We start from the raw sequence: 144,179 nt of genomic DNA, 5'->3' as shown, positions 1-144,179 counted from the left end.
GGTGAGAGTGGGATTCAAGCTTTAAGCATAGCTATTATTGCAAGAAGTAGAAATCTTGGTGGCAATAACATGGTGGAGATTTTGGCAGAATTTCAGCGAGCTAGGATGCTAACTGAAGGAAGAAAGAAAAAGAATTGAAGAAAAGGACATAGGGTGACAATTATAAGGAGAAGACAAGTATGTTAGAAGTCGGCCTTGCAAGGTGTGTGTTGGGTGCTGGGTGTGGGGTGTTGGGCATGAAGTTAAAAATTACAGATTGTTCCAAAGAGACAAAAATGCCTCTATGTGTTAAACTGGCTCAATAGCAACTGAAGTGGGCAGCTTGGGCTCATATCATGATTTTGAAATGTTATAAGTTAAACAATAAGACAAAAACAGCAGCAAAGAAATAGTTGGAATGCTTTATTATCAATCTGCTGAATATTCAGATAATGCACAAAGATTTTGAACTTTAAGCTCACACCAGGTGAACTTGCAATGAGATTTATTTTAACTTCCAGTGGTAGCGTAAGACAGGCAGTAAAAGGTTAGCTGTCCATTATCCAGAATGAGTAAATCCATTTTCTATTTACTTCAATGGCAAGTAAAATCAGACAAACCACACAGCTGGAACCAGACTCCGTTATGTTCGTTTTGCCATCGCCGAAATGTCCAATTACCCCCAATTGACCTAAGTCAATTTTCAATTATCTAGAATTAATTAAAAAATCACAGTCGGTATAAGCAAAGATAATTATTATATCTGGACACGTTTATGGGCAGCTATATTACTCAAATGCCATGGAGTGTAGAAAAGGAAAACTACGTTGGGTCAGCTATGAAGTAACGACTAAAGAATGGTGGGTATGATCACAGTAATGAGAACAACTGGATAACAGTGACAAAGATTTGGTGGAGTTTAAAATTAGATTTGTGTTTGAGAATGACAGGAGTGCATTAAAAGGCTTTTAGCTTCAGAAAGTCAGACTTTCCGGGTGTGAAGTAGATGTAATATATTACACCCATAAAATAGAGTTGGTTGACAATGAGAACTCGGTGAAATTAATGTACTTAGCTTTTAGAAAAGCCTTTGCCACAGGAGATGAAATTATTGAAGAGCAAGGATGGGGATGAATTTAAAAGTACATGATTGAATAGCTAACTAGATCAGCTGAGGAGGCGGTTAATTTCTAAAAAAAAAAGCTGCTTCTCTCTTAGAAAGAGGTAATTGGCGGGTTACAATAGGGAATTATGCACGGGTAATTGTTCCTTTTGATGCATATTAGAAATCTAAATGAAGGAATGGTAACAAAGCAGGGGCAACTCTCTGAGTTGTTTGAGAGATTGGGCCAGTTAGTAGAAAGTGCTGATTAATGTAGAAAAATTAAAAAATATCAAGGAGGGGAACCAAGTGGAAATACAAAATCAATGGGAAAAGTGTTCAAGAAACTATCGTGTTTTGATTCTCTCAGCAGAAAACATCCTTAAATTGACAGTTCAATGAACAGTGATAATAAAATAGGTAGATAAGTTTTTAGACCTCAGGAAATAATTGCCCAGGTGCTTCTTTTTCCCTTGGATGTAGCTGAATTTTATTTCTGCCTTCTCCCAGAAGTAAGCATTATTTGCATCTGGATGAATAGTGCTCAAACATGCACTAATTGACAAGCAATGGTTGGACCTGTTGTCCAATCTTCTTTTGGTATGCTAGTACGTTTATGTGTTGAGGAAAATAATATAATTGAGAGACTCTAAGAACAAAGAATTATCCATTGCCTGTAGTAACTATGCCTTAATGGCGCCTTAGAAGAGAAAGCGAAAGAACTTCAATTGTGTCTTGTTATATTACTACTACTGTATTACTGTACTATTATATTCTTATTAAATTTGGTGAATTCTTAAGTATATAATCTATCTTGATGAATAGAGGTTTCCTGCAGTTTTCTGCATACCCTGAGGAGTCATTAAGCACGTTACAAATTTCCATGCCAGAAAAACAGGTTTATGTCGTTTCTTTCTTCCCTTGGGAGATTTTTTGAATAGTATTTTTTGTTAAATATATAATTATTGTAGACATATAGGAAACAGTGGGCACCATTAATATTGTATGATGTGAAAATATTTTAAACAGAAAGTCACACAGTATTGATAATATGGAAAAACCCAGGTAAATCTAGCCCTCCCAAGGTGTGAACAGGGAGCTGTGCTTGAATGAAGTGCTGGTCAGATAAGTATTAGTGTCATTACCATTTCCCTCATCTAAACCCAGTTTGAACATGGTTCCCTAGTTTGCAGTGTGCTGACATTGTTAATACATATGGAGAAGTGGGATTATTTTCAAAAGAAGCAGACTAAATTACTTAAGAAGGGATTTCAGGGAACAAGAACAATTAAATTACATGCTAATACTGAAAATCTTATTCCAATAAGCAATTAGAGCTTCTTCAATAGGCATAGTGAAGAGCCTTTGTTTTGAAAGGACAAAAGAAAATGGAAAGTGTTGTGACAAGAACTCCTTTATGGGAATGGAAATGTACACTATGAAAACAGTTTATATTAGATATTGAGCCTCACAAGAAACACTGTTATGTATGCAATAAGACAATTGGAGAAATGAAAGTCACTAATTAATTTACAAGCAAGGGACAGCAAATATTGTTTTATTACAGACCAACTGTATCAGTAGACTGATGACAAGCTCCCTTATCCCTTAGATTGAAAAGTTTTCCAATCATCTTCTGTGATTGTGAAAGATATTTCCTCAGTGGCTTTTGACTTTTTATAATATTGTTATTGTTGTGCTCTATTATGTTGTAGTTTCACTTCAGCAACACTTTTCAGATTATATATTCTCGAGTGATGTTCCTTCACAGTCAGTGCCCGCTTGAATATTGAAGGTATTTGTTGGTCAAGGTAGTCCATGCTCCTACTGGCCCTTTCTGTCACCAGTCAGTTCTTTCTCTGCAAAAGAAACAATGCTTTTGTTTCTTGTACTGTCTGAACAATAAATAACACCTTTTCTGTGCCTTACCTTGGTTGCCGTTTTGCACTTTTTATCTTCACAAATATGGTCAAATGACTCATTTCCAACTGTGGAAGATAAAATCACTGCTGTTAAAATTTGACACAATCAGGTCACAATAACTTTGAAAGGTTACTGCTGGAAACTTTCCAAAAGTGCGCAACAACCTGAGAAAAGACTACTGAAATTTTAATTTTGTAATTTTTACTGGAATCGCTCCTAATAAAAAGTAGTAACCATTTTAAAATGATTGTGAAGAGAAATTAGATAACATCAGTAAGCAGGCACAGGAATCTCAAAGAATGATTAAATCATGTCCATGAGCCGTGATGCAGGCTGTGATGGCTATTTTAAGAAAGAGTGGTGTGAAGGGCAGTGCTACACAACGGATACAAGTACATGCGAGGCTAACGCCGCTTGAAGCTAACTGCACTAAAAACCAGATTGTACCATTTACAGGTGAGTGCATTTTGGCTGCAAATTGCTGTGGACGTTGCTGTGAAGAGTTAATAAGCAGAAGGAGGAGTGGATACAGTGTAACAGGCCAGAGAACATTCTCTGTGCAGTTCTGGAGTCTTGATACATGAGGTGTATAGGTAGAGAGAGGTCCCCATAACTTGGAAGGAAGGTTGCCCTCAAGACATACATTGCAAAGACAATGGGAACAGGTTATTGATGCATCCTACACTGGTAGTCTAGCTCCAAGGATCTGGGTGCAGTGCTGCAAAAACCTGAATAGTCAAGGTCAGTGAATGCATCTATCTATGCCATATTCTTACAAATGAACGACTAGCCTCTCACAACACTTATTTCATCACTCCCCAATTCCACTCATCTTGCAACAGGCTCCATTAATCTTGGCTCCTACCTAAAATGAATAGCCTTGCCTTCACACAATTAGCACTCCTGTAAACCTCAAACTCGTATCTCATAGTTTGTGACAGGCGCATCACCCAAACATATTGCATCACACACACTAACATACATCCCCCTCTCATGCAGGATCAGAGACAGCAGCTCCCATTGGCAGGGAACAGGCATGTTCCCATCCCCATAGAGGACAGGATGCTGACAGGCATTTGTGCAATATGACTGAGGCAGTGACCAGCAGCACGCTGCAGCCAATGAGGAAGATGGTACATTCCTACTAAATCAACCTTGTGGCATCTCACTTCCCACTCATACCACAACCTTTCTGAATGTACAAACTGCGGAAAGTAAAAGGATGCACCTCTTGTTTTTCCCATAATCCTAAATTTATGCATTCAACCCTTTCAGCTGGTGGGTGTCAGTTCCTGGGTAAGAGCTACTCTGGGAACCTGAAGGCTAATAGGAATAAGCGGCTGATGAAGATGAGACACCATTAGCCTGATGGCCGATGTCTCAGTTTTCTTTACAGCACAAGCAGAACTAAATATGCATGATATCCCAGATAAGAATCTCAGCCCAGTATGTCTTGACCATGCTGTCCACTTCACTGGATAATACCCCTTGTTAGAGGGAGAACTCGAAGAAGTAGAAATATATATGTATACTTCAAATCGGGTGGAAACAATAATATGCATTCTCTAATGTGTGTTGGTATAAAATTGATGATTCTCTTCAAAAAAATAGTTGGGCTAACAACTGAAACCATCTGTCACATCTGTTGTTGTAAAAACCTGCGCAACTTAGACCACTCAAAACCCAAAGATGTGCCAATTACAGGACAACATCTGTTTTTCTTCACAATTTGGTTGCTGTCTCAATTGGGAGTCAGCAATATTTTGGTTTGTGTCCCAGCTGATTTTCTTTCCTTTCTTATTGATGTGTATTCACTGATCCGTGAAAAATGAACCTTATGCACCAATGCCTAATTACCGTCATCAGTTATACAAAATCAAATCTGATTTGTCAATTTGTACTCTTTATTACGTTGTAGCAATCTCTAGTGCGCCTCATCAGGACCTATCTTTTGCTTTTATCATTGTCCCATTGTCAGCTTCTTTTGCCTTGTACAATTGCCCATTTTGTCAGTTAATCCTCCACCCTGACGCACCTTCAGCTTTATGTGTTGTTCTATCCCTGTTCCTCTTTCCCTGGTCCTATATTTGCTTTAACGATGTTTCTCTCAAACATAGAACATAGAACATTACAGTGCAGTACGGGCCCTTCGGCCCTCGATGTTGCGCCGGCCTGTGTAACCATCTGAAGCCTATCTGACCTACACTATTCCATTTCCATCCATATGTCTATCCAGTGACCACTTAAATGCCCTTAAAGTTGGTGAGTTTACTACTGTCATCAAATGTTTAGCCTGCCTGAAAAATGAACTCTCTTTTGTTCTTCATGGATGCCTGACCTGCTGATCCTTTTCAGCATTTCTAGTTTTATTTTAGAATTCCAGTAGCGACAGTATGTTGCACATTTGATTTACTGTTACCCCAGGATCTTCTCCATTTTCTTTTTATTTAATTATTTCATAGGATGTAGGATTGCTGAAAAGGCCAACATTTGTGGCCCATAGCTGACTGCCCATAAGAAGTTGGTCATGAGCTATCTTCTTAAACCACTGCAGTCCATGTGATGTAGGTATACCCACAGCACTGGTCGGAAGACAGTTCTAGGAGTTTGATCTGATGGCAGTGAGGAACGGCAAGTGTTTGGAGGGAAATCTCTGGGTGGTTGTGTTCCCATAGATCTTTTGTCCTTTTTCTACTAAGCTGCTGTCTGCCTCATTTCTATCTGCACATTGAGGATATCTTCCATCATGTTGTATATGGCACGACCACCATGCTAAATGGGATAGATTTCAAAAAAATATAGCAACATAAAACTGGGCATCCATGAAGTGTTGTGGGCCATCAGCAGCAGAATTATATACAACCCCAATCTGCAACTTCATGGCCTAACAGATTGCCCACTCGACCATTATCATCAAGCCGAGCGGCCAACCCTAGTTCAGAGAAGAGTGCAGGAGGACATGCCAGGAACTACACCAGACATACCTAAAAATGAAATGTCAACCTGACGAAGCTACAACACAGAACTACTTGCATGTCAAATGGAGGAAGAAGCATGTAATAGATGGCACTTAGCGATGCCACTACCAATGGAACAGGTATAAGAGCTGCAGCCCTGCAACATTGCATCATGAATTTTGGTAGATAATTAATACAACCAACTGGAAGAGGAGATTCCACAAACATCCCCGTCAATGACAGGGAAGCCCAGTCCATCAGTACAAACGCAAGGCTGAAGCATTTGTAACCATCTTCAGCCAGAAGTGACAAGTAGATGTTACATTTTTTGCCACCTCCTGAGGTACTCAGCAGCACAGATGCCAGTTTTCAATTTGATTCAGTCCGTGTGATATGAGGAAACGACTGAAGGCACTGCATTTTGAAGAGGATGGGCTCTAACAAATTTCTGGCAGTGGTCCTGAAGACATGTGCTTCAGAACTTGCCACAGCCCTAGATAAGCTGCTCCAGTACAACTACAAGACTGGAATTTATCTGTGAAATTGCCCAAGTTGATCCCGTACACAAAATGTTAGATGAATCCAACCTGGCCAATTACCGCCCATCAATCTCAACAATCATAAAATTGTGGATAGTATCATAGATAGTGCTATCAAGTGGTCATTACTCAGCAATAGCCTGTGCATTGGCATTCATTTTGGTGCCACCTGGGCCACTGAGTTCCTGACCTCATCGCAGCCTCAGTACAAACATGGCGAAAAGAGGTGAACTCAAGGTGAGCTGACTGCTCTTGATACCAAGGCAGTGTTTGACAGAGTATGGCAAAAAAAGCACGAGCTTACCTAAGGTCACTGGGAATCAGGGACAAAGCGCTCTGCTGGTTGGAATCATACCCAGCGAAAAAGTAAGATGGTTGTCGTCATTGGAAATCAATCATTTCAATCCTAGGACATTGCTGAAGGAGTTCCTCAGAGTGGTGTCCTCGGCTCAACTATCTTCAACTGCTTCCTCAGTGATCTTCCCTCCAATACAAGGTCAGAAATGGGAATGTTCACTAATGATTTCACAATGCATGATACCATTTAAAATTCTAGATGGTGAAGCACTCTATTAGCATATGCGTGAAGACGTGGCCGATATTCAGGCTTGGGCTGATAACTGCCAAGTAACTTTCACGCCATATAAGCGCTAAGCAATGACCTTCTCCAACAAGAGAGAATACAACAATCTCCCCTTTACAGTTAATAGCATTATCCTTGCTGCATCTCCCATTATCAAAATCCTGTGAGTAACCATTGGCCATAAACTGAACCATACCAGAACTATAACTACAATGGCTACAGGAGCAGGTCCAATGCTGGAAATCCTGTGGTGAGTAACTTGCCTTGTGACTTCCCAAAGCCTATGTGCCACCTACAAGTTTCAAGTTAGGAGAATGATGGAATACTCTGCATTTTCCTGGTTGAGTGCAGCTCCAACAACACTTATGAAGCTCAACACCATTCAGGAAAAAGCAGTCAGCTTGTTTTGTACCCCATCTATCACCTTAAACATGTATTCCCTCCAGCACCGATGCACGTTAGCAGCAGTGTGTACTATCTACAAGATACATTGCAGTTACTCACCGAGGCACCTTCAACAGCACGTTCCAAACCCATGATTTCTACTACTTAGAAGGACAAGAGGACCATATGCACAGTTTCCCTGCAAGTGACACACCACCCTGACTTGGAAATATATTGCAGTTCCTACACTGCACTCGTTCAAAATCCTGGAACTCTCTTCCTAACCGCATGGAATGCAACAGTTCACAAAGGATGCTCACCATCTTCTCAAGGACAATTCATTCTCAAGGGTGTCACGGTGGTACAATGGTTATCTCTGCTGGCTCACAGCCCAAGGGTGCTGAGTTCAATACCGGCCTCGGGTGAATGTCTGTGTGGAGTTTGCACACTCTCCCCGTGTCTGCATGGGTTTCAGTCCAAAAGTGTGCAGGTTAGGTGGATAGGCTATGCTAAATTACCCCTCAGTGTCCAAAAGGTTAGGTGGGATTACTTGGTTACGGGGATAGGGTGGAGGTGTGGGTTTAAATGGGGTGCTCTTTCCAAGGGCCGGTGCAGACTTGATGGACCGAATCGCCTCCTTCTGCACTGTAAATTCTATGGTAATTAGGAATGGGCAATAAATGCTGCACCTCCCAGTGACACCCACATCCTTTGATTTTTTATTCTTTATAATTAGTGTATTTGGAATTCTAAAAGGTATTTGGCAAGTCCAAAGATGTGCAGGTTAGGTGGGATTCCAGGGTTGTGGGGATATGGCAGGGGAGTGGGCTGAGGTAGGATGCTCTTTCAGAGGGTTGGTGGAGACTCAAAGGGCCAAATGGCCTTCTTCTGCACTGTAGGGATTCTATGATTCTATGATTCTAAGATACAACATAAAAGGTGACTGCACAAGGTTGGGTTTGAAATCTAAACATGGTTTGGTTAATTAACACGAAACAAAGTCAAGATAAATGGGTCTTTTTCAGGTTGGCAAACTGTAACTGGTAGAGTTAATAACTTGCAGAGGCTGGAATGTAATCAAAGATAATCAAGTTGTGAGGAGAATATAAAGTCTACAAAGTGATATAGATAGATTACTTGAGTGGGCAAAAAGTTGGCAGATGGGATATAATGCGTGAAAATTGACAGGAAGAATAGAAAAATAGAATATTATTTAAATGGAGAGAGATTGCAGAATGCTGCAGCTCAGAGGGATCTGGTTGGTCTCATACATGAATCATAAAAGTCAGCATCAAGATAGAGCAAGTAATAATCATGCGGATTTTAAACTGCATACAGATTGGGAAAATCAGATGGGCAAAGGTAATATTAATTGCTTCTTGCCACAAGTAGGCTTCAATGAAGTTCCTGTGAAAAGCCCCGAGTCGCCACATTCCGGCGCCTGTTCGGGGAGGCCGGTACAGGAATTGAACATGCGCTGCAGGCCTTGTTCTGCATTACAGGCCAGCTGTTCAGCCCACTGTGCCAACAACCAGTAGTATAGATGAGGAGTTCGTAGAATGTTTTCAGGATAGCTTCTTAGAGCAGTACATTCTGCCGCCAACGGGAGGGCAGACTATACTCGATCTGGCATCGTGCAATGAGATAGGATTAATTGATAACCCAAGTCATCCCTAGGTAACAATGATCATAGTATGATGGAACTTTACATGCATTTTGAGGGAGTGAAGAGTGTGTCCAAGATTGGTATTTTAAACTTCAATGAGGACAATTGTGAGGGCATGAAAGCGGAGCTACCTGAAGTGAACTGGCAAATGTGCTTAAGGATAGATCAATAGAGGTTCAGTGGCAGACATTGAAAGGGATGTTTCAGAATACACAGAATAGACATTCCAATGAGAAAGAAAAATTCCAAGGGGAGTGCCCACTATCTGTGGTTAAATAATAAGGTTAAGGACAGTGACCTGATTGAACGACCCTGTCATGTCTGACTCGGAGGCTGTTAAATCTCGTAAGAAGCCTCTCGCGAGATTTATGACATTCGGAATGCCTCGTATAATCTAATGAGATCTCGCGATCTGGATCTCGCATTCATTTGGCGGGATCCTGATTTGCATATTTAAGTGAGCAGTTAGATTCACTTAAATATGGAATATCCCGAGGCCAGGGATTAAATGCCCATGCCTGGGAGACCACGCCATGTTCCGTTTAGCACTGGTTTCCACAAACGTTGACTAGGCGTATTGGTACTTGATGGGTCTCTCAGGTGATTGGATGTACCTGGATGGTTGGACTCTGGGCAGGGTGATACCTTGCCACCCCTGATGCCATCATGGCACCAGGGCACTACCAGCCTGTCACCTTGGCACTGCCAACTGGGCACCCTGACAGAGCGACCCTGACAAGCTGAGCTCTTCAGTACACGAAATGAAGCTAGTGTGGCCTCAGCAGGGCATTCCACACAGAGGCTCCCAAAAAAACAAAGTCCCGATTCAGAGCAGGGTTATTCTCAGTGTTGCAGGCTCCGAGGAACGCCCCGCAATTTGCGCCCAAAATGGGACTCTTCTTTTTTCATTATACAAACCAAGTATCAAACCTAAAAATAAATAATATACCTGCGCAAAGACAAGTGACAGGTCAGAAAATTGGAAAGAATATAAAGAGCATCAGATATTCACAAAAAGGTTGATGAAGAAGGGAAAACTAGACTGAGAGAGAAAGTTTGCCATAAATATAAAGGTGGATAGTGAGTTCCTATAGATATTTAGATTTTTTTTTTAATCAATAAATTGCGTATTGCTCCCATAGAAAGTTAGTCTGGGGAATTGGTGATGAAAAGTAGGGCTACTTTGGATGAATCGAACAAGCATTTGTATCAGTCTTCACTATCGAGAACACATGTAACATCACAGAAATAGCTGTAAATTGGGGAATTGAAGGGAGGGAGGAACCCAGGAAAATTTCAAGCATCAGGGAAATGGTATTGAGGAAATTTCTGGGCCTGCAGACTGACTGGCCTGGATGGACCTCACCCTGAGCTCTTGAAAGAAGTGGTGAATTAGACAGTTGAAGCCTTAGTATTAACTTTTCAAAATTCCCTAAATTTGGGGAAGATTCCATTAGATTGGAAGATAAAATGCAACTCCTTTATTCATAAAAGGGAGGGGGGCAGTTAGCCTATGGGAAAATGTCAGAAGCTATTATTAAACATGCAAAAGCAGAGCGCACAAAAAATTTCAAGACAATCAGGCAGAGTCAACATGGCTTTGTGAAAAGGAAATCATGTTGAAGGAGTTACGAGTGCTGTGGTTAAAGAGGAACCAGTGGATAGACCATACTTAAATTACTTAAATTTTCAAAAGATGTTTGATAAGGTACCATATTAAAAGCCATTGCATAAAATAAAAGCTGAGTGATGTGCCACAGGAACCAGTGCTGGGCCCTCAGCTTTTTACAATTTATACAGGTGACTTGGGTGAAGGGACTGAACGTGTTTGCTAAAAATGCTCATGACACAAAAAGTAGATAGGACAGAAAATTGTGAAGAGGACAGAAGGAGGTTACAAATGGACATAGATATGTTAATTGAGTGGGCAAAAATCTGGAAAAATGAAGTATAATGTGGACAAACGTTAAATTGTCCATTTTGGCAGGAAGAATATAAAAGAAGCTTATTATCTAAATGTTGAGAGGTTGCAGAGCTCTGAGGTGCAGAGGGATCTGGGTGTCCTATTGCATGAATCACAAAAGTGTAATATATAGGCACAGTAAATAAGTAGGGAAGCTAATTGAATGTTATTATTTATTGTGAGGGAAACTGATTGCAAATATAGGGAGGGTATGTTTCAGCGCACTTGTGAGAACACAGGTGGGATTTCCAGTCCCTCAGTCACATGCTTCTCAGCAGCACACTGTTCGCTGGAGGCGGGATTCTCTATTCCAGCTGCTTGTCAATGGGATTGAATCCACACCATCATGTTTCCGGCAAACCCACAGGTGGGAGTGCACTGCTGAACAGCGAATCCCAACGGCTGGAGAATTCAGGCCTTCATCTGGGGGAGAATGAATGAACTAGTTCCCCTTCTAGTCAGCCCCCTCGATTGGCCACAACAAAAGTTTTTAGGTTTCTTTTCCTAGTAATTGCCTTTTCAATCCAAATGTTTTTATTTTTTAATCAGGAGCTAATCAAACAAGGTTTTCTGGAGGAAGATTATTTGTTACTAAATTCAAGAAGAAATTATAAAGATGCAATGAAACACATAAACGGTAGCAGACGTAAGAAAGTTACTGTCCAATAAAGAGTTAAAAGAATATATGCTTAAATCCTTTGTTTCTTTCTCATAGAATCATAGAATTCACTGTGCAGAAGGAGGCCATTTGACCCATCGAGTCTGGACTAGCCCTTGGAAAGAGCACCCTACTTTTTTTTTTAATTTTAGTATACCCAATTAATTTTTTCCAATTAAAGGGCGAAACCCATGCAAACACGGGGAGAATGTGCAAACTCCACACAGACAGTGACCCAGAGCCGGGATCGAACCCGGGACCTCGGCGCCGTGAGGCTGCAGGGCTAACCCACTGCGCCACCGTGCTGCCCTAGAGCACCCTACTTAAGCCCATGCCTTCACCCCATCCCCCGTAACCCAGTAACCCCACCTAACCTTTCTGGACACGAAGGACAATTTATCATGGCCAATGCACCTAATCTGCACATCTATGGACTCTGGGAGGAAACCAGTGCACTCGGAGGAAACCCACGCAGACACAGGGAGAATGGGCAGACTCCACCAGAGACAGTGACCCGAGCCGAGAATCGAACCTGGGACCCTGGAGCTGTGAAGCAACTGTGCTAACCATTGTGCTACCATGCTGCCCAACTTGTGGACAAGTGTGGATTGTTGAATGTTGCGATCATTTGAAATTGGTTAGTTTCTGTAATACAATGCATCATTGCAACCGTGATCAATTAGGAAACGCAGTAACTGATCACGGTTGAAATGATGCATTGTATTGCAGGTTGAGCATCCATATCCGAAATTCCAAAAACCAAAAAATTCTAAAATCCGCACTTTTTTTCAAGCGGTGATGTGATATCATGAATGGGAAATCCCACAAGGCTCTGAGAAGGCTCTTGGGTGATGACCGGCACCCAACACGGCGCATGTGCGAAGGTTCCAAAGCATCGCACATGCGCAGGTCCTAACACGCCGCACATGCGCAGGTCCTAACACGCCGCACATGCGCAGGTCCCAAAGCCCAACACATGTGCAGGTCCCGGGAACAGATTGCTTCGCCCCTTCGAAAATTACATTCCAAAATCCCAAAATTTCCGAAATCCAATCTGCACTCAGACCCAAGCATTTCTGATGAGGGATGCTCAACCTGTAAATATTTACAACAGACAGCCAAATGTGTATGTCGAGTTGTTTTACCATTTTGTTTCTAGTTTGATGCTTTTCTGGCCTGTTCCCTTTTCATTGCTTAATGTTGCACCATTCCTAGGCAGTGTTTGCAAATTACAGATCATTTCAATCACGGCTCATCAGTATCTCAAAATAAAAGAGTAAAAATGATTATTTTTCATTTCCTGAACATATTGCGCTAAGGTTTTTCATGGAATATAAAGTTAGTTAATTAGTTTGGCACCATCCATTTATAGAGACTGCTCCAGGGTGTTCGCCATTTCTGTATTGAACATCATTTGTGGTTGTAGAGGCTGATTGGTGTGAGTTAGTGGCTTCTGCAGCTTCGATACATGAATAGCGTTGGCCCGAGATAAATTGGCGTTTCTTCCTGTCAACTGGTCGCATCTTTTGCCCCCTTCTTTTTCCACTGTCCTTCCTTACTGTTTGTCCTTCCTTACTGCACTCCAGTCAGCATCAAAGATTTCCCAAGCATCAACTCCGATCCCAGTCAACAATAATTTGTCGACTCTACCTTGAAAATCTTCAACAACCCTATTTCCACTGTCTTCTAAAACAAAAGTTCTAAAGTTGCACAACTTCCTGAGAGAAAATAAGCCTCCTCAACTCTGTCCTCAAAGGGGGTTGTTTGTTTGCTGCTGGGCCTCTTGCTTTCTTCACTCCTTCATGCATCCCTCTAGCATTCCTGGATTTACCATTGGATAGCTGGCACCTACTTTAAACTCAGTACCTCCCAATCAGTTAGGTGCTGTCCCACCATGATCTGCTTGCTTCAATGGTTGCTTGGAGCCTACAGGATCATCCCCCGAGAGGAGTATTTACAATCTATGCACCAGGCAAGACAAACTGAAAAAAGAAGACACCAGTCCTTCCAATCTGGAACATGTGTATCCGAACCATGACCAACAGCCTCCAGCAGGTTGATGAAGCATATCCGACAGTTGTGATCAACAAATAACTTACAAGGCTCAATCTGGACACTGCTGTGCTACAAGAAACTAGGCCTGTTCAAAGTGGGACCCTTAAAGAGAAACATTATATGTTCTTCTGGCAGGGGGAAACTGAAAGAACAACACATTCACATGGCATGGTATCCACAGTGAAAAACACTCACTTCACAATGTTTGAATCTCCCAAAAATGACTTGAGGGACTTGCTTGCTTGTGAACAAGGCAGGTCCAGTTAACCTCTTGTGCACCTATTCCCCGATACACAACGTCAATGATCAATTCTATGAGTCTTTGATGATGCCATCAACAGAATTCCAAGCACCAATGGACTGTTCTATCCAGCTGAGTTCAACACCAGGGTGGATACCAACGGCACAGCTTGACCAATGTGCATAGGGCACCAGGGAATCCGCAAGATGAATGAAAATGAACAGAGATTATGATAGCTTTGCTGTTACTGTTGACTCTCTTTGATGGCCAACTGCTTCCAAACCAAGCTGCACTACAATGAAACCTCCATGACCATGTCACAGGCACAAGCTAGATTGCACCATCTTCAACAGTGTCCTCGTCACGGTATCTATCACAGAGCTGACTGTGATACTGAATACTCCCTGGTGTGCAATAAGGTCCGTCATCAGCAAAAGAAACAACACCACAACAAGAAGAAAATTTGCCCTCAGATCAACGCTTGCCATGCCACTGACCTAAGGAAGAAGCCAAGAAGTCACAACATCCTCGATCAGGCCCTTTGGGAGAACAATGCCCAAGGCCAGAGTGTGTCACACTGGCATCATCTGTGCAACATATCTGTAACTGCACTCCCCACATACAGGAAAATAGATCAGAAGATTGCTGACTGCTTTGTGACTTATTGGACCAGAATGGAGCCAATTGTTGCAACCTAGAAGAAAGCCCTCATGAACAATAAACAAGTCCCAGCAAACAATATCTAGATGCTGAACTACCAGTATCAAATCTGAGCAGATTGCTTGGCACTGCGCCAATCAGTATTGGTTGAAACTCTGCAACAGCACGCAGTCTGCTACTGAATTGGGGCGGAAGAGAGGGTCCCTGTAAATCTGTAAATATTCATGAAGTTAACAGAACAAATGCAACCCATTGAATTGCCAATCATAGATAGTATTCAACTGAAACTACAGATATATTCTGCTGAAAGTTTAACAAATTAACAAATAGCTTTGTTTTTAGATTTAAGTCCTACGAAATGCCCCTGAACAGCTTAGCCCTGATTTTCAAGTTATTCAGCCATAAAAAATGCAATTGCTGAAAAGCATACACCTTGACAATAATTCAGACGTTTTGTTTGTACCATGGGATGGGCAGCGCAATCACTCTGCCCCTGCCCACTCAACATGCAACCCAAGGGAAAATTAGTTCTCCCCAACCTCTTAAGATTGATTAACATTTACTTTACAGTTTACTTGCTGAACCTCGGAAGGATGCATGGGTCCTTGGGAGGCTGCTGCAGAGACTTACCAGAATTGTTCCAGACAGGGAGGATATTAGGTAAAAGGTTAGGCTGGAGCTGTTGGGGTTCTTCACCTTGGAGCAAAGGAGATTAGATACTGATGTGCAGAATGGTGATGGTTTAGGGAAGCTAGACAAAATGCTGTTTCCATTGGCTGATGGCGCAAAGGCTAGGAGACAGAGATTTATCATTCTGGGCAAGGCATTTGGGAACTGTAAGGAATATTTTTTTTTTATGCAATACTTGCTGATAATCTCTGGAATTTGTTGCCTCCAAAGGTGGTGGAATTGGAGATGATGAATAATTTCTCAAAGAAATGGGGTGGGCATCTGAGGGAGACTAAGAGCTATAGGGATAGAGTGGAGAATGGGATTCACAGGATTGCTCTACTGAGAGTAGGCATAGACCCGACGGACTGGATGGGCTCCCTCATTGCCAAGATGAATCTGACTGGGTGGCCTTAAAATTTCCGTAAGAAGGTGGGGGATCTGGTAAAACTTTGGGGAGCTGTGTTGGATCAGCTTCTCAACACAACCTCGCTTTTGGGGCACTTTACAGGCAGTGGGATGAGGAGCGGGCAGGTTGCCTGCTCCAAAACAACAGGCAGCCAATTTCCATAATTAAAGGCCCAATTGGGTACCATTTGGTGGTGCCACTGGCATTATGCCAACAATGTATCGCCACCCAACAGCATGAGGGCACCAGCTAAATGGAGGAAGCCTCCTGTGTCAGCACAGAGAGTAAGGGATAGCCTCAGGAAGGGAAGGCAGCTCTTGCCCCCCCCCCCCCCCCCCCAATAATTTCTCCAAATGGGTTAATGCCTCAGTGCTTGGGACTTTTGTTACCCCATCCTGGGCAAGTGAGCAGTCAATCCCAGCCCCACATGCCCCAAAATCACACACAAGTGAAATAACGAAAATTCTTACAAACATTCCCGAAATCTTTGGCCCTTGGCTGCCCAATAATTACAGTCACCCAGGTTTGCAAATGAAACACAATTAGTATTTATTTATAACAAGATTAATGCTGAAATTCACAGCAGATACAGTTGGTTAAATATTTATAAGGACCTAACTCCTACTGTAACTTGCCTCCTCCCAACCTCTATATACATACACACACACACACGGCAGACAAACAGAGAGGGGGGAGGAAATGTAAATGAAAGAGAAAAGAGCCTTTACTTCAGATGATGAGCCCTTTGCAGGCTTTCTCCACAGTAGCTTGACTATCACAACCCTTGCTTTGCACACACTCTCATTCCAGCTAAGAAGATGGCTCCGAGGAGAGGGGCCCGAAGGTTCACTGAGCCGGAGCTTGATCGAATGTTGCATGTGGTGAAGAGGTGAGACACCCTCTTTGCTAGGGTGGGCAGGAGGCTCCAGCCCACAATCGTCAACCAAGCCTGGGTAACGTTGGCCAAGGCGATCGGTGCAGTGAGCCTCACCAGTCGGACTGGCACAAAGTGTCCGAAGAAAATGAAAGACCTCCCTCACCCCTCACATCACATCCCCACTGCCATAGAGGCCAATAAAAACCCACCTGCCTGCATCTCTCTCACATCCCACCCAACACCAAACCCCAACAACAGTATTGTCCTCTTTGGCCAGGTGACTTTCACACACATTCCACCAGCTACTGACTACCCTGTATAACTTGCCTCCATTCTTCTCACCATGTTCCCCTAGGAAAAGGTGGCCTCAAACAGAACAGAAAGGAAGAAGACTGAAGGGGGCTCAACCCACCGAGCAGATGACAAGGGAATTAGCTGGGGAAATGCATAAGAGGGCCATCACAGAGGTGAGGTGAAGGTCAGCATTGATGTGTTAGGCGGGTTGGTTTGACGTTGACTGCAACTGGATGCAAAGAAGCTAGAAACAAACGTCTAACACCGGAGATGATCCAACACGGTTTTATTTAAACTATGAACGGCTGTACATGTTCAGCTGTGGGTTGACACTCTACTAATCCTACTGACGACCTCTTACTGGCTCGACCAGACCTACTAGCTACCACATGGCAATAATGTCCACTGACCTATGCACTCTGACTGTCTCAATGTCTGGGTCCCGAAAAGAGCGGGAGTCTTAATGCCCTGTGAGCTTTATCATGGTGGTGTCTTGTCTGGTGATTGGTTGTTCTGTGGTGTGTGTTCATTGGTCATCCTATGTGTCAATCACTGCCTGTCTGCATCTCATTATATACATGAGTGGGTATTATGACATCTCCCCCTTTTAAAAAAAAAAAGTTATGGAATGTGATGGTAGATACACGCCTGACGATATACAAGTGATAAGTTAACGAACATATGTACATGGGAAGATGTCTATCGTCCAGATACAGAGAAAACTGAACGAAAGTTACAAAAGTAAAGTCTATAGATTCAGTCTTTGAGGCGGGAGCTGAATTCTAGTCGATCACCGCAGAGGTGGAGCAGGAGATGCCGGCACTTGGACAGGCGGGATAGCTGGCATTGCGGCGATGTCGTCGACATGGTGTGGACTCGCCGGACCAGATTCAGGAGCTTGTAGGTGCGAGCACCGAGCAGGGACGCCCTGTCAGGCCTAACGATCTGGAACTGTAAAGTTGCCTTGAATTCCTTGTGAGATACCCCTAGCCGACACAATCCACTGGCAGCTATGGCATTGCCATTATAGTCGAGGAGTTGGCATGCTGGTGGAAGAATGCGATGTCGGTCACAGATGCTGTCGAGATCTGACTGTGGTATGAGGTTCACAGACGTGCCGGTGTCCAGTTTAATTCGGATGCAAGCCTGGTTGACTGTGCGGATAGCACACCACTCCTCGTTGGGATCCACATTGAGGATCGAAAGGCGGGTTGCCAGTGCAGTGGGGACCAACTCGCATGTGGTTATGATGCCCACCCGATATGGAGACTCGAGGCAATCAGCATCGGGATCCGTTGGGCTGTCGGGGTCAGCATCCTGCATGTCTTGTTGTACCGAGCGGATACTACTGCGCCGTATCTGGGACAGCTGGCTGATAATCGGTGGAGTGGACCTGCAGCAGGCCGCGTAATGGCCAGGCTTCCCATACTGTAGGCATCGCCGTTCCTTTGGCTGGACATTGCTGCTTTAAATGGGCAGAGCCACAATTCAGACACGTCATAACGCTGACGTCAGTGCGTTCTGTGCGCCAACGTACATGCGCAGTTGGTCGGCCGATGTATGACCTGCGCATTAGGGTTCTCGGCCTCGTTGTACCCTGGCTGTGGCAAGCATGCGTTGGGACCACAGAAAAGCATGCAAAATGGCCACTTTCCTCGATACTCAGGCCTTGCATTTTTTCAATGGCCTGCACCCGTTCTGCCTCGTGGGAGGCCAGTTTTGCAGTTTCCGCCGCCCTGATGTGGGAGTAACGATTCTTGGCATGATCATGGACCACGCATGTCTCAATAGCGATGGAGAGAGTTAGCTGTTTTATTTTGAGGAGCTGCTGCTGCAGGGAATCGGAGTGGACCCCGAAAACAATCTGATCCCGGATCATGGAATCAGCCGCTGAGCCGTAATTACATGACTGCGCCAGGATGCGGAGCTGGGTCAGGAAGGACTGAAAAAGGTTCATCCTTACCCTGAAGGGTCTGTTGGAAGATGTACCGTTCAAAGCTCTCATGCACTTCAATGTCGCAGTGGCTGTCGAATTTTAGCAGGTCCGTTTTAAACTTCGTCTTGTCTTTGCCATTGGCAAACGTAAGCGAGTTATAGGTATGGATGGCGTGATCCCTGCGGTCGAGAGAAATAGCGCGATCTTCCTTGCATCCGATGCTGCCTCGAGGTCAGAGGCCTCCATATACAGGAGGAACTTTTCCTTGAAGATCTTCCAATTGGCGGCGAGGTTGCCGGAGTTGCGGAGCTGAGGAGGAGGCTGGATGTTTTCCATGTCTCTGGGTGGCCGCTTGCTGGTCATTGCAGATTTACTCGAGGTAGGTTCGGCAGGATTAATCGCACTCTGGTACCATGATGTGTTAGGCAGGTTGGTTTGACATTGACTGCAACTGGATGCAGAGAAGCTAGAAACAAACGTCTAACACCGGAGATGATCCAACACGGTTTTATTTAAACTATGAACGGCTGTACATGTTCAGTTTTGGGTTGACACTCTACTAATCCTACTGACGACCTCTTACTGGCTCGACCAGACCTACTAGCTACCACATGGCAATAATGTCCACTGACTTGTGCACTCTGACTGTCTCAGTGTCTGGGTCCTGAAAAGAACGGGAGTCTTAATGCCCTGTGAGCTTTATCATGGTGGTGTCTTGTCTGGTGATTGGTTGTTCTGTGTTGTGTGTTCATTGGTCATGCTATGTGTCAATCACTGCCTGCCTGCATCTTACTATATACATGAGTGGATATTATGACAAGCATGTGGCAAACAAGTGAACTCCCAATGTAGTGCGATGTCCCAATAGCGAGTGAGTCACTCCCCTCTCCCAGATCACTTCTTCACAAGATCTCACCAAGTGTTTTGTACTTTTTCTTGTGGAATCACCATCAGACCATGCTGTCTCGTCTGGGTTACCTCGCCTCCAACCACAATCTCAGCATACCCAGAGCACCAGTCCGGGGAAGAAGACACCGACTTCTCAGCATTGTTTTCACCGTCCACCCTGACAGGGTATCACCTTGCTGGGATATTATCGTGAAGAGGCTCTGGGTCACCTTCTGGTGCACATGTCATCCACGTTGCAGTACATCAGGTGGAGGGACTGGGCAGTCGAAGGGCATGCCAAATCCCAGGAAAAAGGTGTGGTGCAGATAGGTATTGCACTTTTGCATAGTCTGATCCCATCACGGGTGGAGATGCAGACTCAGAGCCAAGATCTACAGGAGGGGGTGTTAGCAAATTTCCAACACCTGCAAGGAGGAGTCCAACTGCCTTCAGGCACAGGGGATGTTGATAACCATGAGTGGGCCGCAGGCCAACGCTGAACGGATTGCAGTGGCAGTGGAAGCCTAGAATCAAAAAGTCACAGTCCTGGGTCATGACTTCTAAGGCTTGGGGCACACTGTGTGGTTGATCGCCTGAGGGTCAGGACAAGGGAGCCCAGTCACAGGCTGCCATGTACCGGGGACATTGCTGCGGGTCTCCAGAGCTTAGCCCATTCACAAAGAGTCATGACTGGGCGCTGACTGATGTGGGCCAGTCACAGAGGGTTGTGACATAGTGCCAGAGGGACATGACTGAGGCAGTGAGGGATATGATTCACTGGCTGAGGGAAGTGGCGCAGTCTCTGAGAGATTCGAGACTTTGGTTCAGAAGAAGGTGGGCCTTCAGGACTGGCCGCGCCAGGGTGATTGTGGAGCCTCCAGAGCTCACTCCGGCCTCACCCCCATCGCGTGGAGTAACCTAGGGGCAATCAAGTACCCTGAGGGAGGAGGAAGTGATGGGGCCCATGACAGTGCCTCCCGTACAAGAGGTGCTGGAACACCTCCGTGCTTCTAAATCGCCTCCACCTGACACTGGCACATCTGATGGGGAGCGAGCAGAATAAGGTGGCACCTCGTCATCTGTGAGACTCAAAAGTTGGTCTGCCCATCCAGGCCCAGGCCTTCTAGAGGACGGCCGCCAAAAGCATGTCCGTCATAGGACGAGATTCACAGCAGGCCACCTCCATGTCTTATGTGTTGTCTGAGGTCACACCCAGAAGGAGCAGAAGGCCATGCAAGTTAAAGAATTTGGACACCAGTTAAGATGGCACGAGTACAGCACATGGGTTAGAGGTACAGGTCAGGGCACAATCATGTATATAGTCACAATTGACACCTATTTACCAGCATTCTAATCTTCCTCAATTCTCTGTCTGAAAGGTGTGAGGGATGGGCTGGGCTGGGTGTATAGATATACTGGGTGTGGGGTGTGGGAGATTGGTGGTGTCGGGTGTGGGTTTTGGTGGATGGCATGGGGCAGGGCTCCCAGGACAATTGAACATTCCACCTGGGTTCACCCTCAGAGATGGCAGGGAATTGGTCCCGAATTGTGAGACCACTTGTAGCACAGATTACGTGGTTAGTGACCCATCAGCGCTCACCATCTCCATAACCACCCCCACTCGCCACAAAGGATATTTGTATCCATGAGATGGAATGGCCAGCACACATGCAAGGAACATCTGGGCAAGCAGTGGAATGTGATCCCGAAGGCAGGAGTCAGACTTTGTCAAATGATGAGGAGCACCAGAGCCCATCTCACAGCACGTCGTCATCGTCCTCCGTCCTGTGGACAAGACCCGGTGATATTGCTTGTTCAGGGCCAACACCCTGTAGTGATGCTGGTCAGACTCTTGGAGGGGGGGGGAGGGAGAGCTGGGCTGTTGAGATGGAGTGATGGGAGGAGGGACAGGGGTGCATATGTATGGCTATGGGGAAGGGGGCACTTGGAAGGGGATGGGGGGGTCTGGAGAGAGTATGGAGAGGTGGGATATGGTGGTGGAGTTGCCTGCGGACAGGCCTCCGAATATGGAAATCTGGAGGTGCTGAGGTTGTCCCGAGTGCCGTGGCCCTGGAACAGACGTTAGGCGGCCTGTCATGCCAGCCTGGCCTCCATGCCCTGTCCTTGCTGGCACCCCACCTCATTGTCAGATGAGGCCTAGCATTCTTCCTCCTTCTCCAGCATGTCCCCCTCTGATGCGCGATATTTTGCAGGACTCAGCAGGCCAGCACGATGTTAGCGACTCTCATGGGGCTATAGTGGAGGGCCCCAACGGAGTGGTCCCGCACTGGAAACGCATCTTGGGGATGCCAATACATCGTTCAGTGATGCTCCTCGTTGCTGCATTGGCATGATTGTAACGGTTCCCCACATCGGAAGGATCCTCCAGACAGACGTCATTTGCCAAGACCTCAACTTCGCCCAAGAGCCAACCATCCACCCAAGGGAGTGCCTCGAAGGTGCTAGGATCTGCTGATTGTGCCAGGATGTATGCATTGTGCATGCTACCTGGATATCGGGCACAGACATGCATGATGTGCAGTTGGTAGTCACACACCAACTGCACAATCAGGGAGTGGAAGCCCTTCTGATTGATTAAAGGCACCCCCTGATGAGCCGGTGCTCGTGGGGGACATGTGTGTCACCGATCACCCCGTAGACCAGGGGCATGCCAGCAATGGTGGTAAATGCTGCTGCCTGGGCATCCTGGTGTGCCTGGTCCGGACTGAAGTTTATATAGCTCACTGCCCTGGCGTACAGGGAATCCATAACAGCATAGATGTACCTATGTACTGATGTCTGAGAGGCAGGTCCCTGCTTGACCCCCAGAAAGATCCAGAGTTGTAAACATTCAAGGCGATCGTCACATTGTTGGCCACCGGGAGCACGTATCCTCCGCCATTCCTCTGCAGTACCAGGTGCACCAACATCTGGCACAGGTGGCGCATGGTCTCCCTGGTTAGTGTCTTGGGTGAGCACAGTAAGAAGTCTTACAACACCAGGTTAAAGTCCAACAGGTTTGTTTCAAACACGAGCTTTCGGAGCACGGCTCCTTGTCTTGGGTGTCACAGGTCGTCTGGCAAAGTATACATGTGGCCTGATGCGGCACCTCATTTGCACCTCCCCCTAGGCCTGTTGAATGGCCAGCACTTGAGTCTCAACGGCTGGCCCCTGCTCTGCTGGGGCAGGCTTCTCTTGTGCAGGGTCCTCCCCAAACAGACCCTGTGCCTCCAGCCTCTCTGCCTATGCAATGGCAGCTGCGGCCAGGTAGATGGTGAGCATTCCTGGCCGTACTCCGAAATTCATTCTCTGCAGGGGGGGCAAAAGAGAAGACATGTTAGCAAGATGAGTATTCCCTTGTCCATCCAGATCCAACAGACTACATGGTGACCCTAAGTTGCAATTCAGCTCCACCCTCCAAATATCCCCCCCCAAAGGCACCTCACCCCTCAGCCATTCCTCACAATGTTACTTTGCACACTGCACCCATGTCCCTATCAATGATTGGCACCAAGGAGCCTCTATCCTCATCATTCGTCCCTGTAAACAGGGGTACCGGTGGCTGCCGCAATCCGTGTCAGTGATGGGCTCTGCGGCCCCTATCCTGTTTCCCCAGTGGGGTCAACTGTGGGTGTCCTCATTCAGTGGGTCGTGTGGTATCCTGCCAGCAGGATGTCACATGGTTGTGTGGTGGAGAGGGTCCCCCTGTGCCACCAATTGCCTCCATGCTTAGAGGCATGTGTGTGGGCATGTCCTACAGATGGGGTTGAGCGAGGGAAGTGGGTCTGCTGGGAGCTTACCTGCAGTGTGATGTGGATCCTGGGTGTGACACACAGGTTGTGACAATCTGTCTGGTGATAGGATGGATGGGCGCAGTGGGCAGGCAGGGCTTGGAGGCAGCTGGTGTTTCTGAGGAATGGGCTTTCTGACAGTGTCACTGGTAAGGCCTCTGCCCTGACAGGGGCAGTGTGTCAGGGAAGGTGCCAAAGGTCACGGTTCATATATCCTTTGTTTGGGGTGAGCTCTGTTATTCCCCTGCTTCCCCTGCAGTGGGACTGTGCTTCTGATGAGTGTCCTGAGGAGTGCCAACACCTGGTGCGCTACTGATTGAGCTTGGCCACGCCCATCCCATTGATAGGTCAGCTGGGGTCGGAGGGTTTCCAGAGGGGTGGTCTGAGTGAGCTCCCAAATAGCCAGAGGGTCTGTGAACATTGACAGGACAAGTGAGCAGTCAGCAGAGAGAGCAGCCAGGAGCCTGGCACCTGTAATAAATGGGAGCGTTTAAAACAAATACTGCAGCAATGGTGGCCTGACCCAGGCCACCCCCAATCCCGTGGGGAACACTCCGAACCCATGGAGCTGTCACCAGGTTTATGCCTACTACTCCCCCCCCGGGGCCCTGGCAGCCACCAACCAGCAAGCAGAACAATTGTCAACAGTTTTTAAAACTTTGCTTACCTTCTCTCTGCCCCTCCGCAGCCATGGTGCCCAGTTTCCGTTTGTAAATACTTGTAGTAAATCCCGTCTGCATGACTTCTGCCTAAGAGGGAGGAGCATCGCAGAGGCCTGGAACATAGTGGGTCAAATATGCTAAATACATTTAAATGCCGGCAAATGCCAGTTTTGTATGCATCCACTGGCACGGGGCACAGACCTCATCATTGTCACCAGGGAGATTAAAGTCTAGTGCTCTTTCCAAGGGCCAGTGTGGACCTGATGGGACGAATGGTCTCCTTCTGCACTGTAAATTCTATGATTCTATGGTCGGACGTCCGATTCTCTGCGCGATTGCGGTTTGCGCTTGCAGCATCGTGAGACGCAGAATTTGTGCCCTCTGGGACTGCATTTATGGCCGGATTAAACTGTTACACAATATGGTTCTTACTATTGAACTAACTGCATATTTGGCACTATTTATATCAAGTAGATTGATTCTGACTTTAACACTAGTATCTGAAGGATAACACTTTCAATGTTTCTCTTAGCACTTAAGTAAATGAACAAACAACTAAGCTGAAGCCAAAACATTGTTCAAAATACACTTTCAATGTGACTGATACATAAATACCCAAATACCAGAAAAATACCAAAAATTATTACAAACAAATGCGAAGACCAAAGAACTGATTGAGATTCCCTCGCAGAAATAAATTACAAAATGAATCACTGAAGGCGAGGTGATTTGAATAAGTAATGATTGCACCATAAAGGACAGTTCAAAAGGACATTGAAAATTTTAGGTTGTAAATGGTTGTCATCAAATAACTAGAAGCCAAATTCAATTATATTTTTCAAATTGTTGAATAAATATTTTTTTAAGATTGATTTGAACCATGCAAACACTGCAGGCTGGATTTGTATCCTTGAGGCCGGTAGCAGGAGTCAGAAGGTTTCTCGGCTGGGTGTTCCAGCCTTGCGAGAAAGTGCCCTCAAAGAGGAGATTTTTGTTCCTGGAATAGCACAAGATAGCACTGAGGAGACTTCTTGTATAACAAATATACAGGCACTGAGGTATCCCATATGTCTTTTTTTCTTGACTCCCGGGCCCATACTGCCTAACCCGTGCCTCCAGGGCCCTGCTCTTTTTCCCCATTGGTTAAGGTTCACATGCTCCTGCATAATAGGCCCCGATGGGTCACATGGCCTGTGAAAGAACACCTCATAAAGGGGCTATGCTCCCACAGTCCTGCTAATAAGAGTTGGCCCGCAGCCCCCAGAAAGTTTGGAAGCGGCTACATGGGCTTCTGGGTGCCAAGGTAGGCTGTTTAAAAGGTCCACATAGATGCTTTTGAACGTTTAGCCAGTTATAATATAAAGAGGAAAATCCATCAGCCCTCACGCTCACACACCCTCACCCAGACATATTCGGCTTGGCCCATGCATGCCACCTTATTTCTTTCACCCAACCCCTGGACTCTCATACCTTCCATGCCAAGATATGTTCCTCCATCAACCCCAAATGGTCCCTCATACCCTTCAGGACAAAATATGTTCCTCCACGCACCCCCAATACCTCTCATACCCTCCTTGGCAAGTTGTGGCACTTGTTTTCCCATTAACCCACTATGCACTATATAGAACTAATGAACCCGATAGTGACAATACAATGTGTTGAAACACTTTTAAAAAGCTTTTAGTGAAATTTGTTTTGTTATAACCCATAAAGGTGCCAATCATTCAGTCATTTTGAAATATAAATAGCTGAAAACACAGGCACTTAAATGTCTTTATCTTGTGGAAATAGACATTTTGCAATTTACAGCAGAGATCAGAGAACCAGAGCTGTCAATCAAGCAATGTCTTTGCTGAGGTGCAGCTGTTTCAGCACTCTAATGGATGTCTATCCTCTCAGCCAAGCCTCAATGCATAATTGTGAATGTAGCATTATTTTTTACTATTAATACTGTACCTTGGTTTATAATCCATATAAACTTATACTTATTTTACTGCTAATTAATGTAGTAATTTAGCGATATACAGAACTGGAAAAGACCATTCTGAGCCAGCTGGTTTATACTGAACTTTAATATAAACTAGTTCTCTCAAGTGTAATTTTGTCGAAATAATTTCCTCCTGAATTAGTAGACTTAGCTCAACTTCACAATTTGGACGTTTCTCATCCTCATTCTTCTCCCTTTTGCCCATAACTCCTGATACCCTTATTAATCAAAAACCTATCTATCTCTGTCTTAAAGACACTCAGTGATTTGGCCTCCACAGCCTTCTGCGACAATTCACAGATTCATCACCCTCTGGCTTAAGAAATTCCTCCTCATCTCTGATTCAAAGTATCGCCCCTTCAGTCTGAGGCTGTGCCCTTGGGTTCTAGTTTCTCATACTAGTGGAAACATCCTCTCTACATTCACTCTATCTAAATGATGCTTTATCGTTGAGAAGATAAATTAGCAAATATATTTATATTTTTAGATGCCTGTCAAATTACTTTTAGCCCTCTCCTTATACATGCCAGCATTCAGAAAGATTTAAATGTGTCTGAGAGGGGTTTTTGAATCAGTGGGTGTGAGTATGTAGGTTTGGTGCTTAATAAAAAGGTGCCTGAAGATTAAATCAGTTTTCCTTTCTTCACTCTGTAGTGGTGCCGGGTATTCTCCTGCACAAGTTGTAAGCACAGCAAATTTCCCCCCATTCTTCCCAAACAATATGCTTCAACACAACCTTAGAGCTGCACCTCAAACAACATCAGCCAGAGTGCTCCAATTCCCACACCATCTGTCCTTATGGCCTTGCTGAGTGAGATTGTCTAATTAGAGCCAATTAGTAATGAATTTTGTGCAGTTTTGTTCTGTAGCCTAATGTCCACTGAGATCCGAGTTGAGACGGAAAATTAATTTCAGTGAAGACCCATAATTGCTATCAGAGGGAAAAGACTTCCAACCCATCTGTCTTGCCGGTATTGAACCCAAGTTCTGGAATTTTTAAAAAAAATGTCCTAAAGTATTGGGTCTATCAGGATTTTTAAAATTTTTACCAGTCATGATTTATTTCAACAGAATGAGATCCTTCTGTCTGCGGTATACTGGTAGACATTGTAAAATGAAGTCACACTTATGCTATTGAAAAGAAACCAGGAAATGAAACAACGAAAACATCAACAGAGGACTAGAAATAAGGAACAAAGTCGAAATTAAGGTTGCAACAAACCAAATAAAATTTCAACTAAACCAAATATCAAGAATGAGACAAGTGAAGAAGCTGGTGGACATAATAGAGGAGATTTTATCTTGCAGCTTCCCTGGCAGATGTAGGGGGACACATATCAGGAAATACTGCACCTCGTATCGCGTCAGTCAGCTGCTAGCCCCTCCGGGAACGGAGAATAGCGGCCTTAAAGAAGGCCCCTACGCCGGAGTCATTAACACCGATTTTTCTCGCCGGAAACCCGCGTTACGACGGGCAACGGAGAATCCCGCCCGTGATCAGAGATTCACACAGGCTTGGAGAATCCACTGCCAAGCCCGTGAATAGGACTCAAATGAGTCAAATTGACCCTTTTGCATCCTCCCACTGGCGCAGGGCACGAACCTCAATGGCGCCACCAGCGGGGGACCAGATGATCGGAACGGGATCGACGTCCTGTTTTTTGGCCGACGTTGGATTCTCCGCCGCATCGGGAACTCCACTACTGACAGCGAGCGGCGGCAAATTCAGCCCAATGTGTTGTGGAACAATTTGGAGAGCATAAGCTCTGAAATTAATCAAGTTAAGATTGTTTGGGACTGTTTAAAGTAGTGATACTGTATAAAGCCATTGTATTAGTTAAGTGTACTTGCAATTAGCTTTATTATTGTTTTTCTATTTCTTAATGAACATTTACTTTATTAAAATCGTCACAGAGCCAGGTAAATAATTTTATGGATTTCAAACCCCTCAGCAGCCGATAGAAATTTCAAAATACAGTTGAGGGCAGTCTTTCAAGCTTTCTTTCTGGGATTTGAGCAACTTGACTTTTACTATCAAACATGTTCTTAACAGACCCACATTCCAACTTTTGCGAAGCTGGTGTGCCAGCATCCTGCTCGCCTTTTCCCCATACTCATAGACCGCGCCCTGTGCCCTTCTCCACTGCGTCTCTGCCTTCCTGGTGGTCAGCAGGTCGAACTTGACCTGCAGGCTGCGCCGTTCTCCCAGCAGCCCCTCCTCTGGTGCCTCCGCATATCTCCTATCCACTTCCAATAGCTCCCCCACCAGCCTCTCCCTCTCCTGCCTCTCCTTTCTTTCTCTGTGCGCCCTTATGGAGATCAGCTCTCCCCTGATCACTGCCTTCAGGGCCTCCCAGACCATCCCCACCTGCACCTCACCCGTGTCATTCAAGTCCAGATAGCTCTCAATGCTCTTCCGGACCCTTTTACACACCTCGTCGTCCGCTAACAGCCCCACATCCAGCCGCCACAGCGGGCGCTGGTCCCGCGCCTCCCCCATTTCCACATCCACCCAATGCGGTGCATGATCAGAGATCGCAATGGCCGAGTACTCAGCTTCCCGCACCCTCGGGATCAGCCCCCTGCTCAACACGAAGAAATCGATTCTGGAGTACACTCTATGGACGTGGGAGAAAAAGGAATACTCCCTCGCCCTCGGCCTACCAAACCTCCATGGGTCTACTCCTCCCATCTGCTCCATGTACCCCCTCAGCACTTCTGCCGCTGCCGGCCTCCTATTGGTCCTTGAGCTCGATCTGTCTAGCCCGGGGTCCAGCACTGTGTTAAAGTCCCCCCCCATGATCAAGCCCCCTGCCTCCAGTCCCGGAATGAGGCCCAATAGGCGCCTCATAAAACCCGCGTCATCCCAGTTCGGGGCATATACGTTGACCATCACCACTTTCTCCCCCTGCAGCTTACCCTTCACCATCACATACCTACCCTCCTTATCCGCCACCACCTCCTCCGCCACGAACGACACCCTCTTTCCCACCAGAATCGCCACCCCCCGGTTCTTTGCGTCCAATCCAGAGTGGAACACCTGTCCCACCCACCCCCTTCTCAGGCGAACCTGGTCCACTACCTTCAAATGGGTCTCCTGTAACATTGCTACATCAGCCTTCAGTCCCTTCAGGTGTGAGAATACCCTTGATCTCTTGACCGGCCCATTCAACCCCCTCACGTTCCAAGTGATCAGCCGGGTCGCGGGACGACCCGCCCCCCTCCCCTGCCGATTAGCCATGTCCTGTTCCCTGCTCGCCCCGGGTCGACCCTCCCCTTCTGACCCGCTCCCCATGACGATGTCCCCCTCCCCCCACCTCTCCAGTCCTCCACTTCCCGTTTCTGGTCTTTTCAGCAGCAACCCGGTGTCCCTCCCTAACCCCCCTCCCCCCCCCCCAGGCTAGGACCCCTCCTAGCCGCGATGTACCCTCCATCGTACTCCCGTAAGTCAGCTGGTTCACGCTGACCCGGCTGCTCCTGCCACACTCCGACTCCCCCCGGCTCGGGGGGGGGGGCCTCCCCCCCCTTGCCACTCCTCCCTGGCCCCGCTCCAGCGCGGGAAAGGTCGCCATTGCTAGCCACGCCCCGCACTCCTCCCCTCCCCCCCTCCTCTGCCCCGCGCGCGGGAAAACAGAGGAAAGCCCGCGCTTTCGCCCTGCCACACCCCACCCCACCATCTTCAGTTCCACCCCCGTCCCCGTCCATGCCTGTAAAAGAACCCCCCCTAGGAGCCCATATCCCCGATCTGCTCTCCCCCCCGTCCCACCTCCCCAACTTAACATTATAAATAACAGATAAATAACAAATAACAATGTACTTAACAGTCGCCCTCTACCAAACAGCATAAATAACCATAAATAACCATGAATAACCACAATAACAATAACTAAGGGAAGTTGGCAAAGGGGGAAAAAAAACATCAGAAGAAAAACCACAGCAAGAGTTCAAAATCCAAACAAAGAATTCAGCTGAAAGTACCCGAGCGGCTACGGCCGCCAAGTATCCCCTGGGTCTAATTCGAGTCCAGTTTCTCTTCCTGTACAAAGGCCCACGCCTCCTCTGGGGACTCAAAATAGTGGTGTTGGTTCCTGTAGGTGACCCACAAGCGCGCTGGCTGCAGCATTCCGAACCTGATCCGTTTTGCATGTAGCACCGCCTTCGTCCGGTTGTACCGGGCCCGCCGCTTTGCCACCTCCGCACTCCAGTCCTGGTAGACCCTCACCGTCGAATTCTCCCACTTGCTGCTCCTTTCCCTCTTGGCCCACTCCAGCACTCTCTCACGATCGCTGAGTCGCTGGAACCGCACCAGCACCGCCCTCGGGGGCTCATTTGCTCTTGGCCTCCTAGCCATGACCCTGTAGGCCTCTTCCAGCTCCAGGGGCGAAGGGACGGCCCCTGCCCCCATCAGGGAGCTCAGCATTTCTGCTACATATCCCGGGAGGTCTGACCCCTCCAGGCCTTCTGCCAGGCCCAAGATCCTCAGGTTCTTCCGCCTCATTCGGGTATCCAGCTCCTCAAAACGGCTCTGCCATTTCAGGTGGAGTGCCTCGTGCACCTCTACCTTTCCCACGAGGACCGTGGCCTCCTCCTCCCTCACAGTCATCTCCTGTTGCAGCTCCCGAATCGACGCCTCTTGGGTCGCCTGGGCTCCCATCAGCCTGGTGGTCGTCGCATTCATTGACTCCAAGAGCTCCATTTTCAGCTCCGTAAAGAAGCGCAGGAGAGCGGCCTGCTGCTCCTCCGCCCATTTCCTCCATTCCTCGGGTGCGCCACCGGCCGCCATTTTGGTCTTCTTCCCCCGCTTTTTTTTGGGAGCTGCTGTTGCTTTCTTTACCACCCCACTCCGGGTACCGACCATAAGTTGGTCTGGTTCTCTTCAGGGAGCCTTCCCCCACCGGGATTTGTCCTTACAGCGCCGTTGGGGCCCTCCAATCGGCCCGAAAACACCTTTGTAGCAGGAGCAGCCAAACGTGCGACTTAGCTGGTCATAGCCGCAACCGGAAGTCTCAATACAAATTTCTTAACACAAGATTCACAGAACATTGTGAATCTTTGCAACTCTCTATCCCAGAGGGTTATGCATGCTCAGTCGATGTGTACTTTTAAGACAGTGATCAATCGTGTCACAGGTCTGTAGTTGTGATATCATAGATTGTGTGAAAGAAACTTTTGTTTTTTTAAATGGATGGTTTGGAGCCTTAAAAATGCTAAAAGAAGTCACTCGATCTTTTACAACTGCAATATCTGTCAAGCTTCACGAAGGTATGTCAAGAGATGTGAAGGCATTTGAAATTTAATATCCCTCAAACGGACAGAGGGGATTTTCTAAAGGTGTGGAAACTCACCACCCTTCTGATACCAATGGGAAGAACTTCTTCAAAAGACACCAATTTAATTAACTTCTCTGCTTTGTGGAACAATGTCTCATCTAAGTTAACACAACAACCATTTTGTGTTTTTAGACTGGCGAAAGCAGCTGTCGCAATCCATTTGTCTGGTGGTGTGAGAGACAGTACCAGCAAGCACAGCTCTCAGCTGGAAAAGCCACGAGCCACATGTGAACATCGGGGTTCTCTGCCATTGGGAGTTAGTAACGCATTCAGCAAATCATCATTGGTCTGCTGAGAGGAAACCAGGCAATCATCAAGTCTTGGTACCTGGCAGTTTCCAGTCAGGAATTGAGCCTTTACACTCTCCTAGCATCTGCTCTATAACAACAACAAAGGAAAACTCTGACTATACAACTTCAAAAGTCATCACAGCTGCTGCATCATAAAATCATAGAAAATCTACCACAGAGAAAGAGGCCACTTTTATGTGCATGCCAAAAATGAGAAAACCAGCCAAATCCTACTTTCCAGCATTTAGTCCATACCCCTGCAGCTTATGGTTCTTTTAATTGAACTGAGAGTTTTGTCCTCTTCTACTCATTAAGTCAGTGAGTTCCAGACCTCTGCACCCTCTGAGTGAAAATATTTCCTCATCCTCTCTCACTTTGAATCTATGCCCCTTGTCACTAAACTCTGTTAAGATAAGTAGGCCCTTCCAATCCACTCTATCCCAGGCCCCTCACAATTCTGTACATCTCAATCAAATCTCCCATCAGCCCGCTCTGTTCCAAGGAGAACAATCCCAGCCTTTCCAGTCTTTCCTCATAGCTTCATTTTTCCAATCCTGGCAATATCCTCGCAAATCTCATCTGTTTCATCTCTAATGCAATTGCATCCTTTCTGTGATGAGGTGACCAGGACTGTACACAATACTCAAGTTGCAGCCTAACCAATGTTTTATACAGTTCCAGCAGAACCTCCCTGCTCTATTCTCTACCTAGGCTAATAAAGGAAAACATTTCATATAACTTCTTAACCACCTCATCAACATATCCTGCTACCTTTAGGGATCTGTGGACATTCACTTCAAGATCAGTATGCTTCCTCAGGCAAGTCACTTTTTAGACACTTTTGCTACTCCTTCAAGTGACAATCCTCACACTTCTGCATTACCCATAATTCAATTATATGTCAACTTTAATGAGCTTCTTCCCTTGTCACGAATCAAAAAATTTTGTTTTAACAAGTTATATTTGCTATGGACTGGTAAACTCATTGTTATCTGATTGAGAGATTGGCTGTTGATCTAGTCTACAAAGTGAATGCGAAAGGGCTTCCCAACATAGTTCGTCGGGAATCTCAACATACTTTTAGTCCGCCTTTAAGGTCCCGAGAACATAATTGCTGAAGTTCATCCTGGTGTCAGGAAACTGATTTTTTTGCCTCAGGTCAGATTAAGTTCCTCTGCCCACCAAGCTTCCCACTGCTACGGGATCAGGAGTTTCTTATTGTAAATCGCTACAATTCCATATCAATCCACTGCTTTTTATAAGGATGAGTTGTCACAAATGTTTTCCTTCGATTGGACTTTTTTATCAACTCATTATGTGATTAAGTATGTCCTGGAATGTAATTAGATTAATTGGCTAAACTGCCCATTACTTTAAGATCAGCTTTAATTCAACATCAATGCATCTGTAATGGTCAATGCACCTAAATAGGCATGTATTTCCTCAATTAACAGGCAAAAGCTAAAGATTACAATTACTGGAATAGAAAAAGAAATCAATAATCGGAATATTAGCAGATGTCCAGACATTCAGTCCTGTCAGCCGATAGCTCAGTTGGTGGTATGTTTGCTGTTGAAGTAGGAGGTTCTGGGTTCAGGTACCACTCCAGGACCTGTGCACGACAAGCTAGGTTGCATTGGGAGGAGATGCTGCCTTTTCGATGGGATGTTCGACCACAGCCCTGTCTACCCGTTGGATGTCAAAGATCGCAGGGCACTACTTTGAAAAAGGACAGTGAATTTATCCTTGCTGTTCTGGCTGATATCCCTGAATCAACATTACATAAACAGGCTTAAGGGTCATTATTTTATTGATGACTGTGGGATCTTTCTATATTACAACAGATGACTACACTTAAAACGTGCTTAATTTGCTATGATGTGCTGTGGGACAGTGGTCATAAAAGGCACAATGTAAATGCAAGTCTTTCTTAACACTGCCTAAAAGGGAACGCAATGAGCCAAGCACTTCCCTATTGACCTGCTGCTCACTCAGCCTGCGGACATAATGTTCTGGCAGATGCTATAAAAGTTGCACTCCAATTTCCAAGGAATCCTGATACATTACTTGCATTTCACATGGGATTTGTGCCAGAGATTCTATGTAAACTAGATGACCCATGACATTTTTACAAATTTAGCTAAGTGTGTGCAACTTTACTCTTCAGCACAAATCCAGCGCAGCACACTGAACAGAATCTCACCGAATCATAGAATTCCAAAGTGCAGACGAAGGCCATTCGGCCCATCGAGTCTTCACTTACCCTCTGAAAGTGCACCCTACCTAGGTGCACGCCCCCACCTAACCTGCACAGGTTTAGGACACTGTGGGGTAATTAGCATAACCAATCCACCTAACCTGCACATGTTTGGAATCTGGGAGGAAACCGGAGCACCACGAGGAAACCCACGCAGACACGAGGAATTGAACCTGTTATCCTGGTGCTGTGAGGCAGCAGTACTAGCCACTGTATGGCCGTGCCACCCCACTGTGCCACCGTGCCAAGCTTCCTGGTCCTGCCAGCAGCAGATAACTTGGCAGGCAGGGGAACATGATCTGGCATGAGGCAAAACATCAGTTGGGATAAACTCCAGCAATTAATTTCTCGAGACTTTAGAGATGGATTAAAGACATGTTGAGCTTCCCGCTGAATTATGTTAGGAAATCCTTTAGCATGCATTAGCATGTCATGCATGCTTATTAAAAGGTATGAATTAAGTTTCTCCACCAAATTAAGTTACCTGCCTGTGAGAATTTAGGACACTTATGGGGCTGTTTAGCACAGGGCTAAATCGCTGGCTTTGAAAGCAGACCAACGCAGCCCAGCAGCACGGTTCGATACCCGTAACAGCCTCCCCGAACAGGCGCCAGTAACTTCATTTGAAGCCTACTTGTGACAATAAGCGATTTTCATTTCATTTTCATTTTCATTTCACTTTTACCACTACACATAAATGGCATGCAACTGGTGGTATTGACTCACTCCATGTTCAATAGTGAGTTGCTGCTGCTCTGTCCTCTTTGGAGAGTGTTTGCACATGCCAACCTATGCTTGATACCAGCTGGTGACATTGCAAGTTGCATTGGATGACTAAGGAAGAGTGGAAGGACTTGTGGGGAAGAGTGAAGCAGTGGCTAGGCAAAGGCGGAAGATAGGTTGTCGAGGTGCTGCTTAAATATGGCAGCCAAGGCTTGGACTCCATGAGGTAACAACAGGGACAGTGACTTCCTGCTTGCCTCACCGCGAGAATTGGTGAGCTGCTCACGGATGTATATTTAATGAATTTAACAGCACAAGGTAGTGCATGGCTAGCTGTCCTGAAACTTCCAACCCCCTGCAGAAATTTGCTGACTTATGCACCCGCCCCCAAACCTGGACTCCAGCGAATGGACGTTTATGGCCACAGTGTGAAACCTCAAAGCACAGTATGTATTAACCGTTATTATGAGACTTGAGACAGATTTTGTTTCAACAGAACTGGTGAAAGAAAATTGAAGGAAAAATACATGGAATATATGTGCTAAATACAATTACTTTGAAATGCCACAGAGACTGGTAGAACCCTCATGAGAGCCGCATTAATTTTTAAAAACATAAATTTGGTGTGCCCAATTCATTTTTTCCAACTAAGGGGCAATTTAGCGTGTTCAATCCACCTACCCTGCACATCTTTGGGCTGTGGGGGCAAAACCCACGCAAACACGGGGAGAATGTGCAAACTCCACAAGGACAGTGACCCAGAGCCGGGATCGAACCTGGGACCTCGGCGCCGTGAGGCAGCAGGGCTAACCCACTGTGCCACCGTGCTGCCCTTGGGAGCTGCATTAATGCAAAATGCTTGTAGTGAGCTGTTTAAACGATTTCCCCAGGACTTCTGCTGGTTTCCAAATGAAGTTACATTGGGAAACTGGTAGAACCCGATGGAATTTCTAGGTCAATACGTCAATACTGAGTCTTTTAGGCTGAAAATGAATTGATGACATCTACCATCTATTGCTTATGAATATAGTGAATAGGGAAAGGGCATTATCAATCCAGAATAAATATCAGTTAATCATATTTTCATTAATTCCATAGGACTGACTGATAGCTCTTCAGAACGTGGGAGAGCACTGTATTTTCATGTCAGGGCAATTTATAAAGGTAGTAGTTGTGAGAACATCTTTGTGCTGACGATAAGAAGCACAGTAACAGAATACTAATGCAGAAGTAAATTACACATTAAATAACCTTGAGAAAGATTGATCATTTCACAGTCCTTTCCACGGACTATTACCCTTTTGTACCAGATCGCTGCTGTCTTGATAGGTTCGTTCACAGGTTTGGCTTGTGACTATCAATGGAATTTCCAGAGGCAAAATGACAAACTGTGAGGTTTACTTTATTGAATTAATTTGTCATTAATTACTTCAGGCAAACCACTTGCATCAGCAACTATCAAGAGCTTAATGAGCTGCACATTATACAAAGGCTTATCCAAATAGATGTGGAAATAATGTGTACTGATTTGTTATTTACTATAATTTAAAGTGATGGTTAATCTTGAGGCACTTATTCTGCAAGTAATTTGATTCTATAGTTGATTCCAAAGTAACATATGCAGCCACACTATAGTTAATTTGCAGATCCAAATAGAAATGGCTCTGCTATTCAATGGCTTGATGTTACATCATATTTAGGTACAGGTGGGGCGGCACGGTGGCGCAGTGGTTAGCACTGCTGCCTCATGGCACCGAGGACCCAGATTCGACCCAGGCCCTGGCTCACTGTCCGTGTGGAGTTTCCGCATTCTCCCTGTGCCTGCGTGGATCTCACCCTCACAACCCAAAGATGTGCAGTAGGTGGATTGGCCACACTAAATTGCCCCTTAATTGGAAAAAAATAGTTGGGTACACAAAATTTAAAAAAATATATGTTTAGATAAAAGTTACACTTCTATGATTATAAAGTTTCTTCTTTAACTTGGGTATAAGTATTAAACAAGTTTAATTAGTGCTGAGCTTTAGCAGGAAGCTTTTTAGCCAAGTGGAGTTGGGTTTTGGAGTGTGGGGAGCCAATCAGCCTTCTATACATTCAGCTGTTTTTTTTTAGCTCTTTTCCACTGGTATCTGTACATTGCAATCACTGCTGCAATTGTAAGTCCTGCCAAGCCCCTTTTAAGTAGAGATCCTTCAGTGCTTCATTCAATGTGTCATCTCACCACCTTTCCTGATCGGTCAGCGAACCCAGAGGTGAGATGACAATCATGTTGCTCTGGGAAAGAGCTATTCCAAAGCACACAGATAGAACATAGAACATATACAGTGCAGAAGGAGGCCATTCGGCCCATCGAGTCTGCACCGACCCACTTAAACCCTCACTTTCACCCTATCCCCGTAACCCAATAACCCCTCCTAACCTTTTTGGCCGCTAAGGGTAATTTATCATGGCCAATCCACTGAACCTGCACATCTTTGAACTGTGGGAGGAAACCAGAGCACCCGGAGGAAACCCACGCAGACACGGGGAGAACGTGCAAACTCTGCACAGACAGTGACCCCAGCGGGGAATCGAACCTGGGACACTGCCACTGTGAAGCCACAGTGCTATCCACTTGTGCTACCTTGATGAGTTCATTGGGTTCTCCACCAGAATATCGTCCCATTGTTCTGGCACCCACTAAATTCACAAGATTACACCCTTACTTTTTTGGCCCACGTGATATATATTTTTTTCAAAATTTAGAGTACCTAATTATTTTTTCTTTCCAATTACGGGGCAATTTAACATGGTCAATCCACCTAACTTGCACATCTTTGGGTTGTGGGGGTGAAACCCACGCAGACATGGGGAGAATGTGCAAACTCCACACAGACAGTGAACCAGGGCCGAGATTCAAACCCGGGTCCTCAGCGTCGTAGGCCCAGTGCTAAAGGCGCCACATGCCGCCTTTGCCCTCATGATATTTTGAATCAAACTTTGCCCCATTTTGTGGATTTTTTCTGGCGTAGTAACCCAAATGTATTGGAAACTTTTAGATTTTCTTCTGAAAAATCAGTGTTGTCTTGACATTTTCCTGTCAACTTATAAAGGTACATGATATTCAACACAAGTAAAAATCGAGAGAGATACATAATGAGCGTGGATATTGTTCGATTTATATTTGTGCCCAAATAACAGTCACCTCCACCGTGTTTCCAGTCACATTCAGAACCGATGATACTCACAATTCAGTGTTTTCTACTGCACTTCATGAGATTTAATTTCCTTGCTGTTCAGTCACAAAGTCTGGTATTTGTTCTGTTGGTGGAAAGCTTCAGCCTGTCTGAGGAAGATTGGAATCACTGTTACTTTGAAACCACTTCAGTGGCCTTAGGCCGAGCTAAGGATATGGTGTACAACAAAGATTCAGGATGGTAAAAGCACTTTCTTTGAAGTGATTAAATAACAATGGAATATCATAATGGAGGGATGGGCAAAAGTTCAAGGATTCATATTCATATTTTGCAAATAAAAAGCAGCCAGACTAAATTATAGAGTTATACGTCCTGTGACTGTAACAACATTGTGAATAGGCAATTTAAATGTTAATGGGAAAAGTGCAAAGAGCACCTGAGAGCAGATTTTTCTTCCAATATATACCAAACATAACACATTTCTTGGTTATCAACTACCAAGATTATTTTTGGTAAATCTGCAGTCAGAATGTGCACACATTGATGAAAGAAATACTAGCATTTTGAAAAGATATACTTTGCGACCGCAGATTGGAGTAGGACTAATTACTTTCTTGGGCCATTTTTGATCCAAAACACACCAAAGGTATGGATTGTTGAAGGGTTACGCCTGGGATGATTTTATACTCCAGAGATTCTGATTGACCCGCTAACTGCTTGAATTTTTGACTCCTCTTCCTTCCACAATGGGTGGCATTGTCAGAGGCAGTCGCTTTCTGATAAACCTGTTGTAGGAGCATTTTCAGAGACTGGCTTTTACGTGGGGAATTTTCCCCATCCAACACAAAGACTCATGGGGACAACAACTCTGGTTAAGACGGCTTTACTTTTCAAGCTTGGTTCAACGTACGAGGGAGAGTGATTTAGATAAACGTCAAAACCACTCTCTTTTAAATTGCTTCATGTTCAGCAGTTATAGTAGCCCACCCCAATTGGACTGATCCAATCCTTGTAGCTGTAGATTTTACCTTGACTAATTAATTTTACTTTAGGCAGCATGGTGACTAAATGTTCAGCTTGTGATTTAGCCCCATTCTGTTCCTTAGCCATCTGTTGTTTTTGAAGACCCTCGTATCCACTGTCTCTTCCTCTCCCCTCCTCTCATTTCTCTTATCTTAGTGTGGTCCCTGCTCATACCATTGTCAGTCTGAGCGCAAGATGCTGGAACTGCAGATAAGAACTGTTTATTGAGCTGGCTGTGTTATTACTGACCACCTTATTTCTGTCTGATTCTGTTTGTGTTAGGAATGTGTGCAAGTTAGCTAGCTATGTCCCATCATACATTGCAAGCACTATTATTAGCAAGATTTTAAGTGCTTGTTCCTACTATGTTCTAAGAATACATGTTTAATGGTTAATAATGATTACTGGATATACTTTCTATGATTAGTTTCAATCCTCAATAAACTAACTGATGTAGGGCTATTCTAGTGTTATCCTAGTTATCTAGTTTTAAAGGATCTCATCTCAGGACCCTCCCCTTCATCTGTCTGCCTATTCAGATGAATGCAATGACCCTGAGGGATTATTTGAAGAGCAACAAACTCTCCCAGTCTCCAGGGCAACATTTCTCATTCGAGCAACACCATTAGAAACAGAAAATGCTGGAACAACTCAGCAGATCTGGTAGCATCTGTGAAAATAGAAACAGAGTTATCGTGTTGAGTCTATATGGCTCTTCTCCTGAGCTAAAGAGGTGGAATGTGATGGTTTTAAAACAGTTGAAGAAAGTGGGGCTAGGTAGGGGTTGCAAATCAGGTGGGCAGGTGGAGAGAAATAGAAGGTCAGGCATAAGTTGAGATGAGGCGAGATTAAATGACAAAGATGTCATGGACACAAGAGAAAGGGAGAGATATTAAAGACTAAAACAGGTGTTAATAGCCGCATAGAAGTCAACCCGGTCTGAAAGCAAGGTAGCAGAATGTGCTAATAGCAGAACACGTGTCAGTGCTTCCGGAAGGAAAATCATGAGAACAAAATGCAGGCTGACCCTTGTGGGGTAGACGAGAGGGAACATAACTCGATTAAAAATGGAGGCCGGAGTTCATGGTCTGAAGTTGTTGAATGCAATGTTAAATCCAAAAGACTGTTAAGCACCAAATCATGGGACGCAAAGTGGAGTTCCTTCAGGTTGCGTCCCATTCACCACGGCATTGTAGCAGGCCAAAGACAGAAATGTGGGCATGAGAGCAAGATAGCGAATTGAAATGATAAGCGACAGGCAATATTGGGGTCATGCTTGTGGATGGAGCAAAGGTGTTCTGCAAAGCGGTCACCCCAGTCTGTGTTTAGGCTCCTCATTGGAGACTCCAAGGTGAGCAGCAAATTTAGCTGGCGGAGTTAAAAGAAGTGCATGTAAATCCCTGCTTCACCTGTAAAGATTATTTGGGACCTTGAACAGTAAGGAAGGAGGAGGTAAAGGGGCAGGGTTAGACCTCATATAATTGCATGGGAAGGTATCATGGGAGGGGAATGAGGTGTTAGAGTTGTTGGAGGAGTGGACTATGATGTCACAGAAGGAACAGTCTCTACAGAAAGCTTCCCGGGGAGGTCATCACCAAAACATCATCAATACAACTTCCCTTCATCTTCCCGTTTGAAAATTTGCTGTCACATTTTCCAAAATAACAACACTACTTTAAATGTAGTTCATTGGCTGTAAAGCACTTTGGGACAACCTTTGGATATTAAAGACACAATTTAAATGCAAGGTGGATAGGAACATGGTTGAAAAGTAAAGCTTCAAGCCTATGGTTGACACCTGCTTATTTCCTTCACCCTGCTCATGTACAGGCTTTTCATTCTCTGAACTTTTCATGTGATATTTGCAACTTGCGAGACAAATTTCACAAGCAATGGTGCTGAACTGCAAGGGACCAAACCATTGTTGGGTATTAAATGGTTACACAGCCGATCCCTAGCTGCAGATCACCCATGTGCAAATCCCAACGGCCTGTCTCGTGTGATCGATTAGCTATTATAGTCCTATGAGGTGGTTACAGAAGGCTGCTGAACTCAGAGCACCTGAATGTCTGCGGTGGGCAATTCACCAGGGTCGGGCTTTGAATCCACAACCTTCTGACTCAAAAGGAAGATTGCTACAACTGAGCCAAGCTGACAGTTCGCTATTTGATAAATTCCTACTGCCGCTACATTGGCCAGGTGCGGCTCAGCTGTTTTACGGGAAGTGCAAACACATCTAGTTAGTTTTGTGATTGTCATATGTGCTTGGACAGCATTGTATTTTCAGCCACTCGGTGCATTAACCTGAAATAAGGGATTGGAAAATCACAGCACAAAACAACCAGAAAAAAATAGCTTCCAGATATGAAACAAGAAAGACTGAGGGCTGTAAATCTAAATTAAACAGAAAAGCCTGGGAAGAGAAAACAGGTCAGATCGAGAAAGGGAAAATAACGTTTTAGATGTGAATCTTAATCCAACCGAATAACATTTATTATTTTATTTTTTATTTTATTTTTTTCTTTATCCAACTGGAAATCCATTGTCTGTTTAAAATGTGAAAATAATTCTACATCGAAAATTATTTTAATATTAATAGTCAACCAGTAAAGATTATAGTATTAAGCATGTGCAATTTATAAGTAACATGTCCTGTAATACACAACTGAAGCTCTAGTTGGAATGTTAAACAATTGGACTTTTTGTGTCATTTGGGAGCCCATTATAGGAAGGATACTGAAGTTACGGAAAATACTCCAAAGGCATCAAAAGAAAGTTAATGCAGATGAGATGATATGGTTATTGGCTACTTAACACAACCAAGAGTTATAGTGACCAGATCAAAGGAGCTTAAGTGAAGCACCAAAGGAAGCAAACAAAGTGCAAATGGAAAAAAGTAATTCACTGGTGAGTGGGGTTATGAATTCAAAGCAAGGAATGTTAAAACAGAATTAGAGTTGGAAGAATAAAGGAGGAAGCATACAAAATGGAATACTATTAATTAGACCCAGAATGTCCGATTTCAGGAAGTCGTACCAGGAAGGTACCTTAGAAGGTAAGCTGGGGGACCCCCCCCCACCCCTCCCCCCTCCCCCCTCCCCCTCCCCCTCCCTCCCCATTGAAAATCAACACAGACACAAGTGGAATAATTGAAATGTTGAAAAAAAAGGTAAGATGGGGTAGCCAAAATAAGTATTTTTAAATCATGTCCGCAACTCTTCTCCAGCTTGCCCATTTTCAACTTTAATGGAACTTCAGATGTCTGAGTAACCTTGTAGATAGTGGACAGGAGTCAGGAAGTGAGTTACTGTGGAATTCCCATCCTCTAACCTTCTTCCAACCAGAGTATTTATTTGGCTGGTCCCGTTCAGTTTCTGGTCAGTGGTAATCCCCGGGATATTGATTGGGGAAATTCAGCAATGAATGCCAAGGGGAAATAGTTAGATTTTCTCTTGTTGGAGATAGTCATTGCCTGGCACCTGTGTGGCATAAATGCTGCTTGCCAATTATCAGTCCACACTTGGTTAAGTTTTGCCTTGGTGCCAAGCGCAGCCACTTTCACCTCATTTCTCTTGCCCACATTTGGACCGAGTTGTAATGATATCAGGAGCTGATAGGTCCTGGTGGAGTCCAAACTGAGTGTAAATGACGGCAACATCTTTGAATTTTACATCCAGTTTGAAGATTGGGTCTAAAACTATTATTTTAAAGTCAAGTAAGGGGAATTCTGTGGGCATGAAAGATGATCTAGCTGAAGTGAACTCATGGATAGATCAATGGAGAAACAGTGGTAAATGTTTAAGGAGGTATTTCAGAATACTCAGAATAAATACATTCGTACCATCAAGAAACATTCTAAAGGGAGGACAATCCATCCATGGTAAACTAAAGAAGTTAGGGAAAATATCAAAATAAAGGTAAAACGCACAAAGATACGTCACAGATCAGATGATTGGTCAATAGGTAAAGAATGGCAGAGAATGACTGAAAGATTAATCATGAGTAAGAAATTAGAGCATGAGTGGAAGCTAGCTACAAATGTAAAAATAGATAGCAAAAGTTTCTACAGATATTTTAAGAAAGAAAAGAGTACCTAAAAATGAGTGTTGGTCCTCAGGAGAGCAAGATTGGGAGTTCATAGTAGATAATAAGGAGATGGTGGATAAAATGAACAAATGTTTTGCTACTGTTTTCACTATCAAGGATACAAAAATATTTCAGTAATAGCTGTAAATCAGGAGGTGGAGGAGGGAGAGGAACTTGGTGAAATCACAATCACTGAGGGAAGCAGTAGTGAAAAATTATTGAACTGTGGACTGACAAGTCTCCAGGTTCTGATGACTCTCATCATAAGGTCTTAAAAATGGTAATTAATGAAGTGGTAGATGCAGTGATGTTGATTTTCCAAAATTCCTAGATTCTGGAACGTTTCCATCAGTCTGAAAAGTAGCAAATATAACCTCTCTATTCAAGAAGGGAGGGAGGCAGAAAACAGGAAGCTATAGTCAGTTAGCTTGACGTCTGTCATGGGTAGGTATTAGAATTGATCATTAAACAGGATATATCTGGGCACTTAAAAAAAACCATTATAATAGGAAAGAGTCAGCATGATTTTATGAAAAGAAAATCATTTTTAGCCTATTTATTAGAGTTCTTTGAAGGAGTAGCTGTGCAAAAAGGGGAGCCCGTAGATACACTATGCTTAGATTTCCATAAGGTGTCACATCAAAGGTAATTGTGGAACATAAAAGTTCATGGTGTAAGGGGTAAGATGTTAGCATGGATAGACGATTGGCTGGCTGACAAAAAACACAGTATGCATAAATGGGTCTTTGTTTGATTGGCAGGATGTGACCAATGGAATCCTGCTGGGGTCTGTGCTGGGACCTCAACCTTTTACAATTTAAAATGACTTAGATGAGGGGAACAAAGACATGGGGCGTGATTCTCCGCTCCCCAGGCCGGGTGAGAGAATCGCGGGAGGGCCGCTCTGATTCTCCCACCCCCCAAAATGGCGTGTCATGTTTTGCGACACGCCGCTCGGAGAATCGTGGGTTGCCATTTTTCCCGGCAACCCCGCGACTCTACGGCCCAGATGGGCCGAGCGGCCTGCCGTTCCCGACCTGTTCACGCCAGCAGCAACTGGTCGCTGCCGGCGTGAACATAGCACGAAAGGTAAGTTTGGAGCCTGTGGGGGGCGTAGAGGGGATCGAGCACCACGGCCGTGCACGGGAGGGTACTGGCCCGCGATCGGTGCCCACCGATCGTCGGGCCGACGTCTCCAAGAGACGCACTCTTTCCCCTCCACCGCCCCGCAAGATCAAGCTGCCATGTCTTGCGGGGCAGCGGAGGGGAAGACGGCAACCGTGCATGCGCGGATGATGTCACTAAGGCGCCGCCGGCAGCGTCATTATCGGCGCACCACCTTGACGCCAGCGTCAAGGCCCGGTGGCCGAGTTTCACGAAACGCCGCTCCTAGCCCCCCCCCCCCCCCCCCCCCCCTTCCCGGGGGGGGGGGGGAGAATAGGGGGCAAGGAGCAGCCTCCGATGCCGTTGCGGAGAATTCCGCCCATAGCAGCTAAATTTGCAGATGAAATAATGATAGGTAGGAAAGTACAATGTAGAGGAGACATAAAGTGGTTGCAGACAGATATAGATATGAAAGCGGACAAAAACCTGACAGATGGAGTAGAATTTGAGAAAATGTGAAATTGTTCACTTTGGCAGCAGGAACAAAACGTAGAGCATTACTTAAATGGAAAATGACTGCAGAATTCCAAGGTGTGGAGGGATCTAGGTGTTTTAGTGCATGAGTCACGAAAAAAAAATAAAGAAGAGGAACAAAATGCTTTCCTTTCTTAATGAGAGGAATTGAATATAAAAGTAAGGATGTTATACTTTAATTATACATGGCATTGTGAGACCACATACTATGTGATGGCCTCCTTATTTAAGGAAGGATGTAAATGGCTTAGAGGCAGTTCAGAGGAGGTTTACTAGATTGATACCTGGAATGAGAAGGTTATCTTATGAAGATGGACCGGAAAGTCAAACTGGAAAAGTACTGATTCATCATCTGGGGGATTGGATTGGATTGGATTTGTTTATTGTCACATGTACCAAGGTACAGTGAAAAGTATTTTTCTGTGAGCCAAAGGCAGGTTTATGGAGTTAGGTCACAGATCAGCCACAATCTCATTGAACTGAAGGACAGGCTTGAGGGGCTGAATGGCCTATTCTTGTTCCTATGAGTTTTCAAGCCCATGCTTGACTTGATGCCATGAGACTTTGTGGGGTCTGGAGTCAATATTGAGGACTCCCAGAATAACTCCATTCCGACTGTATATGGCTGTTTCCTCACCTCTTGTGCGTCTGTCAGTGGAACAGGACATACTCAGGGATGGTGATGTTTTCTCTAACATGGGCATACTCATTGAATCATATCCTAGTCTCTGGGACAGCTCACCCAATTTTGGCAGGTGTAAGTAGGGAGGACTATGCAGGGTTGACAGGGCTGGGTGTGCTGTTGTCATTTCCGGTGCTCATGTTTGACCTGAATCCTTGAAACTTTATGGGTCTGAAATCAATATTGAGGACTCCCAGGGTACCTCCCTTCTGACTGGATATAGCTGCTCCCCCACCTCTTGTAGGTCTATCCTGTCAGTGGGACAGGTGGTCTGTCCGGTTTCATTCCATTTTGGCTTTGTAGCAGTTTGATACAGCAGAGTAGCTTGCATTTTTGAAGGAATTTAAGAGTCAACCTGGTATCTGGAGTCACATGAGGGCCAAGCCAGGGAAGGATGGCTTATTAATGAACCAGGTGAGCTTTTACAACAATCAACCATCGTTGATTGCCTGGTATGGGAACTGCTCGGCCCAGGACCGCAAGAAACTTCAGAGAGAGGTGAACACCGCCCAGTCCATCACACAAACCTGCCTCCTATCCACTGACTCCATCTACACCTCCTGCTGCCTGGGGAAAGCGGGCAGCATAATCAAAGATCCCTCCCACCTGGCTTACTCACTCTTCCAACTTCTTCCATCAGGCATGAGATGCAGAAGTCTGAGAACACGCACGAACAGACTCAAAAACAGCTTCTTCCCCGCTGTCACCAGACTCCTAAATTACTCTCTTATGGGCTGACCTCATTAACACTACAACTTGTATGCTTCATCCAATGCCAGTGCTTATGTCGTTACATTGTATATGTTGTGTTGTCCTATTATGTATTTTCTTTTATTCCATTTTCTTCCCATGTACTTAATGATCTGTGATGATAAGTTAATTCTGATTCTCTCTCCACCAATACTGCCAGACCTCCTGAATATTACTGCCATTTTCTGTTTTTATGATCTAAAAGATGTCTTCAGCTTTTGATCCTTTAAGCATTTATCTAAAGGACTAAAAGGTGCAAGGGTCAATGCAACCAAGGCTGAGTGGGGAAGGGGGTCCTATTCCGAACAATAGGAATTAATTGCTATTGTTTACATTGTTTACAGTGTCTCGGCCTCCAGAGGTGGCGGAGCTGCCTGACTTGCCTCTTAGACTTGGGACACTTTCAGCATCAGTATTGTAATGCACATGTTGAAGCTGGCATCAATCCTTACCAAGCCATCAGCACCTCCAGTCACTTGTCAGTTGCAAAGCAATAGGTTTTCTAATGTTAAAGTGGTTGGAGATGTTCAAGAGATGGGAATGATGCTAATCAGGGCAAAACTGCTTTAAATCCTATTAAATCTGAATGAGCTACATCAATTTAACACAGTACAGTGATTAGAATTAAGGCTCTAATGCACTGGGATGAACAGTGATTTCGAAGTCTTCATTCATTAATCGACTGCTGTCACTTGATTGCTTTCATTTCAGGAATAGTCTGTAGTATAGCACTGACAAAATGTGGCAGTGAGCTCAAGTAGCAGGAAAACAGCAGAGCAACTGATTTATTGACCGAATTGGTTAAATTCTGTTTTATTACATGTTCTTCCACAGTTTTCTGGGTGTGCAAAAGCTCTATTCATCTGAAATTAGAGCCATTGGCTTATCATGTGTCAGCCAGTGAAATTGGGCGAAATTCTCAGTTTTGGGAACTGCTCCCCCACAACCTGCCATCCATGACCTTCACCCCTGCATCACAATTCAGCCACTCACCCCCGAACTTCCTGGGTCCCCCACATTCCCCAATGATTGGAGTGACCAACCCTCAACTCCAGAGGCAGCCTAAATAAAGAGAACCCCTAAATAAACAGACCTTCCAGAGACCCCCTAAATAAGGAGACCTCCACAGACCCCTGTAAATAATAATAATCGCTTATTGTCAAAAGTAGGTTTCACTGAAGTTACTGTGAAGAGCCCCTAGTCGCCACATTCCAGGGCCTGTTCGGGGAGGCTGGAACAGGAATTGAACCTGTGCTGCTGGTCTTGTTCTGCATTACAAGCCAGCTGTCTTAGCCCACTGTGCTAAACCAGAAAAGAGATCCGTGTCAAATTCCCCAGAAAATAGACCCCTGTCTGGAAGCTAGAGAGCAGTCCAGTCAGTGGCAGTGAAAACTGTTACTGTTGTAACACTCACCTGGGCAATCCACCTGCTGGCTTGACACATAAAGCATCAGGGGCGGAATTCTCCGACCCACCGCAGGGTTGGGGAATCGCCTGGGGCCTTCGTAAATCCCGCCCCCGCCGTGGCCGGAATTCTCTGCCACCCGGGAATCGGCGGGGGTGGGAATCAAGCCGCGCCGGTCGGTGGACGCCCGCGGCGATTCTCCTGTCCTCGATGGGCCGAAGTCCCGCCGCTGTCAGGCCTCTCCTGAGCGGTCCCCAGGGTCCTGGGGAGGGGGGCGCGGGGCGATCAGACCCTGGGGGGGTGCCCCCACGGTGGCCTGGCCCGCGATTGGGGCCCACCGATTGCCGGGCGTGCCAGTGCCGTGGGGGCACACTTTTTCTTCCGCCGCCGCCACAGCCTCCACCATGGCGGAGGCGGAAGAGACCCCCCCTACCGCGCTCTGCCGGGATGACGTGAGCGACCGCTGACGCTCCGGCGCATGCGTGGCCTCACGCTGGCCGGCGAAGACCTTACACCCAGCCGTTCGCGGAGAATTCCGCACCTTTGGGGAGGCCTGACGCCGGAATGGTTGGCACCACTCTGGTACGCCGGGACCCCCCGCCCCGCTGGGTAGGGGAGAATACCGCCCCTGGTGTCAATTCCTGGAAAGAGAAAAACAGTCAGCTGGGTTTAAACCCCCTGTGATCCTTGAGCTGCAATCATTCACACATTGGCAGTCGGCCAATGGGGTTAACCATTGTAACTATTAAGTAACCATTGGGAAATCCGCGGGCATGAGTGTGCTGCCGGCAAAGCGGAGAATCCCGTCCACTATCTCTAGAAACTACAGTTTGCATCAGCATCAACTTCACTGGAACTTTCAAAACTACGATGGAATATTATGTCTCAACCATAGATACCAGTAACAGACCCGTAAACAATGAACTCTCTCTTTTTTTTGCCTCTTATCAGTGAATTTTAATTTGGCCAAAGAGCAACCTCCACCTGTAGAACTTATAATTTTGCGTGATTGTGTGTGTATGTGTTGCGAAGGTCTGGGCATTGGTTTACCTGTTTAAATATCTTTATATCTTTGCCTGGAAGGGGTTTCAGCTCAGTGAAAAACAAACCCTTTTGTTAAACACTTATCAGATTGGTTTATTTGTAATCAGCGCGTAAATGGTTAAGCATAGTACTGAATTAATACTGTACCTTCATCCTTTCAGTTTACACAAAAACTCTGCTATAATCAATTGAGAAGTGGGAAACAAAGGGAAAGTGCTGACATCTTTCCTCTCCATTCGTAACACTCTATTTCTAACCAGCCCCCCCCCCCCCCCCCCCCCCCCCCCCCCCCCCACCCCCGGTGCCAGTTTAAACTGTTGTCCCAGTCTGGAGAGAGGAGGGAAACATAAAACTTACCTATCATCTCCCTGCTGACCAAATTAATGCCTCCCAGCTTCAGCTCTCAAGCCTTGCTGCCTTTGACTCCCTCCTTTGGGAACTCCTTTCTTCCTGAAGACCAGGTCGCCCCTCTTCCCTCACTGCATTGAATTCCCTCACTTAACAAATTCCCTGAGTTAAGCACTTGGCCTCGCTACACAGCCAAAGCTGCATCTTTGTGCTTTCACAGAGAAGATCAGCTGCTGGCATAGATTTCCAGGAAGGATAGCTGAGCCCAGGGCAAAGACTCATTTCAAAAACAGTGAGATGCTATAACAAGAAGAAAACACATTTTGGAAGGATAAGATTGAATGAGTGAAAAAACCTCACTTCATCCAAACGATGATGCATTTTATGTTGGTTGCTTAGCATCACATCAAGACCCTAACTAGTTGTTAAAGCTTTCAAAACTGACATCTACCTATCAGATTTATTTAATGTCTACTTTTTGTATACAGCATGAACATTAACAAATATACAATATTTGAAGATATATATAGAAACAGAAAATAGGAGCAGGAATAGGTCATTTAGCCCCTAGAGCTTGCTCAGCCATTCAATATGATCATGGTTGATCTTTTTCTCAATGCCATACTCTTGCACACTCCCCATACACCTTGACACCTTTAGTTTCTAGATATCCATCTATTTCCGTCTTAAATAAGTTCAGTGACTTGGCTTCCACAACCTTCGGTGGTAGAGAATTTCTCCTCATCTCAGTCCTAAATCGCCCACCCCATAATCTGAGTCTGTGACCCTTTGTTCTATTCCCCACCAGCCAGAGGAAATATCATCCCTGCATCCAATCTGCCCAACCCTGTCAAATCTTTATGGGCTGGATTCTCCGCCCCGCCATGCCACTTTTCTGCCTCGACCTGCCGGCGGGATTCTCCGTTACGCCGGCCGGTCAATGGGGTTTCCCATTGTGGGGCAGCCCCACGCTGTCGGGAAACCCCTGGGCGCCGGCAAAACGGAGAATCCCGCTGGCAGAGAATCCCACTCTATGGGCACGATTCTCCTGAGTCACGAAGACTCGGGAAGCTGGCATCAAAAACGGGCGGGTTTGACGCCAGCCTCCGCCCCCCCCCCCGACCGGGAACCGATTCAGCTCCCCGGTCGGGGCTAGTACCGCACGGCCGTGAACTCCGGCATCGCGGGCTTAACGAATTTTGTTAAGCCCGCTAGCCAGAGTTAGCGACGGCTGACGCGTCAGATGATGTCAGCCGCGCATGCGCGGATTGGACGACTCCAACCCGCGTATGCGCGGATGACGTCATCACGCATATGCGTGAAACCCACGCATGCGCGGGCCGGTATGCTCCTCAGCCGCCCCGCGAATGGATACAGCGGGGCGGCGGAGGGAGAAAGAGTGCGTGGGGTAAGTACCTGCTGCCCGCGATCGGTGCCCACCGATCGCGGGCCCATGGCACCCTTGGCACGGCCGTGGTACGGCCGTGCCAATTGGTGCCATGGTTCCCCAGATCAGGACTTTACTGCCATTTTTACGAACGGTCAGACCAGGTGTGTTTTACGTTCATAAAAACGGTCGTAAAGGCCTTGGAAATCAGCCCATCGGCCAGGGGTGAATCACTGCTCGCCGTAAAAAAACGGCGGGCAGCGATTCGTGTCGGGAGGCGGGCGTTGTGTGGGGAGAATAGCGGGAGGGCGTCGGACCAGCGTGGCCGTAAAAATTTACGCCGCCCGCTATTCTCCGCCCCGTCGTGAGTGCGGAGAATCGCGCCCTATATGTTTGAATGAGATTCCCTCTATTATTCTAAACTCTTGTACGACTAGGCCTCGAGGACCCAATGTCACCTTATAGAGTCTTAAAGTTTTCCATTTAAACCACTTAATTACATTCTGAAAATTCATTACTCCACATTCTGCATTTTCAATGATAAAGTACGAGCTAATTTTTATGTAATTTCATATTGTGCATAACCTTCAAATTAAGTAATAATATCAATTTTGCATTGTATACAATGAATTATATTGGTCGCCTTGCTCAGAATGTGTTTAAGAATAGTATTTGACAAGGATCTCTGAGATAATTCTTACAACTAAACCAGTCAGGAAATGCATTGAAATTCACTTTAAAGATTTAGTTTATTCTTTTATCTGCATCAAAAATTGAGATTTAATTTGATTGACTTTCATTATAAATATGTTAGCATGGTTTGCACATTTCCCAAGAAGCAACCTATTCTAGTCTATTATCTGGGTACTTCAAAGGCAATCATTACAACTTTTTTGTGATTTGTGTTCAGGTCATCTTGAATGGTAGTGTATTATTACAGACACTTTCAAGCATTAATTCCGAGGTTCAGTTTCGTTTTAGACTGGCACCACTTAACACTGTCAACTCCAGGTGCCATTAGCTGAATAAAGGTCAAACAATCAGACATGTGGAAAGACAGCTCATTTATCATCCTTTGATAAATGTGTCACCAGCTAATCTTCAGCAGTGGAAGATAGTGCCACACATTGAAAGGTTAATGGATTCAAAGCAATGGATTTATCTCAACAAGCATGTAATGATGCTCCACAGCAGCAAGTTCAATTTTTATTCAATTGTGTAGAATGATATTTGTGGTTTCAAGTTCTAATTACTAGACTTTACATGCCAGCACGGTAAGAAGTGTGCATACGGAGGTCGAGATTAGTTCTGGCAAGAAATTACGATCAACGGTACAATATGTTACATTTTAACATAACACTGAGGCTGCTATAATAGAGTGTAGCTTGTTTCTAATGTTTTTCTGCATCATTCATATTTGTAAAATGCAAATTATTCTTTTTTGTTCAAAAACCTGCTCGCAGCAGGCCTATCTCCTCATTCAAATCGCTGTTCAATGAATAAATCAAACTGTGTTTTTTGGTCCTAGGTTATAAACTCCTGGAAATTGACTCCCCTGATATGTAGGCAAAACAACCCTCTAAGGCATTGGTTTCCAACAAGTGTGATGGTGATGTGAAGACCCCCCCCCAAGTGTGCCGTGAAAAAAGATTCAAAACGATTCAAAAATTCATGTAACTAATCTAAAACTAACCTTCGGTTCAACTCTTGTGGTTGGCATCTCTAAGACCTGATGAATCTTGGGCCTGCACAAAAAGCGAAAACCCAAGAAGGCCGTAAAAACCCTGGGAGTAGCCCGAGAGACAGGGTGAGGTTAAAAACTATGTTCCCAATAAGGGAAGAAAGCAGAGAACATAGGCGGTGTGCCTCAAAATCTTTTTATAGTATGGGGTGTGCCATGACATATAAAAGGTTGGAAACCACATCTCTCGAGTAAGGATTGAGGCCTTGTGGCCTCTAAGCCAGAAGCTCTGGGTTCAAGGAACACTTCAGGACTTGATGACCATGGAAGGTGCAATAATAATGTGGCTAAACGTGGCGATTGTCAACCTATATGTCCTTCAGACATATATCAGAGATAGCAGTCGGAGATCTGCTGGATTTCAGGACCCAGCTGGATTCCAGTCAGATGCTGAGTCTCTGGACAAGATTATCCCAGAGCTGATACAAACGCGAAGGTGCAGACGTGAGATACGGGGGGAGATGTCTGTGACATTTCAGCGGGTCCATGAACGATTGTAGGAATTCAAAAGGCTACGGGTGAAGGACTTGGCACCAGCAATGCATGGCACTGAGCCCAACACTGCTAGGATGGCGACCGCAGTTGGAAGCCTGCAACACAATGTCAGCACCATGAGTGATGGTGTCCAAGGCATTGCTCAGTCGGCGACGGCAATGGCAGAGCGTCTCGACATCCTGTCCCAGTCGATGGGGGAAGAGTCCCAAACACATGTGGACCTTGCAAAGACAATCCAGAGCATGACCCAGTTGCTAATGAATGTGTCCCAGATGCAGGTGGACATTGCCACGGCGCCAATGAGCGTGGCCCAGCCCCAGAGGAGCATCGCTGAGGGCGTCAACACCATGGTGCAGACAATGGCGAGGCGTGTGCCACCAGGAAGTTGGCCGAGGACCTCTGGCCCCATGCACTCCAGAAGACGCACGCTAGGGGCAGCAAAGGCCACAGGGCATGGAAAGCAGCAGGCTGCCTCCACCTCTGATATGTATCTTGGGGACACACCTAGACGTAATGGCAGAGCATGGAGTGCAAAGACGATAGACAATCACTGAGAGGGTACTGATGGGGAGGGGTTGGACCATCGTAGCAATAAACAATTCGAGATTTGATTGTACAGAATCAAAACACGTTACACGCGAGACATGTGGAGCCTCTGTGATATTATTCCATTCTGTGCCATCTCAGCTCACAGATGCCCTCACGCTCCCCAGGCTCCAGCACCCCGGGCACAGTGGTCCTGGATATGTGGCCCCCCAGAGGCATAGCATATGCAGGTAATGGGTTGCGCATGCTGTCAGCAGAAAGGCACGAGTCAGACTATGGCATCGATTGAGGATTACCAGACCTTTCCTCACAGCGGCTTCTCATCACCCTCCTGCCTTGTTTATTGACGTACTGACAGCGCCGACATAGGCCAATTACCCTAGAGTGACCTTACACAGACCATGGGAGGGTGGAACAGCGTGGTCAATGGTAGTTGAGGGCAAGTAAGGTGGCCCGGTGTGGGGGGGGGGGGGGGGGGGGGGGGGGGGATGGAGAAGGTGGGATGGGGACAGGGCATGTGATGATGGATAAAGCCTCATCTTGTGAGAAGTGGGTGAAGGTGAGGGCCTTTCTGGTACTCCGGACATGCCGGACTCATACCGTCGCCGCCAGTCCTCTATCCACCAGCTGCTCCCACAGGTCCTCCCAGCCCCTACTGGTCTGGCCAATCCTCAGATAAGGACACATGCCCCTCCTCCTCCACCTACAGTACATTGTTCCACTGCTGTGCCAGGTTGTGGAGGGCACAGCAGACCACCAGAAAACGGGAGACCCTCTGGGTGCACTGTAGTACACCCCCCGAACAGTCGAAGCATTAAAACCAAATCTTGTGCAGTCTGATGCACTGCTCAGTGGTTGCACAGGTGGTCACATGGGCCTCATTACATCGGGTCTTCGCACCGGATCCCAGACCCCGGACCCCAGACCTCTGCCCGAAACATAGGTTGGACTGGCTTCAGGTTCCCTCCTCGATCCACACACACAGACCCTCTGGTCGCGGGGATAACCCCATTGCTGAAGCCCAGCTCTAAGGTGTTTGATTGTTGGCTGCTGCCTGTATTGTGCTGACGCCTCCAGTGTTCAGGCAAGTGTCTAGGTCTCATAGTTTGAATGGGATGCTAGACAATAATACACACCTGTGACACGGCATTTCTACCCACAGAAATCCACTTGAGAGCTGCGACGTGCTCGTGTATCTGACATTGCCAATTCCTGAATAGTAATAGCTTTCAGCTGTGTGACCAGAGGATGCCACTGGCACAGGGAGTTAAAATGACCTTCCCCATATTAACACAAAGGGCGCTCTGTCCTGCGGGTATTCGGTGGGATGGATGGGCAGCAGCTGCAGTTGCTCCTGTCATGGATATACACAATCCGGGGATGGCCTGTTGGACTGCAGGCGCTGTGCGTCTTAGCCCCCTCTCACCCCCAGCCTCCCATCTCAGGGATGACCAATGGAGCTCAACCCCCCCCCCCAAACCTGGCCCGCCCCTACCCGGGTACTCTCCCACCGAGCACTGGACCAGCAGCTCCAGTGCCCCTGGGCAGCATGCCCAATTTCAATGGTGGTTACTTACCTGCTCCAATCCCTTCAGCAGCCATTGCGCCAGCTTCACGTTTTTAATTTGATATGACTGCTCTGGGGTGCTGGCATGATCATGGGAGGGGTTAGGTGGGGGTTTATCCCGTTAGCGATATGTAAATTGGCCTCAATTGGTGTTAATTGGAACCGCGCCAGGTCTAGTTGGGATCCAGAACCCACCAACGAGAGCGGACCAGTTTGATCGGAAATCGATCACGGCCGCCGCGTGCATTCCGATTTCAGTCTCTCCCGCAATCTAACCCGCTCACACAGATCTGCGCCAGGCACGAGGCGGCTGTTAGATTGTGCCCAATAACTTGCATTTCTGTTTTGCCTTAAACACAGTGATACATCTCAAACCACCTCATAGGAACATTATGAAACAAAATATCGTGTTGAGTCACGTAAGGATACATCAGGATAACTTTGTCAAAGAGGTGGGTTAAAGAACATCTTAAATTTGAGGAGGTAAAGAGGTGGAATTGTTTAGGGAGGACATGCGAGGGGTAAAAGTCGAAGCAGTTGAAAATTTTGCCACAATTAGTGGAGCAATGAAAATATACAAAAGGCAAGAATTGGAAGTGTGAGGAACTTTTCAAAGGTTGCAACTGGAAGTTATAGAGAGTGGGATAGTGATGGGGCGAGGAGCAGCAAGTGACGCCATGGAGGAATTTAAAAACAAGCGTGAGAATTTTAAAATTGAGACACCAGTGATCAGTAGAAGCATTGAAATAATAACAAATGTGTGAAGGATATCGAAACTCATTCTCATCTTCAAATAGAACGGTAAGATTGTGAATGTTCTGATTCAGTCTCAGACAATGGGTGTGGATATGGATAGAGGCAGTATTTGCAATTCTGAGTGTTGGACTCTTACGCTCCTACACGTGTCTTTTGTTTCTTCGTAGTGATCATGGACCCTCAGCACAGAAGTATCACCAGATTATCGGCATTCCTCCCCGGGTCTCACTGCCCATCTCCACCCCCCCCCCCCCCCTTTCCACTCTGCAAATTCCTCGCTCAATGCCTTGATGCTCTCCCACCTCATCACACATAATGGGAAACCCCCTCCCCCACTTGTCGTTCCGCAGAGGGCCCGCTCCTGGCACTGTCCCCTGGCACAAGTTGACTTTGTGTAGCCGATTTATCTGATGGTGAATGTGGGCTGAAAGTCAGCCACTATATCTTCAAGTGTGGGAATAAAGACCAAGGGACCATAAGGTGGAATTGTTTGAGTGGGCTGGTAGGTGGGGGAGGATGGGGGCATAACATCAGGTGCCACGCCAGAGGCACCATACCCGTCACATTCCTGTCTCCAATTGTATTTTACTAGTAGAAGGGAAAGTATCAAGGGTGTGGGCCACCTGCCCCTGGGCTAATTGAAATCTTTAACTGAGCAATTAATGATCACTTAAGGGCCTCCCATGCCATGACTGGCATTCTACCAATAACGGCAGGTGCCAGGTCATGTGGCTTTTGTGATCAGGGGTCCCTTCTGTTCAGGCACCCTGTATCCATGGTACACTTTTTTATTCATTCAAGGGATGGGGTCTTGACTGGCTAGGCCAACATTTATTGCCCTTCCCTAATTATCCTTCAGAAGATGGTGGTGGTGCTTCACAAGCAGTGAGAACCTTTTCTCCTCTGCCCCGCTCTAACTGAAGATGGTTAGGCCTAGGTAAAGTAAAGTTGCCATGGTCCCAGATGACCATATGCTCCTTTCCTCTTTTGAGGGGGTGTGGGGGGTGGGAGAGCTGACTGGTGGTGATTTAAGCTGAGGATCACCACACCTTAGGCGGGGGGAAAAGTTGAGAGAGCAGGACTTCATGAATAACCTCAGCTGGTACAGGAATTGAACCCATGTTGTTGGCCTTGCATTACACAGCTGTCCAGCCAACTGAGCTAAACTGGCCTACAACACGACTATTGTATCTTTAGAACCACAGTACAAAATAAATAGGTTGCAAATTCACATGGGTTGAAAGCAGCATGAATAGGTTTATTGAATAGGTCTTCACTGTACAACGTTTGACACTAAACTAAGAGCTAAAACCCACGAAGCAGCCGATGACATGACACATGTCACTCAACTCAGTTATGAAAGAGACAATGCACACAACTACAATAACCCACATATATAAGAACTACCCTGAGGAACTCCTGATATCCATGAGCTGAGATGATGGACCTCCAACAACCATAACCACATTCCTTGTGCTCGGAATTGCTCAAAGCAGCAGAGAGTTTTGCTCCTGATTCCCATTGACTCCAGTTGCACTAGGGATCCTTGATGCTACATTCAGGTCAAATACAGCCGTGATGCCAAGGGCAGCTGCTGTCATGTTATCTCTGGAGTTCAGCTCTTTTGTCAGTCCCAACCATGAATGTAATGAGGTTAAAAGCTGAGTGACCTGGTGGAACCCAAACTGAGGGTCAGTGAACAGGTTATTGTTAAACAAGTGACATTTGATAGCACTGTCGATAGCCCCCTTCATCAGTTTACTGATGACCGATTGTAGACCCATGATACCACATCCCTCCACTGACTCTGTCACCTAGCTCCCCACACTTGCCCTCCTGAACGAGGTTCTCCATCCCTCTTGCCAGGGCCTGCCTGGCTGACTCTGGTAAAGTGTCCCACTCACTTTCTACTGTGGCTTTTTGGCATGATGGACTGCCTGTAGTCGCAGCAGTGGCCATTATTCCTGGTGGCACGAGAGAACTGCCTGCCATCTAATTGACCAACTGTTCTCAGAGGCAGGATGTCCACTCCAATGTCAGGAGAGGTCCTGCCACAAGTTAACTGACAGCCGTGAGGTCCTCTCAGGCGACCCAGCTAGGTGGAAGCGAGCTTGTCCCTGATTTTTAAACTGGGGCAGGGCCACCTCCTCCCCATAAAATTCAGCCAACAACCTTGGAAGTAGAGCTGTTGTCTTCAAGATGAATGAAATGAGGAAGCATATTTTCATAGAATCATAGAATCTCTACAGTGCAGAAGGAGGCCATTAACCCCATCAAGTCTGCACCGACCATCCAAAAGAGCATTCTACCAAGGTCCACTCCCCCGCCCTATTCCTGTAACCCCACCTAACCTTCACATCTTTGGACACTTAAGGGACAATTTAGCATGGCCAATCCACCTAACCCGCGCATCTTTGGATTGTGGGAGGAAACCGGAGCACCCGGAGGGAACCCACACAAACACAGGGAGAAAGTGCGAACTCCACACAGGCAGTCACCCAAGGCCGGAAGCAAACCCAGGTCCCTGGCGCTGTGAAGCAGCAGTGCTAACCACTGTGCCAAGGCTCGGAATTTTCACACAAAGTGCAGTAGAAATCTGGAACATAAGTGATTGTGGTTGACAGATATTGTTAAGTAACAATATTGAGGGACATGAGAAAATCCTCTGTTGGGGGGCAGATCGCTTTGATGGAAGTGAATGGAGGAGCAGGCTGGAGGGATTGAAAGGCCTGGTTCTGTTCCTGCATAGCCCTATTTTCACAAGAAATGAAATGTGTGTGGTAACATAGTTTCGGTGTTTGTCAACAATTGCTGTGAGCTATTTAATAAATAAATAATCTTTATTGTGTTATGGGCCAGGGTTTAGAGAACCCCAAAGTGTATCATGGAGTTCACCTGACCCACGACTTTTAACAGATCGTGGTTATGGGGAGCACATGATCTAAATGGTGATGCAACAGAGAAGAGATCTAAAGTACTTTTAAAACAAAATAATATTTATTATATGAATCCAGTTAACATGTTATAAACACACAGTAAATATCTTAGCAGCTATCAACTTAAATACTCCCCCCAAAGAATACAGCACTCTATTGATATTTCAATTTACCGTGAGGCTGAGAGAGCAAGTGAACAGTAGGCTTTATTGGTCATGAACCGGCCTAGCCAGAGTCGGTGGTACAGAATGGATGCTGCCTGCAAGAGGCCGGCTTTTAAATGCCCCGGAGTGGGCGGAGTCAGACGCAGAGCCATACCGGGGTTACAGTACAGTACCTGGAAGCAGTTCATGTCACCACTTCCAGGTCATAGGTCACAGGTTACAGTATCATGCATGCATTATGGTGAATACATTCACCACAATAAGTAACCCTTCCTCTTTCCTAGCAACATCCATAAGTCCAAAAGACCCTTTTCAAAGAAATACAGCAGGTTTAAATTCTCTACAGAAACAGGTATTACTTTACATCCTCAAATGAGCTGAAGACAGTCCATAGCTTGCAGAGAGAGAGGTCATTGTACAGCTGCTTGCTTTGCCTGCAGCTATCCAACTCCCAAAACGAAACTAAACACACACTGTAGCTGCCTGCTCAAAAATGAAAGTGAAAGACAGACAGCCCAGCTCCACCCACACACTGCAGCTATTTGATAAACACCCAGTTCTTAAAGATATATCCACTACAGCTATTTGATAAACACCCATTTCTTAAAGGTACTCTCACATGACAATTATCACATTGTCACAAGTAGGCTTACATTAACACTGCAATGGAGTTACTGGGAAAAGCCCCGAGTTACCACATGCCTGTTCAGGTACACAGAGAGAAAATTCAGAATTCTCAGCTGGTATGGGGATTGAACCCGGGCTGCTGGCCTTGTTCTGCATCCCAAACCAGCTGTCTAGCCCACTGGGTTGCTTGTGCAGTACTCTCCCTCCCAAGGGTTAACGTGGCTCATTTTTATGCATCACTATTGCTTATTTTTAGAACAATGCCTTTTCTGTACCTGTTTTTTCCTTTGAGTACTGAAGTAGGGCTTCAATGCCAAAATGAGAATAATTAATTGTAACTTGATTATAATTTATTTTTATTCCAAAAATTAAGCAAATCTCCAATGGTTCACTATATTTCCCCAATGGTGCTTCATAGTATTTAGCAGAAGCAATTTACGCTGTATTGTCACTGCAGATGTTCTACAATATAACCTCCTCCCTGCATCTGTTTCTGACCAGCTGCCCGAAGGGACGCTGTGCATTAGTCGCAGAGATTCAGTAACTACATCAAAGCTGTTACAATTAGTCACATTTATTAGATGGTAATTTTCTGGTAAACTGAACTGTTCCTTTTTTTTTTAGTAATTTATTTTCAACACCCTCATTAATAAAAGTGGAGACTTGTTAAAGATCTTTTATTTCTGAGCTGGAGGTGATTCAGTGGGGGAGGGGGAGAATAAAAAACAACATACCGCTACTAAAGTAATCCAGACTTCCCATAGCTATCAGCAGGAGGTCTTGTGACGCAATGAGTAGCGTCCCTGCCTCTGATCCAGATACTCTGGGTTCGAGTCCCACCCTAGGACTTGATGACCAAGGAAGGTGTGTTCATAACAAGGTCAAACAGGTTGAGTGTCAAACTGCAAATCCTTCCAAACTTGCCAATGGCAGGTGGTAAGAGTGAGAGAGACTTCTGATCAGCCATGTTTGATGTGGAGTGGTGCGCCTGGCGACAGACTAGCTACCTGTTCTGGGAATAACTAGCTATGGAAACAGACGAAAGTCTTACTTAGTGTAGCCCAAGGTGCGGGAAGAAAATTGAAATTGGATAACTGTCTCCATCACAGCCAGGCGAATGCGAAGCAAGATGGCGCAAATGCGAAGCAAGATGGCGACAGAGCGAGGCGACTCTCTGCGAGCTCTCCCCAACAGATCCACTTTTTACTTAACTTATACTCGTTCTAATCTTTTAAAATTTAATTCTAAAACTAACATTATTACTAACCTCTCTCTTTTACATTGTATACCTTGTGTTGCCCTATTATGTATTTTCTTTTATTCCCTTTTCTTCCCATGTACTTAATGATCTGTTGAGCTGCTCGCAGAAAAATACTTTTCACTGTACCTTGGTACACGTGACAATAAACAAATCCATCCATCCATCCAGGGAGCAGCTAAACCTTCATGCAGGAAGTGAACCAAAGGAACAAACTTATGAACAAAAATTGTAATTAAAGATAACCTGACGCTTAGGCCTGGATTTAAACTTAAATGGTGTAAAATCTCCTGGGCACTAGAAGATTATATTCACAACATGCGTGTGACACCACTGATCAATTTTTTTTTAAATTGTCAACCATGGGATGTGGGTGGCACTGATCAATGTCAGCATTTGTTGCCCATCCCTAATTGCCCTTGAACTGAGTGGCAGTTAAGGGTCCATCACATTATTGTGACTCAGGAGTCAAGTGTAAGCCAGGCCAGGTGAGGGCGGCAGAGTTTCTTCCTTAAAGGGCAAGATAGGTTTTGACAATTGACAATGGTTCCATCATTGCCATTACTGACACTAGCTTTAATGCCAGGTTATCAACTGAATTAAAATTCCATCAGTTCCTTTGTGGGACTTGAATATTTATGCTCAGCACATAGATTTGGGCCTCTGGATTACTAGTCCAGTGACATGACTACCACACCGCCATCTCCCCCAATTTTCCTCCTGGAACCAGTTTGATTTACAAGTTTGGCTTCAATTTTGAGCTTGTTGGTGAAGGGCCAAGCACAAACCGGGTGGCACAGTGGCGTGGTGGGTGGTGTGGGGGAGGGGCGGGGTTGGTAATCTAGCAGTGGAAAGGAGGAGGTGTTGATCGGATGGGAGGAAGGGAAGTCTATCCTGGAGCATGGGCTGTTACGATCCCAGGGAAGTTGTCGATGCCAGTGTCTCAATGGGGACAGGACAGAGGCTTCAGTGAGGGAGAATTTGGGGATGGGACCATTCCGAGGCCTGACAATGGAGATCGGAGACTGTGGCGAGTTCAGAGTCCTGAGTACGGATGAAGAAAATTGGGGGTAAGAGTGGGGTGGCGGAGTGGGGGGGGGGGGGGGGGGGAGAGGAGATCTAGAGACAGGCTGGTGAGGATGGAGGCCGGTACAGGGAGACTGGAAGCAGGGGTTGGGGGTTGTGGGGGTGGGAGACTTGGTCGGGGAGGTCAGAAGCCTGCTAGATCATTTTAAAACCATTCACAAACTGTGCCCATCGATAATTGCTACAGGGAAGGTAGTGGTATGCTCCCTTTTTGAACTGTTGCAGTCGGTGTGATGTGGGTACACCCACAGTGCTGTTAGATAAAGCGATCCAGGATTTTGACCCAGATTTGCATTCTACAGGATGTGACAGGAAATTAAATATACTGAAGGAAGCAATTTGTAAGCACAAAAATCATCATTTCTCAAACTTCATTACTTTTATGTATTACTTTTGAGAGTTGGAGGGCATTTCTGACTATTTTCAGTCCGTCTTCATTTCCTCTGTAGCTGTGGGCTCTTTGCTGAATTACAGTTCCAGGGCTTCAATCGCTGCCTGTTATATCATCCCTGTAGGTTTTTAAAATGGTGCTTAATGCGACGGTGCATGCTGACAGGTTCCCTAATGTGAACCGATGTACAAAGTGTTTTTGGCCATAGATGGCAAATATTACGGAAATGTGTACTCATTCACCCGATAGGTAATACCTGATCTTGTCAGAAATCCCCAACTATCTTGCAGCTGAAACATCCACCACAGAACTGACTGGCACCATCCACATTTCAGGTCAATCATCAGGAAAGGTCTAGAAGTAAAAGGCAATGAGTGGAGGAGGTTAATGTGGAGGAGGTTAATTCATAAGGTAATGGTGGAAGACTCACTGATGCAAGCAGAGATCTCGGCCGCGATTCTCCCAAAGGGAGACAAAGTGCCGACGCCAGAGTGAAACCCGGAGTGTTTCACTCCGGCGTCGGAGGCCGCTCCTCGCCCCCTATTCTCCCACCCCTGAATGACGCGGCCGGCGACACCTAAATGACGTCACCCGCGCATGCGCGGTTGCCATCTTCCCCTCCGCTGCCCCGCAAGACATGGAGGACTGATCTTGCGGGGCGGTGGAGGGAAAAGAGTGCGTCTTTCAGAGACGCTGGCCCGATGATCGGTGGCACTGATCACGGGCCAGACCCCTCCTGAGCATCCCCCTGGTGCTCGATCCTCCCTCCGCCCCCCCACAGGCCCCACACGCAGCGGTCGCGCGATGTTCACGCCGGCAGCGACCAGGTATGGTTGGCGCCGGCGTGAACTGGTCGTATTAGGCAGGCCGCTTGGCCCATCCAGGCCGGAGAATCGCTGCTCGACCGGAGCGGCGATTCTCCGAGCGGCATGTCGCAAAACGTGGCACGCCGTTTTGTGGGGGGGGGGGGGAGAATCACGTGCGGGTGCCAGGGCGGCGTGGCGTGAATTGCCCGGCACTCCCGCGATTCTCCCACCCGGCGTGGGGGGTCGGAGAATCGCGCCCATCATTTCTGCAATTCCCCTGCTGAGTTATGTGGGGTTACAGACCTTATTGTGCTGCCTTTTGATTGGTGATCCAACAGGGTCATATTGATGAGATAGCAGCACCCAGCAGAGGAAGGTGACCTACATTCTGTGGGGGAATGCAATACTCCAATTTGCAGTAATATCTCTCGCATGAGAACAAATGTTTGAGTGTGGTTGGTTCTCCTTTGAGCATGTGACAATGCCACTGGGAATCACAGTTCTACAGGCCATAACCCATAGCAGGAGTACCTCCCATGAATGTACACAGCACTGCCACAAGTTACTTGAGATCCAAACTTTCAAATGCTGTGGCGACTGACTATTTACAGCTAACTCGGAAAATGGCCAACTACTGACATGATGAGCAAGAGATTCTGAAGCCCACTTTTCGATGTATAAAAACAGGATAATGGCGTTGTCCTTTCATCTCCTCCCTTCTCACTTTTCAGGGCCCCAAACGAGTTTCCAGAGGAAATAATCATTTATTTGTATTTCTTTCAGTTTATATTGTATTCACTGCACATGACGCAGTCTCCTTTATATTAGTGAAACCAAATGCCGATTGGGCGGTCGCTTTTTGGAACACCTCAACTCAGTCCACAAATGTGGGGCGAAATTCTCCGACCCCACGCAGGGTCGGAGAATTGGCGGGAAGCGGCGTTATTTCCGCTCCCGCAGGTTTTTGAATTCTCCCGCCGGTCATAAACCGGCGTTGTGCAAATCCCGCCGGCAGCCTGTGAAAACAGCTGGCGCCGGCGGGATTTCATTTTTTTTAAACTTACCTCAAATCTCCGGCCCGGATGGGCCGAAGTCCCGCCGCTGGGAGGCCTTCTCCCGCCGCCGAGGTTTAAACCACCTCTGGAACGGCGGGCTCAGCGGCGCGAGCAGGCCCCCGGGGTCCTGGGGGGGCGGGGGGCGATCGGACCCGGGGGGGGTGCCCCCACGGAGGCCTGGCCCGCGATCGGGGCCCCCCGCTCACTCCGCGGGGCAGTGCCGTGGGGGAACTCTTTCTCCTTCCGCGCCGCCACGGCCTCCGCCATGGCGGACGCGGAGGAGAACCCCGCATCGCGCATGCGCCGGCAGTGACGTCAGCGGCCAGCTGCCGCTGACGTCACTGCCGGCGCATGCGCCGACCGCCGAAAGCCTTTTGGCCAGCCCCGCTTCCGACTGCGCCGGGTGTTTGCGCCAGTCTTCTGGTGCAAACTGCTCCGGCGCGGGGCTGGCCCCCAAAGGTGGGGAGAATTCCCTGAAAATCATGCCCCAGGAATTTGGGCCCCAAAGTTTACTATGAGGGACTTCTATAAAGTAATCCCAACATAAGTCGGGAAATATATCCAGATAGCAGGAACATGGTGCCCATTTTTGTCAGTGAAATGGTGGACATCATACTGTTGAAGATGGCAATGTCGGGGTCATGTCAAAATAGTTACAAAGACAAGGGTTGAAGGTGGAACTTATTGTTTCATTCACATCTACATGTATCTATGACCCTGGGCCTTTGATCCTAAAGACGTACTTAGAGAATACTTGGGATTTGGCAACACAGTTTGCCCAATTATCTCTGAATATGTTCTTAAAAGTACTCTTGAGGCTAAATGTCACATCTGCTTAAATTGTAAGCTACCTGTAAGATGAGAATAATATTCATTAATTCTGAAATAGTTTGGATTCATGGCACACATTTGAATCCATTTATATTTAATTGACTCTTCACATCTCTTTGTGGTATGTAGAGATCAATATCTTACTGAATAAAAATTCAGAAGATCTGCTGCAAAAAGGTGCGAAGTTCCGTCTTTTTCCCAATACTTACTGTTGCTTCCAGCAGAAAGATAATGGGTTCGATTTTCCCGTTCCCCCAGCTGCATATTTCTTAGTGGCGCACCATCCTGGCAGTGGTCCTTTTTCCCCCTTCTGCTTGTCAATGGGATTTTCCATTGAAACCACCTCATGCCACCGGGAAATCCACTGGCGGGTGCGTGCTCCCATCAGGAAAAGTGAATCCCAACCGCCGGAGAATTCTGGACAATATCTGTGGGGAAAATGGACCTCCTATTAAAATGAAGCATGTGCCTTTACTCCTGGTGTGCCTAAGATAGTGTCTCCAGGATTACCCTTTATTGAGATGATGGTTTCTTGAGGTCATGTGAAATGTCCACCCACTGTCATGTCTAACGTGAACGATGGTAAATATAAAACTTAGTTAGATTAGAGCATACTGAAGTGTTACAATCCCAGTTGATGCTACTACTGGGCGAGAAGGTCCCAGAATGGAACCCTGGCTCAAAAGACAGTAACTTACACTTTTGTTTTAGAAAATCAGGATGAACAGTCGCACGACTGACAATTAGCTTTTAACAACAGAAAAAAACAGTTATTAAGCATGAAAAGTTTGACTATAATACAATACCTCATCACCCCACCTGCACCTTTACAAATGTACACAGATTTTAAGAATAACACAGGTCCTCAAATGTATCCACTGATATAATATTCTCTGTAAATACACATGTCCTGTAAATCAACATTCAACTATGGTCAGGCACACCCCATTCTGAAACTATGAGACATATGCCTTCCAATTGAACTTCTGTTGATTTCTCGTCATTTCCCCCCAGATGATTACCACACAAGTGTTTCCAAAGTACACTCTCGCAAAGACCCACCTTAGAATCTTCTTCCAAACAATGCTTTCCCTCAGCTGTTTACAATGAGGATCCACTTCCAGGATTTCCAATTCTCCTTTCAGTATTCCTCTGCCTTAAATTGCAATGTGCATTCAAGCTGCCACATATTCTCTCAATTATCCAGCCATGCTGATACAACACTATCAAGCTGTACTGAGGTCACCAGCCTTAGCAATGGTTCATATCTCCAGCTTCTCACAAGCCAACTTCACCTGGTCTGCACTTTTCAGCTCTGTCTTTAATTCAATGAATTGTACCTTGTTCAAATTCCAGTTCCCTCTTTTTCCTTTGACTTCAATCTTCATGGGACCTCTTTTTTCATTCCCTGGTTACTAGATCTCGTTGTTCTTTAGTTTCTGGGATTTGCTTTCTCCCCATTATCCTGGCTCTGTTTCTGCTTCTTGCAGAGATGTGAGAACTCTTTCCTCCCTAGTTGCTAAGCTCCAATTGCGTTGGGTCCAGTTAGAACTAAACCCGAAAGGCTTTATAACTTAAAGATGGCCCCTGGTTGCTAAGCAACAGCTAAGTTCTTCTCTAATCTATGTTTGCCTTTCACATCGTAAACTTTCAAATCACAAGGCAGGCACACTTTGAAATGAATCCAAAACTCCCATACGCGTTAACACTTTTGTATAACATGAACTTAAACTTGAATTTTAACAATTTATTACGCAGAAACACTAAATTAAACCCATTTAATTTAGTTATCTTATAAGTTAACATTATTTCTAATTTCCAACAATACTAATATAGATTTATTTTTCCTGTTTTTTTTTAAATTTAGAGTATCCAATTCAGTTTTTCCAATTAAGGGACAGTTTAGCAAACTACTCAAGTTACCACTCTCAAGTATATCAAAGAATATTTATTAAAGCAATGTAAAAAGAAAATTACATTTTAAAATGCTGCATGATTGCACTGGCTGATGGTAGATTTTGTGTTCAGTGATATGCAAATAACTTGGAATGAAAAGTAGAAGGAAAAAAGCAGCTTTCAAAGTGAGCACAATCGGCCCTGTACATCTATGGGTTGTGGCAGTGAAACCCACGCAAACATGGGGAGAATATGCAAACTCCACACAGACAGTGACCCAGGGCCGGGATTGAACCTGGGATCTCGGCGCCGTGAGGCAGCAGTGCTAACCACTGTGCCAACATGTTGCCCCAATACTAACATAGATTACTTAAAAACTACCTCTGCTTTCAGGCAGAAGCATAAGAGCTGCTAGTTGAAAGAAAGACCAACGTGTATTTCATTTATCATCGACCATCTTGAGATATTTTACCCCTACACAAACCACTTGACTATAACTTGGCACGATGCCTCAATTGAAGAATGCACCTCTGACCAGGCAGCCTACTGTCAGTCTTGCAGCAGGTTATCAGCTAGCCTGGCTTACACACTCGAGGTGGCTTGAGCCTATACTTTGTAACTTAGAAATGCGAAGCAGATGCCATTTCTGATGAAAGAAAAACTACAAATGGAAATGTAATATGAGCAAGGAGATCTTAAGCTTTGACACTGCCATTGAACAAAATTGTTTTGGTGAGTTAAACGGTTACCATGAAAACTGGATTACTGCAGCATCTTTCAGATAAACCCAAGGGTAGACATTCTGGCTTTGGAGGCAATCAGCGATTGAGCACAAATTGTGCTCACTTTGAAAGCTGCTTTTTTCCTTCTACTTTTCATTCCAAGTTATTTGCATATCACTGAACACAAAATCTACCATCAGCCAGTGCAATCATGCAGCATTTTAAAATGTAATTTTCTTTTTACATTGCTTTAATAAATATTCTTTGATATACTTAAGGGTGGTAACTTGAGTAGTTTGATTAATAGTGCCAGAACTAGGTTGATCACAAAAATAAACTTTTAAAATCACAAGTAGTTCAGACACCCACTGGTAGGTGATTAGATTTAAAATGACTAAAAATTATTTCCCAGTTAGTCAGTTCTTTAGTGGATGAAAGATTGTTCAAAACTTTCCAAACATGCCTATTGTTGTCTTTCCGACCAAAAGATTTAGCATCATTTGTGTAGTCTCCTCAAAAGTCTGCAAATGGATACAAAAGTGCATCAGTTGCACAAATAACAGGAGCATTGCACTGAAGGAATTCAACACAATTGGATGGAAACGCCAGGTCTCACGTTTATTCCACTCATTTTCTCAATAATTACTTACAATGCCATAATCCATTTCCGCCATTTAACGAGCTAATATAAAGACTTTTACAATTGCTAATACAATTGATAGTCCATATCTAATTTGGAGTTTAGGACTTCACTGTTTAGTAAACAGACCATGCATCATTTTCATCATCTCTTTCAACCAAGTCTGTAAAAATATGAACATGCTCTGCAACACTGATAGTACTACAGTAATGAGCTTCTGTACGAGTTCTATAAACATGGTCTGAATCAATTTTAAGGAAAATATATTCATCCTTTTTATTTAAAAGCTCTGTTTTTGTCCTCAGTTAGTTTAACATGATGGTGAGGTTCACTGGCCACTCCCATCTCAAACTCTAAACAAGCAGCTTTCACATTTCCCAGTTCAGCTACAATTTCTTCTCATTTAAGAGCCATAAAATGTAAATTATATTCAGTTCATTCACAATTTTTTTATGAACTGCTCAATTTTTATTTTCTGCTGTTATGTTAAATGAACTAATTAAGTAGCTGCTTTGTTATTATTCCTTTTAATTGTACTGCTGAAAACTTTCATGGCCCATTGCTGATGTGGATAAAAAACATTAAGATTAATTAAGCATGGTTTACAAGGGAAAGCAATGTCTAGGCTTAAAATTGTGCAACATGTGATCTGTTTGGTGCTGTTTTGCAATCAATTTTTTTTTAGATTTCAATTTGATTCAACAGTTAAAGTGGGCAGAACAGGTGTATGACGTTTATAAGAAGTGGTTAAAGAAACGAGCAAAGCTTTAATTGACATTATTAAAAGTTTGCTAGATTTGGGAACGTTCTCTGATGATTGGAAAGTGGCAAACATAATGTTAAAAATTTACAAATACACAGGTGGAAACTATAATCTGCTAACTTTAATGGAATTTGCAAAATTAATTTGCAATGTGATTTTATGTGGGTGAGTACTTGGAAAACACACACCAAAAAAACTCCAGTTGCCATGAATTCAGTAAAGGGAGGTAATTATTAACTAGCTTTCAACATATAAGGTAAAGTGTTCTGGAATGATGCTGGGGGAAACACGAGCCAGAAAACTGTCCTAAAACAGAACACAGATGATTTATATAAAGGGAAACGTTTTACAATTAAAAGGAATCACTCAATGATCATTTGTAACCCCTGTTATTTATAAAATATCTTGGTATCTTTCTGGGGCATCTATCATAGGTAAGCCCAGTAATTTACTTTCCCTATTCCTACTGCGACTAATAGCAGCTCCTCCATTGATGTGGCATATGATTGGCATCGGTAAATTGGTAATAGGTAAATTGGCGGCACAGTAGCACAGTGGTTAGCACTGTCGCTTTACAGGGCCAGGGACCCGGATTTGGTTCCTGGTTTGCTTCACAGTCTGTGCGTTCTCCCTGTGTCTGTGTGGGTTTCCTCCGGGCGCTCTGTTTCCTCCCACAAGTCCCGAAAGACATGATTGTTAGGTGAATTGGACATTCTGAATTCTTGCCGCAGTGTACCTGAACAGGTGCTGGAGAGTGGCGACTAGGGGATTTTCACAGCAACTTCATTGCAGTGTTAATGTAAGTCTACTTGTGACACTAATAAAGATTATAATTATTAGATACAAGACCACGGCTTGTATTATTATTTGCTTTTGCTTTACACAGCTTGCTTAAGATCCAAGTAACTGATGCTATGTTTATCGCTGAAGTATCTCGATCATTTTCCCAAGGGGCATCAACAAGTTCACCCCATTAAATCCTCTCCATCTCCATACACATATTCTATTCTTGTAGTATTCTTTGTTTGACATGGGACACATTAGTTACAACTAAAATATTCTTGACTTTTGGAAATCCCACCAGAGAATAAAAGTTCTCTTCTGCTGGCAAGCATGGCACCAATCACTTAATGAGCTGCAGGATGGTTTATTTTGCAAAGATTCTCCGCAGTGTCCTGGAAGCATCCTACTGCACAGAATCATAACCCAGTTGTGATCTTTTCAAATACAATAACGGTCCCTGTAGACTGTTTGTAAATCCCGTTTGCATAGAACATAGAACATAGAACAGTACAGCACAGAACAGGCCCTTCGGCCCTCAATGTTGTGCCGAGCAATGATCACCCTACTTAAACCCATGTAACCCGTATACCTGTAACCCAACAATCCCCCCATTAACCTTACACTACGGGCAATTTAGCATGGCCAATCCACCTAACCCGCACATCTTTGGACTGTGGGAGGAAACCGGAGCACCCAGAGGAAACCCACGCACACACGGGGAGGACGTGCAGACTCCACACAGACAGTGACCCAGCCGGGAATCGAACCTGGGACCCTGGAGCTATGAAGCATTGATGCTAACCACCATGCTACCGTGAGGCATAGTTTAGTTTCTTCTACAATGGCAAAGCGAGGAAGTATTAACGGGCATAAATATACACAGAGTAGTGGATATTTTAATGAACACATAAGGGATTATATTTTGAATCAGTTTGGCTCTTCAGCAGAATTCAAAATGTTTACACTGCTTTCCCTCTCTGCAGATGCTGCCTGGCCTGCTGATTTTTCCAGAATTCTCTGTTCTTGTTTCAGATTCCAGCATCCAGAGTATTTTGCTTATTTCCTACAAGAGATGATAATTGCCTATGCAAGAATCACTTCTCCTACTCACACAACACTATGGGAATAACAGGCAACATTCCCAACATCAAAATGTGGTTTGCAACAACTTCTCTTGCAGTAAATAGGAAAGACTTCAAGATTTATTTTTTGTGAAAGGAATTAAGCAGAAGAATGTATGAAGGAGGGAAGACAATTTCGAAAAAGCACAAAAGTAGAAAAATATTTGATGATAGGAAAAGAATAAGCATCTGATTCTGAGCGGAATGCAAGTGTGGCAAACTGTCCGTGTGGAGCTTCCACTTCCTCCCCATATCTGGGTGGGTTACCTCCAGGTGTTCCAGTTTTTTCCCACAGATGTTCAGGTTAGGTGGATTTGCCATGCTAAATTGCCCCTAAGTATCCAAAAGGTTAGGTGGGGTTACTGGGTTACGGGGATAGGGTGGAGGTGTAGACGGCTGGGTGCTGTTTCCAAGGACTAGCGCAGACTCGATGGGTCAAATGGCCTCCTTCTGGACTGTAAATTCTATCATTCAATGATTCTATAATATTAAGAGGATCTTAAATCTTGCTTTAAGTTTCACAAAGTCTCTAGATTAACTCTTACAACCAATGGTATTTCACAGACATTCCAACACAATATTAAAAGCACAATGTTCACCTGATTTGGTCCCTCCAGGTTATTTGTTACTGAGATCTGGGAAAATGTCCAGAGGGCCATTCAACTTATCCCTAAGGTGAGAAGCTTTCAGCTTTCAATCGACTTGGTGTGTGCTTTTCCTTTGCTTGAGAAAAGCATAGGTTATAGGAAGACTTGTTTGAGATCTTTAAGATAATGAAGGGATTTGATGATTTTCAAGTTTGGCTGGTGGTGGTGGATTAGCTACCCACTATCCAACCCCCACAATCTCAGCAGCGTGTGTACAGATTAGTCAGTCTGCTTTCCATCTAACCAGAGAGTGAATGTCACCTCCTGCGATTTCAAAAATGGAACTCCAGGCCATATAATGCAACTTCGGAATTACATTTCTTGCAAGGATAATTTACCCAATACATATATCCAATGTGATCCTGAGAATTCAGCAATTTTGCAAAAACCTACATAAGAATAAATACTTAACCGTAAAATAAGCCAAATGCTGCAGCATCTTGTTAATTTTGTACAATTGATGAATTGATAAACAGCTCTGAAAAATACCACCAGTCTCTGTTGACTTCACAATGAGAAGCATTCCCTCATCCGAGGAACAATAACATCAACAATTGTGAAGGGTAAATGATCTCTGTCAATAATTATCTTTTCCTCTGTGATAATCAAAGAGCTTGGTGGGAGGTGGGGGGAGTGGGAGGGGAAGCTATTCATTGATGAGAGTTGTAATCCTCTCAAGGGACATCAGTTAATAAGACGAGTGCCAAGTAAATAATCACTACAGCCAGCTGAAGCTTTGTGGTTTCTTTCCTTTCAGTGGAGTGTTATTCAGTTCTATTACAAAAATAATTAATAGGATAATTAGGGCTTTAGCCTGCACGGACACATTCTCCATTCTGTTAACTTTCATTGAGTAGTGCTGCCTTGAAAGGAAGATCTAATTAAGCCTGAAGCAAACATGTACATCCCTGCCATTGGTGAGGTCTAAAAACTAAATGGTTTTATTGTCTCTTTACAAATTCAAAAACAATAGCAAAAATAATACATTAGCTACACACTGCGTTCAATGAAAATTAATCACTTCACTACAAAACTGATTTTTATTTCCTAACAATAGGAAATTCTAGTCGGGGAGGGTAGAGCATTGAATAATCTCTAAATGGTTTTCCATGTCTGAATCTAAAAATCACTATACCGCATAATTATAATGTATTATGAGTCACTTGTATCCACTGTAATCTGATGGTTAAACTTATATTTCGTATGAAAGTTGCAGCAATGTCCTGTTATGTTTGTCTTCAGCTTTTCCTCACTTCAAAGTGGTACAATAAATATTGTGTTCTGTATCCGACCATCTCTGTTCATAGTTATCATTCAGCATGCAATTCATTCCATACAAAGACATTAATTCATAGCTGAAGAACCATGTTAAACTATCCAAATGAAAGTACAATTTTGGGGAATTGATAAAACATCTGTGACTGAAAAGAACAATAAAACATGTTCTCAAATGTAGTGAATCAGAGGAAAAGGTAAATTAATTAAATCAAGACAGGAATCCTTGTCTGTAATAGACATTTACTCTTGGAAAAAGGAAGTCTATTGGGCATCAGTTAGAATCAGTGTACTTTAAAAATTGGAGGTTTAAACCCTAACTACCTAAAGGTAGAACAATTCACTCGATATTCACTGTTTATACTGGTGTAACCAGATAAGTGTCATGGTCAAAATAATTTCATTTGTATAGTGCCTTTCACAATTTCAGGATTTCCCAATACAAGTTGCAGCCAAGTGAAGTACGTTTGAAGTGCGGTTACTGTTGTAATGTAGGAGACACAACAGTCACTTAGTATGCAACAAACAATGAAACAATGACAAATTAACCTCCTTGTAGTGAGGGTTAAGTGTTACATCGGACACCAGGAGATATCTGCTGGTTCTCTAAAAATAGTGCAATGTTTTTTTAAGTATCAGACTGTGGGTGAATTGACATCTCCTGCTAAAGGTGCACTTCCAAATGTGCAACTCAATACTGCATTGAAGTGTCAGCCTTTATTATGCACTTGAATTATTAGAGTGGTTCATTAATCCATGGCCTTCTTATTCAGAAATGAGAGTGCTACGTCTCTGCCAAGGTGACATAAGGTGACCAGTTAAGAACCTGACTGCACCTCACAGCTTGAACGTAAGTTAGCCTTATTTGTTTGATAGTACAACTGTCCTAGCCCACCCAGGAATGTCTTTTTTAATTTTTCCAATTTAAGGGGGAAATTTAGCTTGGCCAATCCACCTACCCTGCACAACTTTGGGTTGTGGGGGTGAGACCCACGCAGACTTGGGGAGAATATGCAAACTCCACACAGTGACGCTGAGCCGGGATCGAACCTGGGTCCTCATCGCTGTGATGCAGCAGTGCTAACCACTGTGCCACTGTGTCGCCCCCACCCAGGAAACTCACCCTCTCAGACACGAAATATGTTGTGGTGTGAGAGAGAGGATGGTGCATGACCATACCCCTGATATGTTCTCTTCTAAACACTGTGATAAGAAAACTTACTTGTACGACAATCCGTGAGCTGATACTGTAATTTCTATTTTAAATACCTTTAATTGTTTGATGGCTACCCTTTTAGACTTGCAATGCTGGTCATGAATAAAATCTGTAATAAAATGGAAAATCCTGCCAGCAAAATCTAATTAAATCGGAATATCAATATTGACTTTTAAATATTATCCATTAATGGGATGCATGGTTAATAAGCTTGATGGACCCTACTTCTGCTCTTATATTTTATGTTCCTGTGGTCCAAGCTTACAGTTCAGGATGCATATGAACGCCTGCTCATTTTGTGAACTATTATTTGTTAAACGGACAATCAGCAACCAACAACCACTTACGTTTCTATAGAATCATAGAATTCTTACTGTGCAGAAGGAGGCCATTTGGCCCATCGGGCCTGCACCGGCCATAATAAAACACAACAATAATAATTATTAATAATGTAATAATATAATAATACCATAATAGCGCCTCTGGCATAATAAAACATCCTAAGGCGCTTCATAGGATTACATAAACTGGATACACAGTCCAGAAATATTCAGCCTAACCGGCCCCTGTCAATGTTTATGCTCCATGTCAAATGTCTCTCATCTTTCTTCATCGAAATCTACAGATTGTAACCCTCTGCTCCCTTCTCCCTTGCCTGCATGTCATGCTTCCCCCTAGATGCATCTCCATCAGTCACTCCAATCATTCCCTGTGGTAGAAGGTTCCACATTGTCACGGCTATTCTGAATGGGACTTACTAAAGCTCACTTTTTTCAATTTATGCCAAACATATCAGTTATTATTTCAAGAGCAAATCTTATTAGAATGATTTCTGCGAGGGGCGGCATGGTGGCGCAGTGACTAGCAGTGGTACCTCATGGCGCAGAGACCCGGGTTCGATCATAGCCCCAGTTCACTGTCCGCGTGGAATTTGCACATTCTCCCCGTTTCTGTGTGAGTCTCACCCCCACAACCCAAAGATGTGCAGGATTGATGGATTGGTGATGATAAATTGCCCCTTAATTAGATTTTGTTTTAAATAAAATAAAAAATAATAATTATCTCTGCTGATCTTGGAATTGCCAAATATGACAGATTAAATTCTGTATCATTCCCTAATTGTTTAAAATATTATTGCATTCCAATCGCATGCAGAGCTGTTCGATATGTATGGGCCCTTTCTCTTTCTTTCCCCCAAAGGGAATGGAGAACTAATCAAGCAAGAGTTGTGTTTTATATCTAGAACAGTGAACATTTTTATTGTACAAAAAAATTTACAATCTTATTACTGAATTGAACCTCTCTCGCTTTTTGTTGATTCAGCTGAAGCAGAGATCAAGGTTAAAGAACTGAATAGAATTTCTGTGACAAGATTATATAAGTGCAAATTGTGGGCGGCACGGTAGCACAATGGTTAGCACGACTGCCTCGCAGCACCAGGGACCGGGGTTCAATTTCAGCCTTGAGTGATTGTGTGGAATTTTTATGTTCTACCCGTGTCTGCGTGAGTTTTCTTTGGGTACTCCAGTTTCATCCCATAGTCCAAGGATGTGCAGGGTTAGGTGGATTAGCCATGCTAAATTTCTCCTTAGTTTCCAAAGGTTTGGGTGGGGTTACAAGGTTACGGGGATAGGGTCTAGGTGGGAAGTTTTTTCAGAGGGACAGTGCAGACTCGATGGGCCGAATGGACTTCTTCTGCAGTGGAGGGAATTTATGGGTAAAAAAAAACCCATCTAAGAAATATTTTGGCAAATGATATTTAGTTGTATGTGACAATATAACCAATGGTGATAGAGGGGTGAATTTTGCCACGGGACTTGAAGTCCCACTGATAGAATCAAAAGCAGGAGGTGACCTCAGTTTGGCCATCAGTGAGACCCAGGATGGCATATTCTGGCAGCAGCCAATTAGAAGGCCATCATCCAATTAAAGACGGCAGACAGTCCCGAAGAGCCTTCGGTCCAAAAAGTGGGCTGGCAGCTTAGCATCTCAGCAGTACTAGTTTTGACCATTAATGGAGTTATAGCTCCAGGGTACCTTTAAAGGAGGTAAGCCTGACTGGGAGAGAGACAGGTCCTGGTAGGCAGGACCCAGTGAGGGAAGTCATGGGGCACTGCCGGTGCACTGTCATGAGTGCAGCCATTGTCATGGGGGGGCTCCTGGAATGCCCATAGAGGAGGGGCTCCTGTGGAAAACACTGGGAGACCAGCCGGGTATATGTGACAGTATCCTCATGAGGTGACAGGACTTCCCGAGGGGCAACCCACCCGCGTAGGCAGGGAGTGGCCTTTAATTGGCCAAGTGAGTGTTTTAATTGGTCTTCCAGTAGATGGCCAGGCTGCTGAGTTTCCTGCTGCTGACAATATGGCCTGGTGATGGGAAAATGTCCTGCTCGCCACCTGATACTTTGCCCAGCCATTTTGTCAGCCTCCCAGTCTAGCTGCCAATGGACCTGGGAAATTCAGCCTGCACTACGAGCATTGTTCTCAAGATAAATGCTGAAGAAAATCCAAAGAGGACAAGATGGGGTTGTTTAACATTTTGTGCATGATACCATCTTGGTAAACGAGCTGAAGTATCTGCCAGGAACAACTGCCCAGAGGATTGTTAAGGGGATAATTGATGATTAAATTGGTTGCTGGTGTTTATTAAAGGACTTGCACAGCTTTTTGGCATGGTGTTACAATTAAAACTACCTCTGCGAACAGCAACCTGCTGAACAGAAGTAAAAGTGGTCATTGCTGAAGATTTTGTGCACCATTTAAAAGTATGCACAGCTTACACTGTTCACTTGCTGATTGGGAGCAATTGAATACATTGAATTTTCAGATGAATTTGGAGATGTGCCGGTAGATTTCCTGGTATCCTCTTTGTAGGTTTAGCTCATCAGAGCGTTAGCAGGCACAATTCACAGTACAAGTCAGGCCCAATTTGATGCATAGAATCTCAAGGACCGGATGAACAATTTGTCCATATATGGACTTATATCATCATATACATTTTCTCAAACATGCAAATGACCATTGGATGTGTGGTAGTGCCGCCCCTTTAAAGGGGTGGACTTGAGGGCCCATGTGACGAGGTCTGAGTCAATCGCACAAGAGCATGCAACCCCAGTCAATAGTGCACCAGCATGAGACTGGGGTGCGGAGGGGCCATCTAGAATTAAACCACGGAGCTGGGGAGTGAATACCTGTACATAGCTACTTGTGTCAACATTGGGCTTGCCTTTTATCTTCCTTAATAAACCCCTTTTGGTTTACACTATACTCCTCCACTGTGTGTATCTCGATCCACCACATTGCGACTAGGTAAAAATTTTGTCCGCAGCGGAGTGCTGCGAAATTGAGGGAGGAAGAAAAGGCACCCCAGGAAGGGAGAAGTCCCGGAAAACATGGTTGCAAAATCGGGAGCCAACAATTCACCAAAGAAATATTGAGTCAGATAACCTATTAGAGGTAAATTAGAACCGTTTGACCGCAGGGCTGAGGATTGGAGTCGATCCATGGAATTACTCCGTTACTTCACTGGAAATTAGGTCACTGGTGGAGGTAAACAGAAGGTGATCCTTCTGAGAGTCTGTGGGCCTCAAACCTACATCTTCATGAGGAATCTGACAACGCTGAGGCACCTGACTTACAGTCCTTAGTGAAACTGCGGAAGGAACTTTTTAATTCAATACCCTTGGTCAGTCTTTGACGTTACAAATATAACTTAGCAGGCCGAGACCCTGAGCAGGCCGGAACCATGAGGAACCGGTTTCCTCCCACAGTCCAAAGATGTGCGGGTTAGGTGGATTGGCCATGCTAAATTGCCCGTAGTGTCCTAATAAAAGTAAGGTTAAGGGGGGGGTTGTTGGGTTACGGGTATAGGGTGGATACGTGGGTTTGAGTAGGGTGATCATGGCTCGGCGCAACATTGAGTGCCGAAGGGCCTGTTCTGTGCTGTACTGTTCTATGTTCTATGTTCTATGAGTCCATCTTGGTCTTTCTTGCCAGACTTCAACAACTTGCTGGGCATTGCGAGCTCTGAACTGTTTTTAGCGGCATGCTTCAGGACCGGTTGGTTTGGATTGGATTTGTATATTGTCATGTGTACCGAAGTACAGTGAAAAGTATTTTTTTTGCGAGCAGGTCAACGGATCATTAAGTACATGAAAATAAAAGAAAATACATAATAGGGCAACGCAAGGCACAAAATGTAACTACATAAACACCGGCATCAGGTGAAGCATATGGGGCTGTAGTGTTAATCAGGTCAGTCCATAAGAGGGTCGTTTAGAAGTCTGGTAACAGCTGGGGAAAAACTGTTTTTGAGTCTGTGCGTATTCTCAGACTTTTGTATCTCCTGCCCAATGGAAGAAGTTGGAAGAGTGAATAAGCCGGGTGGGAGAGGTCTTTGATTATGCTGACCGCTATCCACAGGCAGCGGGAGGTGTAGATGGAGTCAATGGATGGGAGGCAGGTTTGTGTTCAAGACTCTCTGAAGTTTCTTGCAGTCTTGGGAATTGTTTTGTTATGCTCTTGACGTAGCATAAACTGCTTCCTTTATGTGTACTCTGACAAAGGAAGGTTCAGACTTGAAGATAGCTTTAACATGTTTATTAAACTGTTAACAATTCTTCTACTTGGATTCGACGCTATTGTTTTTGTTTTTAATTTAGATTACCCAATTATTTTTTCCAATTAAGGGGCAATTTAGCGTGGCGAATCCACCTACTCTGCACATTTTTGGGTTGTGGGGGTGAAACCCACGCAGACACGGGGAGAATGTGCAAACTCCACACAGGCAGTGACCCAGAGCCGGGATCGAACCTGGGACCTCAGCGCCGTGAGGCGGTTGTGCTAACCACTAGGCCACCGTGCTGCCCCTCGACTCTATTGTTAATCCTGCTATAGCTACTCAGACTGACGAACCAGTCTGCTACAATCCACATGGTGGGTGTGATGTGTTCCAAAGCAACCCTGTGTACTCACTGAGAGTCTCCACTGGAAAGAGGAAGATCACACCCTGCATGCTGTGTCCTTTTATATGGGTTGGTGTAATGCCCCCCTGTGGTAGTGTCACCTCTATGTGTATCGTGAATGCCCATTGGTCGTGTCCTATCTAGTCTATATGTATTTACATTAACCCTTTGTGTATTTACAGTGATGTATATCACCACAGGAATGGCCAAGTCATCCCTGGACCAGGACCATATTGATTACACAGGACCTGCTCTGGGCCCAATGTAATTAGTCCTGGTCGAGGCTCACTCCAGGTGTCTATCGGTTCAGGAGATTGTTTCCACAACCTCACCAGTGAAGGCTGATGTTTTACGAAGCACATTTACAACTCATAGACTGTTGGAGACCGTCCTCTCAGATTATGGTGCACCTTTCACAAGAGTCGAATTCCAAGCTTTTGTCTGGGCTAATGGGATCTGGCACATAAGGATGTCACCATACCACCCACCAAAGGTGGCACGGTGGCAAAGAGTGGCACAGTGGGTAGCATTGCTGCCTCACAGCTCCAGGGACCCGGGTTCAATTCCAGCCTCGGTGACTGTGTGCAGTTTGCACTTTCTCCCCGTGTTTGGGTTAGTTTCCTCTGGGTGCTCCGGTTTCCTCCCACAGTGCAAAGATTTGCAGGTTGGTGGTTTGGCCACACTGAGTTGCCCCTTAGTGTCCAAAATTTTAGGTGGGATTACTGAGTGACCAGAATGGGGTGGAGGCGTGAGATTAAGTCAGGTGCCCTTTCCAAGGGCCAGTGCAGATTCGATGGGCCGAATGGCCTCCTTCAGCGCTGTAAATTCTATGATTCTATGGTCATCCAATGGGCTGGCTGAAAAGACCGTGCAGACATTTAAAAACTCAATGTTCAGGCAATCAGACCAGCCGTTAAGCCTGCAAATTTCCAATTTCTTACTATCCTACAACACCACCCCCCATTCACCGACAGTCCTGATACCCGCCATAGTCCTGATGGGTCGTGTCTTCGGACCTGCCTTGACTTGATGTTTCCAAATTTGGCAGGGAAGGTGGAGGCACATCAGGCCTCCCAGAAGGACCAGCATCCAGCTAGGAAGGGAAAGATGTTGTTCCGGGTAGGGGGCCCAGTTTTTGTCTAGAATTTGCCTCAGGGCCACCTTGAGTGGCCAGGTTCATCGTGGCCCATTCAGGACCTGTTTCGTATGTTGCTAAAGTTGCTGGTTGGACACTTAAAAAGCATGCGGACCACTTAAGGAGTCAGAGGTCGGTGACTCCTAGTTCAGGGTGGATCCTAATCAGTGTCTGCCTGTCCTTGTACAAAGGAGTCAAAGGTTCAGGAGGCTGCCTTGCCTGTGGTACTTACATCGAGTGGCAAACTTGCTGGTCCAGTTGCTGGTGTTGAGACTGAGACACTGCCACCTGCTTCGGAAGTTTCAACTATTCCAGGGAATGAAAGACCAGCTGTGGCATTGACAAATTCCAGGAGGATCAGGAGGCCCCTGGACAAATTGACTCTTCAATGGACTGACCCTCTTTCCATTATGTTGGTATCCTGCTTGCTGGAGAATCAGGAAGGATAAGAGGTTTCTGGACCATACATTCCAGGAAGCGTTCAACCTCCACTGCCTGCAGGTCAGATCCAATGGCTCCCATCCTCTGGCATTGAACTACTGTATGCAGATGATGCTTGCATCTGGACACTATCAGAGGCTGAACTTCAGCCTCAGAAGCCATCATTAAAAACTTCATCAAGGTGTGCAACAGCATGTGCCTTACATTAGACATCTGCAAGACAGCGGTCCTCTAGCACCATTCCCCACAACACAGCCAGGACAAGGCCTTGGGCAGTATGGACCAGTTTCCATAACTTGGGAGCCTCCTGTTAACCAGGGCAGACATAGCGGCGAGGTTCAACACCTCCTTCAGTTTTCCAGTACAACCTTCTGTCGACTAAAGAAGAGATAATTAAAGACCAGGACCTCAGGTCTGGCACCAAAATCATAGCCTACATAAAAGTAATGAAAGCCACCCTCCTATATGCTTCAGGAAAAGAAGACAATGTAATGTCTACAAAAACCTGGAGAAGTACCACCAGCATTGAAGCATTGACTGTGTTTGATCAGCTCTGCTGTCTTGGGTCAGATCGACTGCATGCCTGACCCGAAAGAATCACTCTACATGGCAAATGAGCCCCAGGAGGACAGAGGAAATACTTCAAGAACATCCACAAAGCCTCCTTGAAAAAGTGCAACATCTCCAACACCTGGAAATCCTTGGCACAAGACCACCTGAAGTAGAGGAAAGCATCCGGGAAGGAGCTGAATGCCTCGAGTATCACTGAGAGCAAGCTGAAGCTATCCATTGGCAGCGAAATGAACGCGTGGCAATGTGGGAACCCACCTGCTGCTCCAACCAACATCTGCCCCACTTGTGACAGACACTGCAGGTGATGCACAGACTCCTCTGTCACCGGAGAACTCATTTTCCATGTGGAAGCAAGTCACCCTTGATTCCGAGGACCTGTCTAAGAAGAAGGAAGTAAATTTGCAGTGAGATGGGAACCAGCATATAGAAGTAGAAAAGAGAAATAAGATACATAAAGTAAGATCATTGGACAGTAGGAAGTAGTATATTAGATGGGAGCAGACTATGAAGGACTACAATGAATGCAAAGACAGGATTGCAATGCATGTATATGAACAAACAGAGTGTGGTGAATAAGGTTGGTGAAATACAAGCACAAATTGCAGTGTGGGTACACAATATATTGGCAATAACCGAAACATGGCTTAAAAATGGTGAGGACTGAGCGCTTAATAGCCAAGGATATAAAGTATTCAGCAAAGATAGAAAATGAACAAATGGAGGTGGGTGGCAGTACTGATTAGGGAAGACATTGCAGTGTTGGAAAAATGGGCATGCCCTTGACATGGCAAGGACAGAATCTATCATGCTATCGGTTTATTCTACGGACCTTCAAATGTGAAAGGGATATAGAGAAACAAATCTGCAGGGGAATCACAGTGATGCACAAGAGCTATAGAGTGGTGATACTGGAGGAATGTTAATTAATTGAGTATTGATTGGAAGTACGTTGGAGTAAAGGATTAAGAGAGAGAGGAATTTCTGAAATCTGTTCAGGTGAACCTGAATCAGTGGGCGGGATTCTCCTCCATCGGTGGGATACCTCCACGTCGACGGCAACGCACCCACGCCCACGGATTTCCTGACGGGGTGCAGGTGGCCACAATTGGAAACCCCAATGGCCGGGACGGAGGATCCTGCTGCCGGTGAGTGTGCACCATGGCACACAACGGGTCTGGTGGGACGGAGAATCCAGCTCAGTTTTTTACCAGTAAAACTAGAAAGGAGGGATTGCTGTATCTGGTGCTCCAAAATGGCATGGACCAAGTAAACCAAGTATCTGGAGGAACAGTCAGGAACGAGTGATAATCATTTAAAAAAAATAAATTTAGTGCATCCAATTATTTTTTCCAATTAAGGGCCAATTTAGCATTGCCAATCACCCTAACCTGCACATCTTTTGGGTTGTGGGAGCGAGACCCACGCAGGCACGGGGAGAACGTGCAAACTCCACACAGACAGTAACCCTGGGCTGGGATTTGAACCCAGGTCCTCAGCGCCATAGGTAGCAATGCTAACCACTGTGCCACCGTGCTGCCCTACCAGTGATAATCATGTCCAAAGATGTGCAACTTAGGTGGATTGGCCATGCTAAGTTGTCCATTAGTGTCCAAAGATGTGCAGATTAAGTATGGCTACGGGTTATGGGCTTCAGGTGAGAGTGTGGGGCTAGACAGAGTTCTCTTTTGTAGGGTGGGTGCAGATGGACTGAATAGTCTCCTTCTGCACTTTAGGGATTCTATGTTCATATAATAATTTAAAATAGTAATGGAAAAGAACAAGGAACAATCTAATATAGAACTTCAACATTGGAAGAGGGCTAATTACAATGAGATGAGATGGGATCTAGCCAGAATCAAATGGAACCACAGAAAATCTGTAATGGAACAATGGGTGGTCTTCGAGGAAAAGATGCTTCATGTGGAGGCTTGCTGGATTCCAACAAGGGTGGAAAGTAGTCAAAAATAAGACTCCTTGAATGGCGAGGGAGATAGGGATTATCATGGAATGAAAAAGGAGATTGTCTGATTCATGTCAGGTGAACTTTTCATTTGTAAACTAGGTCAAGTAAAATAAGTTGAGAGGGGAGGTGAAGAAGAAAATAATACCGGCAAAGTATGAGCCAAAGGGCCTCTTCTGCACTGTATTTTCTGTGATTCTGTTATTCTATGGCAGTCAAAATAAGAGGAATCTGAAAATTATCTAACAACATGAAAATAGTCAGCAGCTAGTAAGAGGCTGAGTGGATCTTAATAGGGACAAAGAGGGGATATATGCTTTGAGGTGTAGGGCAAAACTCGAGTAAAATTTTAAATTTTGCAGATGATCCCAAACTTGGAGGAGTGGAAAACGGTGAGGGTGATATGCATTGCCTACAACAGGATATATATACACGAGCAGAATGGGAAGGCAAGTGGAATTTAATACAAAGAAGTTTGAGGTGATGCATTTTGACGGAAGGGATAAGGAGAGGCAATATGGAATTAATGGCACAATATTAATGAGTGTGCAGGGACAGAGGGACCTGAGGATGCATGTGCATCGACATTTGAAGATGGTAGGACATATTGAGAGGGTGGTTCACAAAGAACGCAGGATTCTGGGTTTCGTAAATAGAGACATGGAATACAATAGTAGGGAAGTTATGCTGAACCTTTATATGTCTCTGTTTAGGCCCCAGCTAGAGATTGCTTATAGATCTGTCACTGCACTTAAGGAAACATATGAAGGCTTTCAAGAGTGTGGAGAGGATATTTACCACAGTGGTTCCAAGAATGGTGAGTTTTAGTTACAAGGTTAGACTGGGAAGGCGGGAAGATTTGGGGTGAGATTCTCATCCGGCGGGATTCTCTGTTTTGCCGGCGGCCGGGGGTTTCCTGACGGCATAGGGCTGCCCCACAATGGGAAACCCCATTGTCCAGCTGGCGTAACAGAGAATCCCACCGGCGGGTCGGGGCAGTAATGCGGCGGGGCGGAGAATCCAGCCCTTAGTGTGTAAGGTGTTATGATCGCATGAGGAATGGGAGAATGATTCCTCTTTTTTCCTAATCTTTGTTTGATCACAGCAGATTTTTTGAAAGGATATGCTTGCCAATTCAGGGTGTGTTTAACTGTTTGCATGCTGTGACTATAAAAGCTACATACAGCTTTCCTTGTAGGTATTTAAAAAGGAAAGAGGATAGAATTTATTATACTTAATCCAGTCTAATGAAAATAATGTAAAAAATCTTTTACTCACACATGAAATCAAGGTTGACACAGACACAAACACACACATGCACAAGTAAATTACAGAGTGGGAGGATAGATTAATCAGTCTTTTTAGAACCCAATAAAATTTAAAGGTATATGGATAATGTAGACTGACGACTTAGCTGGCTTCAGGCTTAGCTTGATGTTCACTCCGGATTTGGTTTCAAGACAATTTAAATATTTTGATAATAACAAATTTACTGCAGATGCTGGAATCTGAAACAAAAGCAGAAAATACTGGACCATCTCAGTACGTCTGACAGCATCTGTGGAGAGAGAAAGGAGCTAATGTTTCGAGTCTGGATGACTCTTTGTCAAAATTGGACAGAACTGAAAATAGGATCGGGTTTCTACTGTTGTTGGGGGCATGGGGCGATGAGGTTGGATAGGGGGCCAGTGAGAGATAGAGATTGACAAAGATGTTGTGGACAGAAGACAAAAGGAATGTAAAGGGGGCGATTAAGGCTAAGAAGAGTGCCGATAGTGGCTTAGAAAGAGATTGGACTGTGTGGATGGCAGAACAAAGGTGAGCAGTGTGTCAAAGGGCGGCTAGGACCAGATAGCACAAGTAGGGTGGGGGGTGGGGGGGGGGGGGGGGGGGGGTAGAGGGGGGACAATGGTGAGGGGAAATCAGATCATTGGAAGAAATGAACATAAATTGCCAGAAATAAAAATGGGGTGAAGGTGGAGAAGAGAGTTCACAGTCTGAAGTTGTTGAACTCAAAGTTGTCCAGAAGGCTGTAATGTGCTTAATGCAAGATAAAGGTAAAGGCACCATCGTCCTTGTTGACCATAGGTTGCTTTTCCCTTTGAGAGGGGGAGCTGACTGGTGGTGATTTAACCTGAGGACCACCACACCTCAAGCGATACAGGATTTGAACCCGTGCTGCTGGTCTTGATCTGCATCACGGGCTAGCTGTCTAGCCAAGTGAGCTAAACCGGCCCGTAAAATGCCTAATGTAGTGGACAGGAGACTGAACATCCAACAGTATTCCCATTGGGAGCAAGAGATGCAAATGCTGGTTGTACTGGTGAGATGGCTGTAGGCTGAAACGCACCAGCTGAATTTGTTTTCATTCTCTGCCATGATGCCATCTGACCTGAGGCGGGATTGTGCAGAAGAATTGGATTCCACTTCTCTGTTCTGCAATGAAACAGCACACGTCATACAGTTGACCTCAATTTGATGTGGTTCTTTTTGGGTCAAAGGCCAGTTCAGCTATTTGAATCCAAAAGGGTTTAACAGAATGACACAACCAAGATAATTGTTGAAAATTACCCAAAATGTATTTTCAGTTTTAAAAAAAGGTTAAAACATTTCATTTTCATGTTACTGGGATTAACCTATTAAGACAAATGACCATTCAGAGTCTAAACAGTACCCTGGTGGCCAACTAGCCAATAATTAACGGCAAAGCAGGCAATAAGAAATGAACTACACAACCTCCTCTACTTTTACTTACACAGTATTCATTTGTTAATTACAATAAATAAAATAATTCCCAGGGTAGGCAAAATGCTTCTAGCTTTTTTAAAACACTTTTACTACACATTAAATAACACAACAAAAAGCAGATACAAACAATTCCAACAGTTCAACATGTTATATTTCACACCTCAATAAGCTGTATTTGAAAGTTATATTTTTGGAAGCATATCAAAAGGGTATTAACATAATTCTAAAACTGGCATGAGCTCCTTAATGAATATGTTATTTCTGAGGGCTCAAGGTGAGATGTTTCTCGTGAGGGTAGCCAACTATTCTTCACATGACTGAAACACATCCAAGTTATACTGCTGCTAACAAAGCTAGTAACAACATTGAGGGGCTTGATAGGCCGATCTAAACAAATTAATGCTGTGAGTGAAAAATAGCTTTCGCCAAGAATAGAGAAAACATCAGCCTTCCCATTGCATGTATTGACGCTGATAGGTTGAGAAAATCACTTGACTGTAACATGGTCTCTTTGACAAATTTCTTTGTATTGCTATTTTACTTTTTAGACCATTTTACAGTGTAGCACGGTAGCACAAGTGGATAGCACTGTGGCTTCACAGCGCCAGGGCCCCAGGTTCTATACCCCGCTGGGTCACTGTCTGTGCGGAGTCTGCACATTCTCCCCATGTTTCCTCCGGGTGCTCTGGTTTCCTCCCACGGTCCAAAGATGTGCAGGTTAGGTGGATTGGCCATAATAAATTGCCCGTTAGTGACCAAAAAGGCTAGGAGGGGTTATTGGGTTATGGGGATAGGATGGAAGTGAGGGCTTAAGTGGGTCAGTGCAGATTCGATGGGCTAAATGACCTCATTGTGCACTGTATAGTCTATGTTTAAAAGTACAGTTTGCAGACATACATAATTCTTGCAAAGCGGCACTCATGTTGAAAAACAGCTGCCAGGGACAACAGACTCACAATATGGGCCGTGATTTTCATCACAATTGAGAACATCTCCATCGTGGCAAAAATCTTGGAAATGACCAGAAAGTCCTGTCCCAAAATACAACATGTCAAGCTAGAATTTGCACCTGTATGAGGAGGCAGCTGGCTATTTAAATAATCAGCTGTCTCCTGAAGTGGGATTTTGATAGGCTCGGAGTGTGAAACCTGATGTATGCTATCAGGTAAGATCTGGACTGAACTTTGTAAATTTGTTTAGATAATCTTTTGAGAGGTAAGGTACGCCTTTGGGTATAGTCCCAGAACAACTTTGGCCAGGAAAGACATCCTTTGGAATAGCTAACAGTAAACTTGATTATGCACATAAAGTGTATGAACTCATTGGAACTGTCAGACTGTCAAAGAACTTTTCAGCTGTCAAAGAACTGTCAAAGCACTGTCCATTTTCCAAAGAACTATCCAGCTATTGAAGAAATGTCAAGGAACTGTCAAAGATGTCAAGGAGCCATCAAAGGATATCAGGTTTTTGGCATGGAGAGAAAATGGGGAAAGGATGCTGGATGGGGATCATGGTTTAGCATGACTTGGTACTAAGTTGGCATTGGAGCTAATGGGGCCACGGAGATGTAAGGAAGCACAGGGAGTTAAGAGAGGCTATGGTGTTGGGCAGAGGGTATAGGTTGGTAGATGCAGTATGGGGGCCATGGTCAGTGGCTAGAAGTGGCATAGGTTGGCAAAGATGAGGATGTGGAGTTGAAGTGGAGTGAAGGCTGGAAGGTTCTTTTTTGACTTGTCTTTTAAGTGAATCCAATTCAGTACTGGAGCACAGAGGCAGGCATTGTGTCCACCCTGCCTCTGCATTTGAGAGCCTCCTCACTCGTTCTGGGGTTGGAAGATTTGACTTCCAATTGCTCACAGCGATCTGCTGGAATGTCATACTTGGATTTCATATCCTGAAATGGCTTACCAATAAATTGTGGACTGTTACCCAGAATGATCTCTCCAGGCACACCAAATACACTGAAAAATATTGTTTACTGTGTTTGTGAAAGTTGTTCTTGACATTTTGTGCAATGTTTAAATAATGGGATACTTTGTAAAGTAGCCGAGGATGACAGTGAAATCAGTGCAGTGGACATGAAAGAGATCGGATGTGATTTTGGACCAAGGGTGAGTAGAATCAACATTGCTTTGTGCTGACTTGACATATGCTCTCTCTCTCTTCTTGATGATAATGTCAATGTCATTGTTCATACTGCGCCAATAAACTTTCTCTCTTGCGAGTCTTCTCATCTGATCCATGCCCATGTGTGTCATGAAATTGTTGAAGAACGTCAGGTCATACAGATTCCAGCATAATGACCTTTCTGCCTTTAAAACTTACTCCCCAGAAGATGCCTAGCTCATCGTGATAAGGCCAAAATAGTTTAAAATATTCGTGGGCATGTTGAATTGTATCCTGCCATCCTTCAGTGATGGTTTCCCACGGTGTCTGTTATGTACAATCTTTTGTTATTTCTTCTTGTAGTTGCTGGTATTTGTGTTGTGCAAACGTAACAAAACAAAATTGGAGAACATCTTCAAGTTCAATATCAATGAAGTCAACTTGTAGACACAAAAGATATATCTTCTGTTTCTGTTGGGTTAGGAAATCTTCTAAATGTACCTAATGTGACAATCAGGATACCTGACCTCTACCTAATATGACAGTCATAACCTTGAATCTCTTTGAAGCACTGATCAACGATTTTCACCAAATCTTCACCAGCGGCTTATGGTCAGTCTCTACCACAAATCTTTGCCAAATAGATTGATCTGAAAATGCATGATTGCTAACACTGAAACTAATGTTTCCCACTCGATGTTGGCATCATTGGATTGTGTTACAGGCAGAGAGTTTGATGTAAATGAAATGAAAAATGAAATAAAAATTGCTTATTGTCACAAGTAGACTTCAATTAAGTTACTGTGAAAAGCTCCTAGTCGCCACATTCGGGGAGGCTGTTACGGGAATCGAACCGTGCTGCTGGCCTGCTTGGTCTGCTTTCAAAGCCAGTGATTTAGCCCAGTGTGCTAAACAGCCCATGCAATTGATTTGCCTTTTTGTAGTGTGCACACTCCCAGCCTTTCTGTGAGACACATATCTCCAGTGTAGTTGCTTCCTGTGGATCATAAAACTGGAATGTCATTGCTTCTGATAATGACTTTCAGTGCTTCAAAATGGTAGTAGGAGTCTTTATGCCATGGGTAAGGCTCATCCTTTCTCAACAAGTCTCTTAGCGATGAAGATTGTTCAACATAATTGAGACTGTATGATGACAAGAAATTAAAGAAACCTAGTCACCTTCATAGATTGCCCTTATCTTGAAGAGCTGGCATGGCCTCACTGTCCTTTATTCTTTTTTTGTGTCAGGACATATTCCAGCAATAAATATAACTGAAGAAATTGATCTTCTGCACATTGATGACACATTTCAGACTTTTGAACATCAATCCTTCATTATGTGCTGGCTTGCATCAATCAATAAGTACAGATTATGTCATTTTCTTGCTTTGTTATTCCAGCAGTGGCAATGTCTTTAGTGATACAGATTCATTCTGGGACAGTACATGTAATGTGGTCCATGTCAGCTTGAAAGATTCTCTATTGTGATATGCCCCACTATTGCTGCTGGCAAAGATGGAGAATTTGGCGCTCTGCCAAATCTCCCACTCACTGCAGCAGGACCGGAGAATCCCGCTGCCATGCATGACTGGTGAGTCGTCCCCACCCCCGCCGCCTGAAATAAAGGGAGTAATTGAAACAATATTGTCTGAATGGGGTATGAAATGTAATAAGCTTCTCTGTGAGATGCACTGACCAAGATGACTTGGTACTCAGTCAGTACATCTGGGCATCAAGCTTCGAGAAAATCTTTGCACCGGCTAATCTCAGATTTAACTCTTCTAATGTGAGCATTTTATAAGGACAACTTTTCAAAGCTGCTTTTCAACATTATGGATTGAGGCATACTCTGAATGATCTGTCCTACTTTCTGACACATATAGATGAGCTGCACCAGCCTGTGTGTCCTTATGCTCTTCTAATAATTCCTTCATTCTCCATTGTGTCGAGTTCAGCCTTTAACTTGGCCTGAATGTGAATTCTGCAATTATGTGGTGGATCATTTGATGGACTTGCATTCTCCTGCAAGTGTCCTCGCCATTTCCTGCTTTGTTAGTCACCTCAATTGTATGTTTCAGATGGGATACTGGATGATCATTCTTAATGTTTGAAGGTACTAGCTGAGTATGGCCTGTTTGGATGAGTGAACAGTTCTTTGTAGCTGCATCAGCCTGTTTAATCACAGCTGAACACCATGTCATATTATTATAATGATGTAAAATACAACTGTTCTTTGAAGATTGTGTAAATACATTGTGGGCATAGAAGAACATTTGTACATGGACAGTAAGCTCAAAGACATTAGCAGCAGAGCTGTGCATGTGCTCTGCCCACATGGAGAAGTGAAATTAAACCTGGATCACATGACACACTTCCCCTGGAAAGATGCCATGCTGCTGTACCTTTAAAGGCATATTACAACAAATGGAACTATATCAACAAACACTTTGTCCTGAAATTACTGCAGTTCTTATGCTGATAGTCTGAGGGAACAAATTCCATGGTTGTGATCCAGTGACTACAAAATGCTTGCGGCCAACTCATAACACAAGTTATTTAAAGTCGCTCCATCTGATTATATTTACTGTATTGTGATGGGGAGCTGGACTGTAAGTCCTACGAAACAATTTAATTGCCCAATTTTTATACAACTATTCAAATGAAACAAAATGATTGCAGATGATTCACATCAAGATTAACAATCGCATTGGTCAATATTTTCCTCCCTGACATTACATCTCTTACAGAATCAAGTCGGAGTTGTCTATCCTTCAGGCCTGACGAGTCCCTCTTCAAATTTTCATTTTCTCTTTCCATCACTATATTTTAGAAAGAATGTTTGGAATTAATAATCAAATTAGGTGCTCCGGGGCAGCACGGTGGCCTAGTGGTTAGCACAGCTGCCTCATGGCGCTGAGGTCCCAGGTTCGATCCCGGCTCTGGGTCACTGTCCGTGTGGAGTTTGCACATTCTCCCCGTATCTGCGTGGGTTTCGCCCCCACAACCCAAAAATGTGCAAGCTAGGTGGATTGGCCACTCTAAATTGCCCCTTAGTTGGAAAAATGATTGGGTACACTAAAATAAAAAAATAAAAAATAAAAAAATAAAAATTAGGTGCTCCGGCTTGATGTAACTGTCCATACCCATTCCTTTGTTGTACTAGTTATATTTTTACAGCTGTCCTGCTGTGATTATTCATCTGCTTTTCTCTCTCAATTTGTCTATTTCTGACTGGCACATACCTTCATCAAAACATTTATTTTAAACACTTGAAAATTGTCACATCATCACTCCCATATCTTAATCTCACTGTTCAGACTCGGTCAATTTTTTTACATTTCCTTATGGAAAGTTCACTTCACCAGCATAATCTGAATCTTGACAGGTATAGTTAGAAAATCTAGATATCAAATATTTTTAAATATGAAAATCCCATAAATCTTTGTAAAGAAAAAGCGAATCAAGCAATTACTGCGTAATATAGAAACATAGAACAGTTACTGTGCAGAAAGAGGCCATTTGGCCCATCAAGTCTGCACCAACATTCTGAAAGAGCACTCTACCTCGACCCACACCCCCACCTTAACCCCGTAACCCCACCTAACCTTCTTGGACACTAAGGGGAAATTTAGCAGTGCCAATTGAACCTAATCTGCACATCTTTGGACTGTGGGAGGAAATTGGAGCATGCGGAGGAAACCCACGCAGACACGGGGAGAATGCACAAACTCCACACAGACAGTCACCCAAGGCTAGAATTGAACCCGGGTCGCTGGTGCTGTGAGGCAGCAGTGCTAACCACTGTGTCACCGTGCCACCCCTATGAAATATGCAATATGTTTGGCGAGGTACTCTGCTTCCCAAGCTCCTGTTTATGACCTGCAGTTTCATAGAATTTACAGTGCAGAAGGAGGCCATTTGGCCCATCGAGTCTGCACCGGCTCTGTGAAAGAGCACCCGACCCAAGCCCACACCTCCACCCTATCCCCATAACCCTGTAACCTCACCCAACACTAAGGGCAATTTTGGACACTAAGGGCAATTTAGCATGGCCAATCCACCTAACCTGCACATCATTGGACTGTGGGAGGAAACTGGAGCACCTGGAGGAAACTCACGCACACACAGGGGAGAACGTGTAGACTCCGCACAGGCAGTGACCCAGCGGGGAATCGAACCTGGGACCCTGGAGCTGTGAAGCAATTATGATAACCACTATGCTACCGTGCTGCCATAATGATGGAGTTTCATTGGTGAGTACAAACACAGCACATAGTTGTATGAAGATAGTCATTTGAGAATACAGGCTGTTGAAGACAGAATTCAATATATTGCATTGTCTGTCCTTGTGACTTGCTGATTTTCATCACAAATGCAGTTCAGAGAGGAAATTGATGATGCTTCAAACTCAGGGATATCTGAGAGTTGGATTGACTGAGATATATAGGATGATTACACACTGCCACCATGGATACCTGTGGCAATCGCAGCATCAAACTTATGCAGCTAAAATCCTCGGCAAATTGACCATGTACCATTGCTCTGTCAATATTCAGATTATACTGGTGAAGTGTACTTTGCACCAACTCCATATTAAGGTACCAGAGCTTGGTGCATTATAAGGATCTATATCAGATACAGCCTCATCTATACAGCCTCAGTCTCATCCGGAAGGCAGTTGACAAAATTGATGTGTTATCTGTGTTGGTCTAACATCGACTGCAACTGGATGCAGTAAAACGAGAAACAGGCTTCCGACACAGGAGATGGTCCAACACTGTTTTATTGAACCTGTTGATTTCTGTACATAATTTGCTGTGGGTTGACACTCGATTAACCTAATGGATAACCTCCTACTGGCTTGACCAGACTAGCTCTCTATCACATGGTGATGATATTCATTGGCCTGTGAACTGCGACTATCGCCCCAGCCGTGTCCTGTGAGAGAGAGAGAGCCTTAATGCCCTGTGGGCTTTATAGTGGTGATGTCCTGTCTGGTGATTGGTTGTTACGTGTCATGTGTGTTCATTGGTTATCCTGTGTGTCAATCACTGCCTGTCTGCATCTCATGATATACATGAGTGGATATTATGACATCACCCCTTTTAAAATACATTTTGGAGCGTGGCTGCAGATGCATGCATAACTATGTACAAGTGGGGAATGAATAAACATATGTACATGGGAATGTACATATGTATATGTTTATCGTGCAAACTGTACAAGATTTAAGTCTATAGATGCAGTCTTTGCGGTGGGCGACAAATTTTCATCGATCGCTGCAGAGGTGGAGGGGGGGACGCTGGCACCTGGGCAGGCTGGATGGCTGCCATCTCGGTGGCCTTGTGGACAGATGGGATCGCTGCCAGATTGGTGGCCCCGTTGTGCAAGACGTCCGGAGGAGGCATGATGACATGCGGAGAAGTGCGGTCGGGTGATGGTCAGGGAACTTTACGCAGCTCCCTCCTGTTGCGCCGTAAAATGGAGCCATCAGCCATTTTAACAATGAAAGACCTGGGAGCAGCCTGTCTGATGACAACTGCTGGGGCTGATCAACTTCCCTCAGGCAGCTGAACGCGAACAACATCGTCTGGAGCCAGCGCAGGCAGATCCGTGGCATAAGCATCATACGTGATCTTTTGCAGGTCCCTGAATCGCTGCACCTTCTGCAGCACCATGAGGTGGTCAAGGTCTGGAACATGGATGGCTGGAACAGTCGTCCTCAGGTTGTGGTTCATGAGCAACTGCACCGGAGACAAACCAGTCGACAGAGGGGTTGCCCTTTATGCCAATAGCGCCAGTTTGAAATCCGAGGCTGAGTCTGCAGCCTTGCACAGCAACCACTTGACAATATGGAACCCTTTCTCGGCCTTCCCATTTGAGTGCGGGTAATGGGGACTGGATGTGATGTGACTAAAGTGGTAGGATCATGCAAAGTCGGACCACTCTTGGCTGTAGAAACATGGACCATTGTCACTCATTACCGTGAGTGGCATCCCATGCCTGGCAAACGTCTCTTTGCAGGTTTAGACGACGGACTTGGATGAGAGGTCCGACAGTTTCACCACTTCCGCGTAGCTGGAGAAATAGCCGACCAGGAGCACGTAATCACGGCCATTGGCGCGAAAGAGGTTTATCCCCACCATGGACCATGGAGAGGTCACGATCTCATGCTGTTGCAGCGTTTCCTTGGGCTGAGCTGGTTGAAACTTCTGGCATGTTGTGCAGTTGAGGACTGTGTTGGCAATGTCCTGGCTGATGCCAGGCCAGTAAACTGCCTGCCGAGCTCTGCGTCGACATTTCTCGACCCCCAGGTGACCCTCATGGATCTGTCTGAGCACCATGTTTTGCATGCTTTGGGGAATGACGATTCTATCTAGTTTAAGAAGGATCCCCTCAACAACCGTCAGCTCGTCCTTAACGTTGAAGAACTGGGGGCACTGCCTCTTTTGCCAGCCATGGGCGAGGTGCTTCATCACACGCTGCAGTAGGGGATCTTTGGCAGTTTCTTCGCGTATTTGTATAACTCGTTCATCAGTGGCTGGGAGGTTGCTGTCACACAGCTGCATCTGTGCCTCAATGTGGCGAATGAAGTCGCCCTGTTCACATGGCGTGGTGACAGATCGGGATAGGGCATCCGCAATAATCAGCTCCTTACCCAGTGTGTAGACGAGTTTGAAGTCATATCAGCAGAGACGAATAAGAATTCGCTGCAGCCGAGGTGTAATGTCATTTAAATCCTTTTGGATTATGTGGACTAAAGGCCTGTGGTCTGTTTCCACCGTGAACTTTGGCAGGCCGTATATGTAGTCATTAAACTTGACTATTCCTGTCAGGAGACCCAAGCACTCCTTTTCAATCTGGGCATTCCGTTGTTCTGTCGGAGTCATGGCCCTGGAGGCGTATGCCACTGGAGCCCAGGACGAGGAGTCATCTCGCTGGAGGAGCACCGCCCCAATGCCGTCCTGGCTTGCTTCTGTGGATATTTTGGTATCCTTAGTTGGGTCAAAGAATGCCAGTACTGGGGCTGTGGTGAGCTTCGCCTTCAGCTCCAGCCACTCCGCTTGATGTGCAGGAAGCCACTAGAACACTGTCGACTTTTTTACGAGATGCCGGAGGGCTGTGGTGTGGGATGTCATGTTGGGAATAAATTTCCCGAGAAAATTCACCATCCCGGGGAAACGGAGGCCTTTTTGTCCTCTGGGGTCTTCATGGCATTAATTGCCAGCACCTTGTCAGTGTTAGGTTGTACACCCTGCTGTGAAATGTGCTCACCCAGAAACTTAATAGCAGACCTTTGAGCATTTGGCCCTGGTGAGCTGGAGGTCGTTTTCATGAATCCTGTGGAAAACTTGTTTGAGGTGAGCGATGTGATCTTCGGGCGTCGTGGACCAGATGATCACACCGTCCACATAGACTTGCACCCCCTCGATGCCCTCCATCATTTGCTCCATTATGCGTGAAATACTTCAGAAGCTGATATGATACCAAAAGGCAAGTGGTTGTAGCAATACCTGCCGACCGGAGTGTTAAACATGCACATCTTCTGACTGCACTCGTCCAGCTGTATCTGCCAGAACCCACGGGAGGCGTCCAGCTTGGTAAAGAATTTGGCATGAGCCATCTCACAGGTTAACTCTTCACGCTTTGGGATCGGGTAGTGCTCGCGCATGATGTTGCGATTCAGGTCTTTGGATCAATGCAAATGCGAAGTTCACCAGAGGGCTTCTTGACACAGACCATAGAACTGACCCAGTCTGTTGGTTCCGTGACCTTTGAGATGATACACTGGTCTTGGAGCTCTCGTAGCTGCGGTTTCAGACGATCCTTGAGAGGGGCCGGCACCCGGCGCGGTGCATGGATGACTGGGATGGCATTCGGTTTGAGCAATATCTTGTAACAATATGGGAGCGTGCCCATTCCATCAAACACGTTGTGGTATTGCGTGAAAATGTTGTCTACCTCAGCCTGGAGATTTACATGGGGCGAGGCAGTTGCCAGTGCCGAGGACATGGCATGGACGCGCTGGACCAGATTCAGGAGTTTACATGTGTGAGCACGAGCAGGGATGCCTTGTCAGGTCGGGCGATCTCGAATCGTAATGTCACTTTGATTGCCTTGTGAGATACACCTAGCTGACACGATCCACTGGCAGCTATAGTATTGCCATTGTAGTCAAGGAGCTGGCAGGCTGGTGGAAAAAAGCTAGGTTGGTCTCGGATGCTGTCGAGGTCCGACTGTGATATGAGGTTTTCAGATGCGCCAGTGTCCAATTTAAATCGGATGCGAGACTGGTTAACTGTGATGACAGCACGCCACTCATCGTCAGGATCCACAGTGAGGATTGAAAGGTCGTTTTCAGGCATGGTGGAGGCCAGCTCGCGCGTGGTGATTATGCCCACCCGATATGGAGACTCGAGGCAGTCAGCATCGGGGTCCATTGGGCTGTCAGGATCCGAATCCTGCATGCCTTGCTGTATGCAGCGGACACGTCTGCGCTGCAGCTGGGATCGTTGGAAGCTGGTCAGTGGAGCGGACCTGCATAATGCCATGTAATACCCAGGCTTTCCACACTGTAGACATCGCCTTCCTTTGGCTGGACATTGCCGCTTTAAATGGGTGGAGCCACAATTTGTACACATCATGACGCTGATGTCAGTGCGTTCCGTGCGCAATCGCGCATGCGTAGTGCGGTCAGCCGACGTTCGCACATGCGCATCGGGGTCTTCAGCCTCATCGTCCACCCGGTCCTGGAATGCATGCGTAGGGACCCGGGAAAAGCGCGCAAAACGGCCACTCTCCTCGATGCTCAAGTCTTGCAATTTGCGATGGCCTGCACCCTTTCTGCCTCTTGGGAGACTAGTTTTGCATTTTTTGCCGCCCTGATACGGGAGTAACGATTCCTGGCATGCTCATGGACAACGCACGTTTCGATGGCGACAGAGAAGGTCAAATGTTTGATTTTGAGGAGCTGCTCCCGCAGGGAGTCAGACTGGACCCCGAAAACGATCTGATCCCGGATCATGGAATCAACTGTCGAGTCATAATTACATGACTGCACTAGGATGCGGAGATGGGTCAAGAAGGACTGTAAAGGTTCATCCTTACCCTGAAACCTCTGTTGGAAGATGTACCGTTCAAAGCTCTCATTCACCTCAATGTCGCAGTGGTTGTCGAATTTCAGCAGAACCGTCTTGAACTTCGTCTTGTCTTCGCCATCGGCAAACGTGAGCGAGTTATAGATGTGGATGACGTGGTCCCCCTACAGGCGACAAGACAGCGCGATCTTTCGGGCATCCGATGCTTCCTCAAGGTCGGAGGCCTTGATATACAGGAGGAACTTCTATTTGAAGATTTTCCAGTTGGCGCCGAGATTGCCGGAGATCCGGAGTTGCGGAGGAGGTTGGAACTTTTCCATGCCACTGGATGGCTGCGTGTTGGTCGTTGCAGATTCACTCAAGGTAGGTTTGTTAAAGTTAATAGCTCTCTGTTACCATGATGTGTTATCTGTGTTGGTCTAACATCGACTACAACTGGATGCAGTAAAACGAGAAACAGTCTTCCGATTCAGGAGATGGTCCAACACTGTTTTATTGAACCTGTTGATTTCTGTACATAATCTGCTGTGGGTTGACACTCTATTAACCTAACTGATAACCTCCTACTGGCTTGACCAGACTAGCTCTCTATCACATGGTGATGATATTCATTGGCCTGTGAACTGCGACTATCTCACTAGCTGTGTCCTGTGAGAGAGGGCGAGCCTTAATGCCCTGTGGGCTTTATAGTGGTGGTGTCCTGTCTAGTGATTGGTTGTTCCGTGTCGTGTGTGTTCATTGGTTATCCTGTGTGTCAATCACTGCCTGTCTGCATCTCATGATATACATGAGTGGCTATTATGACAAAAATATTCAATATCTTCAATTGGATTTTTTTTGTCGTACGATATTATCATGAGCATTTGTTTTGTAGTCAGAAAGCCTCTTCCCATCACATTTCCAATATTCCTCACTTGTTCTTTAGGTCTGCAATAACGGTTGCAATCAGATCGATAAGATTTTCAGTCCGACTGCACACATCATCAGCATGGCAGGCTATATCTTTTAAAATATGTCACTTCTCTACTTTTAACAATTCACAGGAGATAATCTACAAACACATGCAAGCTTCACGGCACATTCATAGTCTCGTAACAAAATGAAAGAATTGTGCTATTGATTGCTTTTCGGAAAGGCGGAAGAATAGCTGCGGTGAAAGATTGAACAAGCTGCAGTGTTCTCTCCAGAAAGGATAAAGCTAGGGCAGCACGATGGCGCAGTGGTAGCACTGCAGTCTCACGGCGCCGAGGTCCCAGGTTCGATCCTGGCTCTGGGTCACTGTCCGTGTGCAGTTTGCACATTCTCCCCGTGTTTGCATGGGTTTCACCCCCACAACCCAAAGATGTGCTGGTTAGGTGGATTGGCCACGCTAAATTGCCCCTTAATTGGAAAAAATGAATTGGGTACTCTAAATTTATAAAACGAAAGAAAGGAGACAAGGTGACTAAAAAGATCTTTAAATGTATAAAGGAGGTTGATAGAGTAAAAATATAAAGACAGCTAATCTCGATCTAATATGCAGTATCCTGAGGTAACCAAGGTTTGGTATCTATCCCCTTTGCCTTGGGCGAGCGCCGTTCAGCACAGGTCCCCACAAACGGGGACAAGACAGAACGGCACTTGTGGGGGTCTCCCAGGGGATCGGAGGCCCCCACGTACATGTCCTTTAAGCAGGGTGGTACCATGGCAATGGTGGTGCCATCTGGGCACCCTGGCAGTGCCGGTCTGTCAACCTGCCAGTGCCATCTAGGTGCCAGCTTGGCTCTGCCAAGGTGTCCAGGTAGCATTGCCAGCTGGCAGGAGCACTTGCCAGGGTGCCAGGTTGGTGGTGCCAAGCTGGCATTTTTTGCGCGGTCGGCCTGGGGGTGTTCAGCATGGGTGTTGGGGTGTGCGGGCAGTGGGGAGGGAGGGGGGAAGGCACACTCCCATAGTGTGATGGGGCTTGGGGGATGGGTTGATGGTTGCTTTGGAGGTTTCAGAGACCTCTCGCTACACTGAGGCGTTCCGGCGAGTGGAGCTCCTCGGTGTGGAAAATGGGCCTATGTGCAGCCTCGGTCTTGTGTTCCCTACTGAGGCCCCTTATTTAATGCGAGTGGCGCTGTATAGCCATGTGTTTCTCAGTGCTGCAAGCGCCGTGAAACACGTGGCTAAACACGCTCGCTATGGGACTTTGTTCCCATTTAGTTGAATCGCACTCGTGGGCCCTCACCAGACATGTTTCTTGTGGATGGGCACATAAAATAACCTTCACACCTGCCCCTGTGTTCAGAGCTGTGTGTGTGTGTGTGTGTGCTCTGCCCACAGGCAGAGGTGAAGACGGGATGTGGGCAGATGCTGATATTGGCTGCCCACCTACCATCTGTAAATAGGTGCTCAAGGATCAATTAAGCTCGTTACCAAGTGAATTGACCCGACTACATGAGGAGGAATTACTTCTCGCGAGGGTGGTGAATTTGTGGAACTCGCTGCCCCATAGTGCATAGGGATTTGAGTCATTTATCTGTAAATTTTATAGCAAAGAAGTACACTGCGTTTTAATTATTTTTCTGCATTGGATAGTAATTGCAAGTTGCATGTAGAAGCCTTCTCAATATTCAGAGAAATCTGCAATTGTGAACGAATGATTAATTTGCCAATTCAAAGAAGAGATGTAAATTCCAATAAGACCATAGCAAAGGCAATATGTGCTCCTGTTCATAGTTCTGCAAGTATTAATGGCTGCAGGATTTTCTTCCCTGTCCCTCTCAGGCTATTTGTGAAGAAAACAGGAAAACAGTGCTTTTCCCCGTACATCAATGTTAACATTGTGCAGTGTGAGTATAAGGCCCAGTTGTGGATTGCACTCTCTTGGCACGAACAGCAGCAATTTGGGTTTCCTGGCTGCAAGAGCACTGGTGGAGTGGCAGGTGTGGGAGAATGACTGTTGTCTTCTTGGAGTTCCGCGGAGTCGCGAACCCAGGACAGTGCTGTGGCAATCCTAATTATATTCTGAAGGACGCTGGACTGCTCTGACAAACTCCAAGTTTCTTCACAGATTGTAATCCACAGGCATGCTGGCAGGAGTGTAAGCTTACATGTTAACCACCTGACATTGCATGCAGCAATCTAGGCTTCCACTGAAACACTTCTAGGCTGCTGCTGTGTTGCAATGAAAGCTGAGACGCCAGTGCATTGGCACTGCATCACGGCTGAATCTCTAAATTTGTGGACAGATGTGACCACCATTGCCAATCTGGAAACAAAATGGGCTCCTGGCTGTGAACAAAATCCCTTTTTCAAGTTGATGCTCAACTCCTCCAGGCTCCTTGACAGTGAAACACAGGCTTCTTGGCAGGCTTCCCGATGCACCAAGCAGTCCATTGCGCATACGCATCAGCTATCCTCCGTAAGCTGCCCCATCAAAGTTCTCACCTCAGTCCCCTGCAGCAGAACCTGTGTGTGACCTCATTCGCTGGCAAAGTGAAGCATGCACTATCTTTTATCCCCTGCCCTGGCGGCAGCTCGCTGTCTTTATGATGCTCCTGCACTGCCTGGTTCGGCTGGTATCTCTTGGGTATGCCACAAAAAGAAAAAAAGCACAAGGGTAAGGTTGTGGTGAGAGGGTGGAGTAAGGAGTAAATTAAGAGATACATGCTTACAATATCTATAAATTGTAAATTGGAAGACAGTGCATGGTGAGGGTTATTGCGACATTGTATGCTTGATACTACTTACAATGACATGTACCTTTAAGAGGCTGCATAGTGACATTACTATGGCATCATCGTGGGTAAAGCTGGAGATAAAAGGTGCAGCTTCCATGTTAGTTGTTCACTATTGCCTATGATCTCTACTGGAGCTGTTCACTATTGACTGTGACTTTGTAGTAGTAAAACTTCACGTATAACGTATGAGCTAGGCATATAGTCAAATAAACAGTCGATGTAGCTGTTAGGACCGAGGCTAGACCAAGGTATGTACAGACCTGAATATAGTTGCTGCTTGTAACAAACCTTTTGTAATTGTGTTCAGTCAGAAACCTCAATTTCCAGCTTGCTCTGCATAGATAAGATAGTGATCCCTTGAGGGCTTCATCAAAACTCTCAACATATTTAGTGGATATGGTGCCAGTAGACCATCACAAGCAGTGACAGGATACAAGAAGAAGAGATTAGAGTGAGGATATCATAATCTTCAATGGTTTCAGCCACACCACTGGCCACAGCCTCAACAATAGTGATATTGTGGTATTGCAATGGACGCATAATCCAGAAACTCAGAGTAATGCTCTGGGACCCCAGGTAAAAATCCCCCCACGACAGGTTGTGGAATTCAGCAGAAAATCTGGAATTAAAAGCCCATGACCATGAAACCATTGTCAATTAAATCCATCTGGTTCCCGAATGCCTTTATGGAAGGAAGTTTGCCGTCCTTACCTAAAATGACCTACATGTGACTCCAGACCTGCAGCAATGTGGTTGACTCTTAATTACCGCCTGAAATGGCCCAGCAAGCCAATCAATTGTATCAAACTGCTACAAAGTCTAAAAAAAGGAATGAAATTGGACGGACCACCCAACATCAATCCAAGCACCAGAAACAACAATGGCAAACCCAGCTTGCAGACCAAGGGCTGCAACATAAAGTTTAAACTGCTGCTTAAACACCCCCCAATTTTTGTTTAAATTACCGGTAAACCGAAGCTGTTGAGGTGCTTTGATACATTCGATTCTAGTTTTCTTAGTTTAACTGCGCGTTGAGCACAACATAGAACATAGAACAGTACAGCACAGAACAGGCCCTTCGGCCCTCAATGTTGTGCCGAGCCATGATCACCCTACTCAAACCCACATATCCACCCTATACCCGTAACCCAACAACCCCCCCCCCCCCCCAACCTTACATTTATTAGGTCACTACGGGCAATTTAGCCTGGCCAATCCACCTAACCCACACATCTTTGGACTGTGGGAGGAAACCGGAGCACCCGGAGGAAACCCACGCACACAGGGGGAGGACATGCAGACTCCACACAGACAGTGACCCAGCCGGGAATCGAACCTGGGACCCTGGAGCTGTGAAGCATTTATGCTAACCACCATGCTACCCTGCTGACACAAGATGTCAGTAACTTGCAAGGTTAGTCATAAACATTTGTTTCCTTCCTTATCCTGCAGAGTTATCTTCAGTGGTTCGGATTCTTTTGTGCAGAATCTTCAAGTTCTTGTTAAATCATCAAACCTGGTACCATGTCCTGTTCTGTTGACTTGCCGAAGTGAATGATGAACTACAGAACTAGTAGTTTAAAATAATTTATTGTCAAGCAACTGCGTGATAAGATAACTGCCATAAATTAAATGATGCACAACTAACACTAAACAACTATTGTGGAATTATGGCTATCTCCCAGCACAATCTACTCCCAACTCACAGATCACAGGGTCACATGATGGGTTTACAATGCCACCTAGTGGTCAGAGGTCGTGCATAACATTATGTACAAACTTGCCTTATGCATATCATCACAGATTAATCAAAGGTATTAAAAAATATGTGGCAAAAGCGATTATAGTTAGGTCGCAGATTAACCATGGCCTGATTGAATCTGGAGCAGGCTTGAGGGACTAAGTGACCTATCCCCATTCCGATGCTCCTATTATTGCCCACCTGACAAAATGAAGAGAGAAGCAAAATTTACACACCTTGGAAGAATTGCAAGTTATTTCATATGAATGATAACTGATATTGCCTCAAAAAATGAAAAACTGATGATGTTGCATTTATTGTTCACGTCATTAGCTGAAACTAGTGCAAAGTTGCCAAAACCTGTTTTGGGGCTAACACCCAGAAGTACTGTCGGAGATGAAAGTGATCCACCGTGGTTCCAGTATCCATACCATGATTAAACTCAAGATATTAGTAATAATGACTGGACCGTCTGATATTATGGCGGCCCAAAGCCACTCAGGTTTTGCCAGCGAAGAAATTGTATTGAATGACTTGAGAATATTCCGACATAGATCTTCACCGAGTCTGGCTAACTTGCAAATCCATTAAATAATGATGGATTCTCAACCCAATTCCCGGCTGTCTAATTTTTGGGAGTGCCTTTAAAGGATGTGGGCTACCTCCTCTCTGAAGCCTGCAGGCTGCACTAACAAACCTGGGCAGCTCCAGTGTAGAAATATGTATCTACTGCTCCTTTCCATGTTTCGTCAAGCTGGGCCATTTTTTCAAGAGTCTTGGTTCATGGCCTTTTACTGGAGGCATGAACACTAGTGTGTATGAGGGTACCTTTTAAAGGTGAATTCAAAAGGACCTTCTCATGCCTTCTATGTCAAGTTACACCCACCAGCCACCCCCTCAAGCCCCTCATGCCAAGCCCTGGCACTTCCATGTCCATTTTCCCACTGTACCCATTTTAGAACCAATGAACAACCACGTTTAGATTGGGATGTGTCCAAAAAGAAGCTTTGATAAAAGTCCCTCCATTGAAAACATTCTCCTGTACTTATAAAAGTCTAGAAAAAAACTAATAAAAATGTTCAATGTCTAGGTACCCTGGTGTTTCAAAAACCACAAAACACAAACCACAACCCCTTGTAACTACTTAACTTGTATCAACAAGTATTGTGAAATGGACCGCAGAGAGCCTGAGCAGTCAATCAAACAAACTTTCCTTTGGAAGGTAGGTGTTCTACCAATTTAAAGCTGACTCGGCTCTCAGCCAGGCATACATGATGAGGCTTAGCAGAGACACCATGCAACTATTTAAATATGAGAACACCCGCTCCAGAGGAAACACTGATTGACAGTTAAGGCTGTCTGATCTCTGCAGTCAATTTCACAATGTTTGTTGACAGAACTTGAGTGGTTTCAAGTGGTTGTGCTTTTTGAAACTTCAAAGGGCCTCGCTAACTCTTTGAATTTGCGCGTGTTAATTAAGTAAGACAATTTAATTGGGTCATTCATAGATGCCACAGCCTGGATATGGTTTGAGGAATGATAACTATGAAAATGCTATTCGGTTCACTCGGAACCAGATGAGGTCCTTCAGAATGAACAAAACCGTTTTCTGTTGAAATCAGCATATGGATTGTGGAGTCATATTTTAGAGTACTTCATCATCTACAAACATCAAGCAAACTCATATTGTACTTGCCTTCACCTTTGATCATCATAGTCTGCACGTGGGAACATGTCAAAGTGGGACATTGTCCACCCCCTGCTTCAGGATTTCAGAAGGTGACTAACCATCAATTTGATCCAATTAAACTGATGTATGCTGGTATCGCATAACTCTCATAGGAGCTCCCTTTTTGATTGTTTATTTTGTTTTCAATTTTTATTACTTGATGCCAATTTTTTTTGCTCCAATATCTACAGTAGCAGATGTTAACCTCATTTCAGCTGGGAGGGAAGCCAGCCTATATCAATACAGTACTCTTGCTCGAATGGATGTACTATAATTGAGTCAGGGTCCGATTTTAAGGACTGCAGACATACCATTTGTTTCTGCAAAATGTATCATAGCTGGATTAAATTGATTTGGCGGTATATGAGAATTAAAAAATATTTAAATATTCCTCTATGCTGACCCTGAAAACAAAAAAATTGCCAAAAGGACTGAATATTCATAATTAATTAATGATCACACTTACTGAACTTTTTTTCCATTTGCGCTTATGTAGTTTATTTCTAAATGAGTTTAACTGTGGAAATATCCCCAAAAAGACCTGTTGGGAGTGGATGGCAGCGAATTCTATATGATACAATCAGCAAAAAAAAAATGACTGCTCAGATGGCAATGATGAAGTGAGTGTGAGGGGCTGTTTATAATCATTTGAGTGATGCCAACTGCAACTCTTAATGGCATGTTCTTTTGAGCATCTGGCAAATTAAGGAACTCTATAGTTCACAGACCCCGGATGATGGCCAATATGGTGAGCTTGAACATTTTCTCTTGAATTTCATGCAGCAGCTCTTTTTATCACCACCATGCCGCAAATAATATTTCTGACAATAAATCTTGTAAGCTCGGAAAGATTTATTTAAAGTTATTTTGTATTTTTGCTTGAATGATATGCCTGATGGTCAAACAATTAGAAACAATTGCAAATGAAGAAAAATTAATTTATTTTCACATGAAGCCAGCCGTGAGGCTGCTGTTGAAGTATTTTGTTTCAGGGGCGGAGTAAAATTTCCTGCAAATGGTAAAAGTTTTCCTCTGGCTTCAACTTTATCTTGGGACAGGATTGATGTGTGTGAGAGCATGAGGATGCCCAATGTTTCCTTATGGAACTCAGTGAAACACTTCTGCCTTTCCTGGTAGTTAAGGACATTGAAAACATATAATGACATTTTACCTCACTGCAGCCTTGCTTCCTGTCCCTGATAGCTTTGGTGGGATGGGGAAACCATATGGCTTTCATGCTTGGGCTTCAAGTTAAAGTCACAAAGTGGGCCTGAAGATAAAATAGGACCTTAATTTGCACATTTTAAGAGCATTCTGACAACTTTCAGTCAACTAGAAATTCCTGGTTCCATTTTAACTTGTCCCCACAGCCTGGTTTCCACCTTCCACAGAGACTGCCACACCAGCCACTTGAGCAAAGGGGCAGAAAGCTGAGAATGAGATTTTGCTTTCTAGTGGAATATGGGACACAGTTGTAAATGATGGCAGGTTATGAGTTCCAGTTTTTGACTTTGCTACCTAAAATCGAATTAGGCAACTTTTGAAAATGCCAGATTCCACCTCATTATTACCCAGGTAGCAATGTTTAAAAATACACCTCATAATCTTCAGGCATATTTGTAAGGTGTTGAACTATTAATAATGTTGGTGAACCACAAGCCTTCCTTATATCGATCAGATGACCACACAACCAGTTAGTTAGTTCAAAAGATGGTTTATTTACATATACAAGGGTTATGTCGACATGCAAACACAATATCTACTACGAGTTAAACTACACCTATCAGCTACAATAACCTATACTTTACTTCAGGGCGACCGGCACAGTGTAAATGGATAAGGCCTTAATCTGGATTTCACTTGACTGGTTTGAAGAAAGCGACTCTGTCTCTGCTGGGCTCAACTGTCAGGTAGCGATCGTTAGTCTTGAACGTAGCTGGCTGTTCCTGCTGCAATTGGGCTGGCATAATCCGGATCCAAAAGAGACGGAACACAAGGCTGTGTCCTCTTTTATCCCTCTGGGATTTTGCGCTCTTTGGGGCGGTCTTTAACCTTGGACCCAATAGTTCGACAGGGCTCTGATCACTGTATTCGATTTCGGCCAATAAAGGGGCGGATGCCTTGGTAGCTGGGCGGGTCCTTAGCGGTCATTGACCTTGGCAGTTGGGCTTTCTGAGTAAAGGGAGTGGCGCCAATCAGTCCGGTTGCTTGATTGGAGTTCTATTGTCCTGGGAAAATGGGCCATTGAAATGCAAACGAGCGGGAGTTTCGATCAGGCCTGGTTACCTGTGTTTCAGATACACATAGGCTCTGTATCTGTCTGAGTCCTGGGTTGGCCATAATTCCCATGGTCCTTTGCAGCTGGCCATCTTAGATGGCTACAAAGGAGACTACAGTATAGATATATGCAATATTTTCGATATGCTTTGAGAACAGCTTTCCATTACAATTGTACAGTAAAAGTATTATTTTGTAGGTTTCGTTAAAGAGTACTTAAAAAATTGGGAATGTCAATGTGCATCTTTGGAATTCTATAATGAATATATGCTTTCCATTTTTTCATCTTGGAAACCTTCATTCTACACACTATCAAAACTGATCTGCGATCAACAATAATGTACATCCAACAGGGTGAGCAGACCAGTTACTCTTTCCCACACAGAATGGTCCACTATTTACGCTGTCTGCCAAGACTGAACTTGGATGACTCCATACAATAACACATTGTGGTAGGCAGCTGTGTGATTTAATTACCTGTAAGTATTTTGTTGGATTGTAATAATTATATTGTAGTTTAAAAATCAATCTTCTGTTATTAGTACAAAATGACAAGTACAAAAGGCTGCTTTTAAGCACTCTCTTACTAGCCTAGTGTCCAACAGTCTGCTCACAATATACAAATGAAAGCCAATTAAAACAAAAACACAAGTTATTTCCTGCCCAGTGCTCTTCAAGGTAGGTCCAGTGAGTTGAGATGCGTTGTATTCTCTTCCATTGTTTTCAGTGTTCTTGTCCAGTAAAGTCAGACTTAATATAGCTTTGTCAGTAAATTATACTACTGAAAAAGCCCCAAAACCATAACAAAATCATATGATATAATAGTGAATTTATGTCTCAGGAATGGATTCTTTGGACTCATAAATCTTGGTTCATGGCCCTGTCATTTATTCAACATGCAGAAGCTGTTTATCGCCTCATAAATTGAGCAGCTGTGACGTAGATTGCTTTCAAGAGCAGCCACCTTGTCGGCTTAGAGAGGGAAGTGCTGGAGGCAGAAAGGGTGTTAAAAATGAGAGTTCTGAAAGCAGATTCAGATACTACTACTTTCCTTTTGCTACCGGGAGTTGCCTGAAGATTTCTACCAATTCTAATTAACTGACAGAATGTTGCTATACCTCAAAGGTTTTAGAATAGGTCTTGACTTTGTGAAATTGGACAAAACAGGTGAAGCAAGTCCGCAGCCCGTTTCTCATCTCTCTTGGTTCCTTTGAAGTCAATGGAAATAAAAATGGCGAGAGATACGTAATGGTTGCTGATTCACTATCACATTATCGCACAAAATTAAGATTTACCCCTTTCAGTGAATTTGCTCGCTTTATGGAAGATTACATTGATGCAAATGATTGTAGAGATGGCATCATACTTGCAATTGAGTTCCTAAGATAGTTTTTACAGTATTCAGGTTCAGTCTTTCAATCTCTTAAAGATTGTACTAGTGCTTCTGCAACCTTAATTAGATAACCAAATGACATTTCACATTAGCGCTGTGATCCTGGGATTAGTACAAATATTTTATGTGCAGGGCTTTCTCACAGGCTACAAAGGGAAGATATGGGACAGAGTCCGTGATGTCCCATCTAGGATGCAAATCTTAGCTCAGCGTTACAGGAATCCACAAAGCAGAAGCTGGGCACTTTGACAAGAGGAGGGGGAAAGAATAACGTGTGAATCCTTAAACCAGGTCACACGCTTCCTACAAAACTTTTTTTTTATAAATGTTTTTTTATTGGGTTTTTGAACAAGGTATAATTACCGTTATGTACACAGGATAAGAAACATATATATAAATATACACATATATAGAAGAGAAGGGCTCACCCAAACATACCAAAGAGAAGAAAATAGTTCATAGTAAAAAACAAATACAATAAAAAATGAAATGGAATAACTGGTGGGGTATTGTGCACCAGCTCAACAGCGGCAGTTCTGTACACCTGGCAAAATTATTTACAACACGTAAGTAGGCGACTGTTTGCGGGGGGTGGGGGGGGGGGGGGGGGGGATTGGGGAGGCAAATATACATTTGGGTGCCGGGGAGATAATTACAATGTGCGCCAAGTAAAACTTGCTATAAAAACTGGCAGAGACTCGGGAGCTGATAAAATAATAGGTGTTGTAGGATTTAAAAATATATACTTCAATTCCCCTATTCTTTGTTGCTCATATAATGGAGAGCAAATAGTTTTAATTCTGAGAATCCTTCTCCATTCCCTGGGTCATGGTATCCCAAATTGTGCATTTTGCATACAATAATCATTTTGCATTAACCCAATTAACTAACTAACATTAATTAACTAACATTACATGCTCAGTGTACCAGAGTTCATGTCCATAGATCTTTGAAAGTTGCCACTCAAGCGGATAGAGCCATGAAGAAAGCCTATAGTGTGTTAGCATTTATTAACAGGGGGATTGAGTTTAAGAGCAGTGAGGTTATGCTGCAACTGTACAAGACATTGGTAAGACCACATTTGGAGTATTGTGTGCAGTTCTGGTCACCTCATTATAGGAAGGATGTGGAAGCATTGGAAAGAGTGCAAAGGAGATTTACCAAGATGCTGCCTGGATTGGAGGGTAGGTCTTATGAGGAAAGTTGAGGAAGCTTGGGCTTTTCACATTGGAAGCAAAGGAGGATGAGAGGTGACTTAATTGAGGTGTATAAGATGATGAGAGGGATAGATAGAGTGGACATTCACCGACTTTTTCCTCGGGTGGATGTAGCTGTTACAAGGGGGCATAATCAAAAGGTTCATGGTGGAAGATATAGGAGGGATGTCAGATGTAGGCTCTTTACTCAGGGAGTGGTTGGGGCGTGGAACGCACTCCCAGCTATGGTGGTGGAGTCGGACACTTTAGGAACTTTCAAGCGGTTATTGGATCAGCATATGGAGCGCACTAGAATGATTGGCAATAGGTTGATTTGATCTTAGTTTCAGACAGGTTCGGCACTACATCGTGGGCCAAAGGGCCTGTACTGTGCTGTACAGTTCTATGTTCTATGTTCATTGTGGACAACCTTGGGGAAGGTTTGCACCAAGGCTCATATACAATACAGTTTCCATCAGGAAGCAGGATTTGAAAGACGAGAAACAAATATTCATTCAAGACTCTTAATTGCACGAGGACTGATCATTTCACAATCTCATGGCCAGTCTAAAGGTAGCAGAAGTAATTGTTAATCTGAGCTATAATGTACAGTTCTGACTGTACAATAGCTTTAAAGAATAGGGCAGAAAGGGACTTTCAATACCTATTAAAGAGAAATGTTGAAATTGAGTGAATAAATAAAAATAGTTAAATAAACAGCAATTGCATAAGAATATTTATTGACCTCAGTATAAATAAATGGGAATGGCAAGATCCTAGAATGGTGATGTGTATTGCATGTATGATACAAACCTGCTTAGTCTTGGGTATCATGAACGGTGAATTTATTTAAGTGTACCAAGGTTGCACTTCCTGAACAGTAAATTGCGCAGCTTGAGAGCCAACATGGACATCACTCCACAGCATTTGGCAAGAAGAACATTTTCTGGAGTAGATATTCCAAGGGATGATCACCTCACAGACTGCGGAGTTAAAGGGAACGAGTGATCATCATCAGAAATAGCAGCAAGAGATGCTGGGGGTAGAAACGTGATAACCTGCAAATCTGGATTTGTCAGTTGGATATGGCACGGTGACACAGTGCTGCCTCACAGCGCCAGGGATCCGTGTCCGATTGGGTGACTGAGGTGGGAAATCAACGGGGGGGGGACTAACTTAGAGTGAAGCTTTGGTTGACTGAAGGGGTGATCAGGAAAAATAAACAATCTGGAGGATAAGCAGGGTGAAGATGCAAGGAAGAGGGGAAATGATCCAGAGGTGGGGATCAACAAGAGAAGGCTTGCTATGGCTGGTGTCGGAAAGAATAGTGATAGTGATCAAACTTGCAATTGGGACTGGTGGGTGTTGCGGTTGATGATTCGATGAAAGGGGAGATGAGCAGTGGCTGGTCATGGCCCACAATTGTACTTGAATTGAAAGGAGCATTCCTTCACATCCAGCGAAGTAGTTTTTGAAAACTTACCTTTTTGGTGGAGGCCTTCTGTGGTCCCTTTATAGACTGCCTGTTAGGCTGCATGCAGGCCTTGTTTTCCTGAATGCAGCCAGTGCCATCTCTGGCCACAACGTGGCAAACCAATATGGGATGGGCCCCATATCAGCTTTTTGGTTTCTCTTTTTGCAGTTTCGAAGGGGCTAACTCCTGCTTCAGGCATGAGACCTGGACCTCCCTTTTGCCTCAACCAATATGGTAGATGGTGCACTTCCAGCTCTTAATATATGTGCTTCCTGCCCACCATATTGGAGCTTTAGGTGTTGTTTCGCATCTGGAAGACTATTGAGGTACCATTGAACTTCTTGGCAAAGCATTAGTCAACACAACAGAGTGCTGCAATATCAGAAGAAAATAAGAATATTAGATGACGAATTTCAATAAGCATAGGTTGAGCAATAATCTGTTTACTTTCATTATTGTCTTTCTTACCTTTTCCTACATGACAGGCCAGCTTCTTAAACTGAATTTGTCTCTTAAGATGCAACAGTTATTTACAGATCACCCCAAAATCTGTGCCGTTGTCAAATTTTGCTAGAGACCACTCCTGCAAAGTGTCACTGTGTTAAAGAGATGAATGTGAGTTGTTGGTGATTGCAAGATAAAGGTGTTGGCTCATGAAAATTATACATATCATTTAACTTTACGATAGAACAGTGGTTAGCACTGTTACTTCACAGCAGCAGGGACCTGAGTTCTATTTCTGGCTTGGGTCACTGTCTGTGCGGGGTCTGCACGCTCTCCCCGTGTCTGCGTGGGTTTTCTCCGGGTGCTCCACTTTCCTCCCCCGAAAGACGTGCTTGTTAGATGAATTGGACATTCTGAATTCTCCCTCCGTGTCCCCGAACAGTCTCCGGAGTGTGGCGATTCGGGGAGTTTCACAGTAACTTCATTGCAGTGTTAATATAAGCCTACTTGTGACAATAATAAAGTTGATCATGAAAAAGACGAAGGTTCTTGACAAACCTTTCGCTGCACTTTTGGTCTTCTTCCAACTTGTGAAACATGCAAACAATTCTTTAAAACTATTTTGCAAATTTAGGGAAAGGCTTTAACCCTGTCGCCTGGTCACCGTAACAAAGGTTGTCCCAAACATGTTGGTCGATTGTTTTAAAAATTAAAACTGACGGAATTATGTGGCAGGTTTATCAATATCTGAAGACAGGCTAATATAACTGCTCCAGTGGAAATTCTCAGAGTACAGCCCTATTCCCACCAAGAAATGGGGGCAGAAATTCCCATTTGTTTGAGGAAGAATTATTCCTGGATAGAACATTATATTGACAGTCACTTTGCTAATATTTTTGAAAATTAATGCCCAAATATTTTTAGTGCATTTTGTTAACTCAGGTTAGTTTAATAAGTATATGGGTAGTCCACATCGAGTAACGTAAAGAAACGTAATTTTATTTCCACACAATATTTAAACTTCCCGGTAGATCTCGGCCTGGTAGCTGTTCTGGTCTGTGCCTTCCTGGCCGACCTCTCATACAGAGGTTAATGGAGATCACCCGTCCCTAGCGGAGGGGCTGGTACTCAGCAAGGACCACAGGAAAGATAATCATTCCCACACCGGCGGCCCCATACGGCTATTACAGCTAGAAAAACGTGAAATCAAATACCAACTGCAGATCAGTCGATCTTTAAATTATATGAATTGAAAAAAAACTGTTAATGGCTTTTCTGCGTTGCAAGGCAATCCTCAGTTTCTTTTTGACTCTGCATCAGTTAACAGTATTTGCTATTGCAGAGCGTTGGTGTCAATATATTGACAGTGGAAAAGAAAACAATCAGAAGTTTTGGTGTTTAATGCACATTTCATTTTCATTCTGTAAGAAGTTTTGTTTAAATGTGCCCCAAAGCATTATTCTGTGCAGTTTCTTTCTGGTGTTCAATGGGATTAACTGATGGATTGGCAATAACTCACAAAATGCCTCTGAACATATATTACATGAAGAGGCAATAATTCATTCCTGCTAACATTGTATCAAATCTGAATTAATTTCAAATGTGGCTATTGCATGACTGAGATGGTTGAGGGAGATCACATAACTTCCCCATTGTCATTAAAGGAATTAAATCTGTGACTATGCCATTAGTTTTCTGGAAAGATGAGTACAGTACATTCTTACAAAGTGATCATAAATACTTGACTTACCAGTGGAACTTACTAGTGGATCCTGATCACTCTGCAAGCCCCTGTTCTAATGGTGGACTCGCCAAACAATGCGTAGATTGAAGGGAACAGCCTTACTGACAACGTCCCTGTCATAGAACCATAGAATCCCTACCGTGTAGAAGGAGGCCTTTCGGGCTCCTGCACCAACCCTCTGAATGAGCAACCCCCCCCCACTGTTTTCCCATACCTCAGTAACATCATCATCTGGTCCAATACTCCAGAAGAACATTGTGATAGTCTCAAGAAAGTGCTCGACAGAGTTCATCACTATGGATTGGAATTAAATCGTGACAAATGTCAGTTTGGGATCCACAAATTGTAATTTTTAGGCGATATTATATCGCCGGAAGGAATTCAACCAGATCCAGCCAAAATCAATGCCACAGGGGAAATGCCGGTGCCAACTGACAAGAAAGTGATTCTGCGAATGCTCGGTGTGGCAAACTTCATGGGGGAGTTCATTTCCAACTCATCCAATCGCACAATGGCTCTACGCAACCTCATAAAAAAGAATGTTGATTTTAAATGGACACCCGAACACGCAGCTGAGTGGCAAGACATGAAAACAGCTCTGACCACCGCTCCAGTGTTAATGTTTTATGACTCGATGAAAGACATGAAAATCTCCACTGATACCATCAAACAGGGCATCGGCACAGTCCTACTTCAGAAAGATGATCAGGATATATGGCAAACTCGCTCGATCACTCCACAGAGCAAAGATATGCGCAAATTGAAAAAGAGTGCCTTGGTCTCTTGACAGGCATCACCAAATTTTATAATTATGTTTATGGTTTTGCCCTATTGTATCGTAGAAACTGATCACAGGCCTTTAGTTAACATCATCAAGAAAGACCTTAACGAGATGTCTCCATGTCTTCAGAGAATGATGATGAAGTTAAGGCGCAACAATTTCGCACTCGTCTACATACCAGGGTAAGGCTCTGTTGTTGCTAATACTTTATCCAGAACTACAAATGATACTGATACCACGGTTTCAGATATCGTACACATTGTGGAAGCGCAAGCTTCATTTGTTGCTGAGATGCTACCAGTGTCTGAAAGAAAGCTACGAATCATAAAAGAAGAAACAGAAAAGGACTTGACAATCCAAAGGGTAATCAAATACCTCAAAGAAGGATGGTTTAATTGGATGTTGCTCCTCATTTCGCAGTATCAAAGATGACCTCACAGTAATTAATGGATTCCTACTCAAAGGAGACATGAAAATTATTCCTTTATGTCTCCGACAGGATATCTTGGAAGAGATACACGAAGGTCACCAGGGTATTGAAAAATGTCGTAGATGAGCAAGACAATCTGTATACTGGTCTGGAATCAACAAGGATGTGGACGCTCATGTGCAGGAATGCAGCATTTGTCAGATGCATCAATCTGTGCAATGTAAAGAAAGTATGGGAGAAAATGAACTCCTCACAAATCCATGGATGAAAGCTGGTATTGATCTATTCTACTTTAAAGCTCATGACTATCTAGTCATAATCGACTATTATTCCAACTATCCCGAGGTGATTACGCTGAATGATCCGACGACGAGATCTATAATACGAGCAGCAAAATCTGTTTTTGCTCGCCGTGGAATTCCATTACACGTTGTCTCTGACAATTCTCCTTGCTTCACTAGCTAGGAGTGGACACAATTTGCAGAACGTTATAAGTTTAATCACATCACATCAAGCCCATTGTATCCTCAATCAAATGGCAAAGCAGAGAAAGGCGAAGGAATAGTCAAGAAACTATTCAGTAAAGCAATCGATGAAAACAAGGACTTATCTTTGGCACTGTTAACGTACGGAGCCACCACATTGTCATCAGGTTTGTCGCCTGCTCAGATGTTGATGAGAAGAAAAATTTGCGCTACGTTACCAGAGGTCACGGTTCAAAATACGGATCATCAAGAAGTACATAACCGCCTAAGGTTTCAAAAATAGAAACAAAAAGATAACTACAACAAGAAACAAAACCTTCATCAAAGTTAAAAGATGATAACTACATTCGGATACAAATTCTAATGGTGGATGGCAACGCATAGTTAAAGTTTTACCCAGAGTTGCACCCAGATCATAGTTGGTTCAGACTGAACAAGGTTCAATGAATTGGAAGAGCATAACTGCAAATAAAAAACTATGTTCCATCTCAAACTCAGAACATTAATGCTCAGGATTGACTAGCCGGAGAAAGGACAATCGGTGTGCCGTCTCAGAAATCTGAAGTGGCGGGACGGAGAAACCCGCCCATTGACTTTCCTAATCATTCATTATTACCAATACATCAAGACAATTTGGAAAATCACTTGCATACTTTGACGAACCAACTGAGAAGATCAACTGGAACGAGGAGACCGCCGAACAGATTAAATTTGTAATGACTGTAATAACTATTCATCTGTCATCACCGAGGTGACTTAACAGTTATTTTGCAACTGAATGTAAAAAAATTAATGACTCATGCTCGCTAATGTAATGGTCAAAGAAAACTATGTTACAAAGTTTTTTCCAAAAGGGATCTGACATTCTCATAAATGTAAAGAACTACAAGGTTAATGTAATGTCTAAATCAACCACTAGAGGGTGCTAGATGTACAACTATATAGGGCATCGATGCTAAACCTTGGGGGTGAGAGGTTGAGGAGAAAGCTAGAGTACAGACTGAAGGAAAGATAGTGTGAGTGAGAGCAGATCATAGTTAATGTAATAGTGTAGAGATTAGTAGTAAATGAGTGTGGATTTTATGTTTATTATCAACTGTGTATTATATAGGGATAAGTGTCAAATCTAATTGAATAATGTGAAGAAATTTATAGCTTTGTTCAATTTAAAAGCTATTTGTGATTTTTGTCAACCATCCTGAATTTAGCAACGCACAGTTAGGTGGATTGGCCATGCTAAATTGCCCCTCAGTGTCCAACCAGTTAGGTTGGGTTACGGGGATAGGGTGGAAGCCTGATCTTAAGTAGGGTGCTCTTTCCAAGGGCTGGTGCAGGCTTGATGGGCTGAATGGCCTCCTTCTGCACAGTAAATTCTTATATTTTCATTTTCCTGCCTTGGCTTCAGGCACGTGTATTCATCACCAGCCCAGCCAGCGCAACATACAGCCATGATTAAATCCAAGACCTTCCCAGCCTTCCTGGCTCACTATCTTACCATGTTGCGCATTTACCCACTGAGCCAACAGGGAACCTCTTTCCTTATTTTTTATTGGGAAATGTTGTTTTTCAAATTTGTTGAAAATAGAAGCCCCAGTTTTGCAGACAGCTCAATTAGTACAGATAGTATGTTGATATATCACAAATCGAAATAGATCCTGGCCTCTGCTGATTTCTATAGTGTGCAGGATGGGAGGAAATGATTGTCTCGGCATTTCCACTTCAAATCACCATTCAGTAATTAATGTTAAAGATGCGCTTGTAGTTATTTCGATTAATCTGTATTTGATGTTCTCCCAGCGTTATTGTAATGAGGTTGTGAGTTTAAATCTCACGAGGGCAAATTGTGAGACTGAATTCAGTAAATTGTGTAATTTATGGGTTGTAATCAGAAAAAATGAGCAGGGAGGCTTTTGGATTGTTCAGTCATGTCCTTGAGGTAAAACAATCTGCCATCTCTAATTGGTCTAGTCTACATGGTAATTGAGACTTAATGCCCTTACTGCAACCAAGAAGGGGAGGTTTCTAGCATAGTAACATAGATCCTGGCAGGATTCTCCGTCGGCCGATGGCGGAATCGGGATACGGGATATCGCGGAGAATCAGTTCCGATGCCGAAATCGCGACGGCCTCTGATTTCACGTTAAATTGCAATTCTCGACAGCGGCGCCACTGTGTTCCAGAATGCACGTCCAGTAAATTGGCATATCATTAGCAGCCTGACCCGGTATTCTCCAGGGCCACTGCGATTCTCCTGCTCCAATGGACCGGATTCCCGATGGGATTCACTTGTGCTTTTAAAAATCGTGAAACAGGTGTCGAGGCTGCTGAGGGAGAGAGAGGGGTAATGGAAAGTGGCCAAATGTCGCCATAGTTTGCTGACAGTTGTGCTGCTGGCCGGGGTGGGGGTCGGGGGGGCTTCTGCCAAGACCGGGGGGAGTAGTGGGTGTCGGCCAGGAAGAGGTCTGTGGGGTCAAGGTGGACAGGCATGGAACACCATTGCCACATCCTGCAAGACAGCCATGCAGCTGCGCACATTGCTGACTGCCCATTGTGAGCTTTGAGCCACAGGCCATATGGGTCCCCCCCCAAGACTCTGGGGGGACACACATCTAGGTGTTGTGGCCATCCAAAATGGCCTCCTGCAAAGAACGCTGGGAAATTTAGCCAAGCTTGAACACAGACAGGCTGCAGCCTGTAAATATACAAACTACAGCTCAGATTATGCAGAAACTAACACAGGAAAAAGGCCATTAAAAGGTCCTCTGAGGAACAATAGAACTATCCTGTCAATCACAACATCTACCAGACACAGCGGCACCCAAACCCTGCTCTGACACTTACATGCATGTCACTAAGTGCCCACTCCAAAATCGATGTGGCAGCCCCTGATTGGACTTGATTGATCAGGGTGATTGAGCCCTGATCAATTGATTGACAACGACCCAGAGACCGCCCACAAAAGGGGCACGGAAAATCCAAGCCGATTAAAAGGCACTGTGCAGGCCATCACGTTCTCTCTCAAGACTGCAGCTTCGACAGCCATCAACAAATGGTGAATCCACCAGCCAAGCAAGAGCCCACGCAATCCACAGCGGGACTAGAACAGAGGACACGGACCACCTACAGAACTTCAGCACTGCGAAACTACCAGAAACCAGATAAGGCCATGTCTGCTCTGTATTTGCCGGTCACCTGGAAGTTAAGTTAAGTTCATTTAAGTGCATTATTTAATAGTCCAATGTGCATGAACGTGTGTTTGATTAAATAAATAACCTTGCGTATGGTAATAAACTATTATTGTACTAAAACAACTTGTGTGATCATTTGTCTATCGTATATGGGTTAAATACACACTGTGTTCTAGATAAGAAAAACAGCAACAGTGCTCTATGGCCCCAGCTGACCCATCAACTGTATGGGTGTGCTCAAGTACAACCAGTACCATCTTGTTGGCTGGGATGGTGTGTGTGGGGAGTGAAGTGTGTATATGCGGCTGTAACTTGTCGGCCTCCTGAGTGTCAATCGCAAATCTTGTGAATCTGGCACCGTTCCTCATTTGAATCGATTGTGTTCCACGTGATACTGGTGCTAGCTCCTCAACAGTCGCTGAATCAATCCAGGTGCAACGCCAGTTTTGCAAGTGCACAAGTCCTGCCCCGGTGTCAACACACAGTGTCAGGAACAGAGAATCCCGCCATCTGAGTTTAAGTGGCCAGGAGAGCAGGGGTTGTGGGGATAGGCTATATGTGGGTCATGTGTTTGCAACTTTGGGAGATGGGATAACTGCCAGACCTGCCAGATTTTTTGATCGACCAAGTGATGTGTCTACTGATACCTCACTTACCCGCATGTGCAATATCCCATTGGAGTCTTAGCCATTATTTAAAGCATCTGTGCTCCTCGACTGGGGAGGTTACATTCAATCACGGCTCAAATCAGAGGAATTGCAAATCACTAGTGGAAAGTCTCAATGCTGTGTCTGCAGTTATACCTTCTCTGATCCCATACTGGCGAGGTAAGCTTATCAAGCTGACAGCTTCAGCTAGCTCACATGGCATGGTGGTGGGATCTGTTGTGCTCCTTGGTAGAGTAGCAGCAAAGGAAAGAGAGCTTCAAAAAGTCATAGCACAAGCTTCACTGCCTTTCCAGGAGGAACTTGCTGACATGTGCTGTTTGCGCTATTCTGCTATGAACAACAGGCTTTTATCTATTTAATTAATTTTGAGTACCAAATTCTTTTTATCCAATTACGGGGCAATTTAGAGTGGCCAATCCACCTACCCTGCACATCTTTTTGGGTTGTGGGGGTGAGACCGACGCCTACACAGGGAGACTGTGTGCAAACTCCACATAGATAGTGACCCGGGGCCGGGTTCGAACCTGGGACCTCGGCGCCATGAGGCAGCAGTGCTAACCACTATGCCACCATTCTGCCCTACCAACAGGCTTTTAGTTTGCATTTTAATATCCTGTGCATGATGCCCCTATTTCGGCCTTTGCTGGTCTTCATGTATATAGAATTAAAGCTACTGCCTCAGAACTGACTGCATTCTATTTTCAAGACTGCCCTGCCTCAAAAAATTAGTTACTTGAATGATAGGCCCTTCATGAGGTGTGGAACCAATCACAATAATCTGGGCTATACCCCGATGTTGTTTGGTCCTTGAGCCACAGGACTTGTATTATGGTGACAATGTTGGTGCCTTTCCCTCTCTAAGTGAATATGATTAACTTTGTGCATAAAGAGATGGAATTACTTATTTGAATTGGAAATATTGATCCAAGAGAATAGTTCCCCATTTTGCCCAGCCACTCATTCATGATGGAGTGTATGGTGATCAGAACATTGTTCATATTGTTCTGATGCTCAACTCGCTCGCTTAATAAATGAGGCCATTGATCTCTTCAAAGTTATAAGGAACTCAAATTCCAAACCAATACAGCTTTAACTAAAAAGTAACAGATAACAATGGAGTAAGAGACAACACAGTATAATGTTCCAAGCAGATTTTTCCAGAAGCACTTTCAAACAAAATTGAACACCAAATCGCATGGGGACTGGTTAGGGCAAAGAGGTATGTTTCAAGTAGTCCCTTAAATGAGGCATGAAAGGTGTGATGGCTGGAGGCAATACCAGGTAGACAGTGGTAATGAAGAACAACGTGTTTATTGGCAACTAACAAGGGTAACTTATGTGCAGGTACAGGGGCGCAATTCTCCCAAAGGGAGACAAAGTGCCGACTCCGCCGTCGGAGGCCGCTCCTCGCCCCCTATTCTCCACCCCCCTGGGGGGCTCGGAGCGGCGGCGCGTCAATCTCACGCGCCGGGCCTTGACGATTGCATTAAAGCGGCACGGCCTGAATGACGCGGCTGGCGGCGCCTAAATAACGTCACCCGCACATGCGTAGGTTGGCCGGCGCCAACCCGCGCATGCGTGGTTGCTGTCTTCCCCTCCGCTGCCCCGCAACACATGGCGGATTGATCTTGCGGGGCGGCGGAGGGAAAAGAGTGCGTCTTTCAGAGACACCGGCCCGACGATCGGGGGGAACCGATCGCGGGCCAGACCCCTCCTGAGCACGCCCCTGGTGCTCAATCCTCCCTCCGCCCCCCCACAGGCCTCACATGCAGCGGTCGCGCGATGTTCAAGCCGGCAGCGACCAGGTGTGGTTGGCGCCAGCGTGAACCGGTCGGATTCCTCGGCCCATTCAGGCCGGAGAATTGGCGCTCGACCGGAGTGGCGATTCTTCGAGCGGCCTGTCGCAAATCGCGACACGCAGTTTTGGCGGGGGGGGGGAGAATCGCATGGGGTGCTAGGGCGGCGTGGCGTGATCTGCCCGGCACTCCCGCAATTCTCCCACCCGGCGTGGGGTCAGAGAATCGCGCCCTCTAAGTCTCTAATATAGGTGTTCTTGCTCTGGCTCCCTGTTTCACTCTGACCAGGAACTCACTTCCTAGCACCCGGGTTGATCCTTCATTGGTTGAGAAATGCGTGCCCCCATATGGTAGGCCTCGAGCCAGTCACATGGACTGTGAGGGCACGCCCATTATAGAGGCCATGCTACCACAAGAGGTTAAGAGGCAGAGAAGTTTAGGGTAGGATCTGAAGGCTTGGCCACCAATGGTGCAGCAACTAAAATCACTGATGCTCACGTGGAAAGAAGTGGAGGATCATAGATATCTTGAGGTGTTGCAGGACTGGAGGGGATTACAGAGTTGGGAAGAGACAATGGCACAGAGGAATTTCAAAATATGGATGTTAATTTTAAAATTGCAACCTTGTTTAATTATCAGTCAATGATTACTGGGCTGATGAAATGAATTGAAATGAAAATTGCTTATTGTCACGAGTAGGCTTCAATGAAGTTACTGTGAAAAGCCCCTAGTCGCCACATTCCGGCGCCTGTCCGGGGAGGCTGATACGGGAATCAAACCTTGCTGCTGGCCTGCTTGGTCTGCTTTAAAAGCCAGCGATTTAGTCCAGTGAGCTAAATCAGGCTGATGGGTGAGCAGGTGAGTTAACAACAAACAGGAGTTTTGGATGACCTCAAGGTCATAGAGGGTAAAACAAAGGAGGGTGGCCTGGGGTGTGTTGGAATAGTCAAGCCGAGAGGTAACAAAGGTCACGGACAGGTGCTACGGTTGTATTCTCTTTGTTGCCACATTTCACCGAGCAGATCAAACAGTCCCGATCCAATCATGCCATGGTTCGCAAACCTGTTTTTCATGTTCTGCATTACACATTGATGCACGATCAATTGCACAAAGACTCAGATTGGGTACAACAGTGGCTTTATAGCAATCAGACGCAAGGCCTCCTGCTGCAGCTGGCGAAATGGTAGATCAGTGGAGGACACACATATTTGTACAGCTCCTAGTGGGCGGAACCAGCCAGCAGGGGCTACCAGCAAACCTGTAGTACAGGTCCTACCTTACATCCCCTAATACAGGTGTACACAGTGATTTGCCACATTCACCCCCTGTTAGAAATGAGTCTGGCGGGGGTGGTGTAGAACTATATACAGTGTTGAGAATTATTTACAGTATCTTAGAAAATGAGTGGGGAAGGATAAAAAATGTCCATTTTGACGGTCCGATGCCCGTCAGAGGTTCAGTCGATCCGGTGCTTTGATGATTCGCTGGGAACGCCGTAACGGTGGCGCCGATGTCGGTGCTGGTGTCATCGACATTGGTACTGGCGGTGCTGGTGCTGGCCTGCAGTCAGATGACCCCGGGAGCGTGCCAAAATCTTCTTTGTCCTCTTGTGTGGGTAGGGGAAGGAGGGATGGACCTGGTGAGGATAATGTTGAGAGCGCCGGGGGAGGGGAGGGTGGCGCATGGGTGGGGAAGTGTGTTTGGCTGGAACCTGATGGTGCCAGGTCCCTGAGGGAGACAGTGTCTTGGTGGCCCTTGGGGAACTCCACATAGGCATACTGGGAGTTGGCGTGGAGCAAGTGTACCCTGTCCATCAAGGGGTCCGTCTTGTGGAGTCAGACGTGCCGACGGAGCAGGACCGGTCCTGGAGCTGCGAGCCAAGTCGGGAGCGACACCCCAGATGTGGACTTCCTGGGGAAGGTAAAAAGACGTTCATGGGGTGTGTTATTTGTGGCGGTGCACAGTAGTGACCGGATGGAGTGTAGTGCATCAGGGAGAACCTCCTGCCAGCGAGAGGCTGGGTATTCCTGGACTGTAGGGCCAGCTGGACGTCCCTCCAAACCATCCCGTTCTCCCTCTCTACCTGCCCGTTTCCCCGAGGGTTGTAGCTGGTCGTCCTGCTGGAGCCAATACCCCTGCTGAGCAGGAACTGACGCAGCTCATCGCTCATGAATGAGGATCCCCTGTCACTGTGGATGTTGGCGGGGAAACCACGCTGAGGCGTTCAAAGGGGCGGGAAGCCTTCACCAGGCGCGCACGGTCCGGCTGGTAGAAGTGCGGCTTGCACTCCGCACAGACCTGGCAGTCCCTGGTGATTGTCCGTACTTCCTCGATGGAGTAGGGCAGGATGCGAGCCTTGACGAGGTGGTACAGTCGTGTGACCCACGGGTGACAAAGGCTGTCGTGCAGGGCCCGGAGTTAGTCTACTTGTGCGCTAGCACATGTACCTTGGGAGAGGGCGTCTGGGGGCTCGTTGAGCTTGCCTGGGCGATACAAAATCTTGTAATTATAGGTGGAGAACTTGATTCTCCACCGCAAGATTTTATCATTTTGATCTTGCCCAGCTGCGTGTTGTTAAACATGAAGGCTACCGACCATTGGTCAGTGAGGAGAGTGAATCTCCTGCCGGTAATGCCTCCAATGCCGCACAGCTTCAACGATGGCTTGGGCCTCTTTTTCAATGGATGAGTGCCAAATTTCAGAAGCATGAAGGGTGCGGGAAAAGAATGCCACGGGTCTGCCTGCCTGATTTAGAGCGGCAGCAAGGGCGACATCTGAAGCGTCGCTTTCTACTTGAAAGGGCAGTGTCTCGTCTACTGCGTGCATCCCGGCCTTGGCTATGTCTGCTCTGATACGGGCGAAGGCATGTTGTGCCTCGGCCGCGAGGGGAAATTGAGTGGACTATATGAGTGGGTGGGCCTTGTCTGCATAGTTTGGGACCCACTGGGCGTAGTACGAAAAGAAATCCAGGCAGCATTTAAGGGCCTTTTGGCAGTGGGGGAGGGGGAGCTCCATGAGGGGGCGCATGCGGTCAGGATTGGGCCCCAGAAGTCCGTTTTGGACTACATAGCCGAGGATGGCTAAGCGGGTCGTGCTGATCACACACTTTCATTATATGTAAGGTTGACAAGAGTGGCGGTGCAGAGGAATTTAGCGAGGTTGGCATCGTGGTCCTGCTGATCATGGCTGCAGATGGTGACATTATCTAACGGAAATGTGGCCCGCAAACCGTACCGGTCGACCATTTGGTCCATCTCCCTTTGGAAGACGGAGACCCCGTTAGTGACGCCAAAGGGAACCCTAAGAAAGTGATGGAGCCGACCGTCCACCTCGAAAGCAGTGTATGGATGGTCCGATTAACGGATGGGGAGCTGGTGGTAGGCGGATTTCAGGTCAATTGTTGTAAAGACCCGGTACTGCGCGATCTGATTTACCATATCAGATATGCGTGGGGGGGGTACACGTCGAGCTGCGTGTACCGATTGATGGTCTGGCTGTAGTCCACGACCATTCTGTGTTTCTCCCCAGTTTTGACTACTGCCACTTGGGCTCTCCAGGGGCTGTTGCTGGCCTCGATGATACCCTCCCGAAGCAGCCGCTGGACCTTGGACCTGATGAAGGTCCTGTCCTGGGCGCTGTACCGTCTGTTCCTGGTGGCAATGAGTTTGCAATCCAAAGTTAGATTGGCAAAGAGGGAGGCGGGGGGGGGGTCAACCTTGAGGGTCGCGAGGCCGCAAACGGTGAGTGGAGGTAGGGGCCCGCTGAATTTGAGGGTGAGGCTCTGGAGATTGCACTGGAAATCCAGGCCCAGCAATCGTGCAGCGCAGAGGTTGGGTAGGACGTAGAGACGGAAACCGCTGAATTCTACGCCCTGGACTGTGAGAGTGACCGTACAGAATCCTCGGATCGGAACAGAGTGGGATCCGGAGGCCAAGGAGATCCTTTGATTGGTGCGTTGGACTGTGAGGGAGCAGCGCCTTACCGTATCCGGGTGTATGAAGCTTTCGGTGCTCCCAGAGTCCAGCAGGCAAGAGGTCACATGGCCGTTGATTTTCACCATTGTCGAAGCGATGGCCAGGTTGTGTGGACGAGACTGGTCCAGCGTCATCGAGGCGAGCTGCGGGTGGTCGTCAGAGGTTTCGGATGGAGAGCGTCAGCGGCGCAGGTCGTGGGATGTCGTTAGCGTTCCTGCCCCGTTTGGAAGACAAGATGGCGGCGTCCGGAGATCCTGTGGGGAACAAAATGGCGGAGCCCATGGGGAGCACATTGCGAGGGCGGGACAAGATGGCGGTGCCCATGGGACGCATGTAGGTGGCGCTGGACAAGATGGCTCCACCCATGGGCCGCACGTTGGTGGCGCTGGACAAGATGGCGGCGCCCATGGGCTGCACGTGGACTGAGGGGGAGGAGATGGCGGCGCCCACTGGCCGCACGTAGCCCCGGGAGGAGAAGATAGCGTTGCCCATTGTGTGTTTGGCAGGGGTGAGGGGGGCGATAGCGGCGATTGCGCGGGCCTGGCACACTGTTGCAAAGTGGCCCTTTTTGCTACAAGACTTGCAAGTGGCAGCGCGGGCCGGGCAGCGTTGGCGGGGGTGCTTCTGTTGGCCACAGAAGTAGCAGCGGGGACCCCCGGGGTGCGCAGATTGGCAAGCGGCGCAGGTGTATTGGCTAGGCAGGGCCCCAGCTGGGGGGGGTCATTTGCGGTGTCCAGGAGGGATAGGACGGGTGGGCCGCGCGGCGAGGGGGGTAGGCCTGAACATTACGGGATGCGACCGTCATGGAGAGCGCTAAAGTCTTTGTCTCCGCTAGGTCGAGCATGGCCCCTTCCAGTAGTCGTTGTCGGATGGGGCCCGACCCAATCCCCGTTACGAACGCATCGCGCATGAGGAGATTAGAATATTCGGTGGCCGTAACGGCCTGACAGTCACAGTCCGGACGAGTGGGATTAGGGCCCGCCAGAAGTCTTTGATGGACTCACCAGGGAGTTGAGAGCGAGTGGCGAGTACATGCCTGGCGAAGAGCGTGTTCACTTTATGCGCGTAGTTTTCTTTTAGGAGTGCCATGGCATCCGCGTAATTCGGGGCGTCCTGGATCAACGGGAACACGCTTGTGCTCAACCTGGAATACAAGACCTGTATCTTCTGAGCCTCCTTCAGTGTGGGGGTCGCTGCCTTGATGTAAGCCTCAAAACAAGCTAGCCAGTGATTAAAGTCGTTTCTGGCGTCGGGCGAGTGCGGATCCAGCTGCAGGCGAGCTGGTTTGATTCTGACATCTATCTTGTTGAAATTGATGCATGATCAATAGCATAAAGACTCAGATTGGGTACAACTGTGGCTTTATAGCAGTCAGATGCGTGGCCTCCTGCTGCAGCTGGCGAAATGGTAGATCAGTGGAGGACACAAATTTTTATACAGCTCTGAGTGGGCGGAGCCAGCCGGCAGGGGCTACCGGCGAACCTGTAGTACAGGTCCTACCTTACATCCCCTAATACAGGTGTACACAGTGGTTCACCACACACATGTCCTGATTGCATCATAGGACTTCAACTTATGTCCATTCATTACCCGCTTGCTTCTCCATAATGGGAGACTCTTCAACTCCAATACTCTCTACCAGTAATATCTTGCCTGCCAGAAATGTAGTGGTTTGGAAGAGGAATCACCATTTCCCCCATTTTAACCCATTGCTCAACCTTTTCCCAACCATCTGTGGGAAGATGGGTAATAAGTGTGTGATGAGTATTAGTTTTAGAGAAGGCTTTTTGTTCCTCAAGCCCAAGTATTCCTTTGGTACATTTTTAATATCCCATTTGTTGCCATAACCCATATAGTTCTTTTTTGAAACCCATTATAAAATCCATTCTGTGGTTCTGTCCTTTTCTGCATTACAAGTGATGCACAATCAATGGACACGAAATGTAAGTGAAGTCCGAAACGAAAGGCTTTAATTAGGAAGAAGTGAGCCCGGCAACAGACGTACAGGAAAATGGCTGGCTGCCGGGGAACACGGGTTCTTATACCCCACCTCGTAGGCGGAGATACCTTCCTCTTAGCCAATAGGGATAAGAGGCACACGATACCTGGGCCAATGGGCAGCGAGTCCTCTGCACCAATGGCAGCTCACACCCCCAGGTACCGTAATACCCCTAGTCATACTACCACAACAAGTTGCTTGTCTTTCAACACAGAGAGCCCAATAGCCCAGTGATAAAAAAGGCTTGTGATCTTAGAGAAATATGGATGGCTATCTCTAAATGGTATTCCTATGATTTGAATTTGGTCTTTATTTTCAGTGAGAAATTAAACCATTAGAAATGGAAATGGGAGGCACATGTTGTATCTCCCACAGAATTCGTTTGCTTTCTGTCTTCTGGGAAATGTGGTCAGTAACTGTGTATTGAAATATTAATTACATTACTTATTCAGGAAGTTTCTTGTCATATATCTACTTCAGTATATATACAGGTAACAATCAATTATAAAAATAACTCCTTATTAATTATTTCAATCCTGCCTCTCTCCCATTGCTCTTTCTATCATTTTTGTCTAGTTTACTTACTATTAGTATTATAAATGACCCTAATAATGGAATCGAAAAAGATGTTTTGCTTTTCCTTACAAGGCTTCTGGCTACATAACTCAGTAAAGAGGCCTGTATTGATCTGTTATTAAAGTAGCTAATAGCTGCAGCTTTTGTTACTGATTATTCACTTGCATTTAATTTTGTTCGGATGATTCCCTTGGTAAAATCACAAAAGCATAGCGTCTTTGGTGGCACTTTAGAACAAGCCTATTTATCTCAACTCTGTTCTCTAGGGAAGAGGCAGGGAAATCTTGCAACTGTGGTTTATTCTCCTCCTTAAAGAGGACCAAATAAACTCTGAGGTAGGAGTCGCTGGCATTTACATTTAGAATTTCAATTCTGTTCTTGTTCACAACCCAAAGAATTTTGTTAGCAATTGCATCTGTGCAGAATGTCTCTTCATAATCAAACACCCTGGATGAAGTACAAAGAGCCAAGGGCGTATGTACTGTTGCAACCAAGAGAGGAGTGAGCTGACTCCACTTCCATTCACCCACCCATGGTTGGTTGCAACAAAGGTTTTGTATTTTATTTTCCCTATAAATGCCTATTCAAATCAAATGTATTTATTTTTTAATAAGGCAAAAATCAAACCAGGTTTTCTTAAGTCAAAGAAACATTAATAGCACAATGCAATGGCCACGCTGCATCCGATATTCAGCTCGCCACGGCACAGCATGGCCGATGAAAGCAAGGGGACCCCACTGCCAGATCTATCCAACTCACAACGCCTCGCAAGATCCAACGTGATGTAAATCTTGCCTATTATGGGAGGGATCACTTTTTGGCAGATTGGCATATTAGAGTGAGACAGCTCGCCTCACTCTAATGTACAGATCCCCGAGCTATCCGAGGCTTTGGGATTCATCCCCTTTGCCTTGGAGACCTTGGGCGAGTGCTGTTCAGCGCTGTTCCTCACAAATGGGACCAGACGGAACGGCACCCATGGGGGTCTCCAAGGGATCGGAGGCCCCCAGCTGCAAGCCCTTTGGGCAGGGTGGTGCCGTGGCACCGCTGGTCCCACCTGGGCACCCTGGCAGTGTCCGTCTAGCACAATGGCAGTGTCACCTGTGTGTCAGCCTGACACTGCCCAGGTGGCATTTCCAGCTGGCACGGGTGGGGCCAGGTTGGCACTGCCGCGCTGACATTTTTTTCAAGTGCACGATTGGGCTGGGGTGCCCTGCGTGGGTGTTGGGAGAGTTCCCACAGGCCCTCACAAATTGTGTTCGAGCTTGGGGGGGGGGGGGGGGTGGTCGGGGATCACTTTGGGGCCTTGGAGATTGTGATGCCATTTAAAAATGGTGTTCCGATCTCTCGCTAAACTGGGTAGTGCCGTCGAGTGGAGAACCTCAGTGTACAAAACAGAGCTATGTGCATCCTCAGCCCCACATTCAGGCCTCTGATACTTGTGTTTGTCGCTGATGTGAGCGGCAGGAAACACATGGCTAAACGCACTCGCAATGGGACTTTGTTCCCATTTCATTGAATTGAGCCCATAGCTTATTAGTTGCTATACTAGGGACGAGGCAGAAGAAGCTTTAACTCTGATTTTGGACAACCAGCCACTCTGGGGTATTGCTGCGCAACAACATGTTGGACAAACCTTTGAAAAATGCCACTCTGTGGGAAGTTAGAGGCCTTCGATTGGGCCCAGTACGTTGAGCGAATTAGGTTTTTTTTTCCAGGCTAACAACATTAGTGGAGAGGACTGACAGAAGATAATCCTCCTGACTGCCTATGATGTCTCTCAATATGGCATTGGAGCAGAGTTGTCCTACTGATGGGATGATGGAACAGAACACCCTATTGCGTACACTTCCAGAAGCCTGGCAGATTCAGAATGCTGCGACGACAAAATTGAAAAAGAAAGCTTGGCTGTGATATATGCAGGAAAAAAAAAATACCAATATGTCTATGAGCAGCATTTCTTCATTATCACAGACCATAATCCATTGCTGGGACTATTCAAGAAGGGCAAGGGGATTCCATCCATAGCCTCGGCCCAAATTCAGCACTGGTCTTTATTGCCAGTAACATATGAATATACATTTCAATACGACTCAGGGGTCCAGAAAGCACATGCTTACGCCCTCAGTCATCATCCGCTGCTTGTGAGTTCCCCTCTCCACCAGTGGTTGACAAACTCACGACAGCTTTAAATTTCATGGATACTCTGCCAGATACAGCCGCTCCGATTCGCACATGGACTTAGAGAGGTCCCACATTGGCAAAACTTTGCCACATTATATTACATGGTGGATTTCAGGGGAAGTCTTCCAGAAGCCCTGCAGCCCTACATTATGCAACAGCAGGAGCTGGGTGTAGAGAACGGCATCCTTCTTTGGGGAGCTCATGTACTCATCCGCAGCCAGGCCAAAAGTCGATCCCGCAGGACCTGCATAGTGGGTATCCAGGGGCTTCAAAGATGAAGATGTTGGTGAGGAGTAATGTCTGGTGGCCAGGGATCAATGGCGTCTTTGAACATGTAGTGAAAAGATGCCCGGCGTGTTAAGAGGACCAGACCTCCCTCCTTTGGACTCACTTCACACCTGGGAATGGCCAAGGCAACCTGGATGCGCTGACTTTGCCGGACATGTCATAGGCTCCATGTTTTTCATCCCTGTAGATGCCCATACTGAGTGATTAGATGAACACCACCACCTACAGAGCCAATATCGGGCAATTAAGGTGCTTGTTTAGTACCCATGGGATACCAGAGCTCCTGGTTTCAGATAACGGGATCCCATTCACGAGCGAGGAGCTCTTAGCATTTGTGGCACAAACGGGTATGATACATCCGTATCGCCCCACACCACGGATCATCAAATGGCTTGGCAGAGCAGGTAGTGAAAACGTTCAAGTGAGGCATGCGGAAGCAGACCATGGGCTCCCTGGGTACATAACTGGTGATCGTCCTTTCTCATTACAGGACCATACCGCATGTCATGACAGGGATAGCATTGGCAGAGTTGCCGATGGGCCGGCGATGCTGAACTCGCTTAAGTCTGGCTTTTCCAAGTTTGGATATAAAGGTCGAACTACAACCAGATATTCAGGAGAAATATCGTGACCACAGGACGCCTGGGAAAAGCTTCCAACAAGGAAACGCTATTTATGGCCGGAATTTCAGAGACGCCGCCCATATTTTACAAGGTTAAAAGTGGAGAGCCTTCCTTGGAGGAATATGTGCCAGGGATGTCGGAACACCAGTGCTTATTTGACCACCTTGTAGCCAAGGAGTGCGACTCGCTGTGGTCCAAGACCCAGACCATCAAGATGATGACAACTCAAGCTCGGGGATGGATACTGAAGCATCTGTGCTCACAGACGATGTTGTGTCCGTGTCTGAACCCCTGGCAGTATCCCTCTGTTGGTCATTTCAGAAAAGACGATTGACAAATCGTTATACACCACCTGATCCAGACCCACTGCTGGCAGAAGCACAACCGCGTGAAAAGTGGCGCAGGAGGCCTCCTCAGATGATTGCAGAGGGGGAACATTCGGACCTGGGGGGGATTGGTTCCAGCAGGACACTGCCGGTAAATCATGCCCATAATCTCCATCATAAAACATAGACTGCCTTTTATAGCCTCCCCAGTGGCAGGGTTTCAGGTTAAGAAGGTTGGCGGAGAAATTTGACGCCATGCCAAAGATGTTGTTGCTGGCATCTGTCAACTCCGCATATCCATTGTAATATTATCATTCATGGAGACGTGTTCAAAGCCACCCTCCATCAAACCCCATCAGCCCTCACACCATGGCGGAATGGTGGCACAGTGGTTATCACTACTACCTCACAATGGCCAAGAACCCGGGTAATTGTCTGAGTGCAGTTTTACCATTCTCCCCGTGTCAGTGCTGGTTTCTTTCAGGTACCCCAAGGAGGCAACCTGACAGGTTGCACTGGGTTGACTGTTGGTTTGTCAAGAGGGGCAGACTTATTCCTTTACGGAGCCCATGTTCCCATTTGAGATCCTCTACAAAGCTTTCTCAACCCCGTGATTCCCCTTCCTCCACTGGCGCTGTCCACTCTGCCTCTCGAGATGGACCTGCTAATCTAGCCCCTGTGAGATTCCAGACTTACCTTCAAGTTTGGGCTGCACTGCAGCACACATTTCGCCCAGGGACTTGTGCATTCCTGGCAATACCCATTGCTCTCAGTGGTGTTGTGGGGGCCAACAATTGATTGGCCAACAACTCTCAGAGCCAGGACGTCCTCTCTGATGTGGAGGGGTGGGGGGGGGGGGGGGGGGGGCGGTGGCAGATGCCTTGCCTCAAGCCAATTAACTGCCCAACAGCTTTTAAATGGCTGCTAGGTGAGCCAGCAATGCAGTTACCAGATAGCTCTGGCATTTAGGCCGAGGACGAGGGACCCACTTTCCACCCTCCCCTCCATCACATCCAGTCCATGATTTCAAGCTGAGCAAGGTCAGGAAATAAATGTTGCAACATTTAGACAGAATGGAAAAGGAGGATAAGTATCCCTGATCGTAAAGAATGCCACAAGGATTTAAAGGATCTTCGCCCAGAAGAACAGGCAATAGAATCAGCAGGAGTGGAGATTAGGAAAAACAAAGATCAGAAAATACTGGTGGGAATAATTTGCAGACTCCCTCATTGTTGTTTGAGTATTAAGCATGTAATATTTGGAGCTTGCAACAAAAGAAATGTGTTAATTGCGTTGCCTTTATTCTTCATGTAGTTTGGACGAATCAAATTGACAAAGGTTGTGTGGAAGATAAGTTTGTAGAATACTCTCATGACTGTTTCCTGGAACAATATGTCGTGGAATCCACTGAGGATAACGTAATTTTAGATCTAGTTTTGTGCACTGAGGGAGGCTTGATTTGTAATCTCATAGCATACGATCCTCTGGGAAAAAGTGATCACAGTACAATTAAGCTCTGTATTAAGTTTGAAAGCAACATACTTCCGTCTCACACAAGAATCTTAACAGAATCAATGGCATAGGCATAGGATGAAAGCTGGCTAAGGTTGATTGGGTAAATAGATTAGAAGGTACGACAGTTAATAAATTATGAGGCATATTTAAATAAACAATTCAAAATGTTCAAGAAAATGCATTCCATTAAAGAGCAAAAGCCCAGCAAGAAAAATCCATTCATATAGAACCGGGCAACTCTATAAAAGATACGGCACAGCAAAGGGCTGTTATAACCCCCCACGAGGACTACGGGGAAACCATTGTTGATCTCTTTATCCGACTCATGGAGTACAGGCTTCCCAGATAGAGGGTGGGGCCACCTCACTGGAGCTTGTTACAGACTTACATAAAAGCCGGCCCAAAGCAGGGCCAGGTGTGGTTAGTTTTTCCAGCAAGGACTGGAGAGGGAGTGAGTTACTGCCTTGACTAGAATATTGTATATAGCTAAATAAATCTCTGTGCTACTACCACTGGCTTCCTCCAGTTACTAAAGGAGCCTTTCGGCCCATTTTGTTCATGCTGATCCAAAATCACCCAGGTGCCCTTTCTTAAAAGGAAGGTAAGGATGGGAGGGCGGCATGTGGTGCAGTGAATAGCGCTGGGACTGCGGCGCTGAGGACCCGGGTTCGAATCCCAGCCCTGGGTCACCATCCATGTGGAGCTTGCATATTTTCCCCATGTCTGCGTGGGTTTCATCCCCACAACCTAAAGATGTGCAGGTTAGGTAGATTAGCCATGCTAAATTGACCCTTAAATGGAAAAGAAAATAATTGGGTACTCTAAATTTATAATAAAAATAAATAAAGGAAGGTAAGGATGGTATCAATTGAAAAGAAGAGACTTATATTGTTGCAAAGGATATTAGTAAGCCTGATGTGTGTAAATCTTTTAGAAACTAGCAAGGGGCAACCCAAAACAATGTTAAAAAAGGAGAGTAAATTAACTAGAACATTTTTTTTACAGATTGTAAAAGCTTTTACGAGTATATATGAAAGAAGAGAACAACAAAAGTAAACATTGGTCTTTTTCCCAGGTTCCCCCTTATATACCCAAACAGTTACATCCTCAAAAGAGTGCAACAGATTTGTCAAATACAATTTCCATTTCAGAAATCCATGTTGGCTCTGCTTAAACGTATTATGAATTTTTAAGTGCCCTGTTACCACGCCCCTAATAACTGATTTTGCATTCATCCTACTAGTGATGAGGCTAACTGGATTAAACTTTCCTCTTTTATCCTTTCCTATCTTTGCAACCAACAATCCTTGGAAACTGTTCTAGAATCAAAGGACTTTTGGAAGATCAAAAATAATGTATCCAACATCTCTCTCGTTACCTCTTTTAAAAATATAGGATGCAGGTTGTCAGGTCAAAGAATTTCTTGCCACTTAGTCTCACCAATTTCTCTTTATTTACTTGTACTGATTTATTTAAGGTCCTCATTCTTGAAAGACCTTTGAGTCTCCATTATTTCCAGATTTTATTTGTGTCATGTCTTGTACCATGAAGACTGATACAAAGTTAGAAATAACCTATTCTGAACTACCTATCTCTGCCTCCAATGGACCTATGTTTACTTTCACAAATCTCTTCATATTTACAAACCTATAGAAACGTTTACAATTTGTTTTGATGCATCTTGTCAGCCCTCATGTCTTATCTCCTTCCCTATCGATTTTTTGGCCTTCTGAGATGAATTCCAAAATCCTCCCAATTCCCAGGCTTAATAATCTTTTTGGAAATATTATAAGCTTTTTTTTTTGATCTAATATCATGTTTACCCTTCTTGTTAACCACATTGCACTGCGTGTTCTGTGGGGTTATTGCTTTTTTAAGGAATGTATATTTGTTGCAAATTATGTATTAATTCTTTAAATGCTAACCAATGCCGATCTACCATCATATATTTTATTGTAGTTTCCCAATAGACTTTAGCCAACTCGCCCCCCCATATACAGAAACCAGCACTTTCTTTGCCTCTACTTGTGGCACTTGGGCAGAAAATAACACAACACACAGTAAGTACAGCAATTCAAAGCTTTGTCATGGGATGTTACATTAAACCAGGTCACTTACGCATCTTGCTGCTACTCAGTTATTTGTGTGTACATTTAATATAGAAGCAACTGTATTCAAAATCGGCTTGGCAAAAGGATACAGGAGATAAAGATGATAAATGAGATACAATCTGTTTCAGAAGCAATGACTAATGTTCCACACAAACCTGCATTGGATCTTCTGCTGTTAGTATGATTTATACATATTATGAAGGAGGTGACTATCCAGTAGCTTGAAACTTGTAATGAGATTAAGTGATATGTCACGCAGGAGGCATTAAATGTGAGAAATATGAAGAGATGCATGTTGAAACAAGAACCATGATACCTCAGGATAAAGAGCGTGAATGCTGGGTTGAAACAAAATCAGACATGCTTATGATGATCTTCATGATAAGTAGTGTGCTAATAGCATAGGTCATTGGATGAGGTGCAAGAGGACTGCTCGCATCCTTCTACTGCGCAATTGTACCTAGACATGAATGAGAACATAAGGGAGATAGATGAATTGAGAAAAGTGGAGAAAAACCAGACGAGTGTCGAGTTGAGTTCCTACTCTTGATTCCTATCTCGTGACATGTTTTGGGAAACACATATGCAGAGGTTGAGAACAGGATGAGGTCAAAGAACAGTGGCAGAAGGCCAAGGCATGATTCACACCTACTAAAAAATGACATGTTTCCCTTCGTGCCAAATTTAAAGGTCATGAAACATTAAATATGGAGAACACATTCCCAGCAAAGTTTGACCTTAAGATTTAGGTAGAAGCATCTTGCGACAGAATTATTGTGGAGCGATTCTCTGGCCCGCGTTGCACCCGTGCAAATCATGCTATGTCAGGAAAATTGCGGGAGAGCTCCTAAACTGGATTTGCGCTGGGTGCCAAACAGTTTCCCATTCTCCCAGCCTGCTCCAGTTGGCGTAATCAGGATCTCACCCTAACCTGATAACACCTCATTTGTATTCATTTTAATCTCATTAGCGATATTAAAGTTGAATGTGACAGAGCCTCCCGGGATTCACCTACCCCCTTCCCCAGTGGGAAGCCACGTGAACGCCACTCAGTACTTCTCTCTAAAAGCCAGCAACCAGCTGCCATGGAGTCGGAGGGGGAGCAAGGAGGTGAGTAACCCTCTCTACATACCTTAAGGGAGCATAAGGGCACAGCAGCTGCTGGCCATGTGCTGTGGAGGAGGTCCTTCAAGGCAGCAGGGGTTTGGGTGGCTCAAGAGGGCCAGGTTGGGGTTTCTCCTGGGCTGGGGTGGATTTTCGGCCTGTGGAGCCTTGGAGCCAGCTTTATTTCATGTGAACACACCATAACAGGCTAAAGCACAGATGCAGTCAGTCTGTCCTAAAGTCCTCTGACAGGACAGACAGCCTGTCTCTTGAAGAACCATTTCACCCTCCTCGAAGTTTTCTCTTTGTACTTGCCTATTAAAAGTCCATTCCACTTCCCAAGGTGGACACTAGGGGCGCAATTCTCCGCAAATGCGGAGAGTCGTGAAGGTTGCCGTGAAACTGGCCGTGTTTCACGGCAGCCTCCGTGCCCCCTCCCGGGACCCGATTCTACTCCCCGGTCGGGGCTAGCAGCGGGGCCCCGTGAACCTCGGCATCGCAGGCTTAGCGAACTTCGCTAAGCCTGCGCGCCAAGGGTAACGGCGGCTGCCGCGCACGATGACATCAGCCGCGCATGCGCGGATTGGACTGCTCCAACCCGCGCATGCGCAGATGACGTCATCACGCATATGCGTGAAACCCGCGCATGCGCGGGCCGTTGTGCCCCTCAGCCGCCCCGCGGACTGATCCAGCGGGGCGGCGGAGGAACAAAGAGTGCGCGGGGTTCGGACCCGCTGCCCCGATCGCGGGCCCATGCCATCCTTGGCACGGCCGTGGTGCGGCCGTGCCAATCGGTGCCATGGTTCTCGAGAACGGCACTTTGCGGCCGTTTTCACGAACTGTGAGAGCAGGTGTGTTGGAGTTCGTGAAAACGGTGGTAAAGGCCTGGGAAATCGGCCCATCGGATAGGGCAGAATCGCTGCTCGCGTAAAAAAATGGCGAGCAGCGATTCGTGTCATGGGGCGGCCGTGGGGGGGGGGGGGGGGGAGAGAATAGCGGGAGGTCGGGAAAAATGTCGGGAAGGCCCTCCCGCTATTCTCCGACCCGTCATGGGGGGCGGTGAATCGTAGGTGTTTTTCTCTGAATCATAAGCCCAAACTTTGTTGGGAGTGTGTTCTGCATATTTAATGTTTCATGGTCTTTGAAGTTGGGACTAAATAAAACACGTCATGAGGTTTTGGGACTCCTGATATGGGCGGGATTGAGTATACAGAATGAAGGTTGCCCGCACGAGAGCGTAAGTGGTTTGCTGTATGTCACTCAGAGAGAGAAGGGACAGTCATGTTAATGGTGGAGGAGGGTTGCAAACTTGAACTCCCTGGCAGGCTTAAAGGCACAGGTCATGCATTGACTGCTCAGGTGCATTTGGTGTGATGGTATAACAGCAATAAGACAGCGGGATGTCCAAGCCCGAGGATCTACGGTGAATAGTTGTATCTTCCTTCTTTGACTCGGATAGTACTTGTGCCTGGTACATTCCTGCAAGCCATGCTCGATCAAACACTTGGCCATCACCATTAATATTTCGCCATCAGTATCAGGAGTGAATGGTGGGGGGTGGGGTCCGAATCAGAAGAGCTGGAGATTACTAGAATTTCTTTGTTGGAAAGCACTTGGATGGCTCCAGCGCTTCCTCCTCCTTCCTTCTCCCTTGGGGTGCTTGTGGACCCCTGGGCTAATCAATGGGATGGAGGGGCAGCTGGAGTGAGCTCCAGAAGCCTCTGAGTCAGATGGCGCTGCCAGTTTTGGATACCTGCCGTTGTCTGCACCATGGTGTGGATGCCCTCAGCGATGGTCCTCTGTGACGAGGGCCAAGCTCTGGAGTACGTTACCAATGTCCACCTCTGCCTGAGAAATGTCCCTCAGAGACTGGGACATGATGTCGTGGCCCTCAGCCATGGCATTCAGAGACTGAGCCATGCCTTAGACTCCACCGCTCATGGCTCGGCCATTGTGCCCCAGGCTTTCCACTGCTGTTGCCAAACTTGCAGTGTTGTCCTGGGTGCCATGCATCGCCGGCATCATCCAATGCAGCTGAATGCTTTGGAACTCCTCCAGTCGGCCTTGCAGTTGCAAGAATGTTGAAGACATTCCTTCTTGGATCTCATGGCTCTGGCCTAGCATCTCTAGCGGCTCAGGCGAACTTTTTCCAGAGGTTCAGAATCTGACTGGCGGTCAGCTGTGTCCTGGGATCAAGCAGACCTTCAACTGCTGTCTCCCTAGGAAGTCCTGCCTCCACCTGATGTGCATCAGCAGCTGTGTGGTGCGCACCAGATAGTGAGCCAGAAGCGTGTCCGCTAATTTCATCCACCGAGGTTTGTGTCTCTGCAATGGTGTATGGTGTGGATGATAACTGTGATGAATTGTCGGTTTTCTCTTCGGACCTCTCCTCCAAGGTGGTCTCTTGGGTGGCAGAGTGGGCAACAACTCCGGATAGTTCGGCCTCATCAGATAGTGATCCTGCAAGAGAATTGACATGAGTTCAGTGAATGGGAAGGAGAGGGTCTGGGCAACTTACAAATCACTTGAGACAGGTCATCTGGGTGAAGGTACAGTGAATCCTCACTTCTCTGGCACAGGCCAATCTCACTGCCGCTCACTGCTCACTCATTGTTTACCCCTGGATTCTGCAACATCCTTTCCTCCTAGGGGGGGGAGGACTAGCATCTCGGAGGCTTCACTCTGCCTATATTCTCCCTTTCCCTCTTATTATGGGCTATGTTCTCCTGCAGGGACCAAAAGAGGGCATTGTGATTTGGAGGACTAGCGAGTCAGGGGTCTATAGCAGGTGACATGTGTGGGTGCCATGCCTAGATAGAAAGGGTTTGTGATGAGGAGTGTCAGGGCGTGTTTCTGCGGAAGATACTGGGAGGGTGCAAGGTGGTTGTGAGTGGATTAAGGGGGTGATTCTCAACAATTGTTTTGTTTAATTTAGAGTACCCAATTCATTTTTTCCAATTAAGGGGCAATTTAGCATGGCCAATCCACCTACCCTGCACATCTTTGGGTTGTGGGGGCGAAAACCACGCAAACGCGGGGAGAATGTGCAAACTCCACACGGACAGTGACCCAGAGCCGGGATCGAACTAGGGACCTTGGCGCCATGAAGCAGCTGGGCTAACCCACTGCACCACCATGCTGTCCCTAAGAGGGTGATTCTCGAGGTGGCAGGCAAGACTGGTGCCAGGAGGAGAGAGTTGGCAAATCACCCTTGCAGTTCGTAGGAGGTTATTCATCTTCTTCCTCCAATGGGCACCTCTTTGCCATGCTGTTGGCATTAACTTCAGATGCCACTGCTTCCCAGATGTGATTTGTCACAGAGCTCTGGGGTCTCCTACCCACTCAGGAGTATAGGGTGGCCCACCTCTCTTCCACAGGATCCTGGAGCCTGGCCAGAAGTGAGGAGCAGGTCACAGCACTTGACTTGGAGTGAGTGCTGAGGGACCATTTAAATGCTGCTACCTCTTGAACAGCTGCGCCCTTAATTGGGCGAATCAGATGTTTGGGGACTCTGGCTCAGTGTGATTCGTGTGGGGGATTATTTTTTCAAGTGTGTGGATGGAACGCAAACTGGATCACACCCATCCACCTGGAGAGATCACTCCACACTTCCCGCCCAAACGGGAGAATTGCACTCAGTTAGTTTAGGCTGTTATTTTTAAAGTGACACTGTGATGGATCTGTCATCAAGCGGAGATTACAGCTTCAGGTTACAGCTAATGTTGTAAGATGTGCATCAATGTCTGGTTGCTCTAATCACCACTCGAGGGAACTTTTCTCTGTGGAGAAGATTCCAGACATCCTTCAGGGAGAGGAGAGCCACCTGAACACCAACAGCAAGTGCACAGTGCACATGGAAACCGGGACATAAGAGGTTATTGTGCATTAAAAGGTCTACTAAGTGAAGGTCATTCAACATATCCTTATGCTGAGCAGATGGCTAAGTATGCCAGTCACAAAGACTGTTGAAAGTAGCTGCAAGTAAAAACATAGGAACAGGAGTAGGCCACTCATCCCCTTGAGCCTGACCCAAAGAAATTGCTTTTCATTGGCCAGGTATCAAACCCAGGGGTCCCTCTCAGCAGGTGCAAATTCTACCACTGAACCACCAATGCAAACTCTAAAGTGCTTACAGACCTTTCTTTGTTTCATGTGCATGTTCATAACGTGGTTGGACACACGTTACAAGAGACAAATCCTGTCACATTCAATGTTTTCCATCAAGACATAGCTGTATGGTGTATTTTCCTTTACACTGGTTAAGTCTGACGCAGGAGAATTACTGACCATGAGACTTCTAGCTGCTCAACATTGCAATTCTGCTTACAGAACAAGTAATTACATACCGGACAGAGCAGAAGTGCACAAATGAGGCCCTCTCAATTTTAAGCAATTGAGCAGCTTTAAGGAGAAAATTGTTGAAGAAAGCATGTGGATTGGTGAAATGAGATGCCTCCTCTTAAATTGAGGACCAGTATCATATTCTTCGTGTTATTTCTTCCCCCTATAATCACTCACCCATTCACTCTCACACAACCATGCACTTAAGCACAAAACCATGGCACTATTCAAGGATCTATTACAACATATTTTTCTCTTCTATTTCTACAGGCATGTCACAAGAATCAGAGAGGCCTGTACAGGTGGCTAAAACTACATTGAAGTCATATAAACATACAACATATGAATTAAGAGCAAGAGTAGGCGACTCGGCCCCTCGACTTACCTCGATAACCTTTCACCCCTTGCTTTCAAGAACCTATAAACCTCTGCCATAAAAATGTTCAAAGGTTCTGCTTCCAGCAACCTTTGAGAAAGGAAGTTCCAAAGACTCGCAACCTTCTGAGAAAAATGTCTGTCGGTCATTGAAAGTGGCAGGACAGGTGGAGAGAGTAGTTAATAAAATACATAGGGCGGGTCTCTCCACCAGCCCTGTTTTCCAGCACAGTGGGCCCCAGCCGCCGGTAAACCCGCGGGCATAGGTGCGCCAGCGGCGAAGCAGAGGATCCCGCCAACGGAGTATGCGGCAGATAGCACCCTGGGCTTTATTAATAGGGCATAGAGCACAAGAGCAAGGAAGTTATGCTGAACATATACAAGACACTAGTTAGACATCAGCTGGAGCATTGTGTATATTTATGGGTGCAACACTGCAAGAAGGATGTTAACGCATTGGAGGGAGTACAGAAGGCATTTACAAGAGTGGTTCCAGGAATGAGAGGCTTCAGTTATGAGGACATAAGGTTGGGGCTATTCTCGGACAGCAGAAGACAGAGAGGAGATTTGATAGAGGTGTTCAAAATCATCAGGGCACTCGATCAGGGAGAAACTGTTTCCACTTGTAAAAGTGTCAAGAACGATAGGGCACAGATTTAATATGGATTTGCAAAAGAATCAAATGTGATGTGAGGAAAAGCTTTTTCATACACTGAGTGGTTCGAGTCGGGAAAGCTCTGCCTGGAAATGTGATGGAGGCAGATTCAATCGAGACATTCAAGAGGACATTAGATGATTATCTGAATAGAAATAATGTGTAGGGGGACAGGGAAAAATAGGAGAATGGCACAAAGTCATAGAGTTCATTTGGAGAGCTGGTGCATACACAATTCTGAAGAGGAAACTGTTATGTTCTGTGTGGTGGCCATGGTAAAGATACAGACAGTTCTTTGACTGGTAAGATAGTTTATTAACAAAATGAACACATGGAAAGGTAAGTAATGAACTATAATACAAATGGTAATAAATAAGTGAATTCTCCTGGAGCTACTTCTAATGCGACTGTCCTCGAGCACGACTCACTACCAACTTCCCTATCTGTGGGGTCATATAGTGGATCACTGTCCCCACCTGCTGGTCAAAGGTCATACATCCAACTATATACATTGCTATGTATATTGTCATGTGAGAGTACCTTTAAGAAATGGATGTTTAAGCAATGTACCTTTAAGAAATGAATCAGCTCATATTACTGAAGTGGTGTCAGAGGGGGGAGCTGAGCTGTGATCACTTCTGCTTTTTGCAGTGTTTTGGTTTCAGTTTTGAGAAAAAGAGTTTGGGTGTGTTTGTGTTTGCAGTAAGCTGGATCTGCTGTGATCTCTGCCATGAAAGACTATCTCTGAATCATTTGGGTGATTTAAACTCATAAAAGTATGTCTTTAACCTGATGTGTTTCTGTTTAAAGGTGTTAAGTCTTTTGGAGGTTTGAAGGAACATTTTGAGGGATTATTTAGTGTTGTATTGTTTTTGGGGTCATCTTTGAAGTAAGGGGTGTTAAGGGATCCAATGTTTATTTAAAAAAGGTTCAGTTGAATTCATGGAATTAACAATGTCTTGTTGTAAAAATCACGTGTCCATAATTGTAATACCACACCTGGGGAACATGTCGTGTGCTTCAAAAGCAACAATACATTAAAGGGAGAGGCTGGTTGAACTCCATGATACATTTTGGGGTTCTGAAAACGCCACTCCCATATCAATTGGGGGCTCGAGGAGGATAAAAGTCTATCTATTGGATTGGCTTTTGTGAACTTAAAGACAGTGAAGGGTTGTTGCTTTTCCAGTGTGGTATTTTAGTTTAAGTGGGGAGAGTGTTGTGAACAATGGCTCTTTCAGAGGCTCAGAGGTTTTTGGGGGTGGAGAATGTCACAAGCAGTACCTCATTTTTCATTTCATTTTCATTACGGACAGAGGTGAAACGCAGACTGTTAGATTTGGCAAAATCATTGCAGTTAACATTACCTGCCAAAATGCGAAAAGATGAGGTAATTATGGTGGTGGTTAAGCATTTAAAGTTGCCTGAGATAGAGTCTGAATCATTGGAAAAGGCAAAAAATTCAGTAGCAAATTCAACAAATGGAACATGACAAAGAATTAAAGTGGCTTGAATACGAAAGAGAGAGAGAGAGAGAGGAAAAAGAGAGAGAGAGAGAGAGGGAAAAGAAAAGGAGAGAGAAGAAAGGAGAAAAGAAAGAATAGCCCTAGCAGAACAAAAAGAACAAGAAAGGGAGATACAGATCAGGGAAAAAGATAAAGAAAGGGAGTTTGAACTTCAGAAAATGGCCATGAAACAGGAAAGTAAATTAAAATTGGCAGGCATAAAGGGAAACATTGGATGATACATTTGGATGTACAGTTGGATGATAGTGATGAGGATCGTGAGAAGGAGTGTCATAGTCGAAGGCTTGGTGGGAATCTATTTAAATATGTCCAAGCATTGCCAAAGTTTGACGAGAAGGAAGTGGAAGCCTTTTTCATTTCATTTGAGAAAGTAGCTAAACAAGTGAAATGGCCACAGGACATGTGAGTATTACTGATTCAAACAAAGCTGGTAGGTAGAGCTTGTGAAGTGTTTGCATCACTACCGGAGGAGGTATCTGGAACGTGTGAGGAGGTGAAGAAATCCATGTTAAGTGCATATGAGCTAGTGCCTGAAGCCTGCAGACAAAGTTTTAGAAATTTAAGGAACGAATTTGGTCAAACATACATGGAGTTTGAAAGGCTCAAACAGAGTAATTTTGAAAGGTGGATAAGGGCTTTGAAAATAGACCAAATGTATGAAGCTCTCAGAGAAATTATACTTTTGGAGGAGTTTAAAAATTCAATTTCTGATGTAGTGAGAACTCATGTGGAAGAACAGAGGGTTAAAACTGCGAGATTAGCAGCAGAAATGGCAGATGATTATAAATTAGTTCATAAATCAAAGATTGGTTTCCAACATCAGTTTCAGCCGGTGAGGGATAGAAACTGGGGACATGAGAAATACTCAAGTGGTAAAGGCAAAGGTGATCTGATGGGAGACAATAAAGAGAGTGTACCTCAGATTAAAATAAATCCCCCCAAAGTCTCCCCCAAAGATTTTCCCATAATTGCCAGCTATCAACATGGAGGTATCCTGACACACACAGGCTTCTTGGCTTCACTCACCTTCTCAGCACCATCCTTTCTGGCCTGAGGAGGGGCCAGTGTTTCCAACTGTCCCTCTCTCCCATGAGTGCTCAGTTTTCTATCACTCTCAATCCTTCTAGCATTCTCAGTTATCTGGCGATAGCTAGGGAAGGGTTTTGTTTGGTATGAGGGGGTGTAAACAAGCTCATAATCATCAGCCAGTGTTGCTACCTGTCCAGCCCCTGTCACTCTCTGTTTCTCGATGTCAGTTATTATCAGGAGCAGTATGAAGTTTTTGAACTCCTTGAGAACATTGATTTCAGAAAGAGTTTTGTAGGTGGCCTCAATTTTAAGCACCCGTGCCCACTGGTCAAAAGCGAGCTGCTTAAGTCATTCAAATTCCAAGTACATCTGGTCAGGCTGTTTCCTGAGTGTAAATATGTTGGGTTCCCTGTATCACTTGCAGCAAGGACATTAAATAATGCATGGTTTCTTCACTAGCTTACCAGCTACTTCAACACTTATGCTCTGTCTGCACTCCTAGGGATGACTCCCACGCTCCCATCTCGTGACCTCTTACATAGCTGCGTCATCACATTCTCGCGAGACCACTCAGGCGACACTGAGGATATGAAATTACTGATCATAAACAGCTGGCTTTAACTGATATGCTCTTAAATTTGTGCTGTTTGTTGTCTCGTAACATGTTGCACTATCCACAGCCAAGAGAGTATAAACCTTGTGAGCTTCTGTGAGCCTACTCTGCAATAGCAGGGACCGGTGCTGGGCTGGCCACATTGACTGCTGTGCTTACGTTTGAAAACAGACAATAAAGGCTCTATTTTTAGGGTGGTATGGTAGCACAGTGGTTACCACTGCTGCTTCACAGCGCCAGGAACCTGGGTTCAATTCCAACCTTGGGTGACTCTGTAAAGTTTTCACATTCTCCCCGTGTCTTCGTGGGTTGCCTCCGGGTGCTCCGGTTTCCTCTCACCGTCCAAAGATGTGCAGGTTACGTGCATTGGCCATGCTAAATTGCCCTTAGTGTCCAAAGGTTACCTAAATTGCCCAAAGGTTAGGAGGGGTTATGGGGTTGCAGGGAAAATGGTGGGGGAATGGGCCTAAGTAGGATGCTCTTTCAGTGGGTCGGTGTAGAGATGCAATGTAGAGATTATTCTATATAGGTGACTTCCTCTTCTTCATCAGTCTTAAGGACTAAATGAGCAAACACCAATACTTCAGCCATTAATCCTGGGGTACAATGAGATCCTTCCTTCTCAGCTCAGGATGTTTCAATTTAAACCCCCTTTCCATTTCTCTTTCCTGGAATTCTCTCTCCTCCTTCCATCTTGTCTCCTCTCTTCCTCTTTTTCTCTTTTCACAAATTCCAGTTCCAATTGTGGCTGTTCGAAGTTTTATTTCTCCTGCTACGAATTTATGTTTGAATGTCCTCTTCTGGACTCTTATCATCCATTTTAACATTCCAATTTTTCTGACTCTTGGGTGGAACTCTGCATCTAAATGCCTGGTTACACCTTTTAATTCTTCCAAGGGCTGTGCCTTAACTTCTAGCCTTATCCTGTTCTATGGTATCATTGATATTGAACGTGGGACATGATACAGACCCAAGGAAACCCTTCACAGTTGGTTAAATTGCCTTTGAAGGAATAATTTACTTTCCCCAATCCAATTCTTTTGTCAGTCTGTGGAAACCATTCCGGACGCAAACCCCCAATTTTGGTATGACCAGGTGAGCTGGGATGAGCTGGTTCCCCTCCATTCAACCTCCTCAGTCAACCAAAGCAAAGGTTTAAGTTTCTTTATCATGATGATA

This window comes from Scyliorhinus canicula, chromosome 11, assembly GCF_902713615.1.
Source record: "Scyliorhinus canicula chromosome 11, sScyCan1.1, whole genome shotgun sequence".
NCBI classification, from domain to species: Eukaryota; Metazoa; Chordata; class Chondrichthyes; order Carcharhiniformes; family Scyliorhinidae; genus Scyliorhinus; species Scyliorhinus canicula.
This window is presented reverse-complemented; position numbering follows the sequence as displayed.